Raw genomic sequence first — 130,000 nt, forward strand, 5'->3', positions numbered from 1 at the left:
TTGATTGATTGATTGATTGAAATTTTTATTAGGCAAAAGAATGTAAAACAACACAGTTACATTTATAATGCTTTTGTCTAAAAGGTCCGGCCAAAAAAGTCCTTGCGGACTTGTTTCCGTTGGGGTCCTTGAGTTAATTTCATAGACATATATAGTAGCAACCAAACAGTTCAAAAATCAACATGAAAATACAGATAATACAGAAAAAGTACCACTATGTACAAAAAAAGCATTTAAAAATATATGTACAAAAAGAAAGGGGGGGGGGAAGCATGGAAAAATAAAAAATTATATACAAAAAAAGCATGAGGAATACAAAATATGTACAAAAAGAGGAGGGGGGGGGGTCGTCTGTCTACAGGGAAACTGGTACTAGCTCCTCTTTCGGCCTCCAGAAAGATGGGTTTTTAGGGCTGTTTTGAATGAGCCCAGCGAACTGCATTTTTTGAGGGATGGGGTTAGACTATTCCATTCCTTGGTGGCTGTGCTATAGAAGGAGAATTTGCCCATGTTTGTTTTATGGGTGGGTGGTACCAGATTGTTGTTTACGCTCCCTCTAGTTTCGTGGCTGTGGGTGTCACTAACTTTTTCGAGGTATTTATACAGATATGCGGGTATAGGGGGCATATCGGGCAAATCTGCATTTACAATTTTGAAGACCAGACCCATTTTTAGTTGTTTAACCCTGTCTTCCACCCTGAGCCAGCCTAGGCTGGCAAAGTGAATGGGAGAGAGGTGGGTCATGGGCCCCAGTCCGAGAAGTAGTCGGATCAGTTTGTTTTGGGAGGTTTGAAGCTTAGTCTGCAGTGACACTGAGGTGTTGGAGTACCAAGAGGAGCTAGCATAGTCAAAAAGGGGCTGAATCAGGGCCCCTGAGAGGGTCCTGAGGGCCTGAGGGTCTAAATCATGGGTTTTCAACTGGTGGTCCGTGGACCACTGGTGGTCCGTGAAGGTATTGCATGTGGTCCCTGACCATGCATTTAGTAATGTAGGAAAGTGAAGATTTGTATTATATTTGATCTTATCGACCACTAGTTGAGAAACAGTATGATGTATGGTGACGCATCAATGTTGTCAGTTACTTGGAAGTCGGATGTCAAGAAGTTCCACAGAAATGGGAGTTAGAATTTCAAGGGAAACTGTACCGGTTTACCTGGTTGAGTCATCATTAGTATGTGCCCATATCTATCGCATGTGCTTGCTCATACATATGTTGCAATGAATCAGTTAACATGAATTTAATATGGAAGGTTAAGAGAACAGAATAAGGGCAACCATGGGAAAGGAATGGATCAGTGGTTCTCAATCTTTTCTGAGCTCTGGACCACTAGCATATCTCAGTTAAATAATTAATGTTAAGGGCTTGATTTAATTCACCTCGAATTAACAAATTAAATTAAGGCCTTAACAGTAATTATTTAATTTCAAGCTTTTCCCCCCACACCACGCCCATATCCCCCCTTCCAACACAACAGTGGTCCTCAGGTTGATTCTCAGTCAGGGTGGTGGTCCCTGGTTCATAATCAGTTGAAAACCCATGGACTAAATGGGTTCCAACCTAAAAACTCACATCTTCTCTATTGCTTTTAGTTCAGTCCGAGGACAACTAACTCATTGTCTGTATTGACCACTGAATGTAATTAATGTTTGTGTTGAGATTGTATTGCTTTTACCACATTTTTATGTTTGTGTTTAGATTGTATTGCTTTCACTTATGTGATGTTATTTTGAATGGAAAGCACTTTGGGTCAACTTCTGTTGTTTTTTAATATAGTCGTGCTGCTGGGTGATGAGGAGTGGGTAAGGACGGGCACGACAAAGTTTATCCAGGTTAGTAGACTTTACTGGGAACGCACGCATGTGAATACAGTTTACTTTACAGTTGGTCAGGATGATGAAAACACTTAACGTAACAACTTGCTGGCGACAGGTGAGTATTCTATCACTTGGGTCCTCGACCTCTCGTTCTAGCACAGAACGGGAGACGATTGGTCCATGCTGTTGAACACTGAGAAACCAATGAAGGCAATGACAGTGTGACATTAACATGCACATCCAATCAGTATCAGTAGCCTATCTCAAATCGTTAGGTAACTAATTCCCACGTTACACATATTCACAGACACAGGTGCTACAGGACAATATACAAATAAAGGTGACATAGACTTTTTGATTGATTGATTGTTTGATTGAATACTTTATTAACAGTTTGCAAAACAAAAGCACAGAAAGTACAGTTTAATACAAATACAATGCTAAAAGGATTGAACCCAAGAAAGCACTGGCTTTCAACAAGCTATGGCTTGTTTCCATTGGGGTCCTGTGTATTCAATTCATAGAAACATTTAGTGACAGACAAATACACAATACTATGCAAAAACATCATATAAATGATTTGTAATCAAAAAGAAAAATATGTACAGTAAACAGTTCTGGGGTAGGGGTCAGGGCTGCCAACACTCCTGGATCCCGCATGAGTCTCCTGGTTTTTGACCACGTCTCCTGACACTCTCCTGACACTCTCCAAAACTGTTACTTTTCAGCATAAACATTCTGCGTAAGAAAATTACGCACCTGAGCACACTAAAAAAACAGCTGATTCAGCTTTCTGCGTGAAGTGGACGGACCTGCTTTCGGTCTCCTAAAAAGGCGTCCGCCCACTTCACGCAGTCTAGCTACGCGAGACGCGAGACTAAGCAGATACGGGAAGTAAACCGGAGATGGTGTGTCTTGCCGATTTTTGTTGCGAGAGTCTTGTTTTTTTTGCTATTTTTGTGTGCTCCGGTGCGTAATTTCCGAACGCAGAATGTTTATGCTGAAAAGTAACAGTTTTGGCCATAATGAGGTTTCCGCCAGACAATACATATTTATATTTATATTGTACATGCAAAATTGCTGCTATACGAAAATGTATTGCATTGTTTGTATTGTTGTAAAATTTATTGTTTTTAAGGACTTTCAAAAAGCGTTAAGCAGAATGGGGTCCGGGGACCCCCAGGGGTCCTTGGGGGGGGGGGGTTCCCAGCAAAATGTTATTATTAAATATGGCTCTTTTATTGCTACTTTTAACTTTTTAATGGATCCTATCTATGTAAGTAAAACCTGATAAAAGTGTCAAACTCCCAAAATACTGGAAATTACATCTACTCTGTTAAAAATGTCCTGGGGGGTACCCCCAAGCCCCCAGAACTACGGCATAGTCAGGGGATATTAGCAGAAAGATTTCCAATCTTGGAATAAATTCCTTACCAAAAAAAATCTTCACCAATGTGTTTGTAAAGGTGTCTAGTAACACATCTCACAAAGACTGAAATTCAGTTTCCCTAGGAGAATTTTTGACAGCTGCTGAAAGTTGGGGTACCCACCATTTCCCTGCATTTCCATGCAGGGCAAAACAAATCTAATTTTAATTCTGTTTCAAGTAGCATGTGAGGGGTCAAACTAGGGTGTTTTTATGATTCTGAATCTGCACCAAAACCACTCCTTGGGCTAAAAACGGCCATAGCCATCCTTGTCCAGGTATACTTTTTGTGTAAAAAGCCCATTGAGATTGGGCTGTTTTTAGCCCAAGGAGTGGTTTTGGTGCAAAACAAATGCTTGCAATGGATTCAGAATCATAAAAACACCCTAGTTTGACCCCTCACATGCTACTTGAAACAGAATTAAAATTAGATTTTTTTTGCCCTGCATGGAAATGCAGGGAAATGGTGGGTACCCCAACTTTCAGCAGCTGTCAAAAATTCTCCTAGGGAAACTGAATTTCAGTCTTTGTGAGATGTGTTACTAGACACCTTTACAAACACATTGGTGAAGATTTTTTTTGGTAAGGAATTTATTCCAAGATTGGAAATCCTTCTGCTAATATCCCCTGACTAGTAGAACAGTGAAGCGGCCAAGCCTGGTGGTCAAATCTGAGAATGCACTTAAATGCTACTGCGCGTGCGTCTTCCGTTTTGTGCGCATGCTCACGACGCGTCACGACCCATGGGTCCATTCCATTGGTTCATATTGGTTCCATATTGGTTCCTATTCTTACTTCCGGGTGCTTCAAAGCGCCACTGAGCACTTTAATAGAAATGAATAGCTGGGGCAGGTAGATATATTATAACTCTATGGGTACCCCCAGCGTGGTCAAGAGGCCCCCCCCCCCTGGAAAAAAATCTCCTGTTATCGGACGGTCTGAGGTTGGCAGGTATGGTAGGGGTGCATTTCTGGTGAAACACTTGAATTTGAACAGGGGCCATGCTGTTCCGAATTGCAGCCATCTGTAAGTTCTCTTTTAGAGCGGATTTATCCTGTGACTTCACAGCATAATTCAGTCATCTCCACAAACATTCAGGGAGAGCAGATCCCAAGATGTGATATTTAAACTTGTGTACAGGAAGTGTTACGTCCACATAGCAGTTGTAAGAATGCCATTGAATGTGTTGTGAATTAACGCAGTGACAGTGAAAGGGAGAGAGAAAATTGTTGCTATTTGATTACTTTCCCTGCAACAATTATAATTTTCACATTAAGAGGGAGAGGAGAGGAGAGGAGAGGAGAGGAGACGAGACGAGACGAGACGAGACGAGACGAGACGAGACGAGACAAGAGGAGATTGTCTGTACTGACATCTACACAGCTGAAATACTACAAAGTCTTCTTCTCCTCCATGTGGGGCCGTCTGGGTAGTGGTGAGACTTCATCGGCAAACCTGTGAATGGAGTATAAGCACACATGGAGAACAGGAATCACTACAGACCTTCAAAACATCTACTCTACAGCATATTCACAGTGCTTCACTGGTGTTGCCGGTGGTGTGTAACTTACAGGAGAACAGGAGAAGATGCAGGCTGTCGGGTCACACATCCCCATTTTGTTGGCCATGGCGGCTTCTGTGAGGTCTACCGGGAACAGCTCTGCGCTCCACAGGACGGAGAAACGAACCCGGTGGGAAGCGCCGTTCTCCAACATTGTCACCTCAGGGATGGCAGGACACCTGGAGGAAAGAAGGCCCAACATGGTACCTCACTATTTCATCCTTCAGTCTTTCACTCTTATTTAGCCCCTTAAGAGCGGGAACGCATCTGTGTCATTTATTAGCTTGTAGATCTGCTATTTTTGGGAAGAATTGTGGAAATTTAGTGCAAATCTTTGAATATATATATATTTTTGCGAACATTTCTAACTAAAATCTTTGCTTCTGGGTGATTCTACAAATGTCGTCTAAATCCTAACAGTTTTTTTTTGAAAAAAACGTATGTTGCTATATAATATCAGTGGTTCTCAAATTTTTCATGTCAAGGACCACCCAAAATGATATGTTCGTGGACCCCCATTTCAAAATATTTTGTTGAAACATGAGTTAAAATTTTTCGCTTATAAATTATATATATTAAAAGATTTGCACAAATTTTCACGATTTAGAAAAGAATTACAGATCTACAAAGCTCATAGCGCGGCTATAAGCTTGTAGATCAGCTATTTTTGAATAGCCAAAGAAATCTAAAAATGACACAGATGCGTACCCTGGCCTTAATGAGTTAAACATAGAAACCATAGGGTCCCTGTTCTGGGGTTTTGAACAGGGACCCTATACCCAAATAGCAGATCTACAAGCTCACAGCATGTCACATCGGCTATTCTTGTCGAAGAGATTTGGTGTTATGGTAAAACGGAGGGGGCCAATAGGCCAGGCCCCTGGGGGACCCAGGTCAATGAAGTACAGTGTAGGCTACTTTGCAGTGTTGTCATGACTGGTGTTGTATGAGGGACAGGCCACTAGGGGGCATGACACTAAAATAAAATGAACCATTCATTAATTCTTTCATATATAGCTATTGGTTTTAAGTGGTTCAGGGATTTTATATTCATATAAAGAGACACTAAACTAATAATTAACTGAGTTTTCACATTATAGTTGCTAGTACCCAGTGGTGGTAAAAGAGATAGTTGATAGTTCACCCCCAAAATGACCTTTTTTCTATCTTTTTTTCATACTTTGGATTATTTGTCAGGTGCAGGATTTAAAAAGGTCAGAGTAAGTATTGTGTAATAACAACTCAACAAAAGATACCATGTAAAGTATATATATATTCAGTTACTGTACGGACCATCCACACAACTATAACATTCCACCAGTGTGGAAAAAGTACTCATATTTTTACTTAAGTAAAAGTATCAATACTGCTATGTAGAAATAATCCAGTACAAGTAAAAGTCCGGAATTCAACATTTACTTGAGTGAAAGTATTGGCATCAAAATATACTTAAAGTACCTAAAGTAAAAGTTCTCATTATGCAGAATGTCCTGTTTTTAATGTTTTTTTTCATCTTTTGAAAATAGCAGATCTACAAGCTTACTTACAATGATCACGACGCATTGTGAGCTTGTGAGATCTGCTATTTTCAAATAGCCGAAATATATATTGAGCTTAAGTGATTAGTGTATGTTTAGACATAAAAATCAAAATCTACAAAGTAACTAGTAACTAAAGTTGTCAAATGAAGGTAGTGGAGTAAAAGTACAATATTTTCCTCAGAGATGTAGTGGAGTAGAAGTAAAAGTATTGAAAATTGGAAATACTGCAGTATATAAAAGTAAAACTACCTCAAAATCGTACTTAAGTAGGCCTACAGTACTTAAGTAAATGTACTTTATACTTTTCCCCACTGCAGTCCACAAGATAGCAGCCTTAAGTGCAAAATGTCCACATATTACATTGCTTCAGTCGTCAAATCAATTTATGTAGACCTACTTTTAGCGTTTTAAAGGATGAATTGTACCCTGCACCATTCCTTGATTCTCACTGTCCAAATATTGTAATGTTTATTTTGTTACTGTTCACTCTGTTTTTGATCATTGTAATGCAGTCAGAGTCTGTTACTTCTGTGGAACAGTTCATAACTGTCGTGTCATCGGGCTCTAGGGTGGCGGCCTTCTGCCTCGACCGTGTCGGGGAAAGTCAACACTTTAAGATCCTGGCCTTTGTCCTGGAGCAGACCAAACCTAACCATTGGAAAAGACCCTATGATCCATTAGGAGTCCAGTATACATTTAGGACTAGGCCAGTGTGTTTTTGATAAAAAAATATTATTTTGCATGTCCGTGGCAAAAATGAAATATTAATGAAAATGTCCATCACAAGCTGCCATGGTGATGACCCTTTTAAATCTATGCAATGTTATATAAATATAGGGGCGGCAGTGGCTCAGGGGTAGAGTGGCCGGGTAAAGGGAGCTGGAAACCGCAAGGTTCCTAGTTCAATCCTGGGCTGGGGGGCTCCCCCAGAGTTAGTGTCGAAGTGTCCTTGAGCAAGACGCTGAACCCCTAATTGCTCCCGATGTGCAGGTTGGCGCCTTGCATGGTTTCCTCCACCATCGGTGAATGTAATGCACAATTTATGTAAAGCGCTTTGGATAAAAGCGCTATATAAATGCACCATTTACCATTTATAAAAAAAATCTCCTGGATTCTGACAGTCTAATGTTGGCAGCCCTGTGTATCACCCGTTTCCACTGTTGTATTCAAATAAATCCCAGATTCCCATATGACTCTGCCGCTTTCTCCCAGTCAACGTGCTGCGGAGCAGAATCTAAACAACCGGAAGACTCGCCCCAAAACACGCTCGCCCCCATTTCTTTTCGCCTACAAGCTGTTTACAGGATAGGGTATTAGGGTTAGAAATAAGTTAAGGGTTAGCCTGCTTAGGCATAGTTTTACTGAGATTAAGTTTAGGAATAAGGTTAGGTTTTGACACCGTTTTACTGAGGTTACGTTTAGGAATAAGGTTAGGTTTTAGGCATAGTTTACTGACGTTACGTTTAGGAATACCAGGTGAATACCGCCGGATTTTCCCCGGGGTGACTGTGTTTTGGGGCGAAGGAACCACGGTGCCCTCACCTGCAGTAAAATTGGTAGGGGAAATTAATCAAATTAATTTCAATCCAAAAGGCTTATTTATAATAATTGAGGAAAACGAAGGGCATTTTGACTATACTTTCAGTTAGCAGTTTCAGTTAGTTATCTTTTTGTATTATTATAGTTTTTTATTTAGTTCAGTTAACTAAATGTTTTTTCAATTTTAGTTTTCGTTATTTCGTTTGTTTTCATTATAACTATAATAACCAGACGATTCCCCACGGAGCCTTGAATTCATAGAGATTTTTTTTTTTTTTGTGTCTGTTTTTGTCATTACTGAGCAAATAATTTGATGACTGGTAGAGTCTCCATACAAGCTCACAATGTGTGGTTGTGAGCTTGAAATGTTAAAGTTCTGGCAAAAAAAAAGTCAAAGACAAAAACAAAAAACTTGAAAAATGTACATTTATATTCAAGTAAATGTACTTAGTTATTGTCCACCACTGCTAAAGCAACCCTCTCTTTCAATTATTGTGGACACACACACAACACAAGCAGTGGTGTAAAGTAACTATGTACTCAAGTACTGTACTTGAGTACAACTTTGAGGTATTTTGACTTTACTGGAGTATATCCAATTTTACTTTTACTTCTACTCCACTACATCTCAGAGGCAAATATTGTACTTTTACTCCACAACAATTATTTGAAAACTTGAGTTACTAGTTACTTTGCAGATATAAATTATTACATTGCAAAACATACATTAACCACTTTAGCCCTATTTTATACCTAGGCTATTTGAAAATACCCAATCTACAAGCTCACAACACGTTGCATCGCAACGCGTTGTGAGCTTGTAGATCTGCTATTTTCAAACATTTTAGTACTTTTACTTTTGGTACTTTAAGTATATTTTGATGCCAATACTTTTGTACTTTTACTCAGGGTCATCAACATGTCCGTACACGGACAAATGTGTCCGTGGCAGGACTTGTCTATGTCCGTGGTCCATTTTAATTTTTAGCAGGAAAAGATCAAAAACAGATCTGTTCAGAAGGCTCTATTTGCTACAAAAGCAAAGGAGGGCAGAAACGTTTTCAAAGTGTCCACAAACAACAATATATAACTATAATAACACTCCACAATCATAATCTGTGGAAACCCTTTATCCACAGCCTGGGGGTCCACAATCACCATTAGACCTCCAGCTTAGAATTTGGTCACCTCTGATCAAAGTTCGGAGCCCTTGCATGAACCTAGTTGTGACACTGCATTCCTTTAAATCCTGTCATGCCATTGATCATTATGGTTTTGACTCTCATCTTTCTTTTTTATCAAACTATCAAAGCTCCTTATCAGTTTGGTACGGTAGAACTGGTAGAACTTGATCTCCTCCTGACCTCAAGTAACACTGTCCTGTCCCCCGAAAAGCCAGCAATCTCTATGACAGGGGTGGGCAAGATTTATTTCCAGGGGGCCACACAGACTTCGATAAAGTGTACACATTGTACAATTGAATTGAAACGTGAAACACATGGTGCTGAATTATGTTAAAACTGCATGAATTTGGTAGACAGTCGCCTACCTTACTACAATAAGGTACTTGTCTTCACAACAATATATATATATTGTTTTATAGCTGTACTGTATCACTCTGGTGTACTTTGGCCTTACAATAAAAAGATTACTTGCATAAAACATCATCACCATGCCACATTTAATGCCTGTCTTAGCCACCTGCCAGTCTTAAGGTTTTCTTCAGAATAGGTAACCTCTTTTACACCTGGTATCCCCATTTTGGGCATGTCGTTATAGGCTAAGTAAATAAACAAATAATTAGAACAATTTCTGAAATGTTTTGAAAATACCGGGTCTACAAGCTCTCAACATGTCATGATGTAATGTATTGTAGATTAAAAAAACAACGACCTTATATTTCTTTCTGGCTAAGTGGTTAATGCAGAAATACTATCATTGTAAAATGTGTAGCACATTGGCATAGACACTATGGCATATTAGGAGTTCATTATGTATTTCTGGTCAAATTATTGTCTGTGGCAAAAAATATATAATGATGAAAATGTCCATCAAGCTGGCATGGTGATGACCCCTGCTCAAGTAACATTTTGAACACAGGCCTTTTTACCTTTTATATTGTGGTATTGCTGCTTCTACTTCTACTTAATTTTAATGCACACATTAGTCATGTAATCAAGATTGCCTTCTTTCATCTGAGAAATATTGCACGAATTAGAGCCTATCTGTCGTTGGATGATGCAAAAACGTTGATCCACGCTTTTGTTTTCTCTCGGCGTGACTATTATAATGCACTTTTCTCTGACTGCTTGGAATAAACTCCCATTATACCCAAGACAGGCCCCCTCTGTAGATAGCTTTAAAGCACAGCTCAAGACTTTTTTCTTCACTCTTGCTTTTAGTTGATCTTTTTTTTTTCTATATCGCTGTGTTGTTATTTATGTCTTCACTGTTTGCTTGATTCCCTGCCTTTTTGTTTTGGCCATTATTTTAATGCCATTACTATTATTATTATCTTCCTGCCTTTATTTTTATGCCATTGTTTTAAATTGTTTCAATGTAGTTTTTTCTGCTTTGTTGTTGAATTGTGTTGCTTTTTCTGTAAAGCACTTTCTCTTTATTTTATTTTATGTCTTTCACCCTGTAAAGCACTTTGAGCTGCATTTATGTAATGAAAGGTGCTATATAAATAACGTTTATTATTATTATTATTATCATTATAACTTAAGTAAAATAACTGAGTACTTCTTCCACCACCGAACACAAGCCATCTGCAGACATAGACCTACATGTCTCGAATGAAGTAGGTTCGTGCAGCCGTGGGGTCGTGGAGTTTGGAATAGTGGGCTCCCCAGCAGTCCTTCAGCACGAGCACGTGCCCAGGAATCATTTCCCAATCCTCTGCAATCTCAAGTTGGACGTACAGGACAGAGCCCGGTTGGACCAGTAATGGGTTGATAGGTTCCGTGAAGCCGGGGTCTCGGAAGAAGGTCATCTTGTCGGCAATGCAGGGTGGTGGATGTGTGATGTAGATGGAGCCATCTTCATTCCCAAAAATATACAAGATATAGTTTGGAAAATGAATGAGTAATATATAATAATAATAATAATGTGTGTGACTTGCCCACACACACATTAACACACATTAACACAAAACATCATGTATAAGCTATGTTGTTCACCAAATGCAATATTTCTTTTCACATATATGCTGTATTCTTTGTACAGTAAGGTCTAATATGAACTATGCCAGCAATTAAAGTTTTTTTTTTTTTACAAATCTCTTTATAATTTTTTCAGACAATAAAATTACATCATGTCAAGCAGTGACAACAAAGAGGTCTGATATTTTTTGACAAAACAAACCAACAAATAAACAAAGCACAACAGCACAAACAATAAAATAGGTACAGTAATCAATGAGTATGCAAATGTAATCAATGTGCATGTTGCCAGCATTTAAAGTTTGATGCAAGTCTTATGGTTACTAAATAAACAAACAGAAGTTTATAGGAGGACATCAGAGACAGTTTACCTGTGCTGTTGTTAGGATCAACAGTTGGTATGAACGCCATGAAGAGAACAGCTGAAACAACCATGGGCTGCATCCTGCACATCAGACACTAACCTGTTGAAAATGTTAAAGTATACAAAATAAAGTGTTTTAGTCTGACTGCAGCCTTGTAGCACAGAAACACACAGAACCCAACGACACAGGTTCAATGCAAATGTAACAGATTGCATTTCCAAGATATGTTATAGCACAGAAAATGACCACTTTAAACGTTTAAGACCAGAAAATACCCTTACCTGTCTTCAATTTAAGATTCTTTCCTCTGCTTAAAACGTTAAGGCCAGATACTGACGGATTCCCACAAGTTGTGAGATTCATAATCTGTGTTTCAGTGATGAATGGGAGGTGTGGTGAGAGTGTGAGAGCATGTGAGAGGGTGAACGTCATCTACCAGACTAAACCATTTGTACAGTTTGGCAAGGTAGCTTCAATAGTTGTGGTTTCTATTTTTTGGGGGCCCTATTTGTAACTATACATTTACAGTATGTATCTACAGTATATAGCAACATACATTTGTTGTAATTTCATAATAAATATTTGAAGTTAAAAAAAAAAAATCATACAAAATATGTCTGGAGCCGCAAATAATATTTAAGCCTTACAATGAAAGCAACACGGGCATATTAGCCCTATAAAGTGTATATTAGCCTATAAAAATTACTAGTTACTTACAAATAGTAAATGATAGTAAACTAGAAAAAGTGCTCCTCGGAGCACAGGTCTCCGCCAGGTCAGGTACGTTATTGTGGCCTCCTGGTGGCGCTATAATAGGCCAATGTGAAAAGGGTGCTATTTGTTCAAGGGCTTTTCACTGCAATCGGACACTGCATTCATGATTTGAGGCATTTTGTTCCAAACATATGTTTGCAAAATTAGACCTGCTGGTGGCGCTATAACAGGCCAATGTGAAAAGGGTGGCATTTCTTCGTCGGCCTAATAGAAATGTGCGTGTGAAATTTCACGGAAATCGCAAGCTGCGTTCATGATTTGAGGCATTTTGTTCAAAACGGAACAATCCTGCATACTTTGGAAGCCAATCTTAGGCAATCAGGATGGAATATGGGAAATCGGATAAATCCGTGTTGATCACATGACTATAGAGATACTGTGTACCGATTTGTGTGATGTTTGGACAAAATCTGTAGGAGTAGTATCAATAAATGTGTTTTGCACATATCGGCCTCCTGGTGGCGCTATAACAGGCCAATCTGAAAAATTTGGGCCAGAGGTTCTGAGTTGGCATCCAGGGAGTGTGCGTGCACAGTTTCGCAGCGGCCGGGCCAACGGTGCCAGAGATTAGCTGCTAACGGACGGACAGGACGGACGGACGGACGGACGGACGGACGGACAGGGGGTAAAACATACTCTCTCGCCATGCCTTTCGGCCTGGCGGAGACAATGAGCATTCATTTTAATGTTGTCAAAATATTCCCCGCAGCAGGATCAGTGTTGCCAGATTCTGTGAGAGAAACAAGCGACACGGTCTATGAAAACAAGCCCAAAAGAAGGGACCAGTTTCACCACTTGAGCCCTATTAAATCAGCTATTTCGAAAGCAAGCCCAAATAAGCAACGAGAGCTCCCGTCAGTCATTAAACACATTTTAAGAACATTTTAAAAGGACCACATCACCCATTTTCAGCATATCTTCATATAATTGGTCCTCACTAACGCTCACATGAAGATGAGGTTGAAAATGGGTGACGTGCTCCTTTCATGGCTACAAACTGACCCCAAACTCAGTCCCAAACTCAGTCCTTGTATCTTTGAGCAAAGTGAGGACAAACAAAAAAAAGAAAGGACAACAAACACAAAAAAAACAACGTTACATCTGACCCCAGGCCAGCCTAGGGTTTTCTTCCGAACCAGAACGACATCATTAAATATTGACTTTTAAGTTAGTAATGCATTATGGCATTCTCATGTCAACGTCTCCACTCAACTCTGCTGATACTGTACATTCACACCTGACATAGCTAACAATGACATTTACACGTACTGTACAAAACGGCTTAGCACACCTACACACACACACACACACACACACACACACACACAGGGAGGGTTTAAGAGCTCGACCGATATGTCGTTCATAAATTAACTTTTTTGACGACACCGGTATCTGCAATTATACTTTCAAACTGGCGTGCCTATTTTGGACACGCCGTTATAGGAGAAAATCTGTCAATAGGGCTTAAGAACAGTATTGCGTGTACTTGTTTGTTTGTGCCTTGTATACTAATTACAGTTAATATATACTTTTATACTGTTAAGTATATACTATTGTATACTTAATTAGAAAATGTTATCTATCAAAACATTTCTTTATTTGTTTGCTTTTAAGTTAAATGTTCTCAAACAGAAAATGCAATCAATTCTAAAATCAAATAATTTTGACAAAAATATGGGTCAAAACGTCAGTAATTAGTTGTCTAGGACTCTGAAATCGGGATCCACAACGGACCCTAAAATGTGATATCGGTCAGGCTCTACTTAGTACACACACACACACACACACACGTTTTACTATATTTGTGAGGACATCTACGTTTGAGGGCAGCAACTTTTGATTGACATTCTTAATTTTAACCCTGAACTATTTTTTATCGTAACTCTGAAGCCAAAAATAGGCTATCTACAAGCTCACAACAAGTCGCACTGCAACGTGTTGTGAGCTTGAAGATCGTCTATTTTCGGTTCACGCTTAATTCTGACCGTAACCCCTAAAACCTAACCTCTACATTTCTTACCCTAACCCTAAACCTAACCTGAGTCTTTTCCTAATTGTATGCCGAAGTCTATAAAATATGTATTGTTTAACCATAAAACAACAATGTCCATTTCTCAAATTCTGCTATGCTGGCCCTCACAAGTACAGTAATACAAGCACACACACAAATAATCTCACACACACACACACACACACACACGCACACGCACACAGCGAGGGTTACACTATGTTTTCCTACGTGGCACAGGATACAGGAAGAGTGGTCACCTCCATGTTAAATTGGCTATTTTTTCCCAAAATGTAAAACAAAAAAGGTCTTAAGTAATGTAAAGTATACATGATTTGAACGTGCACGGTACATCATTGTCAGACTTTAATTTAACCTTCAACTTCTCGTTTATGCCCAAAGCAAGGCAGCTAGAAACCATGTCACAGACACGGTTGCGCCAAAGTGTCAACTGGAGGACAAAAACTGACATCCTAAATCCTCAAACTGCTTCTTCATTGATGATTAATTGATGAATAATAGCCTCATAGTATCTACTGTTTGGGAGGATTTAGCAGTATTGTTGCAGTTCAACCAAATTCCACAGGGGGGAGCTATTTGCTAGGCTTTTGTACATGTGGAATGGGTGGTTTGCAGAGAAGAATCATATTTCTTTTGTAGCAATTGTAGAAATATTAGACCTTAATTGTCAAATGCTCAAGCGTGTTCTCATCATGTATTCTTTACATTACTTAAGACCATTTTCTACATCGCTACATATATATATTTCTTTTTGTACATTTTGGAAAAAATAGCCAATTTAACATCGAGGTGCCCACTCCTCCCTGGTGCCCACAGTTTTTTAATACTTGTTGATGCCAAAGATGCGGACTCTGTGGAGCTGGGGCAGTTTGGGGATGAGAACGCTGAGCAGAGACGCTGTGTTGATGACAAAGTGCGTATTTGGTGTAGAAACTGGCCAGGAAATATCTGCGGAAGAGACACGCGCAAAACAATCACCAGTGGTTCTCAAAGTGGGTTCCCGGGGGGGGGGGACCTTGAGGGGGCTCCAGGGGGTCCCCAGCAAAATGTGTTAAAGGGATAGTTCACTCCCAAAATGACTTTTTTTTTTAATCGATTAGTCACCCCATGGAGACTTGAATACATGGATGTTTTATGTTTTTGTCTCATTCCTAAGACAATAATTCTTGATGGTATCAAGAAGACTCACTCCAAAACCAACTCACCCCATTGCTAGGAAAACTCACTCCGGAAAACTCACCCCCAAGATTTTCGGGGGTAGGAAAACTCACCCCAGGACCTGAGAAAACTCACTCCGGAAAACTCACCCCAATGGTTTTTAACTTTGTGAGCTTTCCATTTTCACAGAATGCTTGGGGTAAAACTTTTTCAGTCATCCGCGGACTTCTTTTTTTCGCCGATAAAGTATAGTTTTGGACCATGACGGAGGCGCGCCGACTCAGCAGACCTTGAGGCTGAGGAGTTGCGCCCGAGCGCCTCCAGGCGCGAGTGCCCGCAACGACCAGCCGATGGTCTGCTAGTCGAATCAGCGCCGTCCGAGTTATGTACCGATAGGGACAGAATAGTAAATATTTTTGGTGGGGACTGCGTTTGCCCCACTGACTGCGTTTGCCCCAGTCACTGCGTTTGCCCCACTGACTGCGTTTGCCCCAACTGCCACTCAAAGTGACTACTGGCCAATCACAGTGCGTCTCCCCCGGGGTGAGTTTTCCTACCCCCGGGGTGAGTTTTCCTACCCCCGGGGTGAGTGTTCCGGAGTGAGTTTTCTCAGGTCCTGGGGTGAGTTTACCCACCCCCCGGGGTGAGTGTTCCTAGCTCCGGGGTGAGTTTTCCTTTTTGAGTTGGGGTGAGTTGGTTTTGGAGTGAGTCTTCTTGTATTCATATTTTTAAATGATGGGATGGACTCAAATTAATGTTATGGTCACATGTTGATGATTTAAATTTGAGCTCGAGACCCAAAAGAGAAATTTGGTCTTCCTGGGACCCAAGCTAGTGAAAATAGCAGATCTACAAGTGTTGCAATGTGATCTGTTAGGAGCTTGTAGATCGGCTATTTTCACTACTTCTTTAAACATTTTGTTTTCTAATTTATGGATTTTTTTTAATTGTATTTTTTCATCTATGACATTTTTATAGTTTTTAAACATTGAGTTTGTTTCTAATTCATGAAAAATATTGGTTTTGTTGATGTTTTGATTAACTTTTTTGAAAATGTTTTGAAATAATTATAATAAAAAACTAAATCGGAAACCAAACAAATAAATAAAGGGATCTATTTACTTGTGACCCATACAAATTTGTCCCCGACCCACTGTTTGGGAAACGGTGGTGGATTGCCTTGCCTATTGGTTACTTTCCACCTAATCTCTCAAGAACAGATTCTGAACAAACAGCAGAGGTCGCTGTTTTTCATTTTCAGTTGTATTTGGGTTCCCAGATTGCTTTCCACCTTCTGCATGTGTCTGTGTTCCTGGTCCAGAGCGCGAGTCGATCAGTTCTCTCTAACGCCCTGCCATGCGCCTTACTATTCTCATAGACCGAAAATTCCACTGCCGTGCGAGGTCTCCGTCTTTAGTAAAAATAAACAAAACTATTTCGCTCACCAAAACAAAGGCTTTTATGGGTTGTTGAAATTCTATTATCCAGGGTGGGAAGCAGGTGGGAAGCATCTCAGGACCCCACCTTCTCTGTATAATACACTTTTGGGCAGAAAATTAAATATGTCCACCAGACGGAAATTATTTTATTTATTCCACTGCGCCCTCTACAGATCTGGTCAATATAAATTACCATTGATCAGATCTGTAGAGGGCGCAGGTGAGTAAATAAAATAATTTCCATCTGGCGGACATATTTTATTTTCTGCCCCAAATAGTGCATTATACAGAGAAGGAGGGGTCCTGAGACGTTTCCCACCCTGGAAAATAGACTTTCAAAAACACAAAACAGCCTTTGTTTTGATGAGTAGCGAACTCGTTTCCTTTATTTTGACTAAAGTTGGAGACCTCGCACGGTAGTGGGATTTTCAGTCCATGGGAATAGCACCCGCTCCTATTACAGTGCGTTAGAGACAGCGCACTAACGTTGGATCAGGGGGGGGGGGTTTGTGGGGTTAAATTCGTTCTTGCCAGTCCAGCCAATCATAGGATCAGACGACACATAACGGGCTTAAAGTTGTGAGTATAAAAGCTTGAGCGCTAATAAAGCATGCTGCCTGTCAGTGAATGGTGGACTGTATTTCAGGTGGACTGTATTTCAACTCAACTCAACACGCACACGCACACGCACACACGCACACACACACACACACACACACACACACACACACACACACACACACACACACACACACACACACACACACACACACACACACACACTCACTCTCACTCTCACACACCCAGGACACATCCAACCATGCATGTGCCCGGCCTTCTGGTGTGTGTGAGCGGCATGCTGCTGGCTCTGGGACCGGTGGGCTTCTGTGAGGAGAACCACAAGCTATCATCAGCATCATCATCATCATCTTCTTCATCAGCATCATCACCTTCTTCATTATCTTCATCATCAACAACCATCAGGCAGCAGCAGCAGCAGCAGGTAGAGGTGGGTTAAGTTATCTCGGTTACATTTACTTATAGATTATCAGTGGTGTAAAGAAAACTAAGTACATTTACTCAAGTACTTTAATTTTTACTTTACTGGAGTATATCCAATTTTCAGTACTTTTACTTCTACTCCACTACATCTCAGAGGCAAATATTATACTTTTACTCTACTACAATTATTTGAAAACTTCAGTCACTAGTCAGCCATTTGAAAATAGCAGATCTACAAGCTCACAATGCGTTGCGATATTTTGCATTTCAATTCAGTTCTGATTATTTAAAGTAAACAATCAATCAGATTCTATGAAGTAAGTCCGTTTTTTTTATATTTACTCAAGTAATTATTTGGATGACTACTTTTATCTATACTTATTCATTCACTTAGTCTGAGTCATTATTATTATTTTATTATATTTAATTAAATTTTAAGCAACAAAAACTTGTCTATAGTTTTTGGCTATTCTACCGACCTCTGCAATGCAATGCAGAACTTGTAGATCTGCAATTTTCAAAAGATACATTTGAAAACTAGAAATAAATGAGTGAAATGGGCCATTCTGCACAAGAGTACTGTGGTATTACTACTTTAACTCTTAACAAAACAATCTGAGTATACTTTTATCACCACTGCATAAAAGTAACAGTTTTTTCCCTGAGATACTTAAAGGGCAAGACCACTTTGGTAGAGGTTTGGGTTGTGTAGTTTCCTTGCCATGATTTAACTGGACAAGAAATGAAAAATAATTGCTCCAGTAATAGTCCATGAGCCAGAGCCCCAAAATTGAGCAATGATTATCGAAAGAGTGGGCAAAACCATACCTATATTAAATTGTTTATAGGGTCAATATAAGTAAAAAATATATGATAACCTTTCCACAGGAGCAGCTTTTTCATATTTATCACACATTTTGTTATTTTCCCCATACGTACACGACAGGTGAAAAAATTACAACATTTAAAAAATAGTTATCATAATGAAACTTCCCCAGTTGATTACTTACATGAAGACAATGATTTATCGTGTTACAAGTTTTCTGAAATTGTATATTTAAATATGCAAATTAGGCATTTAGTTCATGAGCCAGAGCCCCAAAATTGAGCCAGATATTGAATATTCCCTCGTTAAAAACCGTTGACTCCAACATCTTAACAAAATGAAATAAGAATGTTCACTCTGGCTTTGTCCAATGTTCCAATGTTGATTCTGGAAAGTTATGCAAATTCGGGCATATTTTCCTAATGCACAATTTGCATATTTAAATATACAATTTCTGAAAACTTGTAATACGATAAATCATTGTCTTCATGTAAGTAATCAACTGGGGAAGTTTCATTATAACTATTTTTTTAATTTTGTAATTTTTTCACCTGTCATGTACGTATGGGGAAAATAACAAAATGTGTGATAACTATGAAAAAGCTGCTCCTGTGGAAAGGTTATCATATATTTATTTACTTATATTGACCCTATAAACAATTTAATATAGGTATGGTTTTGCCCACTCTTTCGATAACGAAATCTTGTCTGGCTCATGGACTATAATTAGAAATTGATAATTCAAAATATGCTCCTCATTGACTTACATTGTACACTGAAACAGCTCTCAAAGTCACTCTTTTAGCCCGTAAACGAACACAAACTAAGCTGATTCAGACAATAAAGAACATCACCAAACCCAGTACTGTTTATTTTTTAAATAAAAATGTCAACTTCCTGATTATTTTACTATTTGAAGATCCGGATCCAGTCCGTGTGTTCTTTCTAATAAAAATGGCAAAATCAACAGTAAGTTAACATCTTTATCAAAAAACAAACAGTACTGGGTTTGATGATGTTCTATATTATCTGAATCAACTTTGTTTACGTTCGTTTACATGCTAAAAGAGCGACTTTGAGAGCTGTTTTACTGTACAATGTAAGTCAATGGGGAGCATATTTTGAATGATCAATTTCTAATCAATGGAGCAATTATTTTTTATTTCTTGTCCACATTTGGAGTTACATCATGGCGAGGTAACTACATAACCCAGACCTCTACCAAAGTGGTCTTGCCCTTTAACCGAGATAAAATCTTAGTCTTGTTTACTCAAGTAACTATTCAGATGACTATACTTTTAGTTCCGCTTGAGTCATTATTCTTTTAAAACAGTGGCTCTCAAACTGAGTGTACAGATGTAATGGTCCATTTCGAGCCCCCTCAAGGAACCCTGAGGGTCCCTAGACCCCACTTTGAGAACCACTGTTTCAAAGCTCTATTATGTATTTGTGTGTGTGTGTGTGTGTGTGTGTGTGTGTGTGTGTGTGTGTGTGTGTGTGTGTGTGTGTGTGTGTGTGTGTGTTTGTGTGTGTGTGTGTGTGTGTGTGTGTGTGTGTGTGTGTGTGTGTGTGTGTGTGAATAAAATGTAATTTTGTTCAATCTGTATGGTAGAGTATGTTGATACAATATAACTTATTGTATTTTGTCTCCCTGCTCTTCTATTGAGCCATTTAGATCCCGTGTCTAGGTTTGACATGACCTTTGACACAATTCTGTTTCTAGTTTGACACAGATTTTGACCTCAAGGTCGAAATTCAATTTCTCCCCTGAGCAGGCAGGCAGGCAGGCTCTATTAGCTCAGTGGTCAAAATGTCAGCACTTGCTCAGGAGACATACTGTATAGTGAAATCTGGGGAAGAACAGGAAAGTTACATAGTGCAGCTTTAAAGTAAGTTGTCTCTGTCGGGTGGAAACCTCATATGTCCAAAACTGTTACTTTCAGGATTCAAAATGGCAAAAGAAGCAGATCGACAAGTTCAAAAAAGTAGGGCATTCATTTAAGAAAAAGCACAAAAAGTGTAAAATATGGAGGTTTCTGCTCGACCGCAACGATAGCGAAATCTGGGGAAGAACCGGAAAGTTGGCTCAGACGGCTGGCGTAACCGCCTGGGCGATCCCAACGGCCTTTGCTGTGTGTCACTCCCCATCTCTCTCCCTATTTCCTGTCAGCCTACTGTCCTATCAATAAAGACAAGTCCTATAAAAAATATAAATAAAACAGGAAAGTAAATTTAGTTCTCGTTTACTCCCACCCACCCGCTGTCATCAGGACGGAGGCGAGCATTGCTCCATGTGCGACAGCGTGCGACAGCACATCAGGACCATGCGACTGAACGCCATCAAGTCTCAGATCCTGAGCAAGCTGCGGCTGCAAGCGGTGCCCAACATCAGCCGGGACGTGGTGCAGCAGCTGCTGCCCAGAGCGCCGCCGCTGCAGCAGCTGCTGGACCAGTACGACGTGCTGGGGGACCAGTACCACGGACTGGGAGAGCACGGCGACACGATGCAGGATGCCCCCATGGAGGACGAGGACCAGGAGCACGCCTTCGCAGAGACCATCATGATGATGGCCACCGAACGTAAGTTTGAATTATCAGGCTCTATGCACACAGCAGCCATATTATCACTTCCTTCACAGGTGTTACCAATGATACTAATGAAGGCTCTGTTCCATTTAGTGTAGCGCAGTGGTTCTCAGACGTTTTAATTTCCACGACCACCATCACTCTGAGAGTGTACGAATGGAACCAAATGGACCGTTCCATTTGGTTCCATTTGTACACTCTCAGAGTTACACACCCGTAAGAGGCCATTTGGAACCCCCTCAAGGAACCATGAGGGTCCCTGAACCCCAATTTTAGGCCCACTGGTGTTGCAGAGTGTTTCCAGTGAGCCAACGTGCACAACATCAGCACCCCGACTCTGTTTGACCAGAATGGAACAGAGCCTTCATTAGTATCATTGGCAACACCTGTGAATTTCTTCTCAATATGGCTGCTGTGCATATAGCCTATTATACATGTTATAGATTGTAGATCTGCTGTTTTTCTTTTTTTTTTAAGTACTGGGTTGACATCTAAACTCAGTTAAAAAACGGAAACTCTGTTAATTTAACTCTAACTCAGAGTCTGGTTACATTTGAACACATAGTTAAATTGACATTGAGGATTTTACTGTACATAATATTTCTGTGTGTGTGTGTGTGTGTGTGTGTGTGTGTGTGTGTGTGTGCGTGTGCGTGTGCGTGTGCGTGTGTGTGTGTGTGTGTGTGTGTGTGTGTGTGTCTGTGTGTGTGTGTGTGTGTGTGTGTGTAGTAACTAAGTGCATTTACTCAAGTACTGTACTTTCAAGGTACTTTTACTTTACTTGATATGTCCATTCTTGAATACTTTATTACTTCTATTCCACGGCATCTCTGAGGCAATGGACCCTTCGCTAAGCCCCACCCACTCCACTCTGTGACTGGTGGTGCGAAGTTAGTCACACCCAGGCCTGGCAGGGCCTGGCAATCTCTGCTTCTCACCCATTGACTTGCATGTTAAATGACGGCTTTTCCCCTTAAAAATAATCGATAATTTCAGCAGCAATAGCTTCAAAATCTCTTCTAAATCTAGTCAACAAGGCCTGCAGTAGGCTATGCACTGGACAAATGTGCATGACATTATTTCAATAAACTAAAAACACGGGAAATGTTAGAGGGAGTAATAGCCATGGATACATGACGGTCGTCTGTCTCGACCGTCATGGATGAATTTCAACCTGGTGTTTGCACTTTCTCCATTTATAGCCCGTACATCTACAGAAACGTTCATATTTCAAATATAAAGTGCTTATCCCATGGCCACGGATGTTACATTTATGTACGGGCTCTCAAAAGTACCCGTATCATCCGTATTGTTCAATAAAAAGCATTTTAATCTGATCGGTGGCCATTTTCTCCATATGCTTTCAACAAAGCGACCCTATCGGTTGGTAGGTGTATTGCACTCTGATACATTATAACTCTATGAGAAAATGGCCACCGATCGGATTAAAATGCTTTTTATTGAACAATACAGAATATACGGGTACTTTTGAGAGTCCCGTGCATCATTTTAACATCCGTGGCCATAGGGTAAGCAATTTATATTTGAAATCTGAACGTTTATATATATGTACGGACCGTAAATGGAGAAAGTGCAAACACCAGGTTGAAGTTGATCCATGACTGTAACAGGAGTTTTCATGTACCGCAGGGTAAGACTACAGTAGCAGTTAATAAATAGACGAACAAATGAATTAATATACTTTAACGTGCGGAATCCGAAACAGGCAGCGCTGTGATTCTGAATTTTGTTACGATCACGGTGATTAGTAGCCTATTGTTGACACCACCTGGGCGAGTGAGTCGTGTCGTGTAACTTTCCTGACGTTAAGCTGTGTATGTGTTCAACAACACAGCCATATTCAGCCTTGCAGTTTAAGTGCAGATTTCAGCTTGGGAAAAGCAGCCTCCAACGGGTTTGGGTACGTGGTTCATAATCACCATTGCGTTATCGTGGTATTCCTATTCTTGCTATTATGTTGCAAATGATTGTGTGTGTGCAGGCGAAATAACATTGACAGCTATGGCAGGTGACGAAAGCTTGCCAGACCTGTGCCAGGCTAACAACGGTTGCTAAGCTGGCATTGGACAATCGCTTTTGGGGTGGGGTTTAGCGAAGGGTCCATTTGTAGGCTACTTTTGACAGCTTTAGTACATATAATAGCCAATCTACAAAAATAATGCTATTGTCGAATAGCTGAAGTATGCTTAAGTCTTTAATGATCAATAATTAGAGTCCAATTATATGATATGATTCAGTAATGGCCATTCTGCATAATGAGTACTTTTACTTTTTCTATCTTCATACTAGAAATCAGATTTGTTACTATTATTTAAAGGACAACTTCACCCATTTTCAACCTTATCTTCATGTAATTGGTCCTCGCTAATTTGGCACCATTTCTGTCTGCTGTGTCTCATTGGTGGGCAAGGGACATTTCAGAAACCTGCCTACCAATGACATCATCGCATTGAGAGGTTTGGTTATTACAAACCAGATTAAATATTTATATATATATATAAATGCAAAGAAAAAAAACTGCTTCAATTTCAACATGCTAACGTTCCAGGATGAGAAAGACTGCAGTTTCTATTAGCTTGGAATCCCCACCAATGATGTCATTGGTAGGCAGGTTTCTGAACTGTCCACAGCCCACCAATGAGACAGAGCCAGTAGACACAAATGGTGCCATGATTATAATGAGCATTAGTGAGGACCAATTATATTATGTGGTTCTGTCTGATTGTAAAGTTTCTGCCCTACGTGTCTGTTTTTTTAATGTCTAATCTCATGCACATACCTGCCGCTATGTGGACCTACATAACTGTATATACATACTTTATGCGTATATACGGTATGTATATATATATATATATGCTTTATTTGTTTGTGTTCTCTTTGACATGCTTCTTTAATATTAGACGCCTCGCAGTGTGTGGTTTACACATCACTGTATAAACCAGTGATGTGACAATAAAGCTGATTCTTCTCGTCTTCTCTGCAGCTAAACCGCTGGTCCAGATAGACCACGTCCCAAAGTGCTGCCTGTTCTCCTTCAGGGAGAAGCTGCAGGAAAGCAGGATCGTGCGCGCCCAGCTGTGGGTCCACCTCCGAGCTTCTGAGGAGGACACCACCGTCGCCCTCCAGATCTCCAGGTAGGACTGGAACCAGTGGCGGACAGTATAGTAACCAAAGTACATTTACTTGAGTACTGTACTGAAGTACATTTTTTGAGTATTTGTATTTTTGGATACTCATAACCTTCGCTCCACTTCGGTCTGTACTGTAACCACTTAAAGGGATAGTTCACCCCCAAAATGACTTTTTTCTATTGATTACTCACCCCGTGGAGAGTTTTTTTGTTTTTGTCCCATTCCTAAGCCAATAATTTGATGACCGGCAGCGGTTCTGGTAGGAGACACAAAGAGTCTCCTTTGTGTCTCCTACCGGAACCGCAGCACACGATGTGAGCTTGTAGAGCTACTATTTTTGGAAAACGTATGGCCATAACGCATTTTCAACAGAGGAGCAGATGAATGGAAACGATAATTGATGATTATGCAAAAAAATAAATGAAGTTGCTATCAGGCGACTGTGTAATTGTGACAGGCCTGTGTCCCCCCAGGCTCACGCCGGTGATGACAGACGGAACGAGACGCATAGGGGTCCTCTTTCTGACGTTCCACGTGATCGCGGGCGTCAGCTCCTGGCAGAGCATAGACGTCAAAGACTTGCTGAGCAAGTGGCTGAAGCGGCCCGAGCAGAACTGGGGCATCGAGATCAACGCCTTCGACGCGCACGGCACCGACCTGGCGGTCTCCTCGACGCAGCCCGGAGAGGAGGGACTGGTGAGTCCACTCCACCCCCACACCACTCCACCCCCACACCACACCACACCACACCACACCACACCACACCACACCACACCACACCACACCACACCACACCACACCACAACACCCCAAAAGCAACGGTTGTCAAGCAGTACTCCCTGTAATTGTGTTAGAGCAGTGGTTCTCAGACTTTAAAATTTCAAGGAACGCATCTCTGTCATTTTAGATTTCTTTGGCTATTCAAAAATAGCAGATATACAAGCCACTGATATTACAGCAACATAAGTTTTTACAAAAAAACAGTTAAGACTTTGAGGACATTTGTAGAATATATATTCAAAGATTTGCACACATTTTCACGATTTTTCAAAAATAGCAGATCTACAAGCTCATAGCCAAAGAAATCTTAAAATGACAGAGATGCGTTCCCGGATTAAATGGGTTAACTTTGACAGTATATCAATGGTATAAGGGTCCATTTAGAACCCCCCCCCAAGGAACCCTGAGAGTCCCTGCTGGACCCCACTTTGAGAAGCACTATGTTAGAGTATCCAGTGTGGTACCCAAGGCCAGATATTACAATCAACGGGTTATTTATAAACGAGCTCCGGCCTACTTGGGAACGATGCAAGTTGGGACTGCATGACCCCACTCGTTTATGCAATACCCTGTTGTCAGAGTAACCAGAGCGGTGCCCACTACCATATGACCCCGTCGACCAAATATGGAGATGTTGGTATCCCCGCTGTCGTCAGCAAAACTGCTGACGTCATGTTGAGGACATACATTGGCATAAATGGGAGACAGACGGACGGACAGATGCATGGAATGTCTGTCTGTGAAAATAGCAGTTCTACGTACAAGCTCACAATTTGTCAAACGTATGACATATTTGTAAACATTGTGTATTCTTTTACTTTGGTATTTTAAGTATATATTTTGATGCCCATACTTTTACACTTTTTCAGTTAAGTTAACTTTTGGATACAGTATTTATACATTGTGACATTCCTACGTTTACTTTTAAGTAAACAAATTGGAGTACTTTTTCTTCCAGCACTGATTAAGGCTGTTTGAAAAGGAATAGTTCCAAATTCCACAGATTCCAGCTGGACTCTGATGGGCTGCTTGCTCTATAGCAGGGGGTTTTCGGCTTGTTCAGGGCATTCTCGGGCTTGTGTGCGGAGCACAAGTTTGCAGGAACGGCGAGGGTTTAAGCATTCATGTACCGTTTGATTGAAGCGAGAAGGAATTAACATTTTGTTGCTGTCGGGCAGAAACCTTACTTCAACTTTCACCTTTTTTCGTGACTGAATGCCCTACTTCATCATTCAGGAGTGTCGCATAAGAGTAGCATATTGAGGCGTTGTGAGCTTGTAGATCGGCTATTTTCACAGTTTTTAAATGTTTTTTAAAACAATCATAAACAAAAAGGAACGGTTTTGGACATACTGGGTTTCCACCCGACAGCAAAGATTTAACAGAGCTATGAAAACTTGATAATGAACTCAGACGCCAGGGAGGCGCTCACCTGCGCTTTGGACGCGTGCCCAGACAGTCCCAGCAATAATCTCACGTCTTATTGGCTGATTACATAAGTTCACCTACCCCAAATTCCTGGCAGGCTCCTGTGTGACTGTACAAATCAGACTAACAAACACACTGCTACTGCCCCTATCTGCGTATACCTTGAGCTGTCTATTAAAGTGATATTCAGTGATATTTTCGGTTTCTTTGTTAAAAAGTCAAAGCTCTATATTGTGATAGTAATCGTTGTTACATAGTGTTTGTTCAGTAACAGGGGTCTCCTCTCCAAGTCTTTAGTAAACAGCGAAAAAAGACCAGGAGAGAGGACCGATTTATCAGCTTCAATTTTATAGTGTTCCAGTTCCAATTTTGTCTTCTCATTTCTTTGTGAGCAGACATCTTTGCTCATTTCCTTATAATACAGCACTAATAATGTTAGATATTACAATTAATGGGTTATTTATAAACGGGTACCGGCCTGCTTGGGAACAATGCAGGTTGGGTATGCATGCCCCACCCGTTGAGGGTGGGGAATGTGTATGAGCATACACAAATGGAGTTCCATTGTACATGCTACCATTTATATTGCCAATCCATGGGCTATGCACAACCCCCGGGTAATCGGTGACACACGCATGCCAAGTTTGAAGTCGATCTGTCATTGCCCGTGTAATGCCCGGGACAGACGCACGCACACGCAGTGGTGGAAAGTAACTAAGTACATTTACTTAAGTACTGTACTTAAGTACAATTTTGAGGTATTTCTACTTTACTTGAGTATTTCCAATTTCCAATACTTTTACTTCTACTCCACTACATCTCAGAGGCAAACATTGTACTTTTACTCCACTACAATTATTTGAAAACTTTAGTTACTAGTTACTTCTCAGATATAAACTATGATATAATGAAACATACATTAACCACTTTAGCCCTATTTTATACATAGGCTATTTGAAAATAGCAGATCTACAAGCTCACAACGCGTCGCATCGCGACGCGTTGTGAGCTTGTAGATCGGCTATTTTCAAATATTTAGTACTTTTACTTTTGGTACTTTAAGTACATTTCGATGCCAATACTTTTGTACTTTTACTCAAGTACATTTTTAATTTTGGACTTTTACTTGTAACAGAGTATTTTTATATTGCAGTATTGGTACTTTTACTTAAGTAAAGAATTTCAGTACTTTTTCCACCACTGCGCACACGCACACACACACAGGTTCTGTTCATTTATAGATTAATTATACCATGCCAGGTTTGAAGGTAGGAAGGTATCAGATTAGGAGGTATGGGGTGAAACTCTCGATCACATTCTGCACTCCTGTCCCTTCCCAGCAACCGTTCCTGGAGGTGAAGATCTCGGACAGCCCCCGGCGCTCCAGGAGGGACTCGGGCCTCGACTGCGACGAGAACTCCCCGGAGTCCCGCTGCTGCCGCTACCCTCTGATGGTGGACTTTGAGGACTTTGGCTGGGACTGGATTATAGCCCCCAAGCGCTACAAGGCCAACTACTGCATCGGGGAGTGTGAGTACATGCACCTGGAGAAGTACCCGCACACGCACATCGTGAACAAGGCCACCCCGCGAGGCACGGCCGGGCCATGCTGCACGCCCAAAAAGGTGTCCCCCATCAACATGTTGTACTTCAACGACAAGGAGGAGATAGTCTACGGGAAGATCCCGTCCATGGTGGTGGACCGCTGCGGCTGTTCGTGAGTCGTGAGTCGGAAAGGGGAGGGGGAGGGGGGAGGCTGCAGGACCGGCCCGGGCCCGGTTCTTCTGACCCCCAGAACTTGTTGACACATCCAGTCCATGCTTTGCAGCAGAACGCGGTGCAATAGAACCAGAGTAGAGACACAGCAAAGAGGCCGAGCCGAACCCCGTCACAGCAGCAGCAGCGCTTTATACAAACCCACATATCTGTTGTTTTTTTTTTGTTTTATTTGTATTTGTCTTTCCTCCGGTCGACAGCGTGGCCGTAGAGCCTTGAGGACAGAGGGACGGAGGAACAGCACGAATGCCCGTTGGACTTTAGAGATGATGCAGGGTGACAGGAACGACAAGAAAATATCCCTAAAATGGTATCATCTGCCTCAGTGCTCTGTCCATTTACTCGAGCAGTGACGGCATATCATCACCGTCAGGGCGGAAAACCTGTTTGTCCAAAACCGTTGCTTTTCATAAAAAAAATCACCTGTGTTCCCATGGATCTAATGTAGTTATTATTTAGTCACATGCTTTTTACAGTACTTTTCATTGGTTTAATATTTATAAAACCCACAGTTACACTTTCACTTTTAACATTAGCGAAAATAGCCAATCACGACGGATCACAGCTTGTGCTTGTAGATCGGCTATTTTGGCTACTTTTGCAACGTAGGGCATTCATTAACAAAAAGACATAAAAAGTTGAAATATGGAGATACAAGGTTTCTGCCCGACAGCGATGATATACTCAAATATAAACGTACACTGTCCCATCCTAATGTCTTAAAACTCCACCCCACCCACTCACCCACCCACTCACCCATCCTCCTTTTAAGCCACCCACCTTTTTAAGCTTTTGACAGGCTTTTGCTAAGCTATACGTTTGTGATAATCATTTTGAGAAGTTTATTTTCAGAGTGAAACCAGGAATCCTCATGGACTTTTTTAATGAAAGGGCTTGGGAAAAAGAAAAAAAAACACACACACACACACACTCATAGCGGAGAGTCATATTTGACCTTGGTAAAACAATGACACGTATAGAACATAATATATACAGTACATAAACCTAGGAGTCCAAGGCAGGTCAACCAGCCACACCCGTAGCCGCAGCACCATTGTCTTACTTTCATTTTGACTTAAACGTTGTAGCTCTTACAAATCAAGCATGGGAATTATTACACTAATGTAATATTATTTAAAGGTAGAGTAAGTGATTTTTTTTTTTGCTTGAAAAGTTAAAACTCTATGGTGTGATACAGTAGTAATCATTTCTATAATAAATAATACATTTTGAGGTGGGTTCTTCCAATCAGGAGAGAGAACCCATTATCATTTGTTTATCCTGTATCCTGTATGAGTTCAATCTCCTGATTGGATTAGATTAAATTGGTATCCTGACCTGAAAATGTATATATGTCACAGGGAAATTGGCATTCCAGGGAAATTGAAAGGGGAGCGCTTGTTTTTAGGCGCGGGGCTGCGAGGCGGGGCTGAGAACGACAACGACAACATAGCAACCAGGAAGCCTCAGTGGCTCACTTCGATAATCATAGGACTCCCCATCCACTACCACAGAAAGCCTGGGTTTGATTCCCGCTGGGACATTACTTTTTCAAACAACCGCGGACTACTTTTTTTTGTCGATAAAGTATAGTTTTGGACCATGACGGAGGCGCGCCGACTCAGCAGACCTTGAGGCCGAGGAGTCACGCCCGAGCGCCTCCAGGCGCGAGTGCCCGCGACGACCGGCTGATGGTCTGCTAGTCCACTAAGCGCCGTCCGAGTTATGTACCGATAGGCACAGAATCGTAAATGATGTTGTGGGGACTGCGTTTGCCCCAACTGCCACTCACTGCAGTAACATACAGTAGCCCTCCAGCACCGCCCCCTCGACCCCTTGTGCTTCAACTGCATGGAATAAGGCTGTTCACGGGTGTGTGTGTGTGCGTGCGTGTGTACGTGCTCGTTTGTGCGCGTGTGCATGCGTGCGTGTGTGGTGTGGGGCTCATGTCTGGCTTGCATTGCCCTCTAGCGTTGATTCTACAGAATTGCCTTGGGGGCGGTGAAAAGAAGCGCTCCCCTTTCAATTTCCCTGGAATGCCAATTTCCCTGTAACATATACACTACAGTATCTATATTCTGATAGCAATGATTGCTATCACTAACACTACCTTTAATTCTGTGTCCTGAATGAAACAGAGTTTTGCCGAATTAATTGTTTGTAATGATGAAAGCTGGGAGGATTAAGCGTTGGTGTTGATAGTGGATGTCCAGGAGGCTGATGGCCCTGTAGATCGGCTATTTGTTAACATTTTTGACAATTGTTATATATTTAAAAAAATACTAAGAAATATACATGTGTATATATATATATATAGTATAAAATAAGGCTTAAGTGATTATAAAACCTCCCGTGGAGGTTTGTGCATTCTGAATATGAGTGAACATGTTCTACCAAAGTGAAATATGGCTTTAAGTCTGAGCTGGTGTTCATGTACAGCGTCGCACATACATTATACACTCCCATCATGATAAACTCGCTTCATACTCCGTCACACTGCACTGTCGCTTGGCGTCACAGTAACAGCAACGTGTCACGTTGTCACCTTAAAGGAGCACTCCGAGATTCCAAACGATTAGAAACTACAGCCTTTCTCTGGAAAGTTTCATGCTGAAATGGAAGACGTTACCAACCCTGCCTGCCGATGATTTCTTCGGTAGGCAGGTTTGTGAACTGTCCACAGCCCTCCTCTGAGACACAGAGTGAGTAGACAGAAATGGTGCTATTTTGTAATAAGCATTGGTAGAACAAGTTACGACGTTTAAGTTGAAAGCAAAGTGCTCCTTTAGAGATCTGTGCGACGGAGTCTAAAACGAGGCATTACTCACACAGCTTCTCCACGATTCACCCAGACAGCCTGACCTGCCCGACACACTTGAATTCTCCTGATTGTAAATCCACTTTTTCTGGACACAGAAGGACTTGAACACGAAGGCACAATGAATGCAGTCTACACACACACAAAGGTGTGTTTAAGAGACAGAGACAACGATTATTGAGATGTATGAATGTTGCAATCACGCTAAAACTCTGTCTTACAAACAGTACAGTTTGCACTATGGCACACCAATAGGAAAGAATTGGTTGCTACAAAGGTTGTAAAAACTGATTTTGATATGTTTGCTAATTTGTATTGTATACATATAATGCCATTATTATCTTCTTTTTTTTTCCATTAGCAGTTGCCTTTTCTGAACCACTGTTTGTAAATGTATGAGACCACAAACTAGCAAGAAAATCACATGTACAACAGCAACTCTATATACCTGTTTAACGAATAAAATTTCTAGATTATTTGTTAAGTTCTGTTTCTTTGACTAGCTGTTTTTTTTTTAATGCCCAACTTGTGTTTCGTGAGAAACAAACGGGTCATTTTGTTCAGAAGCAGGCTTTAGGATTTTCGACTGTTACATAATAGTTCAAGTACATTTTGGTCTGCTGCCAGCGCCACAAACATTCCTGACTTCTGTCACCATTCCAACATATAAAGGACATCATGTCTTAATGTACTGTATGGTCTGCATAGACAACATAATATCACACACACACACACACACACACACACACACACACACACACACACACACACACACACACACACACACACACACACACACACACACACACACACACACACACACCACAGCGGATTAATGTATATGCTTTTTGAATAGAAACACTGAAATTTTTCAAGCTTTTGTGTCAGATTCAGTTCCCATACAGTTTTGGGAAAGCTGCCAGTCAGCGGGGCATGGCTTTGCTTCAGTGTGTTTAACAAGACCGTATGGGGCCAGTCACATGACTCACGCTCCGCCGTACGGTGGTGTCGTGCGTCCACAACAGCCGATCCACAAGCCCACAGCGTGTCGCGATGTGGCGACCCACAAGCGATCTACTTGCAGATCGATCTATCCATCTACACGTGGGCTTGTAGATCTGCTGTTTTCAGTGCTATGTATAAATTTGCCATAAATTAGTCATAACACGTGCGGCGTGCGCAATCAAAGCCTCACTCTCTGCTCTAACGTCAAACCATGAGTTTGCAGTCCAGTGAGAGGATGTGAACTATGACCTGTTCCTATTGGACTTTGGGGGCCTCTGGGACGCTGCTGGACGTCCGGTCACTAGAGGGCAGAGCTGAGCACTGGCTGCCCCAGAGACTCACTTCCTACTTTCCCACTGGGAGCTGCTGGGCCTGCTGCCATGACAACGGGTCCTTCCAGACCCAAGGACAACTGGATCAGCACATAGTGTGTGTGTTTGTGTGTGTGTGTGTGTGTGTGTGTGTGTGTGTGTGTGTGTGTGTGTGTGTGTGTGCTACTTACATACTTTATTATTTTTCAGGACAAATTCTGGTTTAATTCAATATTTCAAAGAATATTTGGAGGAATGATGGCAACAATGTGAATTGGTGTAACCTAAAGTCTTTGTGCCAGATAATTCAACTTGCTTAAAAAAAAAGGTGAAATTCGCGATAAAACACCCTATCAACTAGTTGGGCGTGATCTTACATTAGAACTATTCAATAGTCATTGAAATAAATGGATCACCAAAGCTCTGGATATAATAATTAATTCAAGTCAAGTCAACTGACTGAATTGTCAAGGTGGTGTAACCACAAAATGCCCCCAAAAAATATGATTCAACAGGACGAAGACTCAAACCTCCAACCTTCGTACCGTGAAATGTTACCTTTTTTCTTCTTATGTTGATTTTCTCCTGATGCGTCATTTTTAGTGTCAAAATGTGCAGAAGATTGTGTGGTTTGTGGCGATTGGGTCGGATTTAGTTCAGTGACCATGGGGTTAAGACTGGTTCAGAAATTGTGTCCACATTCACTTCTACCATTGGATCCGGTCTCCTAAAAAGACGACCACCTACGTCACACAGATGCGGGAAGTAAACCGCATACATTTTTTTAAAAATGTAATTTGTATCAAGTTACTTTCAGATCTTGTATTTTCTGTATTTTAAGTACATAACATATATGTTATTGTGTCATTTTATTCTCCAATTGACATATTTTAAACATCTACACAGGTTTACTGTGGAATAAGTAAATAAAAACGCAATGTGAGATGTCACTTCTACTCCGCCTCTGATTGGCTTACCCACCCTCAGAACAAATTCAACCACAAATGAGAGAAAGAGTAGGGGGCGGGTCTTGAGACAGACTTCATATCACCTTCGCCTCAACTAGTGAATGACATTTCCTTCTGCATTACTTTTGAGATAACTACATTACTGCATAACCCATAAATGGTCAGACAATCCTAATATTTTATTATTTGTGATGCTATATGTCAGTATCCTGGTGTCTGTGTCATGGTCCTGGTGTCAGTATCATGGTCAGTATCCTGGTGTCAGTATCATGGTCAGTATCATGGTCCGTATCCTGGAGTCAGTATCATGGTCAGTATCCTGGTGTAAGTATCATGGTCAGTATCCTGGTGTCAGTATCATGGTCAGTATCCTGGTGTCAGTATCATGGTCAGTATCCTGGTGTCAGTATCATGGTCCGTATCCTGGAGTCAGTATCCTTGGTGTCAGTATCATGGTCCGTATCCTGGAGTCAGTATCCTGGTGTCAGTATCATGGTCAGTATCCTGGTGTCAGTATCATGGTCAGTATCCTGGAGTCAGTATCCTGGTGTCAGTATCATGGTCAGTATCCTGGTGTCAGTATCATGGTCCGTATCCTGGAGTCAGTATCCTTGGTGTCAGTATCATGGTCCGTATCCTGGAGTCAGTATCCTTGGTGTCAGTATCATGGTCCGTATCCTGGAGTCAGTATCCTGGTGTCAGTATCATGGTCAGTATCCTGGTGTCAGTATCATGGTCAGTATCCTGGAGTCAGTATCATGGTCAGTATCCTGGAGTCAGTATCCTAATGTCTGTGAAATACAGGCATAGAAGCAGCTCTGTGTAGGATTGTGCATTCAGTCTCATGGCATAGTTCTTGTCTAGCTTTCGATGATAACAAGGTCACTCTGGCCTGAGCTCTCACACACAGTGGTAAACATTTTGGCTGCCTGCTCCAAACACCATAAAAAACACTCTGCTTGTATGATCAATTTATTCTTAGAAATTCTGACATAGGCAATTAATTACATATTTGGCAATCAATCTATGAATTGACTAATCATAATGGTACTAATGGTTTGTAAACCAAAAGTTTGGGGTTCAAGACCACCACCAGAAATATTTTTGACCTCACTCTCCATCTAAATTCTAAAAGGTTATTCTAAAAGGTTAAGAACGGAGTATTCCGTTCTCACATGTGTCTTCCATGCTAGCGTGGCTCTCTAGATATAATGTGTTTATGCACTGAAGGATTAGGGTTCAAGGCCAACATTATGAACATGATCACTTCACTCTCCATTTAAATTATACACAGTTAAATAATTCATTCTCACTTGCATCTTCCATGCCAGCGTGGCTCAAGACACAATGTCAGGAGTTTGCAGACCGAACGATTTTGATTCTAGGCCACCATTAGGAACACTTAGTTCACTCTCCATCTAAATTCCAAAAAGGTTAAGTATTTCGTTCTCACTTGCATCTTCCGTGCAAGCGTGGCTCAAGACACAATGTCAGGTGTTTGTAAACTGAAAGTTTGGGGCTCAAGGCCAACATTAGTAACGTTTTCAATTCAATCTCTACCTAATTTTTAAAAGGTTTAGTATTGCGTTCTCACTTGCATCTTCTATGCCAGAGAGGCTCAAGAGATAATGTCAGTAAATTGTAAACCTAAACCTGAATATTTGTGGTTCAAGACCAACATTAGTAATATTTTGACTTCACTCTCCATCTAAATTCCAAAAGGTTAAGACAGTGATGTCAAACTGGTGTTTCGCGGGCCAGACGTCGTCAAATCTGGCCCGCGATGTGATTTTAGAAAACGCCATACTGTAGTTATAGCAGTGACTGAGGTGTAGTGGAGTAGAAGTAAAAGTACTGGAAATACTCTAGTAAAGTAAAAATACCTCAAATCTTTACTGAAGTACAGTACTTGAGTAAATATAATTAGTTACTTTACACCACTGTTGTTCTATAAATCTAATTATTTTGCTGGAAAAATTCTGGCACTGTAGTGAAAACGTGGCTTAAAACATGGTAATCATTACCTAACCAACCACACACATTACCAGGTATTGTTTAACTTCAAATTCAATTATTCTACTTAAAATGGTTTATTGGGGCTCCTTACAAATTGCATTGTTTGTTTTTAATGTCAATAATTAAAGTAGCTATTCTTCTTAATACATAAAAAAAAGTGATCTACGTAGTTAGTGGCAGTGTCTGAGACAACAGATGCTGACTGAATGCGTGTGAGCGCGCATGCGCGCCCGCAACTGGTTTCGGCCCACATCAAGTCACCATTTGACCAATTTGGCCCCGACCCCAAAATGAGTTCGACACCCCTGCTTTAAGACCTGGAACGCATCTGTGTCATTTTTAGATTTGAGCTAAAAAAAAACATTATTTTACACTTTAGCTATTCAAAAAATAACATATTAATAATAATAATATTTGAGGTTGAAGGGGGAGGTGGCAGGTCAAAAGATGAAAATCCACAGCAAGCACCTCACCCCCTGACAGAATGACTGAATGAATGTACTGGATACACTTACTGATGATCAGGGTTCATTATGACACAACTGAGATTTAGGTCATTGTTTAAACCATCTGTTGGAACATCCGTACTTTGAACCCACATTCATACTTTCATTGAGAGCCAACAGAGAGATGTTAGTTTGTAAATTTTTTTTCTCTTTCTAAATAAAGTACATCTGCGGTTCTCACTTTGGACTGTTACATGAAAAGGCTATAAAGTGTTGAACTAGTTTGTAAGTCGCCTACAACAACTATGACTAATATTTAACAAAGACAGTTGAAACTAGAACAGTCACCTACTACAACAACAACAACAACAACTACTACAACTACTACTACTACTACTAAATCAAGAACTATGACTATCATTTGACTACTACTCAGACTGAATAAGAATAAGAAGTGAGTTTAGCCGGAGGTGGTCTGTTCAAGTTGTAAACAGTTGTGCGATTTCAGTTAAATGAATAAGATAATCTGTTGAGTGCAAATATGGCCTAACATTTGACTACTATGGGTAGTTCAGTCAGACAACTCTTGGATTGGATTAGAATATATATTTATTGAGCAAGCTTGAGCATAGATATAGGAAGCATAAAGAAGCATAGTTTGGCGTCAGGATCTGAATCCATTCACTCCCTGTAATAATAACATTTTTATAAATGTTACATGCCAAATAGCATTTACAGGGAATGAATAAAGACCCCCACAGGGATCTAGAAACAGAGCCTACAGGTGGATGCCGGGGAGGCGGTGGGATGAGACTATTCATGGTCAGCAGCATACGTAGGCAAGCAAGGGCAGAGCAGCGCAGCGTCGGCACGTCATCGCAGCAGAAGAGCGCAACTAGACTGAACAGGTAGGCAGAGCATTACTTATAACCCACCGACCAGGAGAAGAGTGCATGTGACTAGTCACCTGATCGGTTAGCACAATCCCTTGAGTTGCCTGGCCTGAACTAGCTCCGTAAACTGCGCCTCATTAGTAAGGGTTTCCCTGTCTCTCCAGCTCTTTAGTAAAGAGGAAAATAAATCAGGGTTGGGATACCAATTTTATCAAATCAGGAGAGGAACTCACACAGGCTACGGGACAAGTGGAATTGGAAGTCATAAGACACATAGCGGTATATCTGAAATTGGCAACCGGCCTGAAAACATATTTTCTGTTTACTAAAGAGTGGGAGAGACGAGGAGACCCCTGTTACTGAACAAACACTATAGACAGACAGACGTCTGTATATCTATTTGAAATAGATAGACAGACGTCTGTCTGTCTGACTATTTGTGATGTGATGCGAGAGTGCGGACCAGCCGACACCAACCCGGGACTCCTGGATCGCTGCCCTCTGCACCCTCCTGTCTAGCATCAGGGTCGGCTTCGGATGCTATCAATGCATTGAATGGGACATTATCACGTTTAATCAGACTATTGATTGGTCTAAGTAGGCGAGATACTGACCTACCCACGTTTAATCAGACTGTTGATCGGTGAGATACTCACATATACCGGCGGGGCTCAGTCCCCAAAACATGATTTACGATTCTGTGCCTATCGGTACACAACTTGGCCAGCGCTGAGTCACCTCAAGCGAGCGTCGCAACGTTCGGCGCGGCAACTCGCTCGCTTTGGCTCGTGCCTCTCGTGACTCCAGTTCGCTTGAGACGGCGCGCCTCCGACACGGTCCAAAACCATACTTTATTACTAAACACCAGTATCTTACCAACTTGGACCAATCGATAGTCTGATTAAACATGATAATATCCCATTCAGTGCATTGACAGCATCCGAAATGGGTGCTAGCTCCGCTGTCACGCTGCAGTGTGTCTACATAGGTGGTGCAGTGTGTCTACATAGGTGGTGCAGTGTGTCTACATAGGTGGTGCAGTGTGTCTACATAGGTGGTGCAGTGTGTCTACATAGGTGGTGCAGTGTGTCTACATAGGTGGTGCAGTGTGTCTACATAGGTGGTGCAGTGTGTCTACATAGGTGGTGCAGTGTGTCTACATAGGTGGTGGTGCACCTCTTTCACCTCCTGGCTGGGATTTCAGTTTGTCTCCCACAGTGTCAGTTTGCTTGCTACCAGTCGCTTCACGCCGCATTTCGAGCTTGTGGATCTGCTACTTTTCATGCTTTTGTGTGATGCTGTTGTATGATCAAGGCATTAATTTACAACAAAAATGTAAAATTATGGAGATAAGAGGTTTCTGCCCGACAGCGACGATAATACTTTGACCACCACTGCATCTGGGTGAAAACTGGAGTGGAGGGGGAAGCGGTTTGGACGCAGCATGGCGGCGCACCACCAGACCACATTCCACCCCTGACAGGTGAGGAAGTGAGAGCAAGAGAAGGGAGAAGGATTATGTGGATGAGGGGGGGGGGGGGCATGGGCTGCAGGCAGAGAGACCCGGTGGTGGAAAGTACATTTACCCAAAAGAATACACTACTAATGCTCAAAGTAAGATGACACGAGCGACCACGTTCTGGTGCCACCCACATTTACATGGGAACATGGAATGCCCCGACACCATCCATTAAGGGATGTGTAACACTGGTTTCTTTCAAAACTGGCCTGAAAAAAAACATCCAATAATTAGCTTACCGGCGGAAAGATGCTAATGTATCCGGTAGGAGACTCAAAGGAGTCTCTTTGAGTTCACTCCAAGTATTTTTTTGAGTGAACTATTCCTTTAATTTTGTATGCTATAAGTTGATGAATTGAATACATAGGACCACAATGGAAACAAGTCCCCACGCAGGACTTTTTTTGTGTTATCCTTTTAGCCTAAACGTCTGACTGTACCACGTGCTGTTTACATTTCTGACTAATAAAGTGTTCAATCAATCAATGGTCTCTGTCTCATTGGTGGGCTGTAGAACCAGTGGTTCTCAAACCCAAACAGAAGAAAGTAGGCTCTACTTCTTCCACCACTGCTGGAGTGCCCGTTATTGGACAGGATTCCCATAGTGCAGGGCTTGCAGGATTTCAATGATAGACGGGGGCATTCCTGTTGAAATTAACCCCTTAAAACCGGGAAAGCATCTACGAGCAAGTAGATTCTGATATTTTTTGAGAAATCTTGAAAATGTGTGCAAATCTTTTCTCATGTCCTTGACATGAAAAAGTTTGAGTACCACTGATAGAGCAACATACGTTTTTCAGAAAACAGTCAGGATTTAGAAGTAATTTATATCGGCCTCAGGTCTTAATGGGTTAAAATTCTTGAACGCTCATTTGGCGGGTACAGGGTTAAGATGGCTGCCGCCACAGAATGCGTTGTAATGCGCCGTCATGGAAACTAGTATTGATAAATTGCCACGAGAGATGATGTGTTGCCATGGTGATGCCATTGTTTTCTCTCCACATCTCTCATAGGTGCTGATAGTTCCCACCTGGTTCCAGGGAATGGAACAATGCTGGTCGTCACGACAACCTTGTCAAACATCCTCGTCTCTTTGATCAACGTCGGGTTCAGGGACCACTAAGGGTCCATAATGGACCCTTATGGGTGGGACGTTACGGTGTAGATTGGGGTTACAATGTGGATTAGCGACCAAATGCCATCCAAGCGGCAAACCCTGCTTGGTCAGGAGAGATATTGGGCTTATGAGCTTCAGGCAGTACTATGTGTCAACAAGTAGGCAGTGTTGCCAGATTCTGTGAGAGAAACAAGCAACCAGGTCTAGGAAAACCAGCCCGAAAGAAGCTACTATGGGCCACATGAGCACTTTAACATATGCATCAGCTATTTGAAAATAGCCGATCTACAAGCTCACAACGCGTCGCAGATCGGCTATTTTCAAATAAAATCTTGCGGGGAAATTATAATGAGCAGATCTGGCAACCCTACAACCCGACACCAGGGTCTAAATGTCTCAATGGAAGAGTAGGGAGACCACCTCCAACCACTGTACATGTATTAGCTATATTGTATTAACATACTCTACCATACAGATGTACTAGTTATATTGTTTTAACATACTCTACGTAAACATACTCTACCATACAGATGTATTAGTTATATTGTATTAACATACTCTACCATACAGATGTACTAGTTATATTGTTTTAACATACTCTACCATACAGATGTATTAGTTATATTGTATTAACATACTCTACCATACAGATGTATTAGTTATATTGTATTAACATACTCTACCATACAGATGTATTAGTTATATTGTATTAACATACTCTACCATACAGATGTATTAGTTATATTGTATTAACATACTCTACCATACAGATGTATTAGTTATATTGTATTAACATACTCTACCATACAGATGTATTAGTTATATTGTATTAACATACTCTACCATACAGATGTACTAGTTATATTGTATTAACATACTCTACCATACAGATGTACTAGTTATATTGTATTAACATACTCGACCCTAACAGATTAGTTCGAATTCTGTTTTATTTATTCAAATAAGTTGCAGATTTCAGCAAGTTTAATTTGTCTTTTTAAATTCTTACACAGACGTCATAAAAAGCGTTTAAATATTGTTGCTGCAACAGGCAGTACTACTCTCTATACTTTAAGATTCTCCCCTGCACATCTGGAGAGCAGAGGGGAATGCCCTGTCCTGTGTGTGTGTGTGTGTGTGTGTGTGTGTGTGTGTGTGTGTGTGTGTGTGTGTGTGTGTGTGTGTGTGTGTGTGTGTGTGTGTGTGTGTGTGTGTATGTGTGTGTGTGTGTGTGTGTGTGTGTGTGTGTGTGTGTGTGTGTGTGCGTGTGTGTGTGTGTGTGTGTTTGTATGTATTACTATACTTGTGCGGGCCAAATGTACCCACAAGTATAGTATAATTTCAGAATTCGACATCGCAAGGACAATTTTCCTGGTCCTCAAAAGAGCAATGGTTGTTTTATGGATTCAAATAAAATATTTGGGGAGTTGGGCTGTCTATTAGGAAAAGAAACAGGTTGAGGTTAGAGTTACGATGAGGTATTTATAGGTTAGGGTTAGGGCTTGGGGTCAGCGTTGTTCCTGATTTATACTTAGCTGTGTGCAGGAGTCGCGCACTCACACATTGTATGTAGATCTGTTATTTTTGGCAAAATATAACAGATCTTTGATATACCAGACATTTGGTGCTGATTCTGATGTCCTCACAAGTATAATAATATAAACGTGTGTGTGTGTGTGTGTGTGTGTGTGTGTGTGTGTGTGTGTGTGTGTGTGTATGTGTGTGTGTGTGTGTGTGTGTTTTGGGGTTGGGGGGGGGGGGTGTGTTAGCCAGGGGGGGGGTGGGATGTGTTAGCCAGGTGCTCAAAACATCTGGAGCTCTGTGCAGACAGATGTAGGAACCATGGAAGTGTCCGTCTGGAGAAGTGCTGTTGCTGACAGGTCTCTCAGCAGGAAAAGCCACTTCCTCCAATGACACGGTTCAACAGCCACACATCCGAAGCCCTGGACCAAATCTGTTCTCCAAACCGTCCAAAAGGCACAACATTAACACCCGTTTCCAGCCCGTTATGAGCGTCATTAATGTACTGGGGGGCGAGGGGCTCAATTGAATGCCCCCTCAAATGTACAAAACGCCCCTCGAATTAGAGGGAAGGATGCCAAAGAAATTGCGCCCAGGGCTTTTCTGCTGAAATCTATCTATGAATGAAAAAAGGAACCTGTGTGTGTGTAAATGGTAATGGTGCTACAGGCATTGACACTAAGGGTTGCCCGCCTGCCCCTGGCAGGTAAATAAAACTTGCGGGCAGGTGGAGTTTGCTTTCAGGTTGCCCGAGCGGGCAAGTGCTTGTTTGAGAGGGGACGCAACCGTCTATAAACACAACAAGATATTTCTGTCTAAACACCTGAACGTGGCCAGAGCTCTGTCTTCTGATCTGTGGAATGTAAAATAAGAACACTGTTTACCTATAATGTGCTGTTTTCACTGTCGCTACATTTAAAAATATAAAATAACAAGTGTGAGCCCATAGTCATTTTCATAGCTATGTACCGGTAGGTATTTGGCATAAAAAATTATATGACATTTTTTATCGCACAGCCCCAGAAAGTAAAAAAATAAGTGTTACATTGAACGGTAATTCAAAGTTTACCTATCATTTTATAATGGACGATTTACTTTTCGGGCAAGTGGGCATGACCTTTGGGCAAGTAGAACGTGACCTGTACTTGCCCGACGGGCAAGTGCCTCTGAGACCTTAGTGTCAACCCCTACACTGCATTTATATAGCGCTTTTTATCCAAAGCGCTTTACTGTACATACAGTAGATTGTCATTCACCCATTCACACACACACATTCACACACCGATGGTGGAGGAAACCATGCAAGGCACCAACCTGCTCGTCGGGAGCAATTAGGGGTTCAGCGTCTTGCTCAAGGACACTTCGACACGGACTCTGGGGGGAGCCCGGGATCGAACTGGGAACCTCACGGTTCCCATCCAGCCATCCGGCCCACTCTACCCCTGCGGGAATTTGGTCAGACGACACCAGTGGTTGTCCAGAACCCCAAAAACACGAATGTCTGCATCTGTCTGTGGTGGATGCACCTAATCTGTGTGTGTGTGTGGGGTGGGTGTAGTAGGCATTGGCTTCCCTGATTGGCCAACCCAACCCATCGGTTTCACGGATTGGCTAACCTTTACGCCACGTTTGCTGCACCAACCAACCAACCTGCCTGCCTGCCTGCCAACCCAGCGTGATCTAATATGAGAGACGCTAGCATAGACTACCATCGTAAGAATGGAATGCGGACATGCTCTCTGTCCATCTCAATGAGGAAGTTCCAATGTTTGGAACTACAGCCCATAGCAGCTCGCTTTGCGGCGAGATCAACGTGTGTCATAACTCTCTCTCTCTCTATGGGTCTGTGCCAACCTACCAAGCTATCTACGTACGTAAGTGGTGTTGCATAAACGGTGGGGCATTCATTCCCATCTTACATTGTTCCCGACTTAAGTGGTCCTCGGTCCGACGATGCTGGAAACCTCACAACGTCGTCAAGGTACGACGCATTGTGAGATCAGCTATTTTCCAAAATGTGTGTTTTTTTAATAATTTGGAATAATTTGGACTGAACTGAAGCCACTGGAGCAAAGTGCACGTACCGTCCATTGCAGCAGCAGCGCCCGCTCAAACGCTGCGCTGAGTAAAATCAAACGCACCCGGGGGAGACCTCTTAATGTAATCAGAGTGTGACGTTCCAGACAGCTGTGCGCAGGTTGTAATCACTTAAACAACCAGAGCATCATCATCTCAGCCAGATGACAGCTTGTTTTGTGAAAATCCCTCCTGGGTCCAAGGAAAGCAATGAAAAGCAATAAAGGTTTGTCCGGGACCAGGTGAGAGCCAGATGTCGTGCTGCTGGAAGGTACCTGTCTTCACTCTGCCTGATTTATCCTTCCCGTCTGCTCAGCGCTTGCTTTTCCACTTAACCCATTAAGACCGGGAACGCATCGGTGTCATTTTCAGATTTTTTTGGGCTGTAAAGAAAATAGCGTGACAATTTTTCGTGAAAGAATCGTGAAAATTTGGAACTCAAATCTTTGCTTCTGGTGGGCGTCCCTGGAACAGAATATTTTGAGATGGGGGTCCGCGGCCAAATACATATCATTTTGGGTGGTCCTTGACATGAAAAAGTTTGAGAACCACTGATATTATAGCAACATAACGTTTTTTCAACAGAATTATTTTTTAGGATTTAGAAAATATTTCTAGAATATCCCCCAGAAGCAAAGATTTTAGTTAAAAAGGTTCGCCAAAAAACAAACTAGCAAAACAAAATAGCAGATCCACAAGCTTGTAGCGCGGCACTCTATGAGCTTGTATATCTGCTATTTTTGAATAACCAAAGTATAAGATAATGCTTAAAGTGGTTACAATCTAAAACGACAGATGCGCTTTCCCGGGTCTCAAAGGGTTAAGGAGAAGGAATCAAGTATTCCCCATCCCAAAAACCATTGACCTCTGGGGGAAACTCTGCATGATTGATGGCTTCGCAAAGCTACTGGAAGTCTGGGTAAGACGCGGGACAGGTTGCGGTGTCCCGCTCCAGCCCTGTTTACCAAAACGCTTCTCGGTATCAATCTTTGTTTTGCAGGGGGAGGGGCCGGTGGCTCCCGAACGGGCCGGGGTCCAAGGCGATGGAAGCACGGCGGAGACTCTGGGGACGAGCCAAGCTGACAAGTGATGAGGAATAGATGTTCCTGGGAGGAGAGCGAGGGGAGAGCGGTTATGGAAACGGTCTGGCCGCTGCACTTCCCACCAGACGGATGTAGTGCTGTGTCAGGTATGTGTCAGGGAACCTGGATGGATCTGGACCTCTCAGAGAGGATATTTACGGTACATTTTTACAGATTACTACACCCGGTTAATTATACGAGGAGCTGCTGCGTGGCTGACTGACATTCATGTGACAGGCTGGGTTTTCCTAGAATCAGGTCTTGGTGGAGAGAGGTAAATGGATGGCATGTTTGTTTTAGAAGGCAAGCATCAAGGCTGGAAGCTAGCACATGATGCAGCCATTCTTAACCTGTGGGGCTGGGGCCCACTGGTGGGGCTATGAGGGTATTGTGAGTGAGGCCCCCAAATAATTGGCAAAACACTGCAAATTGAAACTGTATTGATAATGTATTATCAATACATTTGCAGTGTTTTGCCAATTATTTATACCCTCATAGAATTCCGTCAGACCAGCCCGTTGTCCAGACACGACAAACCACAAACGTCTGTATCTGTCCGTCTGTGGAGGATGCACTCCACAATGTCATGGTATTAGAACAAATACCATGACATTTTTCTTTTACAGTAATGATGTATCATTACTGTAAAAGATGTCGATGTATTTTTTCTAACCTTTACATGGTTTTGAAGTGCATCCTCCACTGACGGACAGACACAGACGTTTGTGGTTTTTCGTTTCTGGACAACGGGCTGGTCTGACGGAATTCCCACTCGCCGTAATCGTCACATCCCTGGGTCATCGCCGACACACACGCCATGTTTGAAGCCAATCGTTCAGACGGTCCCCGAGTTATACCCAGGACAGACAGACAGACATGCACTGGTTTCTGCAATTTATAGATTGGAGACAGCTTTCAATTTGCAGTTTAAAAACTTTTTGGGGTTGATTGTCTTGACTCAGGTGGGCCGAGTGCATTTTCAGAGCATGTTTATTTTAATGATCAATCAATCGTGACAATCGTGTTTCGGCTTGGATAATGGATATATGAAGTAGTATACCTTAAGTTCCTTTTTGTCAGTATAGCCTATCACAATGAAATTGTCGATTTCTCAATGTTTTAAAGAAAACAATACCATGACGTTTCTTTTTAGATATTCTTTTTATTATTAATGTTATATTATAAAAATCTTAGTGTTTTGCCAATTATTTGGGGGCCCACTTACAATATCCTCGCGGCCCACCAGTGGGGACCCGACCCACAGGTTGGGAATCAATGCCCTATGCTCTAATGACCTGTGGTTTACTCTCCGGTGCTTGCTCTGGTATTTCAGCTCACCTTGAAATCTAACTTCAAAACGTTGCTGTGGGAATTGTTGACAAGTGATTAAAAATTCAAACCAGGAGCCTCCGTGACCCACGGAGGACGTCGGTGACCCGTGAAATTGAATGTGGTGTGGCTGTAAATTCTCCCACAACTTGCGAAACCTGCATCTTTTTTAGCACCGTCACATTAGTGAGCCTAAAGCCCGTAAAAGCGGCTGAATGGCTCTTCTGTGGTCAGGTAAAAAGTGTGCAGTCACAGCACGCCACCACCAATAATTACCCGCTGAGGAAAATAAAGAAAAAACACTTAGATGCAGCAAAAAATGTTATAGCAGTTCCCCCTGCGGAGTGTAGCATGGCTTGTGGTTTTAAGACGCTTGATTAGGTCCGTGTGTGTGTCTGTGTGAAGCTGGGTTCTTGTTCGTTGCTAAGGTTTTGCGTCAGATTTCAAGAACATCACTTCACATCTGATTAAAACCACGTAAACCCTATTATAGGACGATATTGTTGTTTACATATGGACTTGGAGTAAATATCAGAAGTTGTCCCTTTTATCCTTTAAAAACAGAACCAGAGAGGTGAATCAATCTGTCCCCCAACAAAAGGAAATTAAAATGTTGTCATTCTCTCTCTACTTACAGTGAGTGTCCTATTTCTAAACAGAAACAGGTGGTGCCTCTGCATGCTGCCTGGCTCTGGACAAGGTACTGTATGTGACCAGCGCTTCTCCTCGCAGATCCCAAAAATAGAGTGGGAAGGGGGTTAAATATAGTTCATGTCATTTTATTTTGGATTTGATGACTTTGTTAAAGGTGTTGGGTTACTCTGCAGTGAGAGGGGGGCCATACGGTTGCTTGCTGAATACTGCTGGCACATTAGGAGCGTAATAGGAGAATAAATAACTGACCCAGTGACGATCTACCTGAACCCTGGGTTTCGTGGCCGTTAGGCCCTGTGTGTTGACCCAAAAAATGATCCATTCAGCATCTAACCATTAGCAAAGAACTCTATTCAGTTACAGGGGAGAAAAAATGTCAAAAACAGTGCGACATGTGTTTTGAGTGACAGCTGGGATAGATGAACCGCCGCTGACCTTTTAAAACGTGGTGGGCACCTGGTCAAAAGATGATCGTCAGTTAATCCTCCCCTTCAAATCGCTCTGATATGCCCCCTGGGGGCGGCGGAGCGCACGTACGCCCTCCCTCCACGCATTCTGCTGCGGCACGCAACTCCTGGACACGAGGGGCTCGGGGAAGAGACGCACGTAACAGCAGGGAGCTGCGAGCGTTCATCCAGGAGAGAGAGGAGGAGGAGGAGGAGGAGGAGGAGGAGGAAGGCATGCATGCGTTCCCCTCCCAGAGGCACTTTACAGAATCCTCTCACCCTGCAATGCTGAAGCCATCTGCGCGCTCAGAGAGCCCAGGCCATGAAAAACAAGCCGTGCGCCGCGGTGTGACCTTTCACTGTCCTAACTATAATATTATCATAGCACCAGAGGTCTGGCTGCTTCTCTCCCTGTGCAGGGATTCAGTGTCCATATGAATGAGTGGGGGATCATATATACAAGCTCATGTAGCTATATGGATAACTGCTACTCAGCACTAACTCAATCACTTTATCTCCTTGTTTGCGTTGGAATAAGGAGGAATTGGGTGATGAGGCACACTGACAAAGACACAGATTTGTCAGATTTGCTAAATTAATTAAATGAAATACAAATAAAATGAATGGAAAAAATAAAATCGGAAAAAAACACACCCCCCTTACGCATTAGAAGGACAATAATAGTCACCAGAACCAAGGAACAGGTGTTTTCAATGAATCTAACATGGTTAAAATGGAGTTTGAAGTTACAAGGAAGGTTTGTACAGGAAGGGGGCGTGTCTGATAAAATGATTATCAAATATCTAAATACTGAATCAAACAACTTACAAACTGTCTGGGATGAAACACAAAAGCCTGAGTAGATGTTAAAATGACCCCAAACATGTTTGAAAGTGAAATATCCCTTTAAAGGCCTATTTTGTACTTTAATTACTTTTACTTTGGTAGGGTAAGTATTTAAATATGAATATCAGAATACCAGGCCTCCGAGTACTTCTCCCACCACAGTGCGAATGACTCAGCAATGTCTTCAAGGAAGTGGCAGCGCTACAAGTTAGCACAGTGTCGAGGATTTGTTCAACTTTGTAGGTGGAATTACAGTGCAAATCTCCGAAGCATTTAATGCGGCCATGGGATTAAACACAACTATCTGTCAATACTAAAGGCCCCGGCAGCTGGCACTAATTGAGTGAAAGGAATTATGGGTAGTAGCTTGGCACGCGGCTGCCTTGGCTTGCCAACCGACGACCCACTCCGGCACGCAGGGCTACAATAAGACTGGAAGGGTGGCAAAAGATACTGTACAAGCTGTTGGACATAAGTCAAGCCAGGAGTCACATGTCACTCTGAAATGCAAAGAGCAACAGGCATTTGTGTAAGAGTGCCCTTGTTTGTGTGATTAAAACAAACATTGTCATTTTAAACCACAACTCTGAGAGTACACCAACAGACAGGACATGGTCTTTCTAAATCATTAAAGAGAGAGTGGTGTGTGACGTGTGTGGAATAGTGAATGTACTGCAGGGGAGTTCAAGATTTGGCTTGGGTCCATTTCAATGAAATCTTAATTTCGTGTGTGGACAGAGTGGGCCACTGAGTAAAAACAAACAAACAATCAATGTTCTCATTCTGGAGAGAGTTGAAACCGCAGTCATTATGTTACATGGAGACTGTTGACAAGTGCTATTTCATTTCCCTGCTATTTGGAGCCAAGTTGTGACCTTATACAGCCTGACACATCTAAACACAGTGACATGCTGTGACTTATTTGACTTACATTGACTTGCGTTGACTCAATAGAAGTCTAGTCGACATTTTCATGTCAAGGAGCTCCAAATTGATCCAGATTTGACAGCAGACCCCCCATCTGAAAAGATTGTGTGCCAGGGAACCCCATAAGAGACGTTTTGTGTAAAAGGTTTCGAAATAATTCAAACTTTATTTTTTTTCAAGATCATTTCGAAAAAATTAAAGTAGCTAATCTTCGGACACAAATTTGTTTATTAGTTCATAGAACACCTGGAACAGATTATTTTAATGGCTGTGCATTGGTTTTTGTAAAACAGAATATTTCCAGACTTTACAAAACGACTTCAACACGTTTTGAAATGTGTCGTTAACTACTTTAACCCCGGCATCCGTATTCATGGGGAAAACCTTCGCAGCTTGTTGCAAGCTTGTAGATCGGAACATATTTAATGTAGAACGAAAACAGAAACGTCACTAGTACAGAGCCCTGAGGGACTCCGATCAACCAAAGTATAGGGTTTAAGTCGATCAAACAAACCCAAACAACTTGTCATAGCTGTAGCGGTGTGAGCCGCAGCAGGGCCTTGGCCTCGGTCTCGTTGTCGGGTATGTCACAGAGATGCTGCAGCAGTGGCCGCCCGTGGATGCAAGCGTGGTCGGCGGTGTCGCCCAGCTGACGCTCCATGCGAAGCAGGATGCCCTTCACATCGTCCTGGCTGAGGTGTGTGGGCAGCTGACGGGCCAATCGAACGGCCTCGCCCTGCGGTGGGGGGGGGGGGGACAGCAGTCACAAAACAATATCACATGATGTACAAGTACACCCCCCCTGGACATGAAACTAGTGTCTCACAGAGACTCACCCCCAATTCCTACCCTTGATGCCGAGTGCCAAGCAGGGAGGCATTGGGTCCCATTTTTTATAGTCTTTGCTATGACTCGGCCGGGGGATTGAACCCCTGACCTCACAGTCTCAGGCACTGACACTCTAACCACAAGGCCGCTGAGCTTTACTAGTATTTCTATATTGTGGCATTGCTTTAATTTAAAGGGATAGTTCACCCCCAAAATGACTTATTTTCTATCGATTAGTCACCCCATGGAGAGTTGAATTCATGGATATTTTTTTGCTTTTGTCATATAGATGACCGGCAGCGGTTCCAGTAGGAGACACAAAGAGTCTCATTTGTATCTCCTACCGGAACCGCTGCCTACCGGTCCACTGGTCATCAAATTATTGGCTTAGGAATGCGACAAAAAACGAAAAAATATCCCTAAATTCAAGTCTCCATGGGGTGACTAATCGATACCAAAAAATTGGGTGAACTATCCCTTTAAGAAAAGTCGTCCTCACCTGCAGGTAGTTAGTGACTTTGAGCGGCCTGCACTCGCGCACCGTCTGAGCGCTCCTGTGGAGAACGGCGCTCAGTATCTCCCTCAGGTCTTCCACTCCGATGAACGGCACGCAGTCCGCCATGGCTGTCACTTCCAGATGGCCGTCGGCTGGGCCAAAACAAGCACACAACAAGGATTAACACACTCCAGACGCCATTACTATCTCCAGGAAATAATAATAAATAAATATTGGGGCTTGCGCCCGGACGGGGCGACCCAAGTCAAACACTGTGGCGTTCCAAATGGAGTGTTAAATGGCTGTTACAAGGCCTCCGCAGGCCCGGGAAGGAAGTTGTCATGTAGGGAGAGAGAATGATAGCTCCGCTCTGCAGCTGAGGAACTCCTCTGTGTCCATGAAGAATGACTGCACACAGCACACAACTCACAGCTCTTGACAAATGACTCTGGAAACTAACTGAGCTGCGGACGGGATGGGTATTCAAGTCTAGAGATGCTGAAATTGTTGGGATGTTTTCATGCATATATTTAGTGTTCTGGTGAAGGGGGCAGACTGGCCTCGTAGCTGGACTGCAGGTTTGATTTCTGTTAACACTTTCGTCTGTCTAAGTCAGGGGTGATGCAACTCTGATGATGGAGAGGGCCACTATATTTCCACACTCACTTCAGAGGGCCACATTGCATATACTGTCGGGCAGACACGTCTTATCTCCGTACTTTTTACTTTTTTCATAAATTAATGCGTGCCGTACTTCGCCATTCTGTCACACAAAAGTAGCAAAGATGTGTTTTGAGCTTGTAGATCTGCTATTTTTGCTATTTTTGAATTGGAATCCTGAATATATTTTTGCTATTTTTGAATTGGAATCCTGAAAAGTTACATTTTCATTTAATTTCAAATGCATTTAGTTAGACTTTTGTTAACTTTATGAACTTAAATACAAATACATTGGACATAAAAAAGACAATAGAATTTTAATACTAGTCATTTAAGCTACTAATATATACTGAAGTAATTAAAGCGGGTCATGTTTGCATGTTTGGAATTGTAAGAGCTGAAATCAATAATATATCAGCATTCCGCTATTAACCTGCGGGCCGCATTAAGTGAAGGTGGGGGCCGCATGTATGACCATACACAGTTGCCCATGTATGGTCTAAGAGTGCTCTTGAGCAAGACCGGCCCCTCAGGTCCCAAACAGGGTGCACTGCTATCATTTGCGCGGAGAGAAGCACTTGCGCTTAGACCAGCATTTAGTTAGTCTTATCAGCCGGCGCAGTGGCGGTGCAGGTATTTCCTTAGACAGCGCAATGCACGAGGCATTAACAGGACACCATGAAATTCGGGGCTCCCGACACACGGAGCACGCAGCCATCCATCAAGTGGTTTAAAAACAACCTAACTGAGAGTTAGGCTAAATCAAATTAAAGAATGTGCTCAAATTAACATAGTATCCATGTACTGTGTGTACAGACAGTTGGATATGAGGCTGATATACTGTATGAACAACAGTAGTTATGTGGATAATATGTGCAGTCAATTAACAGTGCATACAAGCAGTATTCCCTATGTGAACAGTGACACATTTACAGCAGTTGACGTAGCTAGGCAACTTACTGTAAGTCATGGTACTTAAAAAGCTTGCAGCCTTGCGCACCAACTGTAGGGCATTAACAGAATAATCAAATATTCGACTATTAAACCACTATTCGACCACTGTACATCAAAGTCGATTATTCTATTAAAAAAAAAAAAAAAAAAAAAATGTTTAAAGATTTTTTTGTTTGTTTTAGTGTCTTTTCTACAGCAGACACAGCTGTGAGCTCTGGTGTGACGTCAACTTGCATTCCTTGAGTCGAGTCGTCAATTTTTTTAAATAATAAAATCGATTAATCGAACTTATAGGTCGAATAATTCGAATGCTAAAAATCACTATTCATGAATGCCCTACACACCAAGTCTATATTTTATTACGACCTCATGTTGTGTCAATCACATTTACAAACCACACACCACCTCCGAAATATATTCGCCCGTCATAAAAAAAATCGGATCTGAATCCCTTTTCACATCATCTTTTCTGTGTGTTGCAGTAATGTGAGGCAGTAGCCTGCCCTGAAGAATGAAACCTGTGGATTAAGGAAAGGCTCATTGCCTAGCGCACACTTTTCTAATGTGATGATACTATTTGGAATACCAATTAAACAAAGTGTGTGTGTGTGTGTGTGTGTGTGTGTGTGTGTGTGTGTGTGTGTGTGTGTGTGTGTGTGTGTGTGTGTGTGTGTGTGTGTGTGTGTGTGTGTGTGTCTACTGCCAGCCGCTGTTCAGGATCGTGAAATTAGTGGTCTTCTTTTTAAATTCATTATAGTAAAGCATTAAACTCGGCCAATGAAAACACCAAACTCATCCTGAGATCTTTACGCGATCTCAGGATGGACCCAATATTTCCTTTTTACTCTGTTTTCAACAAGTGAGAGGGCCACACAATCGCCCTCACTGCTTGATGACTCAGTCTTGTTCTGCGAGCATCTAACAGATTGAGGGCGTTTCAAATGGACCCTTACAGGTCTGTAACTCTGAGAGAGTACATGTACATTTTGTACACTAGTTATTGGGGTCCTCCTTGAAATTAAAAAGTTTGAGAACCACTGATTTACACCCCCTTTAATGGTTGGAGGAATTGTGCAACCAAAGCGTCCTACATGCTGGAAATTCACACACACCCAGTACTTTTTCCACCACTGCTGGCCGTGCAAAGTCCTAATTCTGAGGAATTCCAAAAGCTCAAGCGTTCATCACCTGCAGCCTGGGGTGGGGGCGGGGGGGGGGGGGCGGGGGGCACAGCACCTGCTGCTGACAGACCCCCAGAGTCTGGCACAGGCACAACGTCAACCGAGGTGACCCACACTACAGCACCACCACCAACCAGGACAATCCATACAGGACCTGATGTGAAAACTACTTAAACCCTAATATAGAGCTATATTATGTTCAAAATCCTAAACCGGGAACCTTAATCACTTAAATCCGGTTAAAAAAATTACTGAAAATAGTCGATCAACAAGAGCTTGTAGATCTGCTATAACTGTGACAATTTGGAAGTGAATGGTGAAAACTGGGACATTTTAGTGTTTTTGAGAAATTTGTCGGGACTCACTGAAATCAGCTTGAAATCAGGACGATCCCTTGCAAACCGGGACCTTTGGTCCAGAGGTGGGGACTTGGACTCGAGACTCGAGACTCGACTTGACTTGAAGTCCCGATTTTGATGACTTTAGACTTGCTTGACCAAATCAAAAATAGACTTGGACTTGCTTGGGACTTGAATGCCAAAGACTTGAGACTTGACTTGACTTGAACGCTAAAGACTTGAGACTTGATTTGACTTGAGCCCTCTTGACTTGAAAATTCAAGTCTTTTCAAGTCACTTTCAAGTCACTTAAGCAAGCCAAAAATGTTTAAAAAGTGTGCATCAACTATAATGTTATTAGTCAGAAATCCCGGCCGTCAGTGACACCTAGTATAGTGTTGCCAAAGCTGCTTATTTACCCTAACTTTTGGACAAACTTTGGCTTGTTTTTGGAAGTCGGTTCGCTTGTTTCTCTCCCGATACTTGGCAACACTGGCCCACATGTTGCACGTTACCAAACAAACAACACACCGGCTTCACTCCTGCCGTCGCTGCTGGAACTGAAGCCAGGTGGAATAAAATGTCAACTCCAGCAGTTATAGCTTTCGGTTTTAAAGATTACAAGGTGGAAGACAAGACGAGAAAAGCAGTATGCAAGGCAAGACCTATACTTCACATTAACATTACGGCCTGCTAAGAGCAAACTACAGTATAACCAGTGGTGGAAAGTAACTAAGTACATTTACTCAAGTACAATTTTGACTTATTTTTTACTTTACTGAAGTATTTGCAATTTTCAGTACTTTACTTCTACATTACAGTCATTTAGCAGACGCTTTTATCCAAAGCGACTTACAGTAAGTGCATTCAACATAGGTAGGGAACGAAACTACTAATCACCAGAAGTCCTAAGTGCATTTTCTGCAAAAACAAGCAACCAAGAGTATACCTAGCGCTAAGGTAAAAGTGCAATATATCAGCTACCTACTTCTACTCAACTACATACATATCAGAGGCAGATATTAGCCTACTTTTACTCCACTACAATTATTTGAAAACTTTAGGTACCAGTTACTTTGTAGATTTTGGTTATTAATACAAAACATACATTGACCACTTCAGAGCTATATACATTTCCTCTTCTACCCCGGATTTGAACGCGGTTTCCAGTGCAATTGCTGAAATTTCACCATTGTGATAATAGAGCCTGCCTGCTTGATCAGAGGATACACTGAATTTGTGTCAGATCCTGTGTCTAGGTGAGACATGGCCTTTGACATTATCTAAATGTCTCAATAGAAGAGCAGGGAGACAAAATACAACCACCCTGATTGTATAAGTTATATTGTAGTAACATACTCTACCATACAGATTGTACAAAATTACATTATATTAATTAAAAAGGGCCCTTTTAAACCCTGTCCTCAAGGAGGAAATTAAAAGTACAGTATCTGCGTTCTGTTGGCCTGGAAGAAACCTTGTTTTAAAACAAATGCAAATTGTGAAAAATGCTCATGATTTATGTAAATCTTTACATATCTTGAATTAACATTTTGACTTGTTTGGGACTTGAAACAAAAGGTTAGGACTTGTGTGGGACTCGAAACAAAAGGTTAGGACTTGTTTGGGACTTGAAACAAAAGGTTAGGACTTGTGTGGGACTCGAAACAAAAGGTTAGGACTTGTTTGGGACTTGAAACAAAAGGTTAGGACTTGTTTGGGACTTGAAACAAAAGGTTAGGACTTGTGTGGGACTCGAACCAAAATGCTAAGGACTTGTGTGGGACTCGAAACAAAAAGCTGAGAACTTGGACTTGACTTGGGACTTGGCTGTGTTGACTTGGACTTGACTCGGGACTTGAGAGCAAAGACTTGAGACTCGACTTGGACTTGCAACATAGGGACTTTGTCCCACCTCTGCTTTGGTCACCGTAATCAAATATCTAACTTGAATTTTGTAATAATGGAAGTCAGAGGGGCTTGGATAGGGCTGCCTGAAGCCTTGCCCAAATTTGGAGTCATACTTTGAACTCACCTAACCCCTGCTCATTATGCTAGGGTGGGATGGCTCAGGATAGAGGACAGAGTAAAGCAACTTGCAATAGGCAAAACCCATGTCCCTTAGTAGTTAGACTACTTCAATATCGTAAAAGACACACCTAGGCACAACACCAGAAGGAGCCGCACTGATCTCACTGAACCCAGTTTCGGCACAAAAATGGGGTCAAATTCGTTCTACTGCTATGCCACCAGTCGCCAGAATGTGGAATGCCTTCCAACAGGCATAAAAAAAGTGTGACTCCGTACCCTTCTTCAAAACCGCTCTAAAAGAGCACTTACAGGTGGCTGCAAATTGTAACTGGCCCCTGTAAAAAGTAAAAAGTCTAAGCTCATCACAGGAACTTACACCCCCCCACCAACTGTCTACTGTACATATCTTTCTTTTTTGGGCGGTGAAACCGCCCCTATAAGTGAGGTTTGGAAAAATGTACAAATATCCTGCGCTGTGAAACCGCCCCTATAAGTGAGGTTTGGAAATTTGTACAATTATCCTGCACCGTGATTGGCCAATCACAATCTATTCAGGACTGTGATTGGCCAGTGTCACATGACACATGTGCATAGCCCTATATAAGAAACCATAACTTGAAAAAAACATAAATTGGTTTTTTTCAAGTTATGGTTTCGTCCATCATAAAGAGTGTTTAAATAAATGTATTTATCTTTTGTACATGATTGGTTGACTCCATTCAGTATTGTGATTAGCTAGCAAGACACCGCCCACTTCACACAGGGTGTGATTTTTTTATTACTACTCGTATATATGATGTTTTTTTTTTGGTGCATATTATTGTTTGTCTTTAAATGTCTCGCTGAATTGAATACACAGGACCTTAATAGAAACAAGGCCTGAGGGCTTATCTTGGTTATCCATTTGCATTCTTTTGTATAAATCTGTGCCACCGTGTCTTGTTTTTGCAAACTCTTAATAAAGTATTCAATCAATCAATCATAAGACGTCACACAGTAGATTACTGACGTCACGGGCTGACCACATGAAGTCACGCTGTACACATTATGTAGATCAGTGTTTATCAACCTTTTTTGTGCCAAGGCACACCTGGCATAGCCAAAAGATCCCAGGGCACACCTAGATATACGGTATATATATATATATATAATTATATATATATATATATACGGTATATATATATACACACACACTAGGGGTGTGCCGATACACTAATTTCACGATACGATACGATATTGGGCACACAACTTCGATACGATACGCACTTTTTTATTATGAAAATATATGGGGGAGAAAAAAAGCAAATGCAAACAAATATTTCTGTTTTTGCATTATTCAGACATGCAAACTTGTAGCTTTTCAGCTTCCACTAGCCGTTTTGAATCCAAATAGGGCAATAGTGTGACACCTGACCCGAAAAAAAACAGCATGTTGTCACCCTTTTCAACCCGGGGCTGTTTGCATGCCTGATTATTATTATTGTAAAAAAAAAAGTAAAAAAAAAAGATATTTTTTTTTCAAACGGCGCGGCACACCTCAGCAGTAGCCCCGGCCCAAAATTGGGACGTTTGCCAGGGTTGATAAACACTGATGTAGATCTCAAGACACGTATGATTCTTTTTTTCCCCATAAAAATGTTTTATCATCCCATGTTAAAATTGCCTAGAGGGTGGGTCGACCGTGGACGGTGGATGTCCCAAACGTAACATCCGGACTTGCGAGGCGCACCGTTGCTCCAATCTGCACCAAGCTGGGCAGAGACACTGTTAAGGGGTCTTCCATGAGCGTAGTCACACCAGGGGTCACATACGGCCCTTGGGGGCCCCCATTAGGGCCCCACTGGGGCCACAGGCAAACTTGGCTTAATTATACACATATGGGTCACTGCAGCTGTGTTACAGCTGTGTTTAACCCTTCAAATGGCCATAACACGGTGACCTGTTGCTCCGATCAGCGCAATATAGAACTAGATTTGAAGGCTGCAGCTAGTTCTTCAGAATTAGCCAATCTACAAGCCCATAACGTGGTTCATTTTGGCAAGTATAATAATCCAACTCTGTCACAAATAATGGACTGTAATCCTGTTCCTCAGGACTGTATGTTTGACATTTGTAAATGATGGCTGAACTATGACATTAGTCAGGCCCGGATTGGACGGTCTGGCACTTCTGGCAGATGCCAGAAGGGCCGGGCAGGCTGGGGCCGCTGCCAACCCTAAAACCGAAATAAAGTCACCAAAAACCTAAAAGAAACTAACATAATCCGCCAATTTGGCAATTATTCGGCTTTTACCCCCGCTATGGGCTGGTGAAGATCACAAATGCCAGGGCCGATTTTCTGTGCCAGTCCGTGCCTGACATTAGTTATGGTCATTGTGTGCGTGCGTGCGCGCGTGAGTGAGTGAACCATGACATTAGTGGTGGTCAGTGGGTTCAGTCTTTTGTTAAACTCATTAAACTGGACAATGCTTTAACCTTTAAACAGTGTGAACCACGTAATAAGAAAGGCTTGTTGGAGGAGACCAGAGCCCCATGTCAAACACTGATCGATGAAACAATGTCCACCATTCTGTTGATGTCGGGCACAAACCTCTAATATTTTCATAATTCATTGCCCTACTTTGTCATACAGTATAAGAGCAAAACTCACAAAATTTGATGATCTACAAGCTCAACAAATGTCAGTGTTTGTTGACGGAATGTGATTTTTCTCCCCGCCAAATGGTGTCAAACAGGGTTTTGATACTCCATACTGTTTTCCTTCGAACATGTGTGGGTGGGGCCTATTTCTTGCATAAAACACCATACTGTTGTTATATAAAAAATATATAACATCCAATCATACCCAAATTGATATCACATGCACTTTCACTTAACCACAAACTCGAACAATTCTATTTCCCCCTCAGCTTCCTTGTGTCCTGACGGCTGCACCCCACAACTGAAACTGCCCTGGGTAGGCAACCCGGCCTGGTGGAGGTCTGCGCTCAGAGGAGCGCACTTTTCTAGTCGAGTATAATTTTCTGTGAAACTCTTAGTTGTTAAGAACATGTTTTTACGAAGCAGGTTTGTTCATTGAAATAAACATCATATGTGATGGAAATCTAACAATTTGTTTCCCCCTTCAGTTGCAGATGAAGAGTTACGTCAAAAACATTGGTTGAGTGTGGAGAATGACGGACGAAATAAAACAGAAATTGTTCCCACATTATACCAAATGGAACACAGTCAGTGGATTAACGACGAGAAGTAGGAAAGGGGCAAAGTTATATGTTGATTTGTGTGTAAATAACTCATTAATGAATGAATGAATGAATGAATGATCAAGAATGAGGAATGCTGAGTCATTTAACCACTTAAACCCTTTACACTTCGTTGACCGGGGTTCGCCATGGGGTCTGTACTTGGTCCTATCCCCTCTTCCCCTCAAGTCAACACCAAATCTCTTTGCCAAAAATAGCCTGTACGCATTCGCTTGTTATGACATGCCCAGAATAGGCAAGCTAGGGTTCATGCGGTTAATTGATTGATTAATTAAATCATCAGAGGAATGCCAGAGTCAGCTAACCCAGCATACAGGGGTTGGAATCATGGGAAGTTTGAAATGTTCTTGGTTACCTGGAGCGAGCGTGATTTTGAAGCCGTTCGCCAGCAGCCTGGGATCGGAGAAGGAGAGGCTCCCGTCCAGCTCACAGCTGCCCTTCTCCATGCCGCACAGAGCCTGGGTGAACTCTGACCCCCCGAGGACACTAGAGAAAGACACCAAAATGTTTACCGTGCTCCGAATTATAGCAGCTTAGCGGGACACATCCATTCTTAGAATACCGTCTCTGTATTCTAAGAAACTGAGGGAGTAACAGGGGCTGTCAGTGTAGTATGTAACTAGATCTTACCCAGTGGTGGAGAGTATGAAATAAAAGTACGGAAACCTCTTATCTCCATATTCTAACTTTTTGTGTTTTTTCGTATATTAACTCTATAACTGCCAAAGACGTTTATAAACGTCTTTGAGAAATTAGCTGTTGCCTGCCAAAGACGTTTAAAAACGTCCTGGGAAAAAAACTAAAAAAAAAAAAAAAAAAAAAAAAAAAAATTTCTAAAAAGATTCTCTAATTATTTAGTATTGACACCTTTTCGATATTCCAAACGAATAAGGAGATAACAATTTCCAAAGATTTGCTGCTCCATCCACTTCAATGTTAAAATTGAAACGGACAAACAATTCACAATGTTTTTTGGTTTGAAACCACTGGTTTTGAGCTATTTTCAAACGTCAAACAACACATGACAACAAGGTCAAATAGACCTCGTTGACATTTGTGAAACCACACCTGAATCTCATCTGTGATTAGAAATTTTCTGGGGATCAATCATACTTGAGAAAAATATTTTGTGGCTATGCGAAAAGGTACCAAAATCGGTCAAAACCCTGGCAGAGGCTACAGACTGTTCTGAAAAAACTCTGGCAGGGTAAGAGTTAACGCCCTACTTGATCATACTACAGCGTCACACAAAAGCATCAAAAGTAGCAGATCTACAAGCGACACGTTTTGAGATTGTGGAACTGCTACTTTAGCTGTTTTACATTACTTGAGTATGTACATTTTTCAATATTTTATACTTCTACTCCACTACAATTATTTGACAGCTTTAGTTACTAGTTACTTTGCAGATTTAAATCATTATTACAAAACATACATTAACCAATTAAGCCCCATTTTATACTGCGGCTATTCGAAAATAGCTGATCTACAAGCTCACAATCCGGTGCATCACAATATGTCACAATGCAATGCAACATGATACGTAGATGCTACTATTTTTCGAATAAAGTTTCACAAATGTTAAAATGTTTTTAGTACTTTTACTTTGGCACTGTAAGTATATTTTGATGCCAATGCTTTTGTACGTTTAATTCTGAAGCCTTTTCTTTTTGGCAACAGAGTATTTCTGCATTGTGGCACTGCTACAGAGTAATTCTTCTACCACTGCGCGTAGGTGAGAAGCGGACAGTGGTGGAAAAAGTACTCAAATGTTTTACTTAAGTAAAAGTATCAATACTGCATTTATAGAAATACTTTGTTACAAGTAAAAGTCCAGAATTCAAAATTTACTTGAGTAAAAGTACAAAAGTATTGGCATCAAAATGTACTTAAAGTACCAAAAGTAAAAGTACAAAATATTTGAAAATAGCAGATCTACAAGCTCACAACGCGTCGCGATGCGACGCGTTGTGAGCTTGTAGATCTGCTATTTTCAAATAGCCCTAGGTTTAAAATAGGTTTAAAGTGGTTAATGTATGTTTCATTATATCATAGTTTATATCTGAAAAGTAACTAGTAACTAAAGTTTTCAAATCATTGTAGTGCAGTAAAAGTACAATATTTGCCTCTGAGATGTAGTGGAGTAGAAGTAAAAGTATTGGAAATTGGAAATACTCAAGTAAAGTACAAATACCTCAAAATTGTACTTAAGTACAGTACTTAAGTAAATGTACTTAGTTACTTTCCACCACTGCCACTGCGCGTAGGTGAGAAGCGGATGATATCTTACCCATCTGTTAAGTGCACGGGGTCGCGCAGACTCACTGCCGGGAGTATATTATTCTCTACGAGTCTCTTAAACAGCAAGGCCTCTTCCACCCGAAATGGATTTAACAACATGAGGCTTGGACCACGTAAAACCAGCCAGGCGCTCTGAGAGGCCAGCCGCTTTACAAGGCGGAGGCCCCACGGCGGCGCGGCCCCCGTGCCCCCGCCGCTCTGGGACCAGAGGCGACCGCGCTTCAGCCTGAGGTCGGCCACGCTGAAGGGGAGGGGCCGACAGGGCTTGGCGTCGGCGGGGGCGGGGGGCTTCCTGGTCTTCGGGGGTCGCGCCGCGTCGAAGAGCTCGTCCAGTAGCTGCTGGTGGTTGGGCGGGGCCTTGCGCTTGACTCCCTGAGGCCGGCTCTGTGGAGAGGCCGCGCTCCGCTGCTTGTTGTCGCCCTGTACGAGGCCTCCTGTCAGAGGTGGAGAACGTAGCTAAGTATTCACGTAACTCAAGATGGAACTGTACTTTAAAGGAGGAGTTCACCCAAAAAATTACTTATTTTCTATCAATTACACACCCCATGAAGCCTTCATTTCATGGATTTTTTTTGTTTTTGTGGCAAGACAATAATTTGATGACCGTGTGTATTTCCGGTAGGAGACACAAATAATCTAGTTTGTGTCTCCTACCGGATACATTAGCCGGTAGGAGACGGGAATCAAATTATTAGCTTAGGAATGCGACAAAAACAAAAAAGAATCCATGGATTCAAGGCTTCATAGGGTGTGCAATTGATTGAAAATAAGTCATTTTTTGGGTGAACTCCTCCTTTAAGCAGAGGTCAGAGGGCAGAGGTGTGGGTTGTGCAGTTAACCATATCATGATGTAACTAGCTCAATCGGTGAGATATATTATGTTGTTCTGTTGATTACAATTTTGTTGCTGTCGGGCAGAAACCTCCATACTTACATTTTTTAAACTGTGCACACACATTCCCTGGATGCCAGAGCAAAACCAGTTGCCCACATTTTTCACATTGGACAGTTATAGTGCCACCAGCGGTCCGATTTTTGCAAAACACATTTTTGCAAAACACATTTTTGGCTATAATTCTTACAGATTTTTACCTATAATTCTTACAGATTTTTACCAAACATCACACAAATCGGTACACAGTATCTCTATAGTCATGTGATCGATTGGCTAAGATTGGAGGAGTGGCTTGTTTTAACAAAATGCCTCAAATCATGAATGCAGCGTCCGATTGCTGTGAAAGGCCGAGGAAGAAATGCCACCCTTTTCACATTGGCCTATTATAGCACCACCAGGAGGCAGATTTTTTCAAAACGATTTTTTTAATATTACTCCTACACATTTTGTCCAAATATCACGCAAATCGGTACACATTATGTCTACAGTCATGACTGAATTCCGAACATTGCTGGCCCACAATAACCTACCTGACCTGGCAGAGAGCACTTTTTCTAGTTTCTAATGGAGCAACAGAGCAATATATTTCACCACTAGTTACATCATGACATGGTAACTACACAACCCAAACCTCTACCAAAGTGTCACTGTGGTTTATGTACAACTTTGAGGTACTTTTAATTTACGTACTTGAGTATTTCCATTTTTATATCTTTATCTTTCTACTTCACTACACCTCAGTTATGTACCAATTACATCCAAAGTCACTTTGCAGATTCTTATTATTAATACAAAACCCATATTTGATACTGAGCTCACAGCACATTCAAGTGCGAGTTTGTAGATCTTCTATTTTAGGGGGGGTAGGGTGACAAATGTTTAAATATCTTATTTTCTTAAAGTAGCATTTTGATGCAAATACGTTACATTTACTCGAATACAGCTTTGAATACAGGACTTTTTCCTGTAACAGAGTGTTTGTACCTGATGAGAGCAGTTTGGAGCGCTGCTGCTCCTGCTGTTGTTTGGCCTTCTCTTCGTATCTGCATGTCCACACACATTGTTTATGTCACAGAGGTTGCAACACCATGTACACAATAAATAAACAACAACAAAACACGATGGAGAGGTCAAAGTTAAACAGGTCAAGTTGCTTGATGAAACTATGAGAGTTCATACAGTCAGTCAGTCAGTCAGTCAGTCAGTCAGTCAGTCAGTCAGTCAGTCAGTCAGTCAGACAGACAGACAGACAGACAGACAGACAGACAGACAGACAGACAGACAGACAGACAGACAGACAGAGCAATACATTCAAGTACAATATTGGTCTATAAATGAACATCGTAAATGTCTAGAATTAAAAACCAGATAGTATGTGCAATGTTTATTGATGATATGAGTATCCTTGTATTTGTGGAGTTACTCCTTCAGTTTCTTAGAATACAGAGACGGTTTCCTGGAGTGGAGTTTAGGTGACGGAATTTGGGGGGGCGGGGCAGATTTAGCTGTACACCAATTTTCTAAACGTATAAAACCTATTTATTGTTTATGAGAATGCCAATTTAATCTTTTTCCCTCCACATTATTTGAATATCCAGTATTTAAAATGATCTGTTACCCCTGCCTTTAGCTGACCTGTTGTAAGTGGTGTGAGTGCATAAGTGCAACGCCACTTAACAGTGGCGCTGAGAGGAGCCAAATATTTGACGCATCTTATTTCACGTTTAAAGACAGGGCAGGATTCTAAACAGATGTGTTTTTCCATACACTCCTCCATACCTTATATAAGTCCCTGAGTGCTGCTGATACACATTTTCCACCCTTAAAATGACTTTAAATTGGTATGCAGCAATCTAAGATAATTGGGTTGAAGTGTTTCAGTAATGACCGTATTCCATGATGCTAGTGAATAGATTTTAAAGATAAGATTATTTTTACTGGCCTGTCTGTGTGCATCTGGATCTTGTTACAAGTTGCTAATGACGTGAATTACTTAATGGCCTGTTTGATACATGGATTTTGTTATGATCCATACAGTTAGAACTGCTCTATGCCCTTTGACCCATTCATTCATATCACGTCATTTGAGTCACCTAGATGAAGCTAACTCTGCTCAGCTGGACCACAACTCCTTTATTAATTGCGATATATTAATGGGCATACCGTTAAGAAAATACAACTCCACGATCATGGCGATTACGATGCAATTATATACATTTTTTAAATTGTTTAATTTCGTCTCTGTCGGGTGGAAACCTCATATGTCCAAAACTGTTAGTTTCCAGGATTCAAATTCAAAAGTAGCAAAAGCAGCAGATCTACAAGCTCAAAGCGTGTTGCTTCGCGCCGTGTTGCGAGCTTGCAGATCTGCTACTTTTGAAGCTTTTGTGTGACACTGTAATATGATCAAGTAGGGCTTTAATTTACGGGAAAAAAACAGTCGGAGTGTGGGTGCCTCCGTGGCTGAGGTAGTAGTGTAGGAGTGTGGGTGCCTCCGGACCGTGGCTGAGGTAGTAGTGTAGGTGCCTCCGTAGCTGAGGCTGACAGAGGGTCCATGCGTTTGTGTACGGTCATGATTGGACAGCTGTAGGGCTGTCACGATTATGATATTTTACTTGACGATTAATTGTCATACAAATAATCACCATTGACGATTTAATTGTGTGGCTTTTAGGCTTTGTAAACAAAAAAAATCGGAAATAATTGCGATGATCTCAAATAAATGCTATTCAGGGGTTAAACATCGAGCGAACGTTTGTTAAACGAAACCAGCGATGTCCATAAGGGCCGTGCATGCTCCGGATACATGGCATACTTTGGAAACATGGGAGATATTTCATCATGCTTGAAGAGCTGTTTTATGGCGGAAAAATATTGACTACCTCGTCTCATATTAGCCTCAGTTTGTCTGTGGAAAATAGCAAACATAGCTCACATCAACTAAATTTCCAGGCTGTTGTTTTACACATGCAAATGACAGCTCCCCAAAAAACCCTCCCAATCTTTCTGCCATGTGAATAACAAGAAGTGGAAACAAAATGTTTTGGGCGTCGATGGTCTGGAAACACACTTATAGCAGTGGTTCTCAAAGTGGGGTCCGGGGACCCCCCCTGGGGTCCTTGAAGGGGTTCCAGGGGGTCCCCAGGTAAATTATTTAATATAGCATCAAAAATCTGTTTAATTGCATTGTAGATCTGCTATTTTCAAAAAAAAATAAAGGGGGGGGGGGGGTTGTTCCAGGGACCCCCCTTGGCACAAAATCTTTTCAGAGTGGGTGCACACGGGTAGGAACTACAGTAGGATTCTATGGGTGCCACCCAGGACCACGGACAGCAGCGATGTTACAAAACGCACCTCAACCTAGTTTTAGGTACGATACGTTTTCTCAGAGAAAGACGATCAATTGGATCTAAACAAACACGCTGTACGCGCCACGCCATACGCTCACTTTGAAAGGTCTGTCGTAGATCGGCCGTTACAATGCATAGCGGGTGCTCCGCTTTTCTCTGTGGGTGCTTGGGCTCTGAGGCGCCTATGGGCAGTGGTGGAAAAAGTACTCAAATTCTTTACTTAAGTAAAAGTATCAATACTGCAATATAAAAATACTCCGTTACAAGTAAAAGTCCAGAATTCAAAATTGACTTGAGTAAAAGTACAAAAGTATTGGCATCAAAATGTACTTAAAGTACCAAAAGTAAAAGTACAAAATATTTGAAAATAGCAGATCTACAAGCTCACAACGCGTCGCGATGCGACGCGTTGTGAGCTTGTAGATCGGCTATTTTCAAATAGCCTAGGTATAAAATAGGGCTAAAGTGGTTAATGTATGTTTCATAATGTAATAATTTATATCTGAAAAGTAACTAGTAACTAAAGTTTTCAAATAATTGTAGTGAAGTAAAAGTACAATATTTGCCTCTGAGATGTAGTGGAGTAGAAGTAAAAGTATTGGAAATTGGAAATACTCAAGTAAAGTATGAATACCTCAAAATTGTACTTAAGTACAGTACTTAAGTAAATGTACTTAGTTACTTTCCACCACTGGTCTGTTGTAGATCGGCCGTTACAACGCATAGCGGGCGCTCCGCTTTTCTCTGTGGGTGCTTGGGCTCTGAGGCGCCTATGGGTGGGGGCTCTATGGGTGGGGGCTCTATGGGTGGGGGCTCTATGGGTGGGGGCTCTATGGGTGGGGCTCTATGGGTGGGGCTCTATGGGTGGGGGCTCTATGGGTGGGGGCTCTATGGGTGGGGCTCTATGGGTGGGGGCTCTATGGGTGGGGGCTCTATGGGTGGGGGCTCTATGGGTGGGGGCTCTATGGGTGGGGCTCTATGGGTGGGGGCTCTATGGGTGGGGGCTCTATGGGTGGGGCTCTATGGGTGGGGGCTCTATGGGTGGGGGCTCTATGGGTGGGGGCTCTATGGGTGGGGCTCTATGGGTGGGGGCTCTATGGGTGGGGGCTCTATGGGTGGGGGCTCTGCTCACTTGTGTCGCTCGGCGTCGCCAAGGTTCTCCCATCTGTGGTGGACTTCGGCGCTGATCTCCTGCAGGCTGGCGGCGGGCTTCTCGGTGAGGACCCGCGCTCTCGCCTCCCGGTCAAACAGCTCCGCCGGGGACAGGGGCGCTCTGGTGGCCCGCTGGCTGATCAGGTCGTACGCCGTCAGCGACGCCCGTTTCTCTGTCACGCTGTTGAGGGTCTTTTTGTTGGGGCTGACGCTCTGACCTCCGACCTCCGCTGAGAGAGTGTAACAAATCAAATTAACCCATTGAGACCTGAAGCCGATTCTACATGTCTCCTAAATCTCAACAGTATTCTGAAAAACGTATGTTTCTATATCAGTGGTGCTCAATCTTTTTCATGTCAAGGACCCCCAAAATTATATGTATTTGGCCGCGGACCCCCATCAAAATATTTTGTTCCAGGGACCCCCAGAAGCAAAGATTTTAGTTAAAAAAATTCGCTTTAAAAGTATTTATATTCAAAGATTTGCACACATTTTCACGATTTTTCAAAAATAGCAGATCTACAAGCTCGTAGCGCGGCACTCGGTGCCGCGCTATGAGCTTGTATATCTGCTATTTTTGAATAGCTAAAGTGTAAAATAATGCTTTTTAGCTCAAATAAAAAAATGACACAGTTCCAGGTCTTAACACCTTTACCGCCGGGCCCGTAGTTCTACGGGCCGTTAAATCCAACGGTTAAGCGCCGAGCCCGTAGTCCTACGGGCTGCGGTCTTTTCGCGCATGCGCGGTCCGGGTGCACTTTCGGAATTTTTTTGATCCACTTCCGTTTCCGGTTTGATGACAGGAAATAGAATTATTTGGGATCCGGTTTCGACGATCACGCCCGCTCCCATTCTACAGACGAAACTGAAACTCAATTCTCTTCCTGTAGTTTTTTCTCCTCGCATTTCACTGTTTAACGTAATCCGCTCTAACTACAGTCATGGAAGTCCGTTTGACATGCGGTCTTCACTGGGAGATACAGGGAGATCTCGCGGATGTAAACAGACCATTCACGGCTCAATCTTAAGGATTTTAACAAGATCTATGGCGACATGAAAAAAACAAAAAAACAACAAAAACACCTTGGCAGGTGAGTACATTATTATGAGATTAACCTCTGGCGGTGGATGTGTTAATGGGTTAATATAAATGAAAAGGACATTTCCTTTTCTGCCTTTTCAGGCTTTTGTAAACAAAAATTGCACAGGGCAGATGTGACAAATAAAACTAGAAAAAGTGCTCCTCGGGGAGCACAGCTCTCCGCCAGGTCAGGTTGCAAAAATCGGCCTCCTGGTGGCGCTAAAACAGACGTGTGTGAACTTTCGCGGCAATTGCGCGCTGCGTTCATGATTTTGCTCAAAACTGACCACTCCTGCAAACTTTGGAAGCCAATGTTAGCCGGTCAGGATGGAATATGATCCATCTGAACCATCTGATCTGTCCGATCAAGCATTTTTTTTTAAATTATTATTATTTAAAGGAGAATTTTGGACTAAAGTTTTCTTACCTTTTCTATGACGTTATGATATCTTAGGATGAATGGTACAGTAGAAATTTCATAACTCCACCCCTGAGCCGCCACAGCTTAAAAGGTGCGCGGATAGGCCTTAGGTTAGATCACATATTTTAATAGCTTTTTTTAATATTTTTTTTGGTGAGATCTGACGTTCATAGTGACAGAACACTATGCAACCAAAAAAAAAAAAAAAACAGAAGTCTCGCTAGACGAGATTGAAATCTCGAGATTTCAATCTCGTCTAGCGAGACTTCTGTTTTTTTTTTTTTTTGGGACAGTGTTTTGTCACTATGAACGTCAGATCTCACAAAAAAATAAATTAAAAAAAGCTATTAAAATATGTGATCTAACCTAAGGCCTATCCGCGCACCTTTTAAGCTGTGGCGGCTCAGGGGTGGAGTTATACATTTTTTCTACTGTACCATTCATCCTAAGATATCATAACGTCATAGAAAAGGTAAGAAAACTTTAGTCCAAAATTCTCCTTTAAGTAAATTTGTGTTACAGCTAAATGTTTTTATTATGAAGGTTTTGGGCAATTTGGACAGCAGCAGTCAGTGGGGCACCGGGAAGGTGTATGTTTTTTTACCACCATTCTAGCAAACATTTGACCATAATTTCTGCTGTATAGTTCTTCTGGAGAGCTGAATAAATGCCGCTAAAATTCACTGCCTGGGCCCAGACGGTTGGCGTAACCGCCTGGGCACTTGGACAGGTAATCCAGACAGTGTGTCGTGGGTTCGACCCCCGATCCCGACGGCCTTTGCTGCATGTCTCTCCCCATTTCCTGTCAGCCTACGGGTCCTATAAACACAGGCATAAAAGCCAAAACCTTAATCTTAAAATATATATATATATATCACTGCCTGACTGTTCAATGAACTCATTCCTTGATCTGAGTAAGATTCGCTGCCTGGTGCCTCAGTGGCTTTTGAGTTTTTATTGTTGTTGACAAATAGCCAGTACAAGTACTGTGGAGACGGGTACAGCACTGGGTACTCTAACAACGGGTACAGCAATGGGTAGTACGGGTACAACTGGTATTGCATAACCGGGTGTGTGTGTGGTACGCATTCCCAACTTGCACAGTTCCTGATTTGCGTGGGTCTACAAGCACACGGGCCTTTTACGCAATTTTTCAACAGATGAGTTTATCGTCACTGTCGGGGGCAAAACCTCATTATGTCCAAAACTGTTACTTTTCGGAATTCTAATTAAAGAAAATAGCAGATATACAAGCTCGAAATGCGGCACGAAGCTTGTAGATCTGCTACTTTTGATGCGTTCGTGTGGCGCTGTAGTATGATCAAGTAGGGCATTGATTGACGTAAAAACACAAAGTCAGAGGTTTCGACAGCAACGATATACGGATGAATGGAGGCGATTCTGACGATTATGCAAAAAATACATTTCTCAATGAATTTGCGATCAGGCGATCAGGTGTAATAATTGTGACAAGGCCTTTTACCTGGGAGCTCCGTAGTGGTGGTGGTAGTGTCGTGGTGGTTTGTGGAGACGGGTCTGTGTACTCTGACGGGTTCGAGGGGCTTCCCGGACACGGGGTCCGACAAGGCGGTGCCAGCGCTCCACGTCTCGGCAGAGGGCTGCTGCCGCTCTCTGGCCGCCTCTGGGCCCTCCGGGCCCTCTGGGTCCTGGTCCTGGTTCTGGTCCTGGTTCTGGTTCTGTACCGACTCATCATCATCGTCTGCCAGTCTGTTCACCCAACTGCTTTCTGCTGAACCACCAGGGTGGTCTGCGGCGGCTGTGGCATCGTCGCCGTCGTTCGAGTAGGGCTGTCACGAGTACAACATTTAACCAATTCAATCCGGGAACGCATCTCTGTCACTTTGTAGATTTCTGCTACTTTTTGAAAATGTATGAACATTTTTCAACATGGAAACGATTATGAGAATTATGCGAAACAATTGCTCAAATAATTACGATTAGGCGGTTAAAGGGTCTACACCATGAAAATCACTTTTTTCTAGTTTTTTTGTATTTTTTGGGGTCCCCAGTGTCTCTTGTACCCCAAAAAATGTTTTTTTTTTAAATTCAGTCATTCCTTCTCATTTCATGGATTTCCAGAATGGGCGTGTCTGAACAGGCGATCTCAGAATGGAAATGTTTATGATGTCACAAACATTATTGATGGCAGACCCAATGTTAAATGAAAAGTGCCCGAATCGCTCCGAAACTTTTTCTACCCCCCCTAAGTGGGGGTCTACGAACAAATACTTCGGGCTCGGATTTTGGCTCCGCCCCCCGGAAGTGGGTGAAACAGGCACCTCAAACACTTGGTGGAATTGTTCAAAAATGTTCAAAGTGGTTTTTTTTTTATTTTGTATTTTTCTTAGATGCTTCTTTTTATGCAGAATTTTTCCATTTTTTTTTATTTTTTTAAATATTTTTTTTAAATATTTTTTTGTATTAACAGACAGAATTGCTCAGTAGCCCCCCCCTGCCCAAGAGGACGTTTTGGTATTGCAGCTGAAAGCGCTGTATAAGCCAGAGACAATTGACTTGGGATGAGTATATCTGAGTGATGATTTAGGCTCAAACCTTTTGAAAAAGGTTTGAGGGACATACACCATATGATATTAAATATCAAATATTTTTTTTAAATTCATGGTGTAGCTCCTTTAAGTAATAATAGCGACAGGCCTACGTTCAGGAGGAGGGAAGTGTCGAACGAGTTGACGACCCAGTCCTCCGCCACGGAGGAAGAAGAACTGCTGCCACATCTGTGAAGCACCAGAGTGCCGCTAGCACTCTGGTGCGTCACAGATGCGGCGCCGTGCGTCCCCAGAGACGTGGCGTTGCCGTCTGTCGGCAGAGGCAGTTGGGTGTCATGGCTGAAATGCTCTCCGTCTGAGCTCCTTATGTCGTGTTCTGCGGAGGCATCGGGGTGCAGGGGCTCCGGTGTAGGGGTCCCGTCGGCGTGCAGGGGATCCGGTGTAGGGGTCCTGTCGGGCTGCAGGGGTCCCGGAGGTTCAGGAGATCTGTAGCCGTACAGAGAAACCAACATGGCCTCCAGTGCTGTCAGCACGGCTTCCTGGATGACAACATGAGTTGAAGTGAACAACCTCCATTAAAACGGTTAAAATAAGCGTTCAACAGCTCTATATTCTGATAGCAGTCATTGCTATAGAGTGTTTGTTCAGTAACAGGGGTCCCCCCAGCTCTTTAGTAAACACTGTTTTACAAAATGTTATTCCTCATCAGTGTAGACCAGGGGTCTTCAACCTTTTCAGGCCAGGGACCCCCAAACTGATGGGGAGATGGAGCAGGGACCCCCTACCTCGTAGGGTAGGGGGGGCTACCACATATATTGTATATTTATGTATACAATTGTGTTTTATATTGCCTGCTGCTATACGCACCTGCCCCAGTAGGTGTGCAAAACAAAACATTCTCTACAAAATATGTATAAACATACCATGTTATTGTGCATTGTGCCTCCATTTATCTGTTTGCTATGGAGACAATTTGACATTTTGGGGAAAAAAATTAAAAAAAATGTTTTTTTTTCAAACAAAAATATTGTTTAATCAAACAGCAATTTCGCGGACCCCCTGCAGTACCTCCGCGGACCCCCTAGGGGTCGCGGACCCCCTGTTGAAGACCTCTGGTGTAGACGTTCAAATAACTATCGTTCTACTTATACAGTAGTTATCATGCTTGGTGTGAACTGCCCTTTATTGGCATTTCCAGCAAAACAGCTCTTCCTTGGCTAGCTGCTGTGCGGTGCTGTGTCTCTGTCGGGTGGAAAACTGTCCGAAACTGTGACTTTTCGATTCAAATAAAAAAATAGCAGATCTAAAAGCTCAAAACGCGCCGCTTCACGCTACGTTTCGAGCTTGTAGATCTGCTACTTTTGATGCTTTTGTGTGACGCCGTAGTACGACGATCAAGTAGGGTGTTCATTTACAAAAACAAAAACACAAAAACTAACAATAATGGAGATAAGAGGTTTCTGCCCGGCGACAGCAAGGATTTGTACCTTGTTGTGCAGCAGGACCTGGGTCTTGTCTGGGGTCAGGTTGACGTCCAGGGCGGAGGGCGGGACGGTCACACTCAGCATGAGGGTGGGGTAACGGCTGGATGTCACCTGGGGGTACTGGGACAGGTAGCGTTGGCGCAGGAGCTGACGGGTTGAGGTGGCACACGGTACGGTACGTTCACATGAGAAGGAAAGAAAACACAAAGGACTTGGTTGATGCCTATAAGCAAAGAAAAGGGCGTGTCTGGGCGGGTTGGATTTATTGAACTTGTTGATATATCAGTGATTCTCAACCAGTTTAATTTCAAGGACCCCCAGTTTGATATACATTTGGCCACGGACCCCCCATTTGATATTGTTTCTGTTTAGTTTGTTTTTTGTCTCTGGGACCCCTGTAAAATCCTCAGTGTTCATTTAAAGCTGCACGAACTTTCCTCTTCTACCTCGGATTTGAACCCGGTTTCCTGCGCTGAATTTTTACCATCGAGCCAATAGAGCCCGCCTGCTTGCTCAGGGGATAAATGTATGAATCTTGACCATCAGGTCAAAATTTGGGTCAGATCCTGTGTCCAGGTGAGACACGACCTTTGACACGATCTAAATGTCTCAATAGAAGAGCAGGGAGACAACATACAACCATCCCAGAGTCATATTGTATTAGCATACTCTACCATAAAGATGGGACAAAATTAACACATACAGTGCCAAGATCGCATCGATGCGTTCTTTCAAATCCATCGCTTGAGTGCCAGGATTCCAAAGAACGCATTGATGCGTTCTTTTGAATTTTCATTGTTTAATCTGTGATCGCACGGCTGTGTTTATTTCTCATCAACACTTTCGTTTTCCACTTACGTCACACTCACCCGGAGCCGGATGTAAAAAAAAAAATTCATTTCCGGGTCACGTTGTTTTTCTCCGGTGATTTTCGGCCAGAATAAGGAAAAACACGTTTTTTCACACGGTATAAAAAACGAACGGACAGCTCAACTTCTATTTTCTTTGGTCCGGGTGACTAACAGTCATCGTCGTAGTGTATCACATCGTTTTCAGGCCGATCAGCGGGACAGGGATTGTCGAAAACGTCACATCCTGTGAATGACCGGATATGACGTGGGCCTGTTTGGGAGGGGGCGAGCGAGGTGATCAATGTTTGGATTTGCTGCTCTCTACTGGTGGAACTGTCGTAGGTGCTTGACAACACAATCAGAGAATGTATTTGAATGAAAAATTACAAAACAAAAAAATTAAAAAACACGCAAATTGCTGGCACAGGGGTGAGTACATTATGAATAAACTCTGGCAGTCAATGTGTTAAAAAAGGTTCATTAAAAAAAAGTTAACATAGTGCCGCTTTAACTCAGAGGTTCCATTTGTATAGTTACAGACCTGGACCCAGTTGCACCACCTCACACTAAGTTCAAACTTAGCCTAGTTATAGCTTAAATGTCTTAAAAAAAACATTTAGATATAGCACGGCACCGAGGCACCATAGCACGGCACCGAGTGCCGCGCTATGAGCTTGTAGATCTGCTATTTTTTGTTTTTTATTTGAAAATGTGTGCAAATCTTTAAATATATATATATATATTCAAAGATTTGCAGTCATTTTCACGATTTTTCAAAAAATAGCAGATCTACAAGCTCATAGCACGGCACTCGGTGCCGTGCTATGAGCTTGTATATCTGCTATTTTTGAAATGCCAAATACATCTAAAATGACAAGAGACACTTTCCCGGATTGAATGTGTTTAAGCTATAACTAGGCTAAGTTTGAACTTAGTGTGAGGTGGTGCAACTGGCCCCTGTACAGGACCCCCCTGGAACCCCCTCGTGGACCCCCAGACCCCACATTGAGAACCAATGGTTCGATTTAAAAAAAAAAGTCCAGTAATTTGTATGTATTGCTTTGATCCCACCTTCATGATCTCTTTGTTGTGGACTGGTCGGTTGTTAGGGTTAGGTAACATGGGTTGTTAGGGTTAGGGTTTGTATTTATTGCTCTGATCCTACCTTCATGATGTCTTTGTTGTGGACCGGTCGGTTGTTGATGAACAGGAAGGTTTTGTCGTAGCTGGTGGAGCTGGTAGAATTGTAGTCTGCCCCAGGCTTGGGGAAAAATCCATCCAGCGAAATCTAGAAGGGACAAAAAAATATATATATAAAATAATTAAAATGTTCCTGTTAGTTTGGATTTAATAATAACTAATTACTTTACCCTTTTACAATTACAATTTAAAAAAAAACATAGAGGAAGGAGACCACTGTATAAGGCAAACATAGTTTGAATGCCTTCAAAGTAAACAGGCTCCTCAGGAAGAGTTATCGTACTCCAAACACGTTGCTGAGTAGTCTGTATGTGTTAAGCCTGGGAAGGGAACGCATGTGCGTCATTTTAAGATGTCTTTGGCTATTCAAAAATAGCAGATACACAAGCTCATAGCGCGGCACCGAGTGCCGCGCTATGAGCTTGTAGATCTGCTATTTTTAGAAAAATCTTGAAAATTTGTGCAAATCATTTTTAACTCAAATCTTTGCTTCTGGGGGTCCCTGGAACAAAATATTTTTAGATGGGAGGGGGTCCGCGGACAAATACATATTATTTTGGGGGTCCTTGACATGAAAAAAGTTTGAAAACCATTGAAAATATAGCAACATAAGTAAAAAAAAAATTAAAAAAAAAACTTTAGGAAAAAAAAACTGTTAGGATTTAGAAGACATTTGTAAAATCCCCAGAAGCAAAGATTTGAGTTAAAAACTTTCGCTTTAAAAAAAGTATATATATATTCAAACTAAAGATTTGCACTCATTTTCACGATAAAAAAAATAAATAGCAGATCTACAAGCTCGTAGCGCGGCACTCATGTTCATGAGAGCTATGAGCTTGTAGATCTGCTATTTTTATAGAGCCAAAGAAATCTTAAAGTGACACAGATGCCTTCCCGGTCTTAAAGGGTTAAGCCAAGTTTGTTCTTTTGCCTAAACAAAAACGTAGAAAAATAGCTGTTTCTCTATTGTTTTCTGCCTTGGATTTTTGCCTCCTTGGGAACCCTAGGACTTTCCACTTTTTTTGTGACAATTACAATTTAAGCATTTAGCAGACGCTCTTATACTGAGTGACAAGTGTGAGATCACAGTAAACAGCATGACCCCTAGTCAACAGCGTACAGTAAATGGTCATAGACAGTCATAATAATATAGAATTGTATTAATCTTATTCTGCTTAGCTGTTAAACAGCTCGGGCTGGGAGATCAAACCTAAATCACTGTCATGTAAAACCTTTGCCTCGATTACGATTAATGAACGATTATTAAAAAAACTAAAAAATAGTGAATACAGCAGATCTACAAGCTCTTAACGTGTCGCATCAGGATGCAATGTGAACTTTTAGATTGGCTATTTTTGTTATTTTTGATGAACTTACGTGAGCAATATTAAGTAAGTTAGAACAGTGGTTCTCAAAGTGTGGTCTAGGGACCCTCGGGGTTCCTTGAGGGGGTTCCAAATGGACCCTTATATATAGGTTTGTAAGAGTGTACACAAATGGAACCAAACGGGTCCATTTGGTTCCGTTTGTACACTCTCAGAGTTATCGGGGTCCTTGAAATAAAACAGTTATAGAACCACTGGGCTAGAGGTTCTAAAAGCCCATTTCGATGAGTTAATTACCCAGCCCTAGCTCTTATACAGAGAGACGTGTGCAAAATGAGAGCAAACAGCATGAACCCTGGTCAACAAACGACAGGGTAAAGTGCTCATTTAACCCTTTAAGGCCGGGGAGGGAACGCATCTGTGTCATTTTAAGATTTCTTTGGCTATTCAAAAATAGCAGATACACAAGCTCATAGCGCGGCACCGAGTGCCGCGCTATGAGCTTGTAGATCTGCTATTTTTTGAAAAATCTTTAAAATTTGTGCAAATCATTTTTAACTCAAATCTTTGCTTCTGGGGGTCCCTGGAACAAAATATTTTTAATATGGGAGGGGGTCCGTGGACAAATACATATTATTTTGGGGGTCCTTGACATGAAAAAAGTTTGAAAACCATTGAAAATATAGCAACTTAAGTAAAACAAATAAAAATAAACTTTAGGAAAAAAAAACTGTTAGGATTTAGAAGACATTTGTAAAATCCCCAGAAGCAAAGATTTGAGTTAAAAACTTTCGCTTTAAAAAAGTATATATATATATTCAAACTAAAGATTTGCACACATTTTCACGATTTTTCTAAAAAATAGCAGATCTACAAGCTCATAGCGCGGCACTCGGTGCCGCGCTATGAGCTTGTATATCTGCTATTTTTGAATAGCCAAAGAAATCTCAAAATGACACAGATGCGTTCCCGGTCTTAATGGGTTAAACAGCTCTACAAACACAGCTGATAACCCACGCATTCATTTGATTGAGAACATTTTTGCTGAAATGAAGGCAAGGACCCTTTATAAAAACGATCAATATGAATATGCCATCATCGTAACTTACAGCAATAACACCAGAGTTGACTTTTAGCGCGCTCAGCGGGGTCCGTCTAATTGTCGTTTTAACAACCACGCTAATTACTGGTTGTGAAACGTTGGACAGCAGGGGAGTAGCGCGTTACGTAGACTTAACCATTACGCCATGTTCAATTACTGTGACACAGGTTTGATCCAGTCCACTCACCCAACACCAGCACTTCTGGTCATGTGAAGGCCTTGGTTCTCAAAGTGGGGAGTGTGTGTGCACAGTTTCACTGTGATCGGGGCTAAATTGTGCCGGAGATTCCCTGCTCGCAGACGCACGGACACACACACACACACACGGACGGGCGGACGGACAGGGTGCAAAACATAGTTTCGGCCACGCCTTCGGCCCTGGCGGAGACACAAATCGTGACCATCTGAGCAGCCATCAGCTAGTTGAAGCTGAAACTGAATCCCCACCCCCCCCCCCCATGGGATCAATAGAGGTCTCAGGTCTACCTCTATGTCCTGCATGCACGTCTGTGTTACTGAAATACACACTTGGCTTCTCATGCGCACGCAATAAAAGTGTGTAATCTTTATCGACCTTTGAGAAAGGCACGCTGATTGCACGGTGACATTTGCACACAAGGACTCACGCAGCACATGGGCAAAGCGTCTGCTGTCATAACATTAAGTCTTGGCTTTGGGCATGAAGGCTCGGGGAGAGTTTCTCCCGGAGCCAGTAACAGGATGACTCAACAGAAAATTAAACCATTTAACTATTATGATGTCAATGACTTGTTAAAAAACACCAGAGGAACGGACGGCTAGTCTGAAATTATGGAAAACTATAATTTTCTACAGATTCCAGGCGGGGTGCAGCCCCTTGCAGCCCCCCACACCTGCCCCCCGGCCTCATTATTAACCCTTTAAGGCCGGGAAGGAAACGCATGTGTGTCATTTTAAGGTTTCTTTGGCTATTCAAAAATAGCAGATCTACAAGCTCATAGCGCGGTGCCGCGCTATGAGCTTGTAGATCTGCTATTTTTAGAAAAATCGTGTCCCTGGAACAAAATATTTTTAGATGGGAGGGGGTCCGCGGACAAATACATATTATTTTGGGGGTCCTTGACTCAAAAAGTTTGAAAACCATTGATAATAATAATGAGCAACATTAGTAAAAAAAATATATAAAGAAATAATTTACAAGACATTTGTAAAATTTAGATTTTTTTTTTTTGTGAATTTGTAAAAAGATTTGAGTTAAAAACTTTCGCTTTAAAAAAGTATATATATATTCAACCTAAAGATTTGCACACATTTTCACAATTTAAAACAAAAATAGCAGATCTACAAGCTCGTAGCGCGGCACTCGGTGCCGCGCTACGAGCTTGTATATCTGCTATTTTTATATAGCCAAAAGAAATCTTAAAATGACACAGATGCGTTCCCGGTCTTAAAGGGTTAACAGCAAAATGCAAGCCAATGAAGTTAATAGAAGCTTTGCCGTTTAAGGTTGGGAGCACATATGCTTCCCTGTATTTCAGCTCATTAGGGTCACTTTATGAGAGGCACGAAAGGGCACCTTTGGCCCCCGAAAGGGCCGCGGCTGGCTGTGCGCAGTCACGTTGCAGAAAAAAAAAGAGAAAAGAAATAGAGTGTCACATTCTGTTCCGCGGAGGAACGGGGGTCCCTTTCAGCAAAAAAAAGCTCCCCCCCAGCGCCAGGCCTTCCGCCCCTCCGGGGGGAGAATTGTCAACCTGGATTGTGGTGGATCGGGTCCCGGCCCGGAGCTCTGGGTCTCGGGAGGGAAAAAAAAACAGGGAGAGGAGGAGAGAAAAGTTCTCTTTCATTTGACGACGGGAGACCCGAGGGGAAGAGGTCAGAGGTCGCTCTCATAACCGGGCACCCAGTTAGCCGCGGCTAAATAACAACAACAAAGGAGGAGAGAAAAAGGTGGGGAGGAGGAGAGGGCCGCTCCATGTCTGTCAGGGCAGATTAACGGGGCAGCAGGTAAAGACGGATTTATGCACAGTTGCGCTGGGCCGAAAATAGCCGATCTAAAAGCTCACACAGTGTTCGTGTAGTGTCACGACAACGTGACGCGTCGAGCTTGTAGATCGGTTGGGGGGAAAATGGACGGGGGCCCAAGTACAGATCCCCTGTACGTTGTGAGCTTTTAGATCGGCTATTCTAGGCCGCGCGACACTGATCTACAAGCTCGTAGCGTGGCACGAGTGCCGCGCTACGAGCTTGTAGATCTGCTATTTTTGAAAAATCTTGAAAATGTGTGCAAATCTTTGAATATATATATTTTTAAAGCGAACATTTTTATCTCTAATTTTGCTTCTGGGGGTCCCTGGAACAAAATATTTTGAGATGGAGGTTGGCGGCCAAATGCATATAATTTTGGGGGTCCTTGACAATTATGAAAAAGTTTGAGAACCACTGATATTGCAACATTTTTGAAAACCGTTGGGAATTAGAAGACATTTGTAGAATCGGCTTCAGGTCTCAATGGGTTAACAGTCACGTGACACCTACCGTGACCAAGCACAAACCAACTCGACAGTCGCTCAATTACCAGCAGCGTTGCGGCCCCCCGGCTGAAGCACTCAGTCCTCATCAGGGGGAAAAAGACCAAGAGGAAAAAGGGCAAGGAGGAGGAGGAGGAGGAGGAGGAGGAAGGGGAGAAAAAAAAGAGTTTGGCTGGCCACCAGCTGACCACATTTTGCTGGCTCCAGACCAGCCGTTCCGTGATGAGGCCATTAGCTCACAGTCCAAGTATAACACACACACATGCATGTTTTCTAACATGTTTGATAACATGCCTGTGTCTTCTTCTGCAAATCAAATGCCGTTTAACGGCTCCAGAATGAGGGTCAGAGGGCTGTTGTCGACTTGGCCAGGATGTATGAGAGGTGTGTGTACGTAGATAAGTACGTACGTACCGTACCGTACGTTTATATACATGATATATACATACTGTATGTACGTATGTTCAGCCCATCATCTATCTAGGTCTAATATTATTATTATTAGCATCATTATCTCTCATCTCTAGGTGAATCGGTATTCAGGTCAGACTGAGCTGTAAGCACATGAACCCTAGCGTCCCTGGGGCGAATGTTGTCTGAAAATAGCCCCTCTACAAGCTCACACGTCGTGCAGTGTCACAACGTGACGCGTTGAGCTTGTAGATCGGCTGGGGAAAATGGAGGGCGCCAAGTACAGATCCACCGGCGGACCTCAGTCAACAAAGGACATAAGAGTTTAAGTGGAAGGGTTTTTTTTTCTGTCAAGATGAGGGATTGACAGTAGAAGTTTAAAATTGTACTTAAAAAAGGTATAAGTGATATTTTTTGGTTAAAACAAAACGTTCTTTTGTTAAAAAGATCATTATATTGTGATAGCAATCGCTGCCATAGAGTGTTTGTTCAGTAACAGGGGTCTCTCCAGCTCTTTAATAAGCAGAAAACACATGTTCTAGGTGGGACACCAATTTCATCCCGTCGGGAAAGAGTAACCCATTTATCAGCTTAAATTTGATAGTGTTCCTGTTCCAATTTATTTTTTTCATCCCTTCCAATTTTACTTTACTTTTCATGTTTATCCTGTATCTTGTATGATACTGTAACTCTCTCCTGACTAGATTAATGTGCAGCTTTGATGGCTTCATATGCTAATTTGACAGCACTATCATCAGTATTGTGTAAATTAAATGTTTTGTTTTGTTTACACATTATCGTTGTTAATAATATGTTGGATTAATGTGTATTTAAATGTTTTGTGGTGGGAGGGGGGGGGGGTTCCTATCACACAAGACTTTGGTGGCCCTCCGGCAGTAACGTTGGTGGCCCCCCTGCAGGTAGTTTGAGATGCACGTTCTGTGTGGCTCAGTAGCTTTCCTTTAACCCAGTTTTTTGAAAAGAATCTGGAAAATATTTTTTCAAGATTTTTCAAAAATAGCAGATCTGCAAGCTCGTAGCGCGGCACTCGGTGCCGCGCTATGAGCTTGTAGATCTGCTATTTTTGAATAGCCCAAAGAAATCTTAAAATGAGACGCAGATGCGTCCCCGGTCTTAATGGGTTAATAACCTGTGAGTGTAGTCGGTGATGGTGGCAGCAGCAGCAGGGCAGCAGGTTACTAACCTGTGGGTGAAGTTGGTCATGGTGACAGGGGACCAGGTTAGCCACAGCGCCAGAGCCCAGGGTGACTAGGAGGGCACTTCTGTGATCGGACACTTTGGCTTTCTGCCAAGCCACCACCTGGAAGGCAGACAACAAGACAATTCAACAAACACATCACATCCCTATATACCGGCCAGGAGATTGGTCGGTGTTCATTGGTGAATTGAAACGATGTACTGTAGCAGAGACATTGTCTAAGAAGCAACGTAACATTTGAGTTCCAAAATAAGACAGAACTTCTGAAACAAAGCGACTCCAACACATATACAATATATAGTAGGTAACATCGATATAGTAAAACTACATACTCTTTATTTCTGAGCTACTAATGACATGTTTCAGTCAAATATATATTTTTTCTATCAATTAGTCCCCCCACGGCGACTTGAATTCATGGATATTTCTTTGTTTTTGTCGCATTCCTAAGCCAATAATTTGATGACCAGCGGACCGGTAGGAGACTCAAAGGAGACTCTTTGTATCTCCTACCGAAACCGCTGCCGGTCATCAAATTATTGTCTTAGATATCCATGAATTCAAGTCTCCATGGGGTGACTAACAGATAGGAAAAAAAGTCATTTTGGGGGTGAACTATCCCTTTAAGCATTCAGTAACATTTTATATAAGGTATAAAGTCATTTTCATTTAACACCCAGTCATACAACAATGAGCCTTTTAATACCATTTAATACAGATTTTTTTGTCATTGCATCTCTTGCTGATCACACATGGTCTGAAATAATGAACAAACGTTATCAGACGTGTGTCAGCTGTGTGTGTGAACACATGTGGGTGAGTAAGACATTTAACATGACAAAAACTAAAGCAGGACACATTATTTTCACATCCCAGGAGTGTGCCTTGTGGTGGGGTGACATTTCACCCCGAACAGTAGGTGATCTATCACAGTGGGGTCTGGGGACCCCCCAGGGGACCTTGAGGGGGTTCCAGAGGGTCCCCAAGCAAAATGAGTTAACATAGCAACAAAATCATGTAGACCTGATATCTTTTTTTTTTTTAATCTTGGAAAATAATGAGAAAAATGTGAAATATTTTTGAAACATTCTAACAACACAAATCTTGGAATGGGGTGGGGGTGGGGGGGGGGGGGGGGGTCAATGGCATTTTGAGATGGGGGGGGGGGGTCCGCTCTGCAGCCAAATACACGGTAAGTCTGTGGTCGGTAGGTATCCCGCTGGGTGATAGTATACATACGGTATATATCTTCCCGGGTGTTGATTTCTGAAAGCATGCGCTGTGCAGCACGGAGCACGTCCACTGCTGTGATATACACATTTTGGCACATGTAAAAGGATCGCTCCTGTAAACAGTTCTCGGAGAAAGCTGTGAAACACGACACAGCCTGGAAGAGCAAAGTTCGAGACACGGGATACAAGGACGACTTTGAGTGCTGATGGCACAAAATGGGGGCAAGTGCACCTCTCCCCTGACGAGTTCAAATTTAATTTCAAGGAAAGGTATACGGCGTGTGCGTTGTGTGCCCCCTCCCCCCCCCCCTCCTCCTCCTCCAGTTCCCCAGTGGTGGAAAAAGTACTAAAAGTATCAATACTGCAATGTAGAAATACTGTTACAAGTAAAAGTCCGGAATTCAAAATTTACTTGAGTTGTATTGGTATCAAAATGTACTTAAAAGTATAAAAGTAGAAGGTACTCATTTTGCAGAATGTCCCATTTCACAGGTTTTAAAATGAATACAATGTCAAAAGATCTTTTGAAAATAGCAGATCTACAAGTAAAAGCATTGAAAATTGGAAATACTCCAGTAAAGTAAAAAAGAATACCTCAAAATTGTACTTAAGTACAGTACTTGAGTGCATGTACTTAGTTACTTTCCACCACTGCTCACCCCTCACTCTGTCCCTCCTGTGACCCCTTGTTCTCCCTCTCAGCTGGTGCACAAACTGGCTGCAACCTGAAAAGCAAACTGAGGCCGTCGGGTGGAAACCTCTTAACCCATTGAGACCTGGAACTGTGTCATTTTTAGATTTGAGCTAAAAAGCATTATTTTACACTTTAGGCTATTCAAAAATAGCAGATCTACAAGCTCATAGCGCGGCACCGAGTGCCGCGCTACGAGCTTGTAGATCTGCTATTTTTGAAAAATCGTGAAAATGTGTGCAAATCTTTGAATATAAATACTTTTAAAGTGAACATTTTTAACTCAAATCTTTGCTTCTGGGGGGTCCCTGGAACAAAATATTTTGATGGGGGTCCACGGCCAAATACATATAATTTTGGGGGTCCTTGACATGAAAAAGATTGAGCACCACTGATATAGAAACATACGTTTTTCAGAATACTGTTGAGATTTAGGAGACATGTAGAATCGGCTTCAGGTCCAAATCTGTTACTTTTCAGGAAATGAAAACAAAGGGGAAAGAACCTGCATTGGTTCCCAAAGAAACCAATGTAGTTATTATTTTAGTCACATGCTCTTGTTAATACTTTTCATTGGTTCAATATTTATATAAAAACCCACAGACAACCCATAACCACTTCCACTTGCAGACTTTTTCAAAATAGCAAAAGAAAAATAGCTGATCTACAAGCTCACGGCGCATCGCGGCTTGTAGATCGGCGTTTATTTTTTTGCAACTCTTGCACGCCACTTTTTGTACGACGAATCAGGGCATTCGTTTGGGAAAAAGACAAAAAAACGTATAAATATGGAGATACAAGGTTTCTGCCCCACGACAGCAGCCAAATCTGGGACTTGTTTCGCAGCTGTGTTCACCAGCTTACTCAGGCGTCATAATCAGCCAAATTCAACCTCGCCGTTCCCAGGCAGCCAGTAGTTTTTTTAGTAAAAGTAGCAGTACCACAATGTAGAAATACTCTTTTACAAGAGAAGTCCTGTATCAGAAATGTTACTTGAGTAAAGATACAAAAGTAACTGGCATCAAAATATACTTAAAAAGTCAGAGTAATAAAAGAAAGTCTTTCTAAAATAGCTGATCTTACAAGCACTTCAATCACTCATGTGATGTCGTTTATCAGCTGATCTAAGCTGAGCATGTAGAGCATAGAGGTATAATATAACTAGAGGGCGGATTGCCCCGCCCCCAGCTATCATTTCAATGAATGTGCTCAGTGGCGTTTTGAAGCACCCGGAAACCTGCCGGAAGTAGAATTATTGGTTCGATTTTGACCACACGTAGAGTTATGAGCATGCGCACTAGTGTCCTTTTTGCGTTCTACGGCAGCCCGTGTGTCAAGGATTGAACGCGAGATATTTATTAAATACACTTTTGAGATGCATATTTATATGTAAATGCATATGTATGTATGTATAATATGTTTACATATTTATATGTATAAATATAAATATCTCTCAGTATGTTTTGCGCGTGCATGTATTTCTCCCTGCCTGCAGTTCCAGCTTTGGCCACTGGGGTGGCAGCGTCAATGTTTCTCAGCAACTCTGGGGGCTTGATGTAGAGCAGCAATTTTTGATTATATGATGTATAAAATAGGGCTTAATTGGCTATGTATTGTAATAATAATCTAAATCTAATTGTATTGTAGTGGAGTCAAAAGTAAAACATTTGGCTCTGTTATGTAGTGAAGTATACATTATCGAAAAATGCAAATTACTTCAGTAAAGTAAAAGTACCTCAAAATGTTACCCAAGTGCAAATACTTGAGTAAATGCACTTAGCTACTTCCCAGCTCTGGCAGCCAGCCCAGCAGTCACTGAGCAGTGGGAATAACAGCATTTTGACTAACTTCGCTGCTACGGCCATCAACAAGCCGTCAACTCTTCATCGAGAAAGACGTCACACACTAATATATTTGACAGCTTGTTTAACTGTGGATTTAAAAAAAAACATAACTTGCAGCTTACTTGTTTGTTTTTGTCATTTACTTCCATCCTGGTCTGTTACAGCACTGTGGTCAACCAGGGTTCTTTTTGAACATGCTAAAGCCACAGAGTGACAACCGTCTTCTTTCTTTAAAATACTTCTATCATTTTGTTGTACACTTGACAAAATAAAATCCTCCATCCATCATTATGTTGTAATTACTACAGCTGTTGTTTTATACATAACTAGTCTCCACCAGGGCAGGTAGGCTGCGTTCATGATTTGAGGCATTTTGTTAAAAACGGGCCACTCCTGAAAACTTTGGAAGCCAATCTTAGCCAATCACGATGGCATATGAAAAATCTGAGAGATACTTCTTAATGACATGACCATAGAGATAATGTGTACAAATGTGCGTGATGTTTGGACAAAAAAAAATGGGTTTAGCAAAGATCGGCCTCCTGGTGGCACTATAACAGGCCAATGTGAGAAATTTGGGGCAGAGGCTTTTACTTGGCCTCCAAGGAGTATGCGCAAAGTTTCACACGATCGGTTCAATGGTGCCGGAGATTAGCTGCTCACAGAAATCTGCCTATTATAGCGCCAACATGTGGCCAATTTGTAAAATTAGGGTGGAATCTCTTACTTGGTCTAGAGGGAATGTGCGTGCAAAGTTTCCCGGCAATCAGACGCTGCTGTTCATGATTTGAGACATTTTGTTCAAAACAGGCCACTCCTGCAAACTTTAGAATCCAATCTTAGCCAATCAGGATGGAATATGAAAAATCTGAAAGATCCGTCTTGATCACATCACGGGATGTTTGAACAAAATCGGAAGGAGTAACATCCAAAAATTTGTTTTGCAAAAATCGCCATCCTGTGGCGCTATAACAGGCCGATGTGAAAGATTTGGGGCAGAGGTTTTTAGTTGGCCTCCAAGGAATATGTGTGCACAGTTTCATGCCGATCGGTCCAACGGTGCCGGGGATTAGCTGTTCACAAACACACGGACGGACGCCGAACACACACACACACACACACACACACACACACACACACACGCGCACACACACACACACACACACACACACACACACACACACACACACACACACACACACACACACACACACAGTACTGCTTAACATTATAACTCTGAATCCTTCAAGTACACAGTCAAATCCCCAGTATTCATTTTATCCATTTGCAGGGGGTCCCCAGCTAAATGATTGATAGCTAGAAAACCAAACGGACCCTTATAATGCTGTAACTCTGAGAGGGTACGGGACCATTTGGTTGAACCCTCACAGAGTTAATTTAACAAGAGGATTTCACAGGGAGGAAAAGGAACAGGCTTGCTTGGACAGAAGGACACATATGGAGGCTGATGGAGACACCTAGTGGCAGTCGGGTGTAAGTGTAGAGGAGCATTTTAGGGCCTGCAGGCAGGTACAAAACCAAAGCAAATATGTGCTTCAAAGCTGCTATCTGGAATAAAATGTTATTTTAACTAATCTGGTAGAGCAAGGGTTCCCAAACTTTTCGGGCCACGGCCCCCCAAAATAGTCATGTTTGAACTGGGGACCCCCGCCCTGACAAGCACTTGGAATTGTCGGTATTTCATTTTGGTTTGACTCGGTTCCACAGATAAATATTGTGAAAATAGCCGATCTTCAAGCTCACCACGCCTCGCAGGCGTGGTGAGCTTGTAGATCGTCACAATCTATGCCTCTTTCTTACGTAATATTTGACAATTTGGTATTTAAAAGGTCTTAAAAGTCATTAAATTGTAACTTTAAAAATGTGCAGATACCCTGTATACACTCATACTGTATGTTGGTTTGTTTACCGTTGAGTGAGAAAACAATGTTGCACATTAAGCTAATCATCTGGGGACCCCCCCCCACCCCAAAATAATTTGGGGACACCCCCTGGGAACCACTGTTGGTAGTGTATGATAATACACCGTAGATCGTCAATTTTACATATGCGACACCGTTGTACAACAAGGTTAAAATCAGGTTTTATCAGGGGCACGGTGGCACAGTCGGTAGCGCTGTCGCCTCACAGCTAGAAGGTCCTGGGTTCGATTCCCGCCGGGGACGCTGTGGGCACTGGGGGCGTGTCTTCTCCTCCGCGTCATCAGCGCCCATACCCTAGGTGGGGTTGGCGAAAGGGCCTACTCTGTGTGGAGTTTGCATGTTCTCCCCGTGTCTCCTAGGGTAGTTAATACCCTCACAAAAACATGTAGTAATCCTGGTCACTATACCGCCTCCCCCATGACAGCCGGGGCGCCTGATGGAGGGGAAGGGAACTGGTTGGAATAACGTGTTCCTTCCACGCGCTACGTCCAACCAGGGAAACTCCCCCGTCAGGTGACAAGAAGGTCAGTTGGCTCTCATGCCTGAAGGAAGCATGAGCTCGGCCGATACACTTATTTGTTTTAGCTCTTGCTCATTTGATTTTCCTATTTGTCTCATCTGTTTAAGAAAGTAGGTAACTCATACATTGCACTTTTACCTTAGTGCTACTAGGTATGCTCTTAGTTGCTTGTTTTAGAAGAGAATGCACTTAAGACTTCTGATGATTAGTAGTTTCCTTGCCTACCTACAGTATGTTGAATGCACTTATTGTAAGTCGCTTTGGATGAAAGCGTCTGCTAAATGAATGTACCTTGTTGTGAGTCAATCCAGGTTGTATAACTAGAGACAGGGTACTGTACCTTGTTGTGAGTCAGTTCAGGTTGTATAACTAGAGACAGTGTACAGTAACTTGTCAGTTCAGGTTGTATAACTAGAGACAGGGTACTGTACCTTGTTGTGAGTCAGTTCAGGTTGTATAACTAGAGACAGTGTACTGTACCTTGTTGTGAGTCAGTTCAGGTTGTATAACTAGAGACAGTGTACTGTACCTTGTTGTGAGTCAGTTCAGGTTGTATAACTAGAGACAGGGTACTGTACCTTGTTGTGAGTCAGTTCAGGTTGTATAACTAGAGACAGGGTACTGTAACTTGTTGTGAGTCAGTTCATGTTTTATAACTAGAGACAGGGTACTGTACCTTGTTGTGAGTCAGTTCAGGTTGTATAACTAGAGACAGTGCACTGTACCTTGTTGTGAGTCAGTTCAGGTTGTATAACTAGAGACAGGGTACTGTACCTTGTTGTGAGTCAGTTCAGGTTGTATAACTAGAGACAGGGTACTGTACCTTGTTGTGAGTCAGTTCAGGTTGTATAACTAGAGACAGGGTACAGTAACTTGTTGTGAGTCAGTTCAGGTTGTATAACTAGAGACAGGGTACTGTACCTTGTTGTGAGTCAGTGTGAGTCTCAGCTCAGGTTTTATAATGGCGTAGGCGATTAGCAGGTCCTGGACCTTCTTCAGTTCTTCTTTGCACTTCTTTGCGTTGGTGTAGTATTGCCTCCTCACTGGCAGGTTTTTAAACAGCTTCAGAACGCAGACCGACGTACCTGGAGGAACAGCACAGGGGGGACTGCATGAGAGGGAAACACAGTCTCTCTGGAAAACATAGAGACGTGAAATGCTTTGGTAGCATTGGTCCAGTCATGCCAATAAAACACACACACACACACACACACACACACACACACACACACACACACACACACACACACACACACACACACACACACACACACACACACACACACACACACACACACACACACACAGTCTCGCGATAACAGCACATACTTTGGCACAGTCAGAGAAGAACCTCAATAACATTATACAGTGTGTACATTGAAAAGCAACACAGCAGAAAACAATGTGTGGACATCTGGACCGAGTATTTTACAAAGGTCGCAGTCGTTCAGAAATAGTGTTTGTTCATAAGCTGGTCCACCTGGCTCTCATTGACTACAATGCATTCCATCGAACTTGCTGCTGCAGTTTGCCACCCAAGTGCGACTACTCTGCCGGCTGAAATCGCTGGACAGAGAAAATGAGGTAGATATCCCTTCGTTCTTAAATACGTTCCTTGACCGAAACACTGCATCATTCAGAGGATACTTGCCTTGACCCAGGTGAGAGGGCTTCTGGGAAACCACCGTCCCAGTGAGGTCCAGTGAATACTGGGTGCTGATGTCGTCATCTTTAGTCTTTGTTGTGACACACACCTGCAACACATCATCGGATGATCACTCACTACATTTTAGCTTGGCCTAAAGGTCAGACGAGCAAATTTGTAACGAAAGGTTCCCGGTTCGATTCCCTGGCCCATTAGAAAAGATCTGGATGGGGACGTGAATGGCCACCCCTTACCCCTCCCCCCCCAACACTGCTGAAGTGCTCTTGAGCAAGGCACTGAACCCCCAACTGCTCCAGTGGAGCTGCTCGGTGGCCAACAGTATAAAGGTGACTCTCCATCAAACAGACTACTTCAGACTATATATAATAGACTAAAACTCTGTTGGCAAAAAGTTGGCATTTAGTTCAGCACAAACTGTCGGCCGATGCGCACAGTTGTTGTGCGCAGGCGTTCGAGCTGGCGCTGGCATGCAAGATCCTGCCAGTGTTGCCAGGTCTGCTTATTATGAGCGACTTTGGGCTTGTTTTCCTGTAAAGTCGCTTGTAAATATTCATCATAGTTGCGGGTTGCTTTTGTTTGGGCTTGTTTCTGAAGTGTAGTTGCTTATTTGGGCTAAAGATTATTTTTGAAAATAGCTGATCAAGAGGTGAAACTGGTCCCTTCTTAATCCTTTAAGACCAGGAACGCATCTGTGTCACTTTAGATTTCTTTGGCTATTCAAAAATAGCAGATATACAAGCTCATAGCGCGGCACTGAGTGCCGCGCTATGAGCTTGTAGATCTGCTATTTTTTTTTTTATCTTGAAAAAATGATTTTTCATTTTTTTTCAAAAAACTGTTAGGATTTAGAAAACATTTTTAAGAATCGCCTCAGGTCTTAATGGGTTAACCTGAACCAGAAAACTAAACGACACATTCCAAAATGACATGTGTGACCTCTCTCACCTCAGCCACGGCACAGATTGAGCCCAGAGCCTCTCCGCGGAAACCGTAGGTGTCCAGGTGCTCCAGGTCGTCATGGCTACAGATCTTGGACGTGTAGTGTCTGACGGCCATCACTGGGGTGTCCTCCAACTGAATGTAGGAGTGCAGCAGCGCTTAACTTAATTGAACGAATCAATTTAATCCATTATGCAAAATTAAATATATATATATTTAAATAATCTATCCCTATATCATTATGGGTGAAAAGTTTCAAAAAATTACAAAACGTTTTCAAACATAGTGAAAATAGCTGACCTATTTTAATTATTTGTGTATGACACTGTTGTGCGGCTAAGTATTATATATATATATATATATATATATATATATATACATAATATATATATAAATATTATTTTCTAAATTAAAATTAGAATAATATAATGGATAGTTGCAGCTCTACCTGGATGCCTCCTCCATTGTCTCTGACCTCCACCCGGTCCAAGCCGTAGTTCTCCTGAAACACCATGAACACAACATTTATACCATGCTGCAACATGTGGTGAACAAACTACTTAACCAAAGTACCTGAGTCAAAGTATAGATACTCCTGGTCAAATATTACTCAACTACTCGAGTGAAAGTTGCACCGTCAAATGTGTACTTGAGTTAAAGTACTGGAATACTTGCTTCAAGTATTCAAAATTAGATCTGCTATTTTCACTATATTTCAAATGGAGCTAAAGTGGTTAATTCATAATGTACTTTTTCCATTTCCTAGTAATATAGTGGAGTCAAACGTACAATATTTGTCTTTGAAATGTAGTGGGATGAAAGTCATAGGTATCCAGATATACAAATACTCAAGTAAAGTACAGATACTCAAAACATGTACTTAAGTACATTACTCAAGTAAATGTACTTTGTTACAGTACACCAAAGCAGAATTGGTCATTCTCTTAAAGGGATAGTTCACCCAAAAAAGTACTTTTTTTCCTATCGATTAGTCACCCCATGGAGACTTGAATTCATGGATATTTTTTAGTTTTTGTCGCATTCCTAAGACAATAATTTGATGACCAGCGGACCGGTAGGCAGCGGTTCCGGTAGGAGACACAAAGGCGACTCTTTGTGTCTCCTACCAAAACCACTGCCGGTCATCAGATTATTGGCTTAGGAATGCGACCAAAAAATATCCATGAATTCAAGTCTCCATGGGGTGACTAATCGATAGACAAGTCTTGGGGGTGAACTATCCTTTTAACCAATTAAGACCTGAGGCCAACTCTAAATGTCTTCTAAATCCTAACAGTTTTCTGAAAAACCTATGTTGCCATATCAGTGGTGCTCAAACTTTTTCATGTGAAGGACCCCCAAGATTATATGTATTTGGCCACGGACCCGCATCTCAAAATATTTTGTTCCCCTCAGAAGCAAAGATTTGAGTTAAAAATGTAAAAAGAAATTAAAATAATATATATATTCAAAGATTTGCACAAATTGTGACGAGTTCTCAAAAATAGCAGATCTACAAGCTACAAATAGCAGATCTACAAGCTCGTAGCGCGTATACCTGCTATTTTTGAATAGCCAACCAAATGTGCTATATATATATAGCTAAAATCTAAAATGACACAGATGTATTTTTTTTAATAGGTTAAAACGGAGCGTACCAGTTTAATGTCGATGCACGTAGCTCCAGCATCCAGGGAGTTCTCCATCAGCTCTTTGACCACGTTGAGCACTGAGGTGATGACCTGAGAGCTGGACAGCAGACGCACCGTGTCTGCAGAGAGCTGCTTCATCATGCGGCCTTCTGCTCTCGCACACGCACACACACACACACACACACACACACACACACACACACACACAATCAGTAACTTTGTCTAATGGTTTGGGGATTAAAACCTATTAAATTTTGTTTTATTTAAAACATTTATTAACACCCACCAATGTACCAGTTCTGTCTGGTAATACAAGTCATCAAATCTATTCAGAGTCACATCCTAGAGCAGGTTATTCTCAACCTTTTGAATTTCAAGGACCCCCAAATTGATAAGATAATCTTTCCATGGGGCCACAATAAGAACACTTTCTTGTTGTTTGGCATGATACGGTCTGATATGGTCTGTCATTTGGTCCAGAATTCCTTTCCTGTCTAAGACTTTTTAGACAGTATACTTTCTAAGTACTGTAGGTAGGTATAGAGACAACGTCTGTCTGTCTGTCTGTCTGTCTGTCTGTCTGTCTGTCTGTCTGTCTGTGTCTGTCTGTCTGTGTGTGTCTGTGTGTGTGTGTGTGTGTGTGTGTGTATCTATTTATTGTAGGATACTGTAGATGAGAGTTAGCCTAGAATCAAGACTATCTTAGATTTATTTGATCGATTCTGACATTTACATATAATCTTTGATAGTCTTGATCCAAGGCTAGATAAGATCATCAAAATGTATCAAACTGACCAAAATAGGCATTGTTGAATATTCTCTATTTACTTGTACATGTAATAATGGTGAACATTAACTATCAATCTAGGTGGGGAGCTCCAGGAAACCCCCCCTAGGACCCCACCATGTTGAGAACCACAGTATAGATCATAGAAATAACGTTTCCTTATAGATAAAACATAATACTACAGGGTCAGTGACAGATCAGATGTCATCTGAATGATCATTTGAATCATTTGAGCATCTTCTTCTGGCTTTGTTTTACAATAAAGCTCAAAAAGTGTCTACTTAGACCTACATCAGGCTTGCAAGCAAAGAGCCTTTACAAGCTGCAATCTGCACATTATGATATAAATGTAATAATTAATCATGAACAATTATAAGAACGAACTCCATACTGACTTGATCAAAGCTTTCAAGCAGCACGCGCAGTCCTCCTCCATCAACATAAACAAACTGTGTCAAGTCAAGTCCCCAACAATAAGAACTACAGGAAGTTGCTCAAGGGACTACAAAATAAAATACCATTTTAATATAATGTTTTATTGATTGAATACTTTATTAACAGTTTGCAAAAACAAGGCACGTGGCACAGATTTATTCAAAAGAATGCTAAAAGGATAACCCAGATAAGCCCTCAGGCCTCAGGGGGCTTGTTTCCATTAAGGTCATGAGTATTAAATTCATCGAGACATTTAAAGACAAACAATAATATACAATAATGAAGAGAAGAAAGAAGAAAGATATGTACAGTAAACAGTTGGGGGTGAGGGGGCGGTCATTTCCGGCGATAAGCTTAGACTTTTTACTTTTTACAGGGGCCAGATTTGCAGCCACCTGTACAGTAGGTGCTCTTTTAGAGCGGTTTTGAAGGAGGGTACTGAGCTCATTTATACAGTCTATGGTACTGAGTCACACTTGTTATGCCTGTTGGAAGGCATTCCACATTCTGGCAGCATAGCAGTAGAACGAATTTGACACCATTTTTGTGCCGAAACTGGGTTCAGTGAGATCAGTGGGTCTCCTTCTGGTGTTGTGCCTATGTGTGTCTTTTACGCTACTGAAGTAGTCTGACAGATACAGGTACATGCATATCCCTGTTTTCTCGTATATCTGAAAGACCAGGCCCATTGCCCTCCCTCGCATAATGAGCAGGGGTTAGGTGAGTTCTAGGTGAGGAGATCCTGAATAGAAAACTTGTTCTTTGGTTGACTTTTCTGATTACTTTTGACGCCATTTCTTCACTTGAGACGTTGACCTCTAAGATATAGGTAGGTAATTTCATCTTTCCTTGTGATGTCGCCCACTTTGACCGTGAAGTCTTAGGTTTATTCTGGACCCAAAAAGAATGGATTTAGATTTGCATAGGTGTAGTGATAGTTTGTTATCAGTGAGCCAGGTGCAGATTCTACCGAGTTCAGAGCTAAGGGCCTCCTCAACCTGCAATCTGTCCATGCCCGAGACCAGGAGTGGCGAGTCATCCGCATACCTAGCTGTTCTCTCCCCTTAAGATCAAAACCGATGGTCTTCCACTTATCCATCAGTATGGAGTGACTGACAGTGTCAAATGTCTTTTGGAGGTCCAACATGACCATGCCGCAGTATTTGCCTGAGTCCACCTCACGTTTGGATGTGGTCGGTCAAATAGAGTAGGCATGTGTGGAGTGAGATGTTCTGAAGCCAGATTGGAATTTGAACATTCGTTTTTTTCCGTTGAGGTACTTTTCGACCTGTTCATTTACTAACCTCTCTATAACTTTCGCATGGGTTAGTCATGGATATCAAAAGCAGTCTACATTTACATACAAATATGTTGTAAACGGTCATTTACAACGTATTGATATTAAAAAACGGTATGTTCAGGCATTGCCTTTTGTCTCGTTAATATTTGTGAGGCTCTTATTTATATTATAGAGCTACAATGTTGCTGTAAATCATATAAATCAAACAAATTGATTGATTTTATTTTGAAGGTAACGTGGATACATGTGCGGTGGTTTAACTGTACTGACTTGACGCAGCTGCGACACACGTGACGCACTGAGCGCGCCTTGCCCTCCTGAAACAATCTGCTCTTCTGATTGGTTTAGAGGCACACGGAGGCGGGATTAGTGCATCACCAACGATACTTTTTTGCCTTGTTTTGCTCTGTAAGACATTGATTGATTGATTGATTGACTGAATACTTTATTAACAGTTTGCAAAAAAAAGCACAGAGGTACAGTTCTATACAAAAGGATGCTAAAAGGATTAAACCCAAGAAAGCACTATGGCTTGTTTCCATTGGGGTCCTGTGTATTAAATTCACCGAAACATTTAAAGACAAACTATAATATACAGTAATGGGCAAAAACATCATATAAACGAGTAGTTAAAAAATATATGTACAGTAAAAGTACATTAGCATGTCCCACTACTAGTAGTCAATGTATGGTTTATTATAAATAGTAGTTAAAGGGATATTTTACTTTCAAATAATTATGGTTGGGGTCATTTTAACGTCTGCTCAGGCTTTTGTGAGCACATATATTTTTTTATATATATTTTTGGAACATAAAAGAAATAAAATACAATAAAGAATTTAAATAAAATTAAAGGGATATTTCACTTTCAAACTTGATTGTTTACGTCTACTTTTGTGTTTCACTCCAGACATTTTTTCAGATGTTTGATTCAGTATTTACTATTTAGATATTTGATATAATTATTCTCAGACACGCCCCCTACCTATACAAACCCACTGTAACTTCAAACTCCATTTTAGCTCCATCTCGAAAGTCATGGAAAAAATAGTCTATGAACAGGTCGATAAGTATCTTGCCGAAAAAAATCTAATTTACAAATTCCAATCTGGTTTCAGAACAAACCACTCCACTGACACATGCCTTCTCTATTTGAACGACTCTATCAAACAAGATGTCGACAAGGGCAAATATTGCGGCATGGTCATGCTGGACCTCCAAAAGGCCTTTGACACCGTCAATCACCCAATTATGATCAATAAGCTCAAAGCAATAGGTTTTGATGATACGTCAGTGAACTGGATGAGATCCTACCTGGAAGGGAGGGAGCAAGTGGTGGAAGTAAACGGCACCCAGTCCCCCCCCCTCCCTGTGACTTGTGGTGTCCCTCAAGGAAGTATACTAGGACCTTTACTGTTCCTGATATATGTGAATGACATGTCATCGGCCTGCGACTGCAAGCTGTTCCTGTTCGCAGATGACTCGGCCCTGCTAGTCTCGGACAGGGACAGGCTGCAGGTTGAGAAAACTCTCAGCTCCGAACTCAACAAGATCTGCATCTGGCTCTCTGACAACAAACTTTCATTACACCTGGGTAAAACTGAATCCATCCTCTTTGGGTCCAGTCCTAACCTTAGCAAGGCAGAGAGTTTCACGATCAAAGTGGGTGATAATGTCATCAAAAGAAAGGATGAAATTACCTACCTGGGCTCCATCTTGGAGGCAAACCTCTCCGGTAACAAAAACGCCGAAAAAGTGATCAAAAATGTCAACCGAACAACACGCTATTTGTGGAGGATTGATCGCCTAGTCAGTAAGAATACTCTGAAGATTCTTGCAGGGGCCCTCATTCAAGGTCATTATGATTATGCATGCACTTCATGGTATCACAACACCTCCAAGGCCTTAAAAACAAGGCTCCAAACATCCCAAAACAAACTTGTAAGGCTACTTCTTGGCCTCAATCACAGAACCCATCTAACCCCTGCTCATTTTGCTAGGATTGGATGGCTTAGGGTTGAGGACAGAGTACAGCAACTTGCTATGGGCCTGGTCTTCAAGATACACCACAACATTGGGATCCCCCTGTATTTGTCAAAATACTTCAAAAATGTTAATGAAGTCCATGATCATAACACCAGAGGCAGCTCCACTGATCATGTTCAACCCAGATTTGGCTCAACTAAGGGTATGAACTCATTCTCATGCTATTCATCAAAAATGTGGAATGCCCTACCAAAAGGAGTAAAGGAGTGTAAAACCCTACTCACTTTCAAAACTGCCCTAAAGATACACCTTCAGGAGGCTGCAATTCGAAAATGGCCCCTGTCTAAGTCTTAACCTACCCCTCCCTACCCCCCCCCCCCCTCTTTCATTTTCCTCTTTTGTATATATATATATTATTTTTTTTCTCTCGTCATACCAGTAACCTGAAAGCTGATTGTATGACATTCTGTATAGTAGTGTGTATATCTGCCTGCCTCTTATATTTCATCATGATTTGTGTGCATGGGGTCCTCATCTTAAACAAGCGTAATGCTTAATGAGGGTTTCCAGTTTAGTAGACCTTGTATTGTGAATTTGTACTTCCATGTACTGTTATGTACTGTCATGTACTATTCTCATGTCTTTCTAAATAAACTACATCAATCAAACATCAATCAAACAATGTTAGATTCATGTTAGGTTCTGGTGACTGATATTGTCCTTCTAATACTTTTTTCATTTATTTAATTTAATGTTTTCATTATAATGTATTTTTTTCATCCCCCCCCCCCCTTTAACTTGTAACAGAGTATTTCTACATTGCAGTATTGATACTTTCACTTAAAGTAAAACATGTGAGTACTTTTTCCACCACTGGTAAAGGAGCCTCTGCTTTTAAACTTTGAGGTAAAAAAATGTCCAAACGTCTACTTCCGGTTTGGCGAGATGCTCCTCTGCGCATGCGCAGGCCACACACACACACACACACACACACACACACACACACACACACATCAACAACAAGGAGACGCTTTCTTCTTGGAGCCAGATAATAACAACAACATAACTGTAACTGCAGTAAGTACACTCCAACGTTTTTTGTCGTTATTAATTATTAAGTGTAACTCGTAACTAGTTTAACACACACACACACACCGTCCTGGAAACCCAACACATTCCATGACACACACACACACACACACACACACACACACACACACACAGCTAACAAGGTTATACTTTAATATCTAATCATTAGTAATGCTAATATAAATACCTCACATAAACCCGCTACAATGTCTGTCTGTTTGTCTGCTGAATGCTAAACTAACAGATGGGTTTCTAAGGGCAAAAATGCACCTGAAGAAGCTTCTGCATTCTAGTGCTGTTAGCAGTGGTTCTCAAACTTTTTCATGTCAAGGACCCCCAGTTTGACATGCATTAGGGCTACAGACCCCCATTTAATGGCATTTCTATCACTTGGACCGCAATTTATATTGTAAAATCTATGTCAATTTAACTCTGAGAGTGTACAAATGGAACCAAATGTTTTTGGTTCCATGTGTACACTCTCAGAGTTACAGACCCATAAGGGTCCATTTGGTGCCTAATCTATCATTTAGCTGGGGACCCCCTGGAACTCCCTCAAGGACCCCTGGGGGTCCCTGGACCCCACTTTGAGAACCAGTGGTTTATTGTACATTTAAACAGTGGTGGAAAAAGTAGTAAGTAAGTAGTAAGTAAAAGTATCAATACTGCAAATGTAGAAATACTCTGTTACAAGTAAAAGTCCGGAATTCAGTACAGTGAAAGTAAAAGTACAGAAGTATTGGCATCAAAATGAACTTTAAAGTAACAAAAGTAGAAAGTACTCATTATGGACAATATCCCATTTCACAAGATTTCAAGTGTATACAATGTATTCAAATCTTTTGAAAATAGCAGATCTACAAGTTCAAGTTTTCATATAATTATAGTGGAGTAAAAGTACAATGTTTGCCTCGAGATGTAAGTACTGAACATTGGAATTACTCCAGTAAAGTAAAAAAAAATACCTCAAATTTGTACTTAAGTACAGTACTTGAGTAAATGTACTTGGTTACTTAATCACTGGGGCAACATTTACTCTGGTTAGTGTTAAGACCCAAAAGACTAACATTGTTTTAGACAGACAGACTCAATGAATGAATGAATGAATGCAATGTTTTTAATGCTCAAAGGTAGTGTAAGTGATATTGCTATGGGAGTGTATGTCCAGCTCTTTAATAATCAGAAAACATATGTTCAAGTGGGTTGCTAATTTCATCCAATCAGGAGAGAGAGAGCCTATTTATTTGGTGTTCCAATTCCACTTGTTGTCAGCTCACTTTTATTTTCCATCACTTCCAGTTGCACTCGTTTGTCCTGTATCCTGTTCTCTGTCTGACCTGAACATGTATTCTCTGTTTACTAAAGAGCTGCAGGGGGCCAGTTGCACCACCTCACACTAAGTTCAAACGTAGCCTAGTTATAGCTTAAACGGCTTTAAAAAAAAGCCATTTAACCCATTTAGCCGGCAAAGTATCTGTGTCATTTTTAGATTTCTTCGGCTATTCAAAAAATAGCAGATATACAAGCTCATAGCGCGGCACCGAGTGCCGAGCTATGAGCTTGTAGATCTGCTATTTTTTGTTTATTATGTAAAAATTTGTGCAAATCTTTAAATATATATATATATTTTTTAAATATATATTCAAAGATTTGCACTCATTTTCAAGATTTTTCAAAAAATAGCAGATCTACAAGCTCATTGAGTGCCGCACTATGAGCTTGTATATCTGCTATTTTTGAATAGCCAAAGAAATCTAAAAATGACATACTTTCCCGGATTGAATGTGTTTAAGCTAATAACTAGGCTAAGTTTGAGCTTAGTGTGAGGTGGTGCAACTGGCCCCTGCTGGAGAGACAGGGAGACCCCCTGTTTCTGAACACTCTGTGTCAGGGGTCCTCAATGTTTTTAAGGCCAAGGACCCCTTGGCTGAGAGAGAGAGATAATAAGCAGGGACCCCCCCCCCCCCCCACTACATAATATTGTGTTACATATTACACTTTTTTGTTTTGTTTTGAGAAAGCTCTGAGATAGCAATTAGTATTGGAATATAAAGCAATTGAATGCTCATTTCAATGCTCATTTATTATAAAATATCACTTATACCCAGTTTAATGACCTGTAAGATGCTCATATAATGATTAATGAACTAGTTGCACAGCCAGCTGAATGATGTAATCCTGGAACAGTGCGATACAATGGCAGCTAGTAAAAGTGTTAAAGGAGGAGTTCACCCAAAAAATGACTTATTTTCTATCAATTACACACCCCATGTTTTTGTGGCATTCCTAAGACAATAATTTGATGACCGTGTGTATTTCCGGTAGGAGACACAAATAATCTACTTTGTGTCTCCTGCCGGATACATTAGCCGGTAGGAGACAGGAATCAAATTATTAGCTTAGGAATGCGACAAAAACAAAAAATAATCCATGGATTCAAGGCTTCATAGGGTGTGCAATTGATAGAAAATAAGTAATTTTTTGGGTGAACTACTCCTTTAATACTATTTAACTGACATCATGATCTTGGTTGTGGACCAGGTAATAAATGTATTATTAAACCTTAGAGCATGTTTTGGTGTTGAACAGTAACTTATATTAGATCAGTAATGTGATGTACTAGTAGTTCAGGCAGTGACATCCATATTGTCACCGTCAGGCAGAATCCCCTACTACTTTGTCGCACAAGAGTGTCGCTCAAAAGTAGCGAAAATAGGCAATCTACAAGCTCACAATAGCGGCGTATTGTCAGCTTGTAGATCGGCTATTTTAACTGGAACACATCTGTGTCACTTTTTCATTTGAGCTAAAAAAAGCATTATTTTACACTTTGGCTATTCAGGCTATTCAGATCTACAAGCTCGTAGCGAGCTTGTAGATCTGCCATTTTTGAAAAATCGTGAAAATGTGTGCAAATCTTTGAATATATATATATATATATTATTTTAAAGCAAACATTAACTCAAATCTTTGCTTCTGGGGGGTCCCTGGAACAAAATATTTTGAGATGGGGGTCCGCGGCCAAATTCATATCATTTTGGGGGTCCCTTGACATGAAAAAGTTTGAAAACCACTGATATAGAAATATACGTTTTTCAGAAAACCGTTAGGATTTAGAAGACATTTTGCAGAATCGGAACCTCAGGCCTCAATCAACTATTTTTGAACATTTTGGAAAGTTCAAGTGAAAGTAGTTAAGTCTGTCTGTCTGTGGGTTTTTATAAATATTGAACCAATGAAAAGTATTAACACAAGCTTGTGACTAATAATAACTACATTGGATCCATTGGAACACAGGTTATTTTTTCCATTAACTAAGAAGTAACGGTTTTGGACACACAAGGTTTCTTGCTGGCGATACGTTTACTGATACAGCTGAGCTGTTTGTTTTTTTGTATCCGTTTATCTGACAGACTTGCAGTAACTCATTATGCAACATTGAACTTTGAATCCCAAATAGGCATGTGCTGTGCACAGAACAGGCAGCAAATGGGGCTTAGTTACTTTAGTGTTAAGCTTTTAACAATTAAAACCTTATTTTATACTTAAATAGCCGAGATCTACGATCTCACTCGTCGCATTGCGACACGTTGTGAAGCTTATAGACTGGCTATACTATAATCAACTGTCACATTCTACAGGTGTGGGAAAAAAAGTGGGTCAAATTTGTTTTTGTGCAAGCTCCATCGTTTTTTTTTTGTTGTTTTCAGGGAGAGAAGAAGAAAAGAAAAGGGGGGGAGGGGGCAGGAAGAGCAAGGAGAAAAAGGAATCAAACAGTAAAGAGAAATATAGATAGATAGGATACTTTATTGGCAGTTTAAAACACTGAATGACACGGCAGTGTCATTCATTAGGAAAACGCCAACGTGGACTATACACAAAAAAAAGGCTGTAGCTTGTTTCCATTGTGGTCCACCTTGAGACATAACACAACACACTGCACAAACAACCATGAAACAAAGATTTGATCCTTATATATATATAAAGCAATACATAATAGGACAAGAAGGTTCCCTGAGAGAAGAATCCAAAGCAGAGGGGGGCTATCCGGGGTAGGGATCTAAACTAAGACCAGTTATTGTTAAAATGGAGCCATGTTTGAGGTCATTCTTAAATCTTGCAAGAGAATTTAGGAATTTTAGGGCTGGAGGGGGGGGGGGGGGCATTCCACAGAGTAGTGACTGCGTGATAAAACACATTTTTTCCCCCTTAAGCGTCCCTAAACTGGAGGGAACTAGATCATAAAAACATCCCCTGGTTGAGTACCTAGCTGTGAGCATCCCTCACTCTCTCTCAGGGCAGGTAAATGTCATGGATAACATATCTACATATATATCATAGCACAGGGGTCTTCAACGTTTTCAGGCCAAGGACCCCTTGGCTGAGAGCGAGATAAAGCAGGGACCCCCATTATATATTGTATAAAATATTATTTTTTTCATAGATTTCATAGGCAGCTTCATAGACTTCACTGCACTGTCATGTTGGTTTCGTGTTCATGTGCATTTCCAGACATTTAACCATGCACTTAAACAACACTTAGTAAACCTGACCAATACTTAGTCAACTCTGTACTTAGTCTGCTCTCCCCCCCCCCCCCTATACCAAACCACTTTGCCGAAAATAGCAGATCTACAAGCGCACAATGCCTCGCAGTGTGCGCTTGTAGATCTGCTATTTTTGGCTAAAGTTCTCCTCAGAATAGCGACGCTTGGGTGCAGTGGTTAATGTCAAAATCACACAAAGATTTGGCGAGACCCCCTGTAGTAACTCTTGAGGACCCCCTGTTGAAGACCTCTGTCATAGCATAATCCAGCAGCTGGTACAGTACATTTACATGAGGTTAGACATAAGGTGCATAAGGTTGGACACAAAGGTGGTAGCACTTTGGTTGGTCCACATAGCAGCTATGTGTGCAGTCAGTACATGAGATTAGATTTGTGCCCAAGATGGTGAATGTGATGCCACGTTGAATGTTTTCACATTAACCCATTGAATCCAGGGACGCGTCTGTGTCATTTTAGATTTTAGGTATAAGCATTTTTTTTTACATACAAGAGGCTATTCAAAAATAGCAGATATACAAGCTCATAGCGATATACATTTTTGAATACATATATTTTTTTTTAAAGGGAACATTTTTGACTCAAATCTTTGCTTCTGGGGGGGTCCCTGGAACAACATATTTTATATCAGTGGTTCTAAAACTTTTTCATGTCTAGGACCCCCCAAATTATATGTATTTGGCCGCGGACCCCCATCTCAAAATATTTTGTAATAGGGACCCCCCAGAAGCAAAGATTTTATTTAAAAATGTTCTATTTAAAAAATATATATTCAAAGATTTGCAATTATTTGTTATCATTATTATTCAAAAAATAGCAGATCTACAAGCTCACTCGGTGCCGCACTGCTATTTTTGAATAGCCAAAGAAATCTTAAAATGACACAGATGCATGTACTCTGCACAAGTCCATACATATTGCTCTCAGAGTGGCCAGTCCAGTCTTTTAGACTCTTTGGCACCTAGCCAGCTGTTATCTGGAAAGATTGTCTGTCCCACACAATCCATTTGAGCTGCTCAGACATGTAGGAATCCACCAGCCAGAGTGTTGTTGATTGTAGGGTTGTGTCACGATCATGGACATTTTTGTTGACAATTAATTGTCATGAATATAATTGCGATTAACTATTTAGTTGGGTTTTTGGGGATTCAACATTGGAACATATAAATAAAAATGACATTTCTGTTTGCCTTTTAGGTTTTGTAAACAAAAATTGCACAGGATCAATTATTTTAATACAAAAAACAATGACATGTAACAATAATAAAAATAAAGAATGTACTATGGTCAAAATAGGCCATATTTAATATTTCAATTTTTTTGTATAGTGGAAATAGCCAATCTATTAGCTCACTAGTGTGAGCTTATATTTGAGCTGTTATTATTATTATTATTTTTTATGTATGACTATATTTTAAACAGATTAATATATACAGATGAATGAAACTATTCTGACGATTATGAAAGTCTAATTGTGATGATCTCAGATAAGGACGACGGGCCAAGTTGTTGAGTCGGCAAACTGGGTTTTCTGTCCTGAGTTTAAAGGTCCTCTCTCTGTCCACGCAGCTCAGCATACCTGAGGGCAAAGGTCAAGCAAGGACAGCACCGGACCTTGTTTGAGCTTATCAGTCTTGGAGTCGCTGTCAGGGTAAGGTTCATTCTGCACCACACGGTACTGCATCTTCTAAATGTTGTAGTAGTACCTTGAAGAAGAGCCTAAAGGAGTAGTTCACCCAAACTTATTTTCTATCAATTACTCACCCCATGAAGCCTTGAATTCAAGGCTTTATGGGGTGTGTAATTGATAGGGAAAAAAATGGGTGAACTACTCCTTTTAAAGTGATATTTTATTGTTAAAATAAGTATTAAATAGCTTTATATTCCCATAGTAATCATTTGCTATTAGTTGTTTTTTCAATGACAGGGGTCTCTGTTCTCCCTGACTCTCCAGCTCTTTTGTAAAACAGAAAATGCATTTTCAGGACAGGATACCGATTTCATCCAATCAGGAGAGAGAACTCACACAGGATACAGGATAGACAAGTGAAATTGGAAGTGATGACACCAACCAAAGGATCAGGCAAAGGTGGAATTGTAACACAATGGGTTCTCTCTCCTGATTGGGTGAAATCGGCAACCCACATGAAAATGTATTTTCCGTTTACTAAAGAGCTGGATCGACGGACCTACAGTAAAGTATATCGTCTCTGTCGGCTGATCTACAAGCTTCGCGCCGCGTTTCGAGCTTGTAGATCTGCTACTTTTGATGCTTTTGTGTGACGCTGTAGTATGATCAAGTAGTAGGGCATTAATTTACAAAAAAAGTAAAAATATGGAGTTAAGACGTTTCTGCCCGGACGGCAACGATCTCAAAGTAAAATGTGGTTGTATTGTGTGTGTGTGTGTGTGTGTGTGTGTGCGTGTGCGTGTGCGTGTGTGTGCGTTCAGGGCAGGATGAACGTGGGTGTGGCACACAGTGAGGTGAACCCCAACACGCGGGTGATGAACAGCAGAGGGATATGGCTGACGTACGCGCTGGGCGTGGGCATGCTCCACATCGTGCTGCTCAGCATCCCCTTCTTCAGCGTGCCCGTCGTCTGGACGCTCACCAACGTCATACACAACCTGGTACGTACGTCGCTCTGCAAGGTGTCCTTCTATACACACGCGAATTAACGCCCTACAGAATCACACAAAAGTAGCAGATATACAAGCTTGAGTAACAGTTTTGGACATATTATACAGCATCAGCATTTATCAGTAGCTGTCACAGTACCTTCTGTATACAACAGTAGGAACAAAAAGACAGGAGAGGGATGGGGGTTCTCTGTTTCTTCTGGCCTGGTTTATTTGCATTCTTGTCAGATCGAGGACCCCCGGGTAGATATGCATGAGGCCACGGACTCCCATTTCATAGTATTTCATTCTATTTGGTCCCAAGTGTTAATTGGCATTTTGGTCCCAAGTGTTAAATAGCATTTGGTCCCATTTGTTCCCAAGTGTTAAATAGCATTTGGTCCCAAGTGTTAAATAGCATTTGGTCCCAAGTGTTAAATAGCATTTGGTCCCAAGTGTTAAATAGCTCTATATTCTGATAGTAATATAGTGCAGAGGGCAGACACTTGTCACTAAAATAGTGTTTAGAGAAGTTGTCCAAAAACACATTTTATGTGAAGTAGTTATTGTGCAAAATATACCAGTGAAAGATTATATCAAGAATAACTCGTTTCATTTAAAAGGTTTTGTATGATAAATGAATATTGAACTCATTCTCATTGAATGCATTCTTGATCTTGACACCAGTTTTAGTGTGAGAACGACTGATTTAGAAGGCATTTGTAGAATGGAATGTTTTGCCTTTATTGATAGTTTAGTGTAGATGGGGAGTGACACGCAGCAAAGGCCGTCGGGATCGAGACTCAAACCCACGACGCGCTGTCAGGCTACATTAGAGCCTAGGTGCCCGGACCACTAGGCCTGCGGCCCGGGCTCCCCCAAGAATGTTTTTAAGTTGCTTGATTCAGTATTTAGATATTTGATATTAATTTGATCAGACTTTGTCCGCCCGTCCTACACAACACTTTCCTAAACAAACCCATTGTGACATCAAACTCTGTTTTAACCATGTTGGATTCATCGAAAACACCCGTCCTTGGTTCTGGTGACTGATATTGTCCTTCTAATGCGTTAGGGGCCGTGTTTTTTCAATTACTTTTTTAATTTATTTTATTATTATTATTATTATAATTTTGTTAAATGTAATCTACCCCCCAAAAAATCAAACAAAGAAATGGCAATAAGAAAAACACGATATCAGTCACCAGAAGCAAGGACGGGTGTTTTCGATGAATCTAACATGGTTAAAATGGAGTTCGAAGTTACAATGGGTTTGTATGGGAAGGAGGCGTGTCAGATAAATTGATTGGGGTGCTCACACAAACCTGAGTAGACATTAAAATGACCCCAGACATGTTTGAAAGTGAAATATCCCTTTAAATACAGAAATGCGCATACCATGCAGCGTGACATCATTTATTAGCCCGATGTGAGAGCAGAGCGGTTGGCGTGGATTGTGATTCACAGTTAGATGGAAAAGGCTGTTAAGAGTAACGTGCACTCATGCCTGGTTGAAAATAGCCCATTGTTTTCCCCACACAATGCAACAGCTGTGTGCTCACTTTAGTATCAGCGTGAGCCATTTATCACTTCTACAAATTCACATGCATTTAATTGCATTCAAACAAGAATGCAGTTTGTACCGTGTGTGTGTGTGTGTGTGTGTGTGTGTGTGTGTGTGTGTGTGTGTGTGTGTGTGTGTGTGTGTGTGTGTGTGTGTGTGTGTGTGTGTGTGTGTGTGTGTGTGTGTGTGTGTGTGTGTGTGTGTGTGTGTGTGTGTGTGTGTGTGTGTGTGTGTGTGTGTGTGTGTGTGTGTGTGTGCCAAATGTGCCGACAAGTATTGTAGAATTTGAGAAATAGATATTGTGATGATATTTTCCTGTTCCTCACAATAGAAGACCTGGCATTTAGATCATTTTCCGCCGTAGCGCCCAAACTGTGGAATGAGCTTCCACCCCATGTTAGAGCGTCTCAAACCCCTGCCTGTGTTTAAATCACGTTTGAAAACTCGTCTGTACTCCTTGGTGTTCGAAAATTCAGACTGAGAGTTGTTGTTCTACCAGGCATTGTGTCTATATGTTGTCCTGTTTATTGTGTGTTGTTTTGCTCTTGTATATTTTAGTATATTTTGTTACTGAGTGTACAGCACTTTGGTTCAACATGTTTTAAATGTACTCTATAATTAAATTGGATCGGATTGGAGTAGAAATAGTTGTTTTAATGGTTAAAAAAAAGAGTTGAAAAAAAAACCAGGTTGGGTTTAGGATTAGACAGGTTTAGTAGTTGGGGTTAGAGTTATGCCTGATTTACTTGGTTGCAAAATAGCTATTGTTACTAACTGCTATTATAGCTAGCAGTAGCTATTTTTCTTATTCTTGATCCTGTCCTAAAATGTTGATGCCCTCACACACAAGTATAGTAATACAGAATGTGTGTGTTTGTGTGTGTCCTCCATCAGGGCATGTATGTGTTCATGCATGCGGTGAAAGGAACTCCATTCGAGACTCCTGACCAGGGTAAAGCCAGACTGCTGACCCACTGGGAGCAGCTGGACTACGGGGTGCAGTTCACCTCCTCCAGGAAGTTCTTCACCATCTCTCCAATAATCCTGTACGTATTCACAATCAATCACACTCGTCTTTATTGTCACATCACAGGTTTTACAGCAGAGTTCTCAACGGGCCTGAAAATTAGCCGGGCCCTAACTGGGCCCTAAACTGGGCCCGGCCCTAACAATTACCATAACTTTAGTCCCAAAATGTTTTTTCTATGGATTAGTCACCCCATGGAGACTTGAATTCATGGATATTTCTTTAGTTTTTGTCTCATTCCTAAGCCAATAATTTGATGACCGGCAGCGGTTCCGGTAGGAGACGCAAAGAGTCTCCTTTGTGTCTCCTACCGGAACCGCTGCCTACCGGTCGGCTGGTCATCAAATTATTGGCTTAGGAATGCGACAAAAACATAAAAATATCCATGAATTTAAGTCTCCATGGGGTGACTAATCGATAGAAAAAAAGTCATTTTGGGGGTGAACTATCCCTTTAACACATTTTGCTGGGGACCCCCTGGAGCCCCCTCAAGGTCCCCCCCCCCCCCCAGGAACCCACTTTGAGAACCACTGGTGATTGTTTTGCGCGTGTCTCTTCCTCAGATATTTCCTGGCCAGTTTCTACACCAAATACGACACGACGCACTTTGTCATCAACACGGCGTCTCTGCTCAGCGTTCTCATCCCCAAACTGCCCCAGCTCCACAGAGTCCGCATCTTTGGCATCAACAAGTATTAAAAAACTGAAGAGTCCGCGTGCCACGGCAACCGGGAAGAGTGGGCACCAGGGAGGAGTGGGCACCTCGATGTTAAATTGGCTATTTTTTCCAAAATGTACAAAAAGAAATATATATATATATGTAGAGATGTAGAAAATGGTCTTAAGTAATGTAAAGAATACATGATGAGAACACGCTTGAGCATTTGACAATTAAGGTCTAATATTTCTACAATTGCTACAAAAGAAATATGATTCTTCTCTGCAAACCACCCATTCCACATGTGCAAAAGCCTAGCAAATAGCTCCCCCCTGTGGAATTTGGTTGAACTGCAACAATACTGCTAAATCCTCCCAAACAGTAGATACTATGAGGCTATTATTCATCAATTAATCATCAATGAAGAAGCAGTTTGAGGATTTAGGATGTCAGTTTTTGTCCTCCAGTTGACACTTTGGCGCAACCGTGTCTGTGACATGGTTTCTAGCTGCCTTGCTTTGGGCATAAACGAGAAGTTGAAGGTTAAATTAAAGTCTGACAATGATGTACCGTGCACGTTCAAATCATGTATACTTTACATTACTTAAGACCTTTTTTGTTTTACATTTTGGGAAAAAATAGCCAATTTAACATGGAGGTGACCACTCTTCCTGTATCCTGTGCCACGTAGGAAAACATAGTATAACCCTCGCTGTGTGCGTGTGTGAGATTATTTGTGTGTGTGCTTGTATTACTGTACTTGTGAGGGCCAGCATAGTAGAATTTGAGAAATGGACATTGTTGTTTTATGGTTAAACAATAAATATTTTATAGACTTCGGCATACAATTAGGAAAAGACTCAGGTTAGGTTTAGGGTTAGGATAAGAAATGTAGAGGTTAGTTTTTAGGGGTTACGGTCAGAATTAAGCGTGAACCGAAAATAGACGATCTTCAAGCTCACAACACGTTGCAGCGCGACTTGTTGTGAGCTTGTAGATCGCCTATTTTGGGCTTCAGAGTTACGATAAAAAATAGTTCAGGGTTAAAATTAAGAATGTCAATCAAAAGTTGCTGTCCTCAATCGTAGATGTCCTCACAAATATAGTGAAACGTGTGTGTGTGTGTGTGGGTGTGTGTACTAAGTAGAGCCTGACCGATATCACATTTTAGGGCCCGTTGTGGATCCCGATTTCAGAGAGTCTTAGACAACTAATTACTGACGTTTTGACCCATATTTTTGTCAAAATTATTTGATTTTAGAATTGATTGCATTTTCTGTTTGAGAACATTTAACTTAAAAGCAAACAAATAAAGAAATGTTTTGATAGATAACATTTTCTAATTAAGTATACAATAGTATATACTTAACAGTATAAAAGTATATATTAACTGTAATTAGTATACAAGGCACAAACAAACAAGTACACGCAATACTGTTCTTAAGCCCTATTGACAGATTTTCTCCTATAACGGCGTGTCCAAAATAGGCACGCCAGTTTGAAAGTATAATTGCAGATACCGGTGTCATCAAAAATTTATGAACGACATATCGGTCGAGCTCTTAAACCCTCCCTGTAGACTCTGTGTGTGTGTGTGTGTGTGTGTGTGTGTGTGTAGGTGTGCTAAGCCGTTTTGTACAGTACGTGTAAATGTCATTGTTAGCTATGTCAGGTGTGAATGTACAGTATCAGCAGAGTTGAGTGGAGACGTTGACATGAGAATGCCATAATGCATTACTAACTTAAAAGTCAATATTTAATGATGTCGTTCTGGTTCGGAAGAAAACCCTAGGCTGGCCTGGGGTCAGATGTAACGTTGTTTTTTTTGTGTTTGTTGTCCCTTTCTTTTTTTTGTTTGTCCTCACTTTGCTCAAAGATACAAGGACTGAGTTTGGGACTGAGTTTGGGGTCAGTTTGTAGCCATGAAAGGAGCACGTCACCCATTTTTAACCTCATCTTCATGTGAGCGTTAGTGAGGACCAATTATATGAAGATATGCTGAAAATGGGTGATGTGGTCCTTTTAAAATGTTCTTAAAATGTGTTTAATGACTGACGGGAGCCTGTGGCTCACTGTGTCATGGAGGAAGAGCTTCTGTTCTTAATTTGCATGGTTTCCTTGCTATGTGAATCATTTTTTCATTTGTAACTCAATCAAATAGGGCAGACATTCTTATTGCATAGTGTTCTTTTTGTGTTCCTGTACATAAAAACAAACAAAAAACAGTCTTGTATGTGAAAATGGAGGCATTGCCTTGTTCCTAGGTTAACCACTTAAGCTCTTATTTCAAAAATAACTAAAATATCAGATCTACAAGCTCCCACCTCGTCGCAGTGCGACACGTGAGCTTGTGGATTGGGTGTTTCCGCTATTTTTGAAATAAAATGAAAGACTCGAACACTTTCGAAAATGTTTGACATGCCCCGAATAGGGGCGCCAGCGTTAATGTGGGGTGTCTAATAACAATGCTTATAGTATCACATAGCTGAGAGCTCATGCCATTTCAAACACACATAGTCTTGGTTTGTTAGTTATCTGAAATCCTTTTGTTGCTAATAACATTAAAACATTTTGTGCCCTCAAAAGTGTTGCATCTCTTATGTTGGTTATACATGTTAAAAAGTCATTCACAGTGGTTATGCAAAGACTCCATGGTACTAAAACGTATTCTAAAGCCGTAATCTTATCTGTAACTTTTACGTTGGGATTTGAATCTGGGTCTCTTGCATGAGGCCAACCAAAGATTCGTGGCTGTTGGAACCGAAGTCACCAGGGCGTTGTCTATGGAAATAGTTAGATCCTGCGTGGGGCAGGATCTTAGCTGGGAAGAAGAGAAGCTCAGTCTTGTCTGGGTTCAGCTTGAGGTGGTGAGAAGACATCCACTGAGAGATGTCAGCCAGACATGCAGTAGTTGGTGTAGATGTGGTGAATTAATGCATTTTATGTAGGACTGTTGTGATGTGTGATCCTGTCTGATGTGTTTTTGACATCATTTGATATCAACCATTTATGAGAGCTGTGATTTATCATGATTCTCAGGGAGATTGTAGAAGCAACATGGTTCATCATAATCAATACATGTTGCAATGTTGCCATCTAGTGGAACAAGAACAGTAAGGCTTTTCTTTCCATTTCAGCATTTCTGAACCTACACTGTTGTCTTGCTCTCACACAATGAACACATGAATGAATCCTATAAGATGCAGTAATTAGAGCAATACTTCTGCACTCCATGAGATACACTGCACCCATAGACATGGCAGGATGATGGTTTATAACACTGAAGCCATTATCTAGACACAAATGTATGCTCTTTCACAATACCATACTCCTGATGACCAACTGTATCGATGCATCGATTTTAATTTCAACCATCCATCTATATCAATGTGCAAACTGCAACATATCGTAACGTTTGACTTGTATCGTATCGTTTTGCAATGCAAATCTATTGTAACGATACTAACTACTTGTGCGTTGTATTTTGTGATTTTAAAAAGACAAAAGAGAAAGAGGGGTTTCAGTTCTTTTCCATTCCATATTGCTTCACTTGGTCTATCAATAATGTGTGTGTAATCTCTGTGTTGATGTGCGGGTTTGTCTATGTGCTCAAATATAACGTCCATGTATTTGCCAGAGAATCACTGTGTTTACTTATTTATATCCATAATACATTTTTCCCTTAAAAAACCTGCACTATCCACACTTTTCGCACAGATTGAATATTTGGCTGTAGTTTGCTATAGTTACTGTATCGATTTTAAATCATTGAATCGTATCATATCGCTATGAATGAACGGATATTGTCCGTACCGTATTGTCAACAATGTATCGTGATGCGTATCGAATTGCTGTTAAATTCGTTATACCCCTAATTTTACAATAATTTTATTAAGTCTGTCAGTATTGTTTATTTCTGTATTTGTATACTTTGTAAATGAATGTAATGTAATTTATTTAAATACCATTTCAATCAGAAACACTCACGTCAAAGTATATAAAGAACCATTTTTTGCCACAAATGGAATACAGTTAAGCTTGGCGTTAAAGCTCCGCTCTTGGGAGAATATTTTCTGAATTTTGTCGAAGCAGCCAGCTAAGCGTATATTCAGGAAATGCTTAAGCAAATCGCCCCATAGGGATATATCAACAATAAGCAGTATATTGACATATTAGTTAGAATTAGCAGATATACATGATAATCACAAGTATTTGAGCCTATGCTAGACTCTAATCAAAAGGTGGAGGCTGGGGTGGAGGAGGAGCTAGCAAAATGCATTGGTTCAGCAACCAAGAAAGACCTCGAGAATATGAAGCCGTATTTAAAGGAACCTCTTTGCTCATGCGTGAGCTGTGATTGGATAATGAGTGTGTGACATAATGAACAGCAGTGCTGTGAATGGGGAATAGAAAGCTGATGTTCACATCAGCTGACTGACAGCCAGTTACAGGTTTGGCGTGTAAGACTTCCGTGTCCTGCATGAACTAACGCTATGCTTCATTTAATGCCTTATGTAAAGCACATTGTTTACATTAATTTAACCAAAAGCTCATTAAGATGTCATTTATTTTTCATGTTATAGTCAAGAAAGGCAGCAGGACAACATTTAAAAGTTACATTGACATACAATTGACAATATGATATGTTAAAACATCTTTCAAGACACCTATGTGAGAGAAAGTGGAACATGGAAGACTTTATTCTATTGATTATGTTTAATGATAAAACATTGAAAAACCTTGTGTGAACCCGCTGATCTGTAAAGTCATGAAGCAAATTAAATCAAAAACTTGACTGTAAGCACAACTGTTATTGAATAGAAAGCAATACTTGAAAATATTTAGGGTTATATATCATAACTGGACTGTTGCTGAAATGTTATGGTGACAGTTTAAAAAACAAAATCTGCAGGAGGCACTAATTGCAACTCTTTCACTCCATTTCTTATTTGTAATGTTATATATTCTATAAAAGGTGGGTTGCCATTATGATTTCAGACCTCTGCAGTGGTGGTTTATAGGGTTGGTATGGTCAACTCACTCTCAACTGACAATATTTACACACACATCTAAACAATATCTTTGCGTTTTCTAATCGTAATGTGCTTAATAGTTTTAATATCCGTAATATGTTGCTTGTAAAACCAACCACCTCCCTACCGACATACAGCAGTTTAATTCTCACACTGTTTTACAGTGGACAGTGTGTTTACCTCGTGAATATGCTAGTGTTTTTTTCAGGTGACCTCACTGATTACACACGTTGTGAGGTTTTTCACCTGTCTGGCAACACCTTGTGTGTCTTCAGTTCACTTGACTGACTGGTGTGCCTTCAGATTATCTTACCCAGTGGTTCTCAACCTTTTCAGGCCGCAACCCTCAAAATAATCATATTTGAACTGGGGACCCCCCACCCTGACAAGCACTTGGAATGTAGTTGAGACATTCCATTTAGTTTGACCCGGTTCCACAGTGCAGACACACACACACACACACACGCACACACACACACACACGTACACACACACGCGCACACTGAGCTTGTAGATCAGCTATTTAAAAAATTGTTCTCTTAAATTATTTGACAATTTGGCCAATGTTTGACCAGTTTTTATAGAATAGTTTGTTGATTACTTTTGATGCAATAATGGTCTCTTTTTTAAATTTATTTTTCATCAATCATGCCCGACCTACAGGTTGAGAACCACTTATCTAACCGACCGAAACTCTTATTTACAGGTGTGAGCATTTTCTTGTGGACAACCTGGTGTATCTTCAGATTACCTGACCGACTGAAGCTCTTTTCACAATGATTACAGTGGAAAGCTTTTTCACAAGTGTGGCTATACAGGTGTCTCTTCAGGTCACCTGACTGACTGAAACTCTTGTAACACTTATTACAGGCGTAATGTTTTTCTCCAGTGTGGACAACCAGGTGTCTCTTCAGAGTACCTAACTTAATGAAACTTTTATCACACTGATTACAGGCGTAAGGTTTTTCTCCAGTATGAAGACGCTGGTGTCTCTTCAGATCACCTGACTGACTGAAACTCTTTTCACAATGATTACAGTGGAAAGGTTTTTCACCAGTGTGGGTATACTGGTGTGTCTTCAGATAACCTGACTGACTGAAACTCTTGTCACACTGATTACAGTGGAAATGTTTTTCTCCTGTGTGGCTATACTGGTGTTTCTTCAGATCACTTGACTGACTGAAACTCTTTTCACACTGATTACAGTGGAAAGGTTTTTCTCCTGTGTGGGTATACTGGTGTATCTTCAGATGATCTGAACGACAGAAACTCTTGTCACACTGATTACAGTGGAAAGGTTTTTCACCAGTGTGGGTATACTGGTGTATCTTCAGATGACCTGACTGACTGAAACTCTTTTCACACTGATTACAGTGGAAAGGTTTTTCTCCTGTGTGGCTATACTGGTGTGTCTTCAGGAGATATGACCGACTGAAACTCTTGTCACACTGTTTACATGTGTGAGTTTTCTTTCCTGTATAAGGCGGTTGATGTGTTTCTACATCTGCTTTGCTGCTCTGAGTTGTAGTCTTGGTAAACTGTTTTTGACTGTAAGGTCTTGGTTTTTCTGTGTCTCCCTGTTTCTGACTGGTCACAGAGCTGCTTATTGGCTGACAGGCTGCAGAGTCGATCTCTCCATTCCTCAACATTTGCCAGTAGAGGTCGTTGTGGCTCCTCTTGGTGTGTTTATGGAGGTAGAGCTGAGACGTGAAGGCATAGGGACACTCTGAACAGGAGAAGACCTGAGTCTGAGAGGACTTGGACCTCACTCCTGAGAGAGAGAGAGAGAGAGAGAGAGAGAGAGAGAGAGAGAGAGAGAGAGAGAGAGAGAGAGAGCGAGAGCGTGGATACAATCAGTATCAGAGATATCAGGGATGCAACACTGAATTTAACAACACATTCTCACATCTTTGCTTTATTTGTCTGATCGACTTCAACCCTCTACAGTTCAGACAGTTTTGTTTCATGAAAATTACAAAAAGTCAAGAAGGTCACAAATAACATTGTTTGTGTGTGTGTGCGTGCACGCGTGTGCGTGCGTGCGTACGTGCGTGCACATTTATACATAGCCTATCTACTGTATATGCATCCATTTCTGATGGACAGACAGACAGACAGACAGACAGACAGACAGATCAATCTACAGATTAGACTGATCCATACCTACAGTAGATACACTACTCAGACATAAAGGTTACATGTTACCTGTAGCAGAGCTCTTGTTGTCCCACAGCTCATCAAAGATGATTCCCAGCTCCTTGGCATAATCGTCTCCGTACCAAACCAGCAGCTCTTCTCCTCTGGCCACAGGACGACAGCAACGATACAAGACCCGTCCTTTATGCTGGAACGCTATCAGGTTCTGTTCTGTCTCATGACGGGCACAGTTCACATACCTGTCCCCCACACACACACACACACACACACACACACACACACACACACACACACACACACACACACACACACACACACACACACACACACACACACACACACACACACACACACACACACACACACACACACACACACACACACACACACAGTGTGTCAGTATCGTCTGTCTGTCTGTCTAATATTTATATTTGTAACTGTAGATGATCTATATGTGTACACATTGTATCTACATATTGATATCTATATGTACAGATTCATAAGGTGAATCCTTTCTTATGCGGGAGAAGTTGAACACTTTAAAAAGGTGCATGAGTTCAACCCACCTCATCCAGTTGGACCGAGTCTCGTCCTTGGCATCAATGTAGTCATAACGGCTTTTCTCCCTCCGGATCTAAAGAAAAATAACGTATTTTTGTTTTATAATTATATACTGACATTAAATATCATGGGCCTACAACAGGGGGCTCTGGGACCCCAAGGCGATCCTCAGAGTTGCTACAGCCAAATGTTTGTGTGATAGGATTTTTATTTTTACGTTTTTTTTTATTTTTTACATTAACCACTTGAACCCTAGCATCCCTATTCTGGGGGGCAACATTAGCCTTCAAATAACTGCTCTAGCACCACCATTAGGCAAAAACTTCCAATTGAACACATTTTGCCACGCACGCACGCACGCACGCACGCACGCATGCACAGATACGCACAGATACACACAGATACACACTCACCACCCAGGAGTATCCACTCTTCACAGCTTCCTCTTTGTCTGTCTTGACTCCCACATACGGTCCAAAGTGAGTCCCAGCAACAAGCTTAGTGTGTCCACAATAAAACACTCCTAGACCTGCGTTTGGAATGCCTGACTGCTTAATCTGAACACACGCACGCACGCACGCATGCACGTACAGATAATGAGACAGACAGGCAGGCAGTTAGATAGAGAAAGAGAGGGAGAGAGAAGTTATCAAGATATTGTTATATGTATAGTTCTATGTGTAGTGTATATCGTTGCTGAATGTATCCATGTTTACCTTAAATCCAGGAGGCAGGGTCTTCCAGGCTCTGTCAGTCTCTGGTAGAGCTACTTCTTTAAAGTCCTCTATGAAGACAGGATCTCCATGTTTGTCACATTCCTTTAAAAAGAACTCCCCACACTGGTCACAGACTGGACACACACACACACACACACACACACACACACACACACACACACACACACACACACACACACACACACACACACACACACACACACACACACACACACACACACACACACACACACACACACACACACACACAGTTGAACAATGAACAGTGTTGCAAAGTATGTGATATCACTGATATGCAACGAAAACATTGTTCAAAGTATTTGACTCGTGACAAAGCAACGACAGAGAGATGGAAAAGATGGTGAGTCAGAGAACGAGAGAGAGGGAGAAATATTGATTGATGTAAACAGAGATAATTACAGTAATAATGATCATCCTCTGGCACTTCCGGTTCTTTGTAGTTCACTTTGACTCGCTTCCTGAGCGTTCTGTTGCCAGAACGCACTGGTACTGCCTCTATCACCTGATCACCTGAAAAACACGCACGCACGCACGCACGCACACACACACACACACACACACACACACACACACACACACACACACACACACACACACACACACACACACACACACACACACACACACACACACACACACACACACACACACACACACACACACACACACACACACACACACACACACTCCATAACTGTAGCTATCCACTGAGTTGTGACTGGTTCAAGGACAGACATGCAGAACAGAAGAAGCTTGTAGTCTCAGTTAACCCATGCATGGCCGTCCTCTCATCTGTAGAAACTCAACACGTTCATTAAATCATTAAAAGCTATCGTCACTTATAGAAATTAATTGGATATTGGCCCTACTTTGAGCTGTCTGCCTGAACTAGCTCTGCAGAATTCACATCATTAACACTACGTCTAGTTCACTGTTTCTTAATGTCGGGCCTGGGGACCACTAGGGGCCCAAATGGACCCTTATGTTATGAGGAGACGCATCTGTACGCTATCAGAGTTGAATAAACACATAGGATTGTACAGTGTAGATTGGAGTCCCAGAGATCAAAAATGTTTTGATCAAATGGAAGACCGTGTCCTAATGGATATGAAACTGGCCGTCTTTGACGTGAATATGTCTGAGAACCACTGCTGTTGTTGAGTCCAACTTCAATAAGACTATTTTCATCACTATAGGACTTCTACTTGTTATAGACTGTGGTAATAGTGTTCAAGGTTACCAGACAGACTAGGAGTCCACTCCTCATCTTCATCTGTCTCCCCCTCCTCCTCCTCCTCCTCACTTGGCTGAGGTGAGACCCTGCGTCTCCTCATAACCTCTGGAACTTTAGACTTCACACCTGATGGGAGACAGAGGTGTTAACACAATGCTACTACATAATAACAAATAACAGTAATTGTGGGAGCCAAGTTTGAATATTGTGTTTATTTTATCAATAACTGCTTTATTTTGTGACTTCAATGTACGTTGAAGTATATGATTGTTAAATAAATAAGAAGAGAGCTCAGGTTGTGTAACAGAGAACAGAGAATACAATAAATAATAGGTTCATAGGTTCTGTATCCCCCCCCCCCCCCACCCAGCTATTACACTGACTTGGGGCGCAGCCCGACAAAAGACAAAAAGAGTCACAGAGGAAAACACACAACTAACTAGGAAGACATAATCGCAGCAAGAGAGGGAGCAGAATTAAAATAACAAGTGAACAGTAAATATATGGGTCTTTTTAGCATGCTTTTAAAAGTCCCTAAAGTGTAGGCAGGCTTAATGCTAACTAAGGGGGAGTTTTTTCCCCCAACTTCTGTGCCATCAAAGCCCATCCTTACTGTGTTGGACAGTGGAGTGCTCAAATACACCTGATATACAAATATAGCTTTACTATACAGTAAGTCACAGGTACCAGGCTACAGCCTCTGATAAGCAGAAATATAATTAATTACCTGGAAAAACTTGAAATGCAGGTGAAAAGGTGAGATGGTGAGACGTGGGCTTGTCTGTCAGTGAATTAACTTAGTTATGAGAGGCAAGCAACAGTGCATGTACTCTGAGTCTTTCTTGGCTGAAGTTCCTGGGTTACTACTTTGGTCTTGCACTGCCACCTAGTGTCAAAAATGTCATCATCTAAATCAGTGATTCTCAAACACTGTTTTTTGTATATACATTTACTTTTATTTTTCATGATGCTTTTTTTGTACATAGTGGTATTTTTTCTCTGTTTTTTATGTTGATTTGAACTGTTTGGTTGCTATTATATATGTCTATGAAATTAATCCAAGGACCCCAACGGAAACAAGACCACAAGGACTTTTTTGGTCGGACCTTTTAGACAAAAGTATTATAAATGTAACTGTGTTGTTTTACATTCTTTTGCCTAATAAAAATTTCAATCAATCAAAACTTTTTTGGCCTCAGTACCTCTCTGACTTAAAGTAGGCTACTCCTGGGGCCAGTTGCACCACCTCACACTAAGTTCAAACTTAGCCTAGTTATAAAAGCTTAAATGGCTTTTAAAAAAGCCATTTAAACAACAACGTCACAATCATTAATAATTATCCTGTAGTGTAGCCTATTTAATAAACCACAGTTTAATAATCCCCAAGTTTGTCAGTTTGTCAATTGTAAGTAATGCAACGCGCCGTGAGCTTGTAGATCGCCTATTTTCAAATGGCTAATGTACGTGGGGGTTAAAGTGGTTAAACTGATTTTGATGCTATATTAAAGGGATAGTTCGCCCCCAAAATGTTTTTTCTATGGATTAGTCACCCCATGGAGACTTGAATTCATGGATATTTTTATGTTTTTGTCGCATTCCTAAGCCAATAATTTGATGACCGGCAGCGGTTCCGGTAGGAGACACATAGGGTCTCCTTTGTGTCTCCTACCGGAACCGCTGACTACCGGTCGGCTGGTCATCAAATTAGAATACAAGAAGACTCACTCCAAAACCAACTCACCCCAACTCAAAAAGGAAAACTCACCCCGGAGCTAGGAACACTCACCCCGGGGGGTGGGTAAACTCACCCCAGGACCTGAGAAAACTCACTCCGGAACACTCACCCCGGGGGTAGGAAAACTCACCCCGGGGGTAGGAAAACTCACCCCGGGGGAGACGCACTGTGATTGGCCAGTAGTCACTTTGAGTGGCAGTTGGGGCAAACGCAGTCAGTGGGGCAAACGCAGTGAGTGGGGCAAACGCAGTCAGTGGGGCAAACGCAGTCCCCACCAAAAATATTTACTATTCTGTCCCTATCGGTACATAACTCGGACGGCGCTGATTCGACTAGCAGACCATCGGCTGGTCGTTGCGGGCACTCGCGCCTGGAGGCGCTCGGGCGCAACTCCTCAGCCTCAAGGTCTGCTGAGTCGGCGCGCCTCCGTCATGGTCCAAAACTATACTTTATCGGCGAAAAAAAGAAGTCCGCGGATGACTGAAAAAGTTTTACCCCAAGCATTCTGTGAAAATGGAAAGCTCACAAAGTTAAAAACCATTGGGGTGAGTTTTCCGGAGTGAGTTTTCTCAGGTCCTGGGGTGAGTTTTCCTACCCCCGAAAATCTTGGGGGTGAGTTTTCCTACCCTGTGGGGTGAGTTTTCCGGAGTGAGTTTTCCTAGCAATGGGGTGAGTTGGTTTTGGAGTGAGTCTTCTTGATACCAAAAATATGACTATGGGCTAAACAACACAAATTAGATTGATTCAATTCATCAAAGTATTTGCTTGCTGAGGTTGTATTACAATATGCGCTGAGTGTTGTTGTTCAAAACGGATTACATTGACATACATTCATCACGCAAATTGACTTCCACGGTCGAACAAAATCTTTCACATGGAAAGATATTTAGCGCCATCTTCTGGTAAAACACGAGCACGGCATTACTGTCTTGGCTTCTCAAAGAATTGAAAATGACAGGCAGCTGCTCTCACTGCACACACAAGGCAATAACTTATTGGTTACAGAAGCTGTCACTTTGATCATCAACTTCATGTTCGAATGTGTTTACCTGTAGTCTACAGGTAAACACATGATCTACAGGCTGTAATTCTCAAAGGTGGGTTAAGTATTACATTCTCAGTTGCATCTTCCATGCTAGCTTGCATGTGAGATAAATCAGTGATATATAAAGCGGTGGTTAAAGGGGAAATCCACCCATTTTCAATATTTAACTATGTCATTAATATAGCATAAAGGAGTTGTGTGGAAATAAGAAAAAATTAAAAAAAAAATTAACATTGCAAAAAAATGTAACATTGCAAAAAAATTAACATTGCAAATTACACTGTGATGACTCATCATGGTGTAATTTGCAATGTTAATTTTTTTGCAATGTTACATTTTTTTGCAATGTTAATTTTTTTTAAATTTTTTTCTTATTTCCACACAACTCCTTTATGCTATATTAATGACATAGTTAAATATTGAAAATGGGTGGATTTCCCCTTACTCATTAAGTGCCAATGACGTCGCAGACGTCACGTTTTTCATAAGCCCAGAGTGCCAATGACGTCTGAGACGTCATGAAAAAAAAAAAAAAAAAAAAAAAAAAAACTTTTTTTTTTAAAAAAAAGGTTCAGAACCCAAGATATGATGATTTGAAGATTTGCTGCTCCATTCACTTCTTGTTTAACTTTTTAACTGAAAAGGCTGTATCTCGGCTCCAAAGCACTTTTTTTTTACAATGTATTTTTGGCCTTGGCACAGGGGTGATATAGCCAGAAATATTTTTGGCACTGAATGAGTTAGAGTTCAAAACTCATAAAAAACGTTTTTCACTCTTCATCTAAATTCTAAAAGGTGGGCTAAGTATCACGTTCTTAGTTAATTATTACATTCTCAGTTGGTTCTACCATGCTTGCATATGGCTCAAATGATAAATCAGCGGTTCATAATCTGAAAGTTCTATGTTCAAAACTCCCAAAGAGCATTTTTCACTTTCCATCTAAATTGTAAAAGGTGCGTTTACTATTACATTCCCACTCACATTTTCGATATCAGCGTGGCACAATAGATGAATCAGGGGTTTATAATCCAAAGGTTCTGGGTTCAAAGCTCCCAAAGAGCATTTTTCAATTTCCATCTAAATTGTAAAAGGTGAGTTAAGAATTACATTCCCAATTGCATCTTCAATGCCAGCATGGCTCAATAGATGAATCAGAGGTTAATAAACCAAAGGTTCAGGGTTCAAAGCACAACTAATACAAAAGACAACTCAAACAACTAATACAAAATATCTCAAACAACCAAAACAACAATCAATACAAAACTTCAAAGTGCCTCAATAAAAAAAAACATAAAACAGTGGTGAAAAAAAAAACTAACAAATAAGTCATCTATAATATTAATAATGGCAATGAAATACAACAAAAATTACTTTATTTAGTATGTCAATTTATTAAGCTCCTCCCACTGGAGGTGGGCTTTACCCATGCTCCTCCTACCGGAGCTAAAGGAGGGAGGGAGGGAGGCGGGCTGATTCCACGCTGCTCGCCTTAAAAAGAGCAAAGATAGAGATTTACAAGGACCAAGATTCAAACCCCCAACCTTCCACTTGTAAGGCCTCTCCTTTTCTCTTGAGCCACCAGGCTTTTCACACTAATTGGAAACTTGAGGTAATATTTGAAGTTTAAGGGAAAGGTGGCAGGTCAAAAGTTGAAAATCTACAGCAAACACCTCTCCCCCTGACAGAATGACTGAATCTACTAGATTCACTGATGATCAGGGTTCATTATTTATGACACAACTTTTTTGAGTTTTAGGTTATTGTTAAAAAATCACACCCTGTGTGAAGTGGGCGGTGTCTTGCTAACTAATCCCAATACTGAATGGAGTCAACCAATCATGTACAAAAAATAAATACATTTATTGAAACACTCTTTATGATGGAAGAAACCATAACTTTAAAAAAAACAAATGTATGGGTTTTTTTAAGTTATGGTTTCTTATATAGGGCTATGCACATGTGTCATGTGACACTGGCCAATCACAGTCCTGAATAGACTGTGATTGGCCAATCACGGTGCAGGGTTAGGCGGGGTACATTTTTGGCCAATCACAGCGCAGGATTTGTTGTACAAATATCCAAACCTCACTTATAGGGGCGGTTTCACCGCCCAAAAACATCTGTTGGGGGAAAATTTCAACAGATGGTTGGAGAGCAAACAGAGGGATGTAATTTTTTTTATCAAAAAACACATTCGTTATTGTCATATCTTAAAGTCATTTATCAATTTCAGAAGACCAAAACTAGCAGTTTTAATCAACTAAGAGTGTGAACCTGGCTCAGAGTTCAAACTAAATAAGAGCAATACACTTAAACACAGAATTGATTATGAATATAAAGACAAAGGCTAATTAACTAATTGTTTATGAGTGAGTTAGTCTGCAGAATCTGTAGTGGATATGTGTACAGCAGTGGTTTTCAAAGTGGGGTCCAGGGGACCCTCATGGTTTCTTGAGGGGAAATGTCCCGTTACATTTATGTAACTCCCGAGAGTGTACAAAATGCAACCAAATGGACCCCTAATGGTCCATTTGTACACTCTCAGAGATATGGGGGTCATTGAAATTAAAAAGCCTTAGAAGTAAGGAGTTGGATGATGGATGCAAACCAAAAGACAATATGTGAGAGGGGAGAATGAGAGACTCCAAAAGTAATGAAGACTGCTGTCACTATGCGAGTCAGGAGGGAGTGCAGGACAGAAAGACCAAGGCAGACTAGTTCAGATAAAAGGAGTTATTTTTTTATTATGACAAAAACCAGGGAACACTAGGAGCACGAGAAGGACTAGGAAGGCACTTGCAAGTTTCACTTGTAACAAGAAGCACAAGAAGATAGCCTACATGCACCGAATCAAGGAGACTAGATCAAACACTAAGATACTCACAGACAACTACATACAACAAACAGACTGGCAGTGAAGGGCAAACAAACACACATTGGAGACACAGGTGCATATGTATGGGCAATCAACACACGATTGGCTAGGGCTAAACAAGACACAGGTGAACAACATTTGCAAATGGTAAGGATTGGGTCTGATTTGTCAGATAAATATCTGGTGGGGAATGGAACTCCTCAAGGAAGTGTCATTAGTCCTTTATTGTTTATTTTAATGATAAATGATGTATTCTCTAGGGTGCCAGAAGGTATAGGAAGGTCACTGTTTGCAGATGATGGGGCATTATGGAAAAGAGGAAGGAATATGACACATGTAGTTAGGAAAGTACAGGAAGCAATTGATGAGGTGACAGATTGGGGGTTTGATTGGGGGTGTAGATTTTCTGTGGAAAAAACGCAAACTGTATTTTTCACAAGGAAAAGAGTTGAGGAAGGGTTGAAATTAAGGATGTATGGGAGGGAGTTAGAAAGAGTAGGAACATTTAAATATTTGGGAGTTATTTTTGATACAAGGTTAACTTGGGCAGACCATATTAGGAGGATAGAGGATAAGTGTAAAAAAGTAATAAATGTGATGAGATGTTTGACTGGTAGGGAATGGGGAGCTAGTTGCTCATCACTGAAGACATTATATGTAGCTTTGATTAGGTCGGTAATGGATTATGGTAGTATAGCATATGGGTCAGCGGCTACATCTCTGTTAAAGAAGTTGGATGTGATTCAGGCACGGGCATTAAGGGTATGCAGTGGGGCGATTAAATCATCACCAGTGTCCGCAGTACAGGTGGAAATGGGGGAAATGCCATTGGAATTAAGAAGGAAGCAGTTGTTGACAAATTATTGGGCAAATTTACAGGGTCACAGGGATAGTCACCCTACTAAAGGAGTATTACAGGATTGCTGGGATTATGGGAAATGTAAGAGGAATAGCTTTGGTCGGGTGGGGAATGAAATAGCAAAGGAATTTGGGGTGGATGGCATGAAGGTAAGTCCAACAGTAGTTTATCCAGTGATGGAGCCATGGAGAATGGTTTGGCCAGATGTGGATTGGCATTTGATGGAGACAAAGAGGAGAGAGAGAATGCAAGTAGACCTGGTTCAAGTATTTAATCAACGTTTGATAAATGAGTATAGTGAATTTGTACATATGTATACAGATGGAGCAAAGCAACCTGAGACAGGAGTGACAGGGTTTGGGGTGGCAGTACCATCAAAGGGAGTTGGGATTAACAGAAGGACATCTGACCATCTAGGGGTGTATACAGTGGAAATGTTGGGGGTGTTGGTTGCACTAAGGTGGGTGGAAACAGTGAGGTTGAAGAAAGTACTTATATGTACAGATTCAGCTTCAGTTCTAGCTAGTTTGAGGTCATTTTATTCAAGTAGCCGCCAAGGGTTATTGTACGAAGTCCTTCAGTCAGTCACAAGAATAGTACAGCAGGGAGGTGAGGTAAAATTTGTGTGGGTTCCAGCACATGTAGGGGTGAAGGGGAATGAGACAGCGGATGGGTTGGCTAAGAAGGCGTTAGAGAAAGGGATAGTAGAGATGAAGGTTAGTATTAGTAAAGCGGAAGTTAAGAGTGTAGTATGGGAGAAAGTTAATAGAATGTGGCAAGGAAAATGGGATTGTGAGGTGAAAGGGAGACACTTATATAGTGTTCAAGAGAGTGTCAAAGTTAAAAGGATGGGTAGTGGGAAGAAGAGAGAGGAGATAGTATTGGTAAGGTTAAGGTTAGGGCATAGTGCACTAAATGGAACATTAAAAATAATGGGAAAACATCAGTCTGGGTTATGTGAGGGTTGTCAGGAAGAGGAGTCAGTGGAGCATGTACTTATGAATTGTAGAGGGTATGGGATAGAGAGGGAGATAATGAGGAATCAGATGAGGGATTTAGGGATGCAAGAATTTACCCTAAAGGGTTTATTAAGGATGGAAGGTAGGAAACATATTAGAGTGTTATTAGAGTTCTTAAGGGAAATAGGAGTGTATGATAGGATATAGAGTAGTTAAGTGTGTGTGTGTGTGTGTGTGTGGGGGGGGGGTTGGGAGGAATTAGATATAGTAGTATTAAAGTAGTTTGTCTGATCCATAATATGGGCCAGAAGGTGGCGGTAATGCACCAAAAACTGGTTGCCAACCGCCGTAAAATAAAAAGAAGAAGAAGAGGAGAACATTTGCAAATGACAGGGTGAGACAAGACAAGACAGGTAGCAGCAAACAGGAAACCCTAGTGTAGATCATATGTCACACTAAACAAAAATGGTGCTAATAGTGGTTCTTTGAATCGTGAAGTTGGCAGAGCAACACCACAGCGATCTGCATATGTGGGTAGAACCGGGACGAACGACGCGCAGGGACGGTTGCAACACGGACCTTTTTTCAAACACTTAAAAACCCTCTTCGTCTTCGGTCGAAAACATCAGACACGATTTTTTCCCCAGTTCTGATCAAAATTGGCAGAGTTGGAGCCACTTTTGTGTATTTCCACACTGTAGTAAAAAATACCCTATTTGAGTGTTTTCCATTTGTACTGCTGTGTATATTTGGCAGACAATTGGACTCGAGTCATAGTGACTCGACTCGAGTCTGACTCGAGTCGCATATTTGACGACTTGCGACTCGACTCGGACTTTGAAGGTAAAGACTTGCGACTCGACTCGGACTTGGAAGGTAAAAGACCAACGAGACTTGAGACTCGACTCGGACTTGCTAGCCAATGACTCCCGACTCGACTCGACTCGAGACAAGATGACTCTAATGACTCATTTTGTTTTTTCCCCTATGAATGATCTGTGTGTGAAATGCGCTCACTCTACCGCAAATGCCTCTCTCTCTTCATACAACCCCATGCTCACTCTACCGCAAATGTGCTCTCTCTCTTTATATAAACACATGCTCACTCTACCGCAAATGCGCTATCTCTCTTAATACAACCCCATGCTCACTCTACCGCAAATGTGCTCTCTCTCTTTATATAAACCCATGCTCACTCTACCGCAAATGCGCAATCTCTCTTCATACAAATCCATGCTCACTCTACCACAAACGCCACCACCGCTCCCAGCGGGGTCATTTTGATTCTATGACGGCTGCCGTCTAGTTATCATCAGTGCCAGTGTTGTGAGGAAAAACAAGCAACCAGGTCTAGGAAAACCAGCCCAAAAGAAGCGAGTCAAGCGAAAATAGCAGATCTACAAGCTCACAACGCCTGGCATGCAACTAGTTCGTGTTTTGTTTATGACCCCAGCCACCCCAACAACAACAGTAGCACCAGCCAGCGAGATATACGTACTTGTAAACATGAAAGTCACTCACCACTGTCGAATTTACTTTATCCATGGTAACAGCAATAAAGTCTTAGTCCGTTTTTTGGTGCGCAACACAACCCTCGTTTAAGTGAATTGCTTTCACCTGCTGCTGCTGTGCAGAGTTTGCGCTACAGGGCATATCTCCGCCAAGCCAGGGTGACCTACCCAGGCTCATGAAATTCATATGCAGGCATAGTAGCCAATTAGAATGAAATCTGCAAAAACGGACTCATATACTGATACAGAACCATATATTGGCTATTTATTATGGCTGTCGGGTGGAAATCTTGTATGTTCCTTTTTCATTATTATTTCAAAACAATTTGAAATCGTGAAAATAGCCAATCTACAAGCTGTAATTATTTAATAATTAAGAAATACTATATTTTAAAGACTGAAACATCAACTAAAGTCAATATTAGAGCAAGTTCATTCACATTTCATTTGAATGAAAATAACTTGTGGGTAAAATTCATTCTGTGAATCTAATGTGATTAATGTGAGCCCTACTTCAGTCAGTGAAGTCCAGGGCTGAATGTGACATATTGAGACCTATATAACTAAATATTGGTCATTTGCCAACACATTATTTTGTGAAATAAATGGGTTATATTTCACAGATAGTTATACTATTCTTATAATATATTAAAATACAATCATCCTTAACCTTCAAGTTAAATGCATTATTGACTTGCCCACAACAGAAAGACTTGGGACTCGACTTGGACTTGGGACCAAATGACTTGGGACTCGACTTGGACTCGGACCGGAGGGTTGGATTGACTTGGGACTCGACTTGGACTTGGGACCAAATGACTTGGGACTCGACTTGGGACTCGGACCTGAGGGTTGGATTGACTTGGGACTCGACTTGGACTTGGGACCAAATGACTTGGGACTCGACTTGGACTTGGGACCAAACGACTTGGGACTCGACTTGGACTTGGGACCAAACGACTTGGGACTCGACTTGGACTCGGACCGGAGCGACTTGAACAATTGTCTGATATTTGGTGCCGATTGTAAATGGATTTTGTCTGTTAGGCTAATCTGTGGGCTAACTCTCAGTGAAGGTTCCATTGAAAAATATTCATTAGCTTTTGTGCTAGCTAGCAAAACATCCGGGGAGGGCAGGGAGGGACGAACGGCGCATTAAGCCACTCGATGCATTACGGACAGGGAGGGACGAACGGTGCATGTGTAAACACAAAGTTGAGGAAACAGACAGAGGGGACATTAACATGATACATTTATTTGACTGATCAGCATGGTCATTTGCTCGTAGGGTTCTACTGAAGCATCAATGAGAGTTAGATGCCAGAAATGTAACGTTTGTACTTGTTATAGGACATTTCATCCGACCGCGCCGTCCGACCCCCGTGTATGCACCGTTCGTCCCGGCTGGCGGCCGTGTGCGGAGAGTAGCGCAACGTCACTTTACTTACCGATTGCGTTCGACTCGTTTCACTAAAATTAAAACTGACTGCGGGTAATGGGAGAGGACAAGTGTCTCTTGTTCACAAAAAAGTATGGTTACATGAAATTAAGTAATCTCTGTGCAGGGAGGGAAATAGAAAAGGGTGCGTCGTTGGACCCCACTCTCCCCTACCACAATACTTAAGTGAAATAATACCGACGGAGGAATAAGGAGGACAAGGAGACATCAGGCATCATCTCAACCCATTCACGGTGAACTGGGGCATTTTTATTAAGTCACTATTTTTATACAAGTCAGTAACAAGCACTTCCTGTTGTGCACTTCAAAATAAGAGCATACATACAATAGGGCAGGCAAGGCTGGCGTCACTCCGCGGCTGTGGCTAGCCCCGCCCCCGGTCGGTGGGGTCGACATCTCCCTTCACTCGGAGGTTCGCTAATAGTAGCCTGCTAGTTGGTGCTCTTTCAGCAGTGTTTCGCCAAAATGGGAATGAATTGTTTTATGAGAGATACATTATCTGTTCCCTTTTTATGTACATAGTAACCTGTACATGTTTTCAAATAAAATACATAGTCTTTCTACCTAAAATGATTATATGCAAATAGCACCGCATTCTTTCACATGGCTAAAATGCATAGGCCATTCTATCATTATGCAGTGCTTTCATTCAATGCAAATTAAATATAACCGAATCCTGATGATGATGGCTCAGGTCACCAGTTGCCTCACCTGTTAATGATCACATTATAATATGGATGGGCAGAGACCATTTTACACCTTTGAGCCGGATGAGGTTCCTTTTTTATGCCGATAGTAACCTGTAAATGTACCTTGTTTTCAAATAAAAGACACCTTCATGTGACGTTGACTTAAAGTGGTTACTTTGTAGATTTTGATTATTATTACAAAACATACAGTAACCACTTCAGCCCATACATTTCGGCCATGTGAAAATAGCCGATCTACAAGCATTGTGAGCTTGTAGATCTGCTATTTTAAAATGATTATACATTTTATACATTTGAAAGTTTGTTTTTGCAGTTGGCTTTTAACATTGTTGATGTAATTCTTTGGATGTGCCGCTGTGTGTACAAGCTATATGTGTGTACCCTGTTGGATGGGTCTGTAGACTGGTAGTGACCCAACCAACATGGTGAATCTTGGCCACGCCCCCCAAGCGAACTTTGCCAGCCCTATTGAAGTGCTTTCTTCAAGTCCATGAGCCAGAGCCCCAAAACTGAGCAATGATTATCGAAAGAGTGGGCAAAACCAAACCTATATTAAATTGTTCATAGGGTCAATACGAGTAAATAAATATATGATAACCTCTCCACAGGAGCAGCTTTTTCATAGTTATCACACATTTTGTTATTTTCCCCATACGTACATGACAGGTGAAAAAATGACAATTTTAAAAATAGCTATCATAATGAAACTTCCCCAGTTGATTGCTTACATGAAGACAATGATTTATCGTATCACAAGTTTTCTGAAATTGTATATTTAAATATGCAAATTAAGCATTTAGTCCATGAGCCAGAGCCCAAACATGTTGCCAGATATTGAATATTCCCTCGTTAAAAACCTTCGACTCCAACATCTTAACAAAATTAAATAAGAATGTCGACTCTGGCTTTGTCCAATGTTCCAATGTTGATTCTGGAAAGTTATGCAAATTCAGGCATACTTTCCTAATGCCCAATTTGCATATTTAAATATACAATTTCAGAAAACTTGTAATACGATAAATCATTGTCTTCATGTAAGTAATCAACTCAGGAAGTTTCATTATGATAACTCTTTTAAATTTTGTCATTTTTTCACCTGTCATGTACGTATGGGGAAAATAACAAAATGTGTGATAACCATGAAAAAGCTGCTCCAGTGGAGAGGTTATCATATATTTATTTACTCGTATTGACCCTATGAACAATTTAATATAGGTATGGTTTTGCCCACTCTTTCGATAATGAAATCTTGTCTGGCTCATGGACTAATAAGACACAAGTTCTTCCAAAACATCTTAGGATTAGATAGACAAAGTTAAACACTCAACAGCTGTGATGAAATCTGATGTTTGTAGCATAAGTTACTGTAGGCCACGAACGTATCTAATCGTTAGATTTGAACACAGAGCCATTTTACACTCCTTTTAAAGCTCAGGACATACTGAACACGAATTATTAAAGAATATTCCATTTTAGGTAATAGTTTGGTCACAGGAACATTTAAACTGTATTGTCAGAAGTTACCTTGTGAAATGTGTGTGATAAGCCGAGCAAGATTCGCTGTGCGCTCGGCCGGAGCGGATCAGCTCCCGATTGGCCGAGATGAGAAGGAGGAGGGACTGCGAAGCTAGCGCGTGTCTTGAATATACTGTATAAAAGTGTGTACTTATGTGCTCAGGGCACTGTATTTTGACCTACTCAGTCGCCAAAACGAAAGCGAAACCTAACTGCAGCATGCAAACCGAAAGCGAAACCTAACTGCATCATGCAAACCAAAAGCGAAACCTAACATGCAACTGTGTCCGTTCCCTCCCTGGTACAGAGAGTTTGCGGATTGTAGTATAGGTAAACATATTTTGAAAAAAGCCGATCTACAAGCTCACAATGGGTCGCCACGCACTGTGAGCTTGTAGATCGGTGGCCATTTGAATATACATTTCGGCGAAATGTATATAGGGTTGAAGTGGTTACTGTATGTTTTGTAATAATAATCAACATCTACAAAGTGTTACGACCCGGCCTAGGGGTCACCAGGTGTAACACAAAAATGGACTCCCTCCTACCCAGTTCCCAAATATAGACAGCCAACACCAGTTTAAAAATCCAAAGTACAGTGTTTTATTTTACAAGTTACAAAAACATGGATAAGTTACCTCAGGGTGGGCACCTGAACATAAAATCCTACTCAAAACAAAACCCTATTCTTACCTTTACCAAAACCCAAAACAAAGCACAGTATCTTACCTCACATAAACTAAAGAAACATCTGATCAAACAAAAGAAAGGACACCCACCCCTACTTACCAAGACTAACCATGTTAACATTGAAACTTCTAAAATACTGGCCAGGCTAAAACATTTAAAAACACCAGACTGGTGCGGTTGGGAGACTGGCATGGAGGAAGACATCAGGCAGCCTGAGACAGGCAGCTTTATAGTTTAGCCTGGTCACAGGAGCCAATCATCAGTAGGGTCCACCTGGACGTTCAGACGCTACTCATTCACGCCAGCTGGTAATCAATCAGTCACTCATTCACACACAAATGAGGGAAAAGGATATACACAGGGCAACACAGAAAAATACATAATATGACCCTATGCTTTATAACTAAAGTTTTCAAATCATTGTAGTGGAGTAAAAGTACAATATTTGCCTCTGAGATGTAGTGGAGT

At 41.5% G+C, this 130,000-nt stretch overlaps 4 protein-coding genes across 8 annotated transcripts; 2 read left to right on the plus strand and 2 right to left on the minus strand.

Moving 5' to 3' along the window:
* Positions 1-4,305: 4,305 nt before the first annotated feature.
* Positions 4,306-11,756, minus strand: LOC308073543 (uncharacterized protein). The gene is made up of 5 exons (XM_080412481.1): positions 11,693-11,756; positions 11,418-11,510; positions 10,672-10,924; positions 4,813-4,981; positions 4,306-4,696 (listed from the first exon to the last, which is right to left on the minus strand). Exons 2-5 carry the CDS (start codon positions 11,497-11,499, stop codon positions 4,685-4,687), a joined length of 516 nt encoding a protein of 171 aa, XP_080268607.1. The 5' UTR covers positions 11,500-11,510; positions 11,693-11,756; the 3' UTR covers positions 4,306-4,684.
* A 5,733-nt stretch (positions 11,757-17,489) lies between these two features.
* Positions 17,490-29,708, plus strand: mstnb (myostatin b). 3 transcript variants are annotated; one of them, XM_080456984.1, is made up of 5 exons: positions 17,490-17,824; positions 20,917-21,219; positions 24,230-24,380; positions 24,851-25,073; positions 27,926-29,708. In XM_080456984.1, exons 1-5 carry the CDS (start codon positions 17,632-17,634, stop codon positions 28,304-28,306), a joined length of 1,251 nt encoding a protein of 416 aa, XP_080313110.1. In that variant the 5' UTR covers positions 17,490-17,631; the 3' UTR covers positions 28,307-29,708. The 3 variants fall into 3 exon arrangements, with proteins under 3 accessions (XP_080313110.1, XP_080313111.1, XP_080313109.1); XM_080456985.1 differs by having other exon boundaries at positions 17,491-17,814; positions 20,910-21,219; XM_080456983.1 differs by having other exon boundaries at positions 17,492-17,820; positions 20,910-21,219.
* Positions 29,709-48,580: 18,872 nt separating this feature from the next.
* Positions 48,581-91,618, minus strand: pms1 (PMS1 homolog 1, mismatch repair system component). Of its 2 annotated transcripts, none has more exons than XM_080456993.1 (17): positions 91,583-91,618; positions 90,407-90,549; positions 89,197-89,250; positions 88,755-88,883; positions 87,795-87,897; positions 87,065-87,228; positions 79,899-80,015; positions 73,315-73,437; positions 71,302-71,445; positions 69,967-70,353; positions 68,770-69,094; positions 65,765-66,014; positions 62,267-62,325; positions 60,377-60,818; positions 58,442-58,572; positions 49,663-49,811; positions 48,581-49,071 (listed from the first exon to the last, which is right to left on the minus strand). In XM_080456993.1, exons 2-17 carry the CDS (start codon positions 90,539-90,541, stop codon positions 48,862-48,864), a joined length of 2,922 nt encoding a protein of 973 aa, XP_080313119.1. In that variant the 5' UTR covers positions 90,542-90,549; positions 91,583-91,618; the 3' UTR covers positions 48,581-48,861. The 2 variants fall into 2 exon arrangements, with proteins under 2 accessions (XP_080313119.1, XP_080313118.1); XM_080456992.1 differs by having other exon boundaries at positions 60,377-60,821.
* A 4,259-nt stretch (positions 91,619-95,877) lies between these two features.
* ormdl1 (ORMDL sphingolipid biosynthesis regulator 1) lies at positions 95,878-109,070 on the plus strand. Of its 2 annotated transcripts, XM_080412383.1 has the most exons (5): positions 95,878-95,985; positions 102,132-102,213; positions 103,014-103,193; positions 105,640-105,791; positions 106,336-109,070. In XM_080412383.1, exons 3-5 carry the CDS (start codon positions 103,020-103,022, stop codon positions 106,469-106,471), a joined length of 462 nt encoding a protein of 153 aa, XP_080268509.1. In that variant the 5' UTR covers positions 95,878-95,985; positions 102,132-102,213; positions 103,014-103,019; the 3' UTR covers positions 106,472-109,070. The 2 variants fall into 2 exon arrangements, with proteins under 2 accessions (XP_080268509.1, XP_080268510.1); XM_080412384.1 differs by lacking the exon at positions 102,132-102,213 and having other exon boundaries at positions 95,914-95,985.
* Positions 109,071-130,000: the final 20,930 nt, after the last annotated feature.

Source organism: Gymnoscopelus braueri (assembly GCF_963280865.1).
Source record: "Gymnoscopelus braueri genome assembly, chromosome: 18".
Lineage (NCBI taxonomy): Eukaryota > Metazoa > Chordata > Actinopteri > Myctophiformes > Myctophidae > Gymnoscopelus > Gymnoscopelus braueri.

Bases quoted from the DNA above. Each gene is read 5' to 3' on its own strand.
- mstnb (XM_080456983.1), top strand. From the start codon at position 17,632: ATGCATGTGCCCGGCCTTCTGGTGTGTGTGAGCGGCATGCTGCTGGCT. The intron at 17,821-20,909 runs GTGGGTTAAGTT...CGCTGTCATCAG, and splicing joins AGCAGCAGCAGCAGGTAGAG to GACGGAGGCGAGCATTGCTC. The intron at 24,381-24,850 runs GTAGGACTGGAA...GTGTCCCCCCAG, and splicing joins GTCGCCCTCCAGATCTCCAG to GCTCACGCCGGTGATGACAG.
- LOC308073543 (XM_080412481.1), bottom strand. From the start codon at position 11,499: ATGTGCAGGATGCAGCCCATGGTTGTTTCAGCTGTTCTCTTCATGGCG. The intron at 10,925-11,417 runs GTAAACTGTCTC...TTGGGAATGAAG, and splicing joins TGATCCTAACAACAGCACAG to ATGGCTCCATCTACATCACA. The intron at 4,982-10,671 runs GTAGGTCTATGT...TCTTTCCTCCAG, and splicing joins ACCTACTTCATTCGAGACAT to GTGTCCTGCCATCCCTGAGG.
- ormdl1 (XM_080412383.1), top strand. From the start codon at position 103,020: ATGAACGTGGGTGTGGCACACAGTGAGGTGAACCCCAACACGCGGGTG. The intron at 103,194-105,639 runs GTACGTACGTCG...GTCCTCCATCAG, and splicing joins CCAACGTCATACACAACCTG to GGCATGTATGTGTTCATGCA. The intron at 105,792-106,335 runs GTACGTATTCAC...TCTCTTCCTCAG, and splicing joins ACCATCTCTCCAATAATCCT to ATATTTCCTGGCCAGTTTCT.
- pms1 (XM_080456992.1), bottom strand. From the start codon at position 90,541: ATGATGAAGCAGCTCTCTGCAGACACGGTGCGTCTGCTGTCCAGCTCT. The intron at 89,251-90,406 runs GTACGCTCCGTT...ATGGTGTTTCAG, and splicing joins CGTGCATCGACATTAAACTG to GAGAACTACGGCTTGGACCG. The intron at 80,016-87,064 runs GTACAGTACCCT...TCTGCCTTCCAG, and splicing joins TCACACTGACTCACAACAAG to GTGGTGGCTTGGCAGAAAGC.